Source organism: Staurois parvus, unplaced genomic scaffold (genome assembly GCF_062004578.1).
Source record: "Staurois parvus isolate SC_StPar_1 unplaced genomic scaffold, SC_StPar_1.0 ptg000303l, whole genome shotgun sequence".
In the NCBI taxonomy this organism is placed as follows: Eukaryota; Metazoa; Chordata; class Amphibia; order Anura; family Ranidae; genus Staurois; species Staurois parvus.
The window spans coordinates 17,512,227-17,656,405 of record NW_028318099.1 but is presented as its reverse complement, the minus strand read 5'-3'; the positions used below and the strand labels follow the sequence as shown (position 1 = coordinate 17,656,405).

At 40.8% G+C, this 144,179-nt stretch overlaps 1 protein-coding gene across 2 annotated transcripts; it reads right to left on the bottom strand.

Annotated features, from left to right (window-relative positions):
• Positions 1 to 58,327: 58,327 nt before the first annotated feature.
• Positions 58,328 to 143,663, bottom strand: WBP1L (WW domain binding protein 1 like). Of its 2 annotated transcripts, none has more exons than XM_089683307.1 (4): positions 143,497 to 143,663; positions 72,261 to 72,363; positions 62,427 to 62,588; positions 58,328 to 61,260 (listed from the first exon to the last, which is right to left on the bottom strand). In XM_089683307.1, the coding sequence occupies exons 1-4, from the start codon at positions 143,554 to 143,556 to the stop codon at positions 60,551 to 60,553; spliced, it is 1,035 nt and encodes a 344-aa protein (XP_089539433.1). In that variant the 5' UTR covers positions 143,557 to 143,663; the 3' UTR covers positions 58,328 to 60,550. The 2 variants fall into 2 exon arrangements, with proteins under 2 accessions (XP_089539433.1, XP_089539434.1); XM_089683308.1 differs by lacking the exon at positions 143,497 to 143,663 and adding an exon at positions 96,978 to 97,134.
• Between the last annotated feature and the right edge of the window lie 516 nt (positions 143,664 to 144,179).

Sequence of the window (144,179 nt, the reverse complement as noted above, 5' to 3'; positions counted from 1 at the left end):
TTCCTGTCTTACCAACATGCCTCTCTTTCATGTAAGTTGCGGTGAGCGTATATATACTATGATCTCTGTTACCCAAAATGTCCCTTATTTCCACATTTGTAAACAATGTTGTGTTATTTGAAATGAATAGATCCAGCAGAGAAATATTTCTAGCTGGGGCTTCTACCATTTGACCCAGGTAATTGTCCCACAATAAGTTCAAGAAATGACAAGCCTTAGTTGAGTGTGCAGTTCCATTTTCCCAATATCAGAATAATTGACGTCTCTGATAATAACTGCATTATACTGTATGCTTCCCAGCCATTGCAATCCACCAAAGCAGCTGTATCTCCTCCTCATACTTTATAATAGGAGCCCTTTAGCATACACCCTATGAACAATTTCAATTTGTTTCATTCATATGTAGCTCCAGCCATAAAGTCTCTGCCTCATCACAACTCTTGTTAGTGAGGTCATCTCTCACATTTACTTTCAGATCATTCTTGGTATGCAGACATTCCGCTCAACTTCTTCTACCTTCACCTTTTCTACCAATCCTGTTCCTCCAAGGGTGCTCACATAGACATTTGCAGCCCCGCCATGTGAGCTGTCTAACCAGGTTTCCTATACTCTCGCAACATCAAAGTAACATAAGCTCTAGCTCTCCTATTCAGTTTCCCAGGCTTCTAGTTTTTGTGTACCTACCATTAATTTTGTAGTAGTTTTTAGTAGTTTATTGTTTCTCGTTCTTGAATTGTAATTCAATTTTGCAAGCATTTCTGCATTAACGTAGAAAATGTAATCTCTTTTGGGATTGAGCCCTCCACCCACAATCTAATTTCATACACCTATATTCAGTGCCCACTTTGAGCCTTGCTCGCTCTATTGGACAATCTTTTCTTTTTATTTGTTGTATATACTTGTTTTTATAGCTGATCATTAAAGCTGAAATCAGGGAAAAAATTGTTTTGGGCATTTGCTTTGTAAAAATAAAACTGCCTCTAATGATGTGCTGAACTTACAGTTCCAGAGATAGGACAGTGATAATAGTGGGTCATGTGCTCTCTTCCTTGCCCATTCACAAACCATCTTTTCACAGAATACAAGGCATTCTATAAATGGAAGAGGGGACCAGCAGATGAATGTCACAATCTCCCCATGTCCATTGACAAAATGCCTTGTATAATGTGAGAAGGAAACAAGACATTTTATGAATGGACAAAGTGGAGAATGAGCAACCCACAATCATCACTGTACTATCGCTTGAACTTTAAAGTTCAGCATTTACAGTAGACTCTGGTAGAAAATAAGAGTTACCTAACCCACATATGGTGCACCCTTCATCAGTAGTAATTTATTTTTACATAGGAAATATCCCAAAATATGTATCCCCAAAGTTCAACGTTAAAAAAATAAACAAAATTTTAGAAAGATTTCCATTTTAAATCACTTTGCATGCTTTATTCCGGAAATGTAATTGTAGTGTTATCAAATAGACAAATCATTGTAATACAATGTTTACAACGTTTTTTTTTTTTTTTTAAACAATCACTGGTCAAACTTGTATAAAGCATATATTGATTTGTTACATCTACATCAGTTTAGAGTATACAGAAAATGATTGCAGCTAGGCAAGCTTTGTTTACCCCACCAAAATTGATACTGTATACATATTAGTGTATGATATAGTAACCAATTATAAAGTCATTGTCAAATCAATAGGCCCATAGCTGAATTGCTCTACAAAGGGTATACAGGTGCAAGGGGTTAAAGAAAGTCTCAGTTCCATTTTTTAATATGTTCTGTTCCCCATGGGACAGAGTACATGTAGCCCTTATGCAGGCCATAGATGGGTCGAAAATCGGCCTATTTTTCGGCCGAAAATAAAATCGGCTGATTTTCAGATCGTTAGTGGGTTAATTGTTCGGCCGTTTTTCGGTATTTTGGCAGATTTTTTTTATCGGTAAAGTTGGAAAAAGATCGTTCGATTTTGCCAATCAGCCGATTTTCGCGGCAATTATGGGCAAATCGGCCAATCTTTTTACCGATAAAAAAATCTGCGCATGAGCAGTGACCTGCAAAAGGAAGACAAAAAGAAGAAGAAAAAGAAGAAGAAGAGGATGAAGAAGAGGATGAAGAAGAAGAGGATGAAGAGGATGAAGAGGATGAAGAAGAGGATGAAGAAGAAGAAAAGGATGATGAAGAAGAAGAGGATGATGAAGAAGAAGAGGATGATGAAGAAGAAGAGGATGATGAAAAAGAAGAGGATGAAGAAGAAGAAGAGGAAGAAGGAGAAGAGGAAGAAGAAGAAGAGGAAGAAGAAGAAGAAGAGGATGAAGATGAAGAAGAAGAGGATGAAGAAGATGAAGAAGAAAAGGATGAAGAAGAAGAAAAGGATGAAGAAGAAGAAAAGGATGAAGAAGAAGAAGAATTCCAGTCTGGCAAAAAGTGTCCCTGCAGAGAGCTCCGCTATTTCTTTGACAGTGCTTTGACATTTATAGCGGTTGCAACAATGTACTGTATCTATTTGTTTCCGAATAAAAACATCTGTATCCAAAATGGATACAAATAGATACATTGTTGCAACCGCTATAAATGTCAAAGCACTGTCAAAGAAATAGCGGAGCTCTCTGCAGGGACACTTTTTGCCGGCTGTAGATGGGATGAAAATCTGTCGATTTTTTTTACTATTCCTGGTAACGTTGGCCGCTTGAACGACCAATTTTTCATTTTTTTAAAGAAAAATCGGCCGGTTTTCTCCCCATCTATGGCCTGCATTAGTCACATCTTCCTATAGTCTGTTCAAGGCTACCTGTGAGGTTGGAGTTGACCCTCCATCGGAACATGCAGCAAGGAGATGGCTGCTTTGATAACTCTCCATCTCCAAGCACTTGCCTGCTTGTCTTGAACATTTTACCTGACAAGCCCCCCACCTCTGCATTCTTTGTGAGATGCTTGTCATAGGCAAGTGCTTGGAGACAAAGATTAGTGCTGTCTGTCAAAGCAGCCATCTCCTTGCCAGCAGTGTTAATGGGCATCTGTGGAAGGAGGGAGGGTGCCTTGTCCAGCCTCACAGCTAGCCTTAGACAGCACATAGAAAGATGGGACATAACACATTAATAAAAACTGAAGTAAGACATCTTGTTTAACCACTTTACTGCCACGCTATAGCCAAATGATGGCTAAAGCATAGTCGTCCAGTTCTGGGAAGACATCATATGATGTTTTCCCAGAATATACCCCCCATCACGCCCCCAGCGACGCACACCCAGCGCTGTCTGCAATCGCTGTGTCCTTTGGACACAGCTGATTACATGACATGATAAAAGACCAACCACAGCGGCCTTTTGCCACGTGATAAGCTGTGTCCAATAACAGCTGACCACTATGTGAATACACTTGCCGGTTTTCGGCAGTATTTCCTCAGGCTGTCACAGCGTGAGGAATGTATTGCCGGTAACTGTAATCTGTCAAAGCAGACATCTGCACTGATAATCAGGACACTGATTATCAGTGCCCTGATTGTCAGTGCAGCCCCTAAAGTGCCCATCAGTGCTCAACAGTGCTGCCCATCAATGCCAAGCAGTGCTGCCAATCAGTACCCAACAGTGCTGCCCAGCAGTACCAATCTGTGCCCTTCAGTGCTACCTATTAGTGCCGCATATCAGTGCCTCTTCCTTAATGCCCACCACTGCCGCTTCATCAGTGCCACCTATCAGTGCCCATCAGTGCTGCCTATTAGTTCCCATCAGTTCAGCCTAATCAATGCACATCAGTGAAGGAGAAAAATGACCTGTTTGTAAAATTGTATAACAGAAACAAAAGAGATACTTTTTTTTTAAATTTTTGTCTTTTTTCGTTTGTTTAGCAAAAAATAAAACACCCAGTGGTGATTAAATACCACCAAAAGAAAGCTCTATGTGTGTGAACAACATGATAGAAATTTCATATGGGTACAGTGTTGCATTACACGCAATTGTCATGCAACACTGAAAGGCCCTGAAAGCTGTAAATTGGCCTGGGCAGGAAGGGGTAAAAGTGCCCGGTAGGCAAGTGGTTAAATAGTTAATATTTTTTCTGCTTCACTGTATTATTTTCTATTTTATTTTACTCAACACCTCTCCTCCATATCCCCTTGGTACCCTTGTAAACATGTCTGCACATAAAAATCCACAGTCAGCTATATTTTCAACAAGCCCTGATAAAATAATTTCATGCATGTGCAGGCATGGTTTTGGGAATCGACTCTATAGAGTCTTTGACTTCAGTTTTATTACTGTGTTCACATTAGCTATAAGGTGTTCTTTTGCTGAGCCATAGGCCAGAACACTGCTGGTTACTAGTAATGTACACCTCTTAGAAACAGGAACGGGAGAATTACTGTACTATTTTTTCTACATAATAAACTGGTCCAGACGAAGATCCAGGAAGATCTGGATACAAAGATCGGCTTTGGACAATATCCACTCCTCAGTGACAGGAACATCCTCCACTATACAGAAGCTGTCAACTCCATTATACAGAAGCTGTGATGCGTTGAATGATCAGGAGATGGACTTTATCTAACTGGCCTCTTGCTTACTGAAATGTCCAAATGTGTGCTGGATAATTTCACAGATTAATACTTTTAAGGGGGAATAATACTGCATGCCAAACTTCAATGTGTGCTGCATGGCCAAAAAAAATGAATGCTACATCACCAACCTCATCTGCAGATATCGTCCAAATCGTCCCCTCCGCTCCTCTCAAGACATCTTACACTCTAGCTTCCTTGTCACCTCCTCCCAAGGGTGGACTGACAACTCATGGGGCTCCCGGGCAATAGGAGATAATGGGGCCCCCTTTGTCTCCGCCTACAATCAAGCCACACCCACACAACACACCATCTACATATTGCTGCATAGAAAGCTGCATAGAAAGGGCATTAAAAATAATTTTAAAAATAATAAAACATCGTCATGGGGTCCCCCCTCCATTCATACCAAGCCCTTCGGGTCTCGTATGGGTTTTGAGGGGAACTCCACGCCAAAATGTAAAAAAAATGGTGTGGGGTCCCCCCCCCAATATTCATACCAGACCCTTATCCAAGCATGCAGCCCAGCAGGTCAGGAAAGGGGGGGGGCAAACAGGGGCCCCCCTCCTGATTCATACCAGACCACATGTCCTCAACATGGAAGGGTGCTTTGTGGGGGTCCCCCCAAAGCACCTTGTCCCCATGTTTATGGGGACAAGGGACTCTCCCCCACAACCGTGGCCTGTGGTTGTGGGGGTCTGCGGGCAGGGGGCTTATTGGAATCTGGAAGCCCCCAGATCATGGCCCCCCCATGTGAATGAGTATGGGGTACATGGTAGTGCTACCCATTCACAATAAAAAAAGTGTAGTGTGAAAAAAGACAGGAGACAGTCTTTGACAAGTCTTTTATTAAAAGAAGAAAAAGAAAAGAAAAGAATGTCCCCCCCGAAGTAGATCCAATGTCAATCACGATATTTTGGTATGGATTTTGGGGGAACCCCCACGCCATTTCTTTTTTAATTTTGCCATGGGGGTTCACCTCAAAATCCATACCAGACCTGAAGGGCTTGGTATGAATGGAGGGGGGGACCCCACACTGTTTTTTTATTAGATTTTTTAAATGCAATTCTTTCTTTTACATTCAGCTGTCAGTGGGGAACCCCGCTGACAGCTGAAGCATTAAGGCATGTTTTTCACTACTAAAATACTGCATGACTTGATAAAATAACTTATGCAGTATTTTAGTAGCTTTTTTTGATGAATTCAAACTTTTTTTTAAAAAAATGCTATGCGGTATACTATCACATACTCGGATGCGATAAGATACCGCTTAGTGAATTGAGCCTATCACCAGGCCCCCTACTGACCCTGAGCCCTTGGGCAATGCCTGGGTGAGTCTGCCCCTGCCTCCAACCATGCTCGCCTCCAGGACTTCTCCAGAATCTCTCCCATCCTCTGGAACTCCCTTCCCTAGTATGTCTGATCCGCTCCCACCCTGTCTGCCAATAGATGATCTTTGAAAACTCATTTATTCAGGGAAGCCTACCCCACCTCTACCTAAGAACTATACTTGAGGCACCTACATCAGATTATTCCCTGCAGCTATCACCTTTGTACCACCTACCCCTTCCTATAGGTTGTCAGCTCCATGAGCAGGTTCCTCATATTCCTTCTGTATGGTAATGTATTGTAATTATTCTGTCCCACTTTATATTGTAAAGCGCTGCGCAAACTGCACTATATAAATCCTGTATAATAATAATAATAATGTCTTAATGCAATGCACTTTAATAGTAGATACACTTCAGTTGGTAGCAGAAAATAATATGTGGGATTACTGCTTCTTCAATGTGTAAACTTTGTGGATTTACAGTGCCAAGGTACTAGGTTCAGTTCTCCCTAGGACACAGTCTGAATTATTTATTTTAACTGTTCTCCTTGTGTTTTTATTTGTATTATTTTATTTGTCAACTTTCAATTAGAATGTCATTACTCTGTATGGCTGTAAAAATGTAAGCGTCTCTGAACACAAAACTGAAGGAACCGATTCAGTGTTAGAGTTATATAAAAAGCCCATCAAATGCATTTTATCATACAATTTCATGTCTTTGACATTTACAGCACTAATCATACAGGTTTATATATCTCAAATAGTATCGGCTAACATACCAGTCCTAAGGGTATCTGTGTGATTATAAACCTTTGGTCTCTGCACTTCAATAAGAAGTAAAGGGTTAATCAACTCTTCAATGCAGGTGTGTATTTTTGTATAGCACCAGATTTCAATGTGCTACAATATATAACTGTGTGTATGTATGTATTTGTGTATGTATGTGTGTGTGTATATATATATATATATATATATATATATATATATATATATATATATATACACACACACATACACACACACTGCTCATAAAAAATAAAGGAACACTTTTTAATCAGATTATAGCAGCACATCAATAAAACTCCTGGGATATTGATCTTGTCAGTTAAGTAGCAGAGGGGGTTGTTAATCAGTTTCAGCTGCTTTGGTGTTAATGAAATCAACAATAGATGCACTAGATGGGCAACAATGAGATGACCCCCAAAACAGGAATGGTTTTACAGGTGGAGGCCACTGACATTTTTTTCCCTACTCATCTTTTTGACTGTTTTTCATTAGTTCTGCTTTTGGCTAGGGTCAGTGTCACTACTGGTAACATGAGGCGATACCTGGACCCTACAGAGGTTGCACAGGCACTCATACTCCTCCAGGATGGCACATCAATACATGCCATTGCCAGAAGGTTTGCTGTGTCTCCCAGCAAGAGCATGGAGGAGATTCCAGGAGACAGGCAGTTACTCTAGGAGAGCTGGACAGGGCCATAGAAGGTCCTTACCCATCAGCAGGACCATTATCTGCTCCTTTGTGCAAGGAGGAACAGGATGAGCACTGCCATAGCCCTACAAAATGACCTCCAGCAGGCCACTGGTGTGAATGTCTCTGACCAAACAATCAGAAACAAACTTCATGAGGGTGGCCCAAGGGCCCGACATCCTCTAGTGGGCCCTGTGCTCACTGCCTGGCACCAAAGAGCTTGATTGGCATTTGTCACTTAACACCAGAATTGGCAGGTCCACCACTGACGCCCTGTGCTTTTCACAGAAGAGAGCAGGTTCACCCTGAGCACATGTGACAGACATGAAAGGGTCTGGAGAAGCCGTGGAGAACATTATGCAACCTGTAAAATCGTTCAGCATGATTGTTTTAGTGTTAGGTCAGTGGTGGTCTGGGGAGGCATGTCCATGGAGGGGTGCCTTGAGGTTTCTTCAGGGGTTCCTTGGCAAAATGTCTAAAAACTGCCCAAAACTTGTATGCAAGTCAGTGGGTGGAATAAGCCTGCTTTTTAGTTACACAAATCCATAGGTTTTCATAGTGCACCATTATGACCTTCTAGCCACCAGCGTCCTGACAACCAATGACATCCATTGATAAGGAGAATGTCAGCTGCCTGCCCACCATCCTTATTTGACCCTCCCCTGCCCCTCTCCATCAGTGCAGGTGTCACATTAGCTTAGTGATGTATAAAAACTGAGTGAGAAGAGAAACACTGGAATACTAGTCAGTACCAGTGTGCAAAAGGTTATTTGCGTTGGAAGAATATATCACCTCTAGCATTGGGTATCCTACATATGTGGATGTTGCTGCGTTATATAAAACTATTAGAATAGTTTCTCACATTTTAGAATGGGGTGCCTCAAGACTGTCCATAATTTTAAAAAGGTACCTCGGGAGTGTCCATAATTTTAAAGAGTGCCTTGACTGAAAAAAGGTTGAGAAACACTGGGCTAGACAATGGCACCCTGACTGCCATTAGGTATAGGGTGGAAATCCTTGGACCCATTGTCAGACCCTATGCTGGTGCAGTGGGTCCTGGGCCTAGTACACAACAATGCCCGACCTCATGTGGAGAGAGTATGCAGGCAGTTCCTGGAGGATGAAATAATTGATACCATTGAATTGCCCCCACGCTAAACTGAACTAAATCCAATAGAACACCTCTGGGATACCATGTTTCGGTCCATCCGACGCTGCCAAGTTGCACCTCAGGCTGTCCAAGAGCACAGTGATGCCCTGGTCCAGATCCACAGCAGCCAGAAGCAATAGATTCGCCCCTTCCCCCCATCAATAGATTCCTCCAGAAACAATTGGTCCCCACAACAAAATACCATGCCAGCTACAACAGATCTCCCAGCAGCCAGCATCAATAGACTCTCTAGCAACAATAGACAATAAACCCCTCCCTCCACAGTAGATCTCCTACAGCAACAATTGACTCCCATCAACAACAGACCCCCCACCAGCAACAATAGACCTCCACAGCAATAATAGACCACCACACAAAAATATATCCCCTTCAGTAACAATAGAGCCCCCAGCAGCCAGCAACAATTACACACAGTTATATAGTTAGTCTGTCTGAAAAAAAGACAAAAGTCGATCCAGTTCAACCATAAAAAAAAAAGTTATAATCCTACACCCACAGTTGATCCAGAGGAAGGCAGAAAACCCAGCAAAGCATGATCCAATTTGCTCCTGCAGGAGAAAAAATACCTTCCTGATACCCCGAAAGGCAATCGGATATCCTCTGGATCAACTTTACCTATAAATGTTATATCCAGTTGTATTCTGTGTATCTAGGAAAGAATCCAGGCCTTTTAAAAGCAATCCACAGAGCTGGCCAGAACCAACTTTTGAGTGAGTGTATTCCACATTTTCACAGCTCTCACTGTGAAGAAACCTTTCCGTGTTTGGAGATTAATTTCTTTTCCTCCAGAAGTAAAGAGTGCCCCCTTGTCCTCTGTGATGACCTCAAGGTGAATAGCTCTACACCGATTTCACTATATGAACCACTGATGTATTTATACATGGAGATCATATCCCCCCTTAATCTCCTCTTAAATAATAATAAATTCAGTTCCTCTAATCTTTCCCCATAGCTGAGCTCCTCCATGCCTCTTATCAGTTTGGTTGTCCTTCTCTGTACTTTCTCCAGTTCCCCAATGTTCTTTTTTGTGAATTGGTGCCCAAAATTTAACTGCATATTCCAGATGAGGTATTACTAATGATTAGTACAGGGGAAATATGATATCTCTCTCTCTGGAGTCTATACCTCTTTTTATACAAGAAAGGATTTTGCTCGCTTTAGAAACCGCAGCTTGGCATTGCATGCCATTATTAAGCTTGTGATCTATCAGAACTCCCAGATCCTTCTCCACCATTGATTCCCCCAGTTGTACCCCCCCCCCCAGTATGTATGATGCATGCATATTCTTAGCCCCCAAGTGCAGAACCTTACTGTAGCAATTCTACGTACAGAGATGGACGCGGTCATCCATCTTGCTACAGATCCTCCATCTTGTATCATTCTCTCTCCCTCCAATCCCCCTCCCTCAGGAATGTGGTCTGTATGTATGCTGAGATCACAGGCATCAGGCACAGCCAGATAGCTTCTTGGTTATAAACCCCAATTAGCCTGGGCCCAGTATGTCTGCGAGACTCTTGCTTGGAGGTGATCGTAAAGCTATAAACCAGTCCTTCACTGAACATGAAAGACATTCCGAGATAGCCATAAAACCGACATCACATTTAAAACCCACTTTTCCATATAATTTCATATCTTAAGATAGGAAATAATTACAATGAAACAAAGCATATATTCGGATAGCTCAGTTTAATGCAAGTCATCTGATATCTTACACTATCTTACACCCCTAGTTAAAGTCTACAGAAGAGCAGAAAGCCATATAGTTCTAGCTGAAATAGTAAGGTATGGCATATTTGATGTCTGGACGTTCAGGATATCATTCTGCATATTAATCTACTAGTGGCTAGGCTGCTACATGTTCCTAGGGAAGGTTATTGACCATGGTATAACTTGAGAGGGATTTGGTCATAGCCTGAGTTCCTCACCTAAACACCCCTCCCCAAATGAGGCTATTGGTTCTCTGCTTTAAGGAGACACCCTGCTGAGTTACTACAAAATAGGCTGTCAGGCCTGAGAGAGTTAAGTTGAAGAGATCTCCCTTTTAACACCAGGAACCAACTTTGGGAGAATAGGCACCCTTTTGCTCAGGACCCTTGAAGCTGCTTAAACAAAGGCTGACGGCAAGTATTCTACCTCTCTAAATTTCTTTCTGTTATCTCCCTGTTGTGGTATTGCTCTCTGTATTTATATATATATATATATTGGCTACATCTTTTTCTGTAAATACTTTTATTGGACCATTTTGACCTTTTTAGTAATAAATATTATTTTCTGAAAAGTGTTGAACTGTTTCTAAAGCTCTTTAGTGCAAACTAAGAATCCCTGTCTCTGAAGAGCGCTACTGTGTGTTTTTAAACCTCTATATACATCTGTCTGCGGTGAAAGTGGTATACAGATGATAATTCAAACATCATAGTGTTATTGCTAATATTGGTGAGTTTCCTCTTTCTCTGTACAAAAAGGCAGTGTGAAGGGTTAATTGCGTAATTAACATGACCCAGTAACAATCGCTCTCAGGCTGCAGGTAAATAGACTGTGGTCCATTAGCTGGAAAATCTTTGTGCAGGGTGCAGCTGAGCGTGGCATTGTTACGCACGCGACAGCGTGGTTTTAGATTGGCTAGTCCTTCGGTCACGAATTGATGAGAAGGGCTGGGGGTCTGACGCCGCGACCATCACACTTACATTTATCAACATTAAACCTCATTTGCCACATAGTTGCTCAATTAAACAGTGCATTGAAGTCGGCTTGCAAGTTGGAGACATCCTGTAAGGACATTATTCCACTGCACAGCTTGGTGTCATCTGCAAATACTGAAATGGTATTTATAACCCCAGACCCTATATTGTTTATAAATATATTAAAAAGTAAGGGTCCCAACACTGAACCTTGGGGTACACCACTGACAACACTAGACCAGTGTTTCCCAACCTTTTTTTTCAGTCAAGGCACCCTTTAAAATTATGGATATTCTCAAGGCACCCTTTAAAATTCTGCACAATCACAATCTGTGGCTCTGTGTACTAAAAGGCAGGATTGATCCACCTGCTGGCTTCTGTACAATTTTTGGGCATTTTGCCAAGGCACCCCTGAAGAAGCCAGAAGGCACACCAGGGTGCCTGGGCACTCTGGTTGAGAAAGGTTGCCCTAGACCATTCGGAGTATGAATCATTAACCACTACTCTCTGAATACCATATTTTAGCCAGTTTTCTATCCATTTACATACAGATTTTTCCAAGCCTGTAGACTTTATCTTACACATTAGTCATGTATGGGAACTGTGTCAAACGCTTTTGCAAAATCCAAGTATACCACGTCCACCGCCACCCCTCTGTCCAAGGTTTTGCTCACCTCCTCATAAAAAGAAATCAGATTTATTTGAAAACTTTTGTCTTTCATGAATCCATGCTGTCTGTTGCATAAAATATTTTTTTCCAGCAAGAACTCATCTATGTTGTCTTTTATTAAACTCTCCAGTATCTTCCCAACTATAGAAATTAAACTAACAGGTCTATAATTACTTGATAAAGATTTTGACCCCTTTTTAAATATAGGCACCACATTGGCCTTACACCAATCCAGTGGTACTATACCAGTCATTAAAGAGTCCATAAAAATTAGAAACAATGGCTTTCAAATGATAGCTCAGTTCTTTAAGGACCCGTGGGTGTATGCCATCCGGTCCAGGTGCTTTATTCACCTTTATTCTGTCTAAATATTTCTGGATAGTATCACTTGTGAGCCAATGTGGATCATCTGGAGCTGTATCAATACCATGCCCATTATGGACAAGAGCTCCCCCATGCTCCTTTGTATACACAGAGCTGAAGAAGGTATTTAATAAATTTGCCTTCTCTTTGTCCCCAGTCACCCACTCTAGATTATTTTGTAAAGGGCCTACATGCTTGGACCGAACCTTTTAACTATTAATATATTTGAAGAATGTTTGGGGGTGTCAGGGATGCGGGTGTGACCAGAAGTGTGTGGACTGGCACAGAGAAACGTAGGCTTCAGATATGGTATAAATAAGACAATTTATTAAGACTAACAATACAAATATAAACGCAGTGCACCAAACCCCAAGCTAACACAAATACATACAACAAGGTGAAACAAACCCAAGCCTAAACTGATATAGATACACAGGTACATACACATATAGAGCACAATGTAGTCAGGCAGGCCGGGTCGATAACTATCAGGCAGGTAGGTACAGGAGGAGCAGGCGGAGAGTAGTCAGGTCACGAGCCGGGTACAGCAACTAACGGACAGGTAGGTACAGGGGGTCAGGCAGAGAATGGTCAGGGTCACAAGCCAGGGATCAAACAGGAGAAGTCAGCAGAGGTCTGGATCAGGCAGGGTCGGCAACAAGTCAGGCAGGAACAGGAATGCAGGTTACAAGATACAGGGGCCCATGGAAAAACACACACCAAAGCACAGACTGCAGGTCTGGCCATCCCTTAAATACACCACCTGCAATCAGCCCCAGGTGATGGCTAATTGCCGAAGTGAACCTCTGGTTGTTGAGAGCACCCGCTGGCCAGCCCTGGTACTGCAGCCCACAAGGCAGGTGAGTCCCACCACTATTGGCAAGTCCATTCCTGACAGGGGGGTTGGTCTTGCTATCTTTTGCAATCTGTCGTTCGTTTTCAATTTTTGCGGCCTTTATTTTTTTGCATATTATGTTATATTCTTTGTAATGTTTAAACGAGGATAGCGTTCCTTCATTTCTATATTTAATAAAAACTCTTTTCTTATTATCTATAGCTTTTTTAACTTTGGCTGTAAGCCACATAGGATAGTTTTGATTTTTAGACTTTTAAACTTGTTGCCCATGGGAATATATTTTTCAGTGTGTTCACATACAGTGTTTTTGAAGAACTCCCATTTCTGTGTTGTGTTCATTGATGCCAATATTCCCTCCTAGTCTAAAGGTGGGAATACATGATTAGAAAATCGACTGATCGGTCAACCGACGACCGAGAGGCGATCGTTCCTTGGTCAAAATCATGGCCCACATTAACCAATCTAAAAAAATCGTTCATCGGGCAACTCGTAGTGTTGACGTCTTCCGTACATGTGGAAGTGATGCAGTGTGCGTGTGACCTTGTAGCCACACCACGCCGGCCAGAACGAGCGATATACACAACAATTAACAACAATGAGTAGAATATAGTTTATTACATTACCTATATACATAAATAGTGATACATAAAATATAATCTGCAGAATTCTGGTTTCATTATCTCATTAGGCCAATCTACTTTTAACATTTGTATTTTTCATTCGTGTTTACGAAGATTCCTTGGACATAAACATCCGTGTCATCTTCTGTTTCCACTCATACGTGATAGCGCTTGATAGATGTTTTTCAAACGAACGTCATACCACCGCATAAAAAATCGGTTGTTCATATGTGAAACAACAACCTTTTTCACTGTTGTTCAACCGGATTTTTTCGTTCACAATATTGTTACCAGTTAAAACATCCTGCTCATCAACGAAGAGCAAATAGTTTGATCAGTGGTTCCGCAAATTTTTTGTACAATTTTATTATCGTGTGTATGGAGCATTAGTCTTGGAGAGCAGCTCTCTTAAAATTTTGCGGTTTTATTTTTTCCGTATGTGCTTGCTGTTTACAGCTAACAATAAATGAAATCATGTTATGGTCACTGCTACCCAGATGTTCTTTTATATGGACATTCGTAATAAGCTCTGCATGGTTTGCGATTACCAGGTCAAGCAGAGCATCATTCTTAGTTGGGGTCTCTATGAACTCTACCATAAAATTGTCCTGTAGTAGGTTTAAAAATTGTTGCCCTTTAACTGTTCCTGCAATACCATTACTCCAGTGGATATAAAAAGTCTACACACCCCTGTTAAAATGTCACGACTCTGTGATGTAAAAAAATTAGACAAAAATAAATAATTTCAGTACTTTGTCTACCTCTAATGTGACCTATAAACTGTTCAACTCAATTGAAAAACAAACTGAAATCTTTGGGGGGGGGGGGAATTGAGTAAATGTATAAAACTAAAATAATGCGGTTGCAGAAGTGTGAACACCCTCTTATAACTGGGGATGCAGAACTGAGCAATCACATTCAAAATAATGTTAAATAGGAGTCAGTATACACCTACCATCATTAAAGTGCCTCTGAATAACCCCAAATAAAGTTCAGCTGTTCTAGTAGGTCTTCCCTGACATTTTCTTAGTCGCATCCTACAGCAAAAGCCATGGTCCGCAGAAAGCTTCCAAAGCATCAGAGAGATCTCATTGTTAAAAGGTATCAGTCAGAAGAAGGGTACAAAAGAATTTCCAAAGAATTAGATATACCACGGAACACAGTGAAGACAGTTATCATCAAGTGGAGAAAATATGGCGCAACAGTGACATTACCAAGAACTGGACATCCCTCCAAAACTGAATATCCCTCCAAAAAAGACGAGAAGAAAACTGGTCTGGGAAGCTGCCAAGAGGCCTACAGCAACATTAAAGGAACTGCAGGAATATCTGGCAAGTACTGGCTGTGTGGTACATGTGACAACAATCTCCTGTATGCTTTATATGTCTGGGTTATGGGATAGAGTGGCAAGACGAAAGCCTTTACTTACGTAGAAAAACATTCAAATGTCACTTTATGAAAGACTCCCTCTGAATCTCCTTCTCGTCCTGAGACTCAGTCTGTCAGGAGAATATGGCAACTTGCTGACTCAACAAGATTACAGGCAGCTTAACTCCCAAAGAAGACACATAAGTAGAAGACGGTGTAGTTTTAATCTGGAAAGAAACTGACAAAATTATATTTTCAGCATTTCTTGAATTGTCAAAAAAGGACAATATCTTTCCAAGCCTGACTTTGCATATGTGTAACTGTGAAAATAGACCAGTAGTATGGGGAGGTTGGGAATATTTAGCTGTGCTAACTAGTATAAGAGAAGGGGGAAATAAAGAAACATACCAGTGCACAAAATATGAAATAAATAAACTGCTGTGGTAACACACTGACATCCTGAACGGTTTCTATGATGATCAACTGATCATCTTGTTTCTGCAGTGATCACATGTGGTAAAGTCACTTCCAGAACTCTATACATACTATTGGGCAGGAGGTCATTCCACCCAGCAGTATATTTATGGATGTGAACCACACAGCCTTGGTCTGTGGGCCACATTTTTTTTGTTAGAAACCCAGTAGAGTCCTGCATAATTCGGGATGATTGGGGGGTATGTCAGGGTGCCATTTAAAAACCATTATGGCACTACTCCAACCATTATGGCAACATGAAAATATGAATATAGCTTTACCACTACAATACTGCTATTTAGCTGCTAAATTCTGCACATTGCACTGGCATTCCTTTAAAGAATAAATATAAATTATAATTATAAAAAATAATCTACTGCTTTTAGCTCATTAGTTTTTGTTATCAACAATTTAGTACATTGTATGATGGCACCAAAATATTCAGTGAAGATATATAACAGCATAGGGTTGTTTAATGCTTTTAACATTATGTATGAAAGTATTTTCAGACGAATTATCATAATAGTAATTATTGCATAGGTCCTAACCTTGTCAAAATGCTAGCTGCCTGGCTATGTCCAATATATGTTACACGTGATCATTAATTTGTTATGTTCATACTTGCCTGGTCCACAAGACATTTCTACAATCAGCCCTTCTGGGAGTGTTGGATGCCTGTGTCCCTCCAACATGCACAGCAGTTCCATCCTCCAGTTATATCACTACAGTACTTGGCAGTAACATAGGGGTCAGAGGAAGCAACCGTGGCAAAAAAGATATGGACTATCCCCTCTAGAATGTCCCTTTAATGTATTAGCAACAGCTGTAAAATACTAAATATTGTAAAGCCCTATGTTGACCTATGTAAATAAGAATTTTAGGCAAATCAAAAATTACAGTCAGCTCAGCTCCACTGAACAATGTACAAAACGGTAAGGCCGGTGTGTGACTGATTAGACAACCATTATAAATCTCATTTATTCCGACAGGGAGCCATTGAAGTATACAGCAGAGGATGACCTTGAACTGTGTCTGAGTTCATCTGTTCATAGTTAACATACATAAACCAATATGCATGTCATAAATGGATGAATAACTGTTCTTAGAATAGACCATTTAAACATTAAGACCACAATGCCATGTCAAAGTTTAAACCAGGAAACTAGACAAGTGACTTTGCCTTTTTCCTCAACTCTGCACTCCAAATCCAGATGCAAAGAGGGGATGTTGCTGCCTGCACCAAACTGCTCAACCGGTAATCAACACTTTCACAGTTGCCAGCTCCAATTAATTGCTGTGGAGTCTCCAGCCGCGAGGAAATGAGGTTGCATAATTGGATATTCAATCACAGCCACTTCATTTCATCTTCCTTATCTTAGTATAAGCACATCTGCAGGGTGACATTCAAAAATAAAACAAATACAACAAAAAGCATACGCACCCAGATTCTGGCTTTCTTCAGAATTTCAGTTTAGTGTAAAGTCATTTGCTACTTCTGCATCACGATTTCCAGTGTTTGTACCAGTCCACAGGACTTTATCGCAAAGATGAATTGTAAGGGGAAAAAAAGAATCTGAGTTGTCCATAGTATCAGTCCAATTATTTCAGCAGAACTGGAACAGTGGGATTCTGGATATTGGGGCCAAACAGACGTAACACATAGCACTCAATGAGATATTATTGTAAAACAAGGTTTTCTATGCTGATGAAAATTCAGGACTAGACTTGTGTGGATTAAAGGACATGCGAACACTAACAGTTAACCTATCATTTTTTAACTTTTTATTAGGTAAGAATACATATGACATTTGTATGGCCGCAACATTTGGCCAGAGAAATGCCATAAACATGGAATCATAAGGCAACTTGCCTTAACAATGGCTTAACAGTTGACCATAAATATATACAGTCTCTATCATCTGGCTATATGATGGAATACCAGTAGGAGAGTAGCTTGTGCTGCCATTAGGGACTAGAATAGCACAACTTGTTAAATGTTTAGCCTAGTAAACATATGGTGGTCAAGGAGGATGGTGGTTTATTGCACACCTCGGAGTGGCCAGAGCTCTAATACAAATGGGGTATTCATTGTGGGAGAAGCAGTAAGAGGGACAGTAATGGGGGATGATTTTCAAGTAGTCTGGGTAAATACCACTGGGTATACCAAAAACCTTGTAATAGTGATTGTTGAGTATCTATGGACAAGGTTTGTATGAATTATTCCCAGACATTAATAAACTTTTAGCCTTTTATCTCCTTAGGAAAGTATGCAGTTTTGGTCTATAAATAAACCAAAAGAAGCATTTTGTGCAAAAACAATTTGTTGATCCAGTCAGAATTTAATTCAGTTGATACCTTAACATGCTCTCTGCCTGTGCTGCGTTCTTCTCAGTTACAGTACATTCTTCCCTGCAATCTCTGGGAACCGTAGAACCCATCCTTGCTATGTTATGATGAAGGCAGAACCTTGTACTCTTATTCCGTTTCCGTTGTGGAGATACAGAAAGGTGAGTGTTGTCAGCTTAGGACAGAATTGTGCTGGTAGAATTGCCAGGTAAAAAGAAGGGAAAACAGACAAAAACTGATGCAACCATCACATCTAAGACTGGTAAACCTTAAAGTGTTCCTAAACCCAGGACTCTGCATTCACTATATCTAGTCTCCCACAGTACACAGAACATGGAAATGCAATTATTTTAGTAAATATAAACTGCTAAATGCCGTTTCTCATCAGAAGTTAGAGCAGACTTGTAACTTCAGCAGAGCACTGGTTAAAGCTTGTAGGAGGAGTTTTCTTTCTTTCTTTCTTTCTTTCTGCTCTATAAGGATGCAAAACCCCTGACCTCTGTTTGGACAGTGCTGATTGGCCCAATACTGATCACATGCACTCTCCAAAGAAAAAAACCTCGCTAGTAATACATGCCAAACTGAGCATTTGCATGTGACCATGGATTCAGTCTGTCTTATCAGATGGACATCTGAACAAGAGGAGGGGCAGAGAAAACAGGATCAAACGGAATGTTTACACAATGCAGAGGATTAACCCCTTAGGTTCCATAGTGAGTATAACAAGCATGCTTTACTGCATATACAGACTGATTATACTGTTGTGGGCTTAGTAACACTTTCATGTATTACATATACAGGAGATGGGCAGAGACTGCAGACATGTTACAGGAGGTGGTTCGAGATTGGCCCCAGGTTCCCAGTGATGCTCAGTTTGAGCACCAGGACATTAGAGGGAACATGCCAAGACAAAGAAAGTTGGGAGCCATCTCTACTAATGCCAACTTTACTGATATCTTTATGGTCATGTGATGCTCTGAATCCTCTTCCTATTCTGTCTTCTCCCATCAGTGGGCATTCCTGGATGATGTAGAGAGCAGTGCACACATTATGATCATTGCTGCTCTCTGCATCAATTTCCTATTATTGCAGGGCGAGGCCATAATGTTCTGAACCCACAATCTTCCTTCGGGGCTATTCACATCAGTGACCAGTGAGTAGTAGCACATTCTGTGCATTGGTTTGTTGTGACACCATTCATTGTGAATGGCTTCCAAACACACCTTCCCAATGCTCCTGAATACACAGTAACTCACCACTATGACTGACACCTCATCAGCACCAGGATTGTTTTAAGAGACCACTTCGCTATTCCAAAGGTCTTGCTTCCTTTCTGGCCCCAGACCAGAAACATGTTGCTTCCTTACGAATAGAAATTTTGCAGCAATATGACATCATGGAGGCACACAGGACTATGGCATATTTCTAAAAAAAAAAAAAAAACCCACTAAAATCTCTCATATTCAAAGAGCTGAGTTGAACAGCTATTCCTCTACCATCAATGCAATTTCTTGGTATTTAAAGGATAAGTTCACCTTTTAGTGAAAAATAATAAATGCACTTTTTTTCTCAGGTACAAAAATGTTCAATTATTATTTTTGTCTTCAGGAGCCTGTAAAGCATTGCACCAGCGATCAGCAGATCACTGGTGCCATGCAGGTCTCCTGCACATCTGTCAGTAAATCTGCTTGCTCATACGGGATGTACGGGCAAGCAGATATACTGACAGGAAGAATCAATGAACCACCACAGCATTCCATAGCACCATGGTAGTTCATTGAGGACTGTAAGCTGGCAGCCACTAAGGCTGCCGGGACTTGTAGTTTCTCATTCACAGAATGCTGTCAATGAGTGAAGCAGCTGGGTGGGCAGAGCTCCACACGGTCATGTTTTTGTTTTAATTTGACAGCTAGCGTGGTGGGGGGGGGGGGGGGGGGGGGAGTCCCCCGTTAGCTGTCAAAGCGGGGAGCAGCGGGGGCGGTCGAATCGTAACATGTTACATATTACATCCTGAATATGGGTGTAACATGTTACGAAAAGCGAAAAAACAGGTGCACGTTGCAGTCTATGTTCCTGATGCCAGCCGGCTGTTTTCAGTTATTCTTCAGCCACTACAGTACATTCCTGTTTTGTGTAACGCTGTTTGCCTCTGACCCCCATTCCTATGATAAAAATTCCATCTGTAGCTTTTACATCTCTCTCCATTTTATGAATTCCAGGAATTTATTAGCTGCTGTGTCAGCTGCTTGTCATTTGTGCTACTCAGCTGTCTACTAGTATTTCAAAATCCCTTTCATGCCAGACTTCCAAGTATACATTCTTGGATATGCAGAAATTCAAATAAAAGACAAATGGCAGAAAAAAGTGTTTTACCTTCTGATTTCTGACAATGAAGCGATTTAGAGATGACATTTAAGAATATCAGCCATATGGACGAGATGCACACCAAGCCCATATTTGCAGAGGTACCTTCGGTAAAATCGCTAAGCTTTGAATTCCTTGTCATCCAAACAGTCTCCTACTGCTGGCCTTTATAATACTTTGGTTGATAAGATTTCAGTCAGATACTAAAGCTTTTTTTTTTTAATTCAGATGCTATTGTACTAACTTACATTTTTTGATGTTCCATCTTCGAAAATATCGTTTTTCTTCATGCTGAATGAGCTTGTCCTTTGACCACGGGCTCTCTCTTCCACTGCTAGGGAGGTTCCTTCTCCTTGTCATCTCGAGGAAAGATTCAGAGAAATAAAAGATTTAAAAAGTGAGTTTCAAAATGTATTAAGATAAAAAGTGTGATAAAACAAAACAAAGAATATTAGAAATCAAAACACTTATTATTAGAAATTAAAAAAAAAATCCCAAAGATTATAGTTCGCAATGTGTCTTTGTTAAAATGTAATATGCATTATTACTACTTTAACCCCTTCACGCCGAGGACTTGTCAAAGACTGTCTCCTGTCTTTTTTCACACGACACTTTGTTTTTGTGAATGGGTAGCGGTACCATGTACCCCATACTCATTCACATGGGGGGCGGGATCTAGGGGCCCCCTTGCTAAAGGGGGTTTCCAGATTCTGGTAAGCCCCCACCCGTAACCCCCACAACCACCTGCTAGGGTTGTGGGGAAGAGGCCTTTGTCCATATCACTTTTGAGGGGCCTTAGCCAATCTCCAACAGAAAGCTTGGCAAGGGGCTGGACTTCCTTAAAAGTGATGGAGCCTGCTCAGTAGCAGGAGAGTCAGGTGGAAGAAGGAGAGAGGAAGATGTGAGGTTGAGGTGGAAGGCTGCCAGGAGGCTTCGTGGGATGGGGCCTGCCTGCCACCCTGGAGCTGGAAAGGAGGAAAACTCAGGACTGATATGCCTGGTAGCAGCAACCATTCCACAAGCAGTACAGGAAAGGATCTGAGTGAGTACACTTGCACCTCCTGGGCGGATAGAGGAAGGAACACTCTGGTGGGATTCCAGATTAGCCCTCTGCTAGTGACTGGTATCCACTTAAAGAAAGAGGAGCCAAATCCCCTGCTCAGGAAGAAAGTCTCCAGATTGCTGGTTGTTGTCTAGTGTTGTCAACTAACAGTACAGGCAATTCAAATAGAGGTCTTCATTGTGTCTATTGCAATACTTTTCATAGCCAGTCAAAATGATGGGAAGCCCAGAGCTGCTGCCTTGTCTAAGCGTACCTACATTTTTCAGAAGGCTGAAGCTGTGGGAGAATCAGGGGCAGAAAGAGGAATTCCTTGAAGTGTATTTCCACTGTTCTCATTCACACAGCATACCTAAAAATGTATTAAAAATATATTTCTTACCTTTTAGCTAGGGTCGTTGGTTCAAATCCAAACCTGCATGTTCTCCCTGTGCTTCCGTGGGTTTCCTCTGGGTACTCAAGTTTCCTCCCACACTCCAAAGACATGCTGGTAGGTTAACCGGCTTCTGTCTAAATTGGGCCTAGTATATGTATGTATGTATGAATGTGAGTTAGGGATCTTTTATTATACGCTCCATGAGTGCAGGGACTGACGTGATTGTACACTATATACCTATAAAGCACTGCAGAAATTGTCAGCGCTATATAAGTACTTGTAATAAATAAAATAAATAAATAGATGTTTCTAAGGAGAAGGTGTCATTGCTGATCCTGAGAATGTTTGGACAGTCTCCGTGTTTTTGTCTCCATACAGACCAAAGCTGGCCTTTCACCTGTAGAATTTCATTTGAAAACTGTCATTATCAGAATGTTCATTTGATTATTTAAGAGTTAAAGGGGATGATTTGACAATCAGTTTCAACTGATGAGTGAGTGAAAAAAAAAGAACAAGGATGGAAATTTTTGGTTGAAACAAACATATCTAATCCTTGAATTGGCTCCTGGCCAAGAATAATTGTAACTAGCTTGAATATGCCACACACATGAACTTGTCAAATATTTCGATGACAATCAAGACATTGACATGGTACTCAGTGGCATCATTGAATAGTGGCACAAGCCATTTTTATACTTTCTCGGACAAACAAAATTCTCCAGATGTAAGGCCAGCATAAGCTATCGTTTTTAATACACAATGTGAAAGGACAGTTTCTACATGTTTAACCCTTTGTTAGGACAAACTGTGTTCAAATCTAGTTTACAGGTAATAATAAAGTACCGCAAATATGGCACAGACAGGGTTAATTATGTTAAACATTACTCCACACAACTAAGTTATGCTATGTTAATGCGAACATATAACAAATATAAATTAGGTGTTATCCCAATTTGGGATGACTTACACATAATAGGGATATGGGGAGCTGAGACAGGGGTCTCCCCACCTCTCTAAAGGGGGTTGTGTTCCATGGGCCCCCCACCCAAATTCACTCCCGTCACATATCTCCCCTTTCGGCAGGAGACTAACACAGGAGTAAATCCCAGACGGATGGACTTCGAAGTTAGTCTGTACTTCCAGTCCCCCAATGCCAGCACCCACACAGTACCCCAAACAAATTTTCCCACACAAATCATTACTCACCCAGCCAACCTCTGCCTCTCTCGTAGAACATACCTGCCACTGGGGAGAGGTACGGACTGGTCCTTCTCCCTGAAGTCCTCTCAGTCTCTGCAGAGAACACAGGGTGGCTTTGCCGACTCCATCATGCTGTGGGGGATCTGGGCTGACTGCCCAGCATCCCTGGGGTATCAAGGTGGGGACTATAGTTTCATCTACTTTGACTTGATGGTCATCCCCCAGTATTTGCGAAGTAAGGCTGACATCCTCTTGTTCCAATGCCAGACCCTTTTCTGGGGTTGTGTCAGTGGGGACCGAAGTCCCATTCACGGACTTTAGCTCAAGCTGCAGTTGTGAGGTGCTGATTGCATCCTCTTCCTGTAGCTCCTGTGGTGCTGATTGTTGTGGGCAGAGGTCAACCATGCCATGCCCTGATGCCAGCTCTTCTGCTGCAGGCATGCCGGCTGGTTCCTCCTCAGCAGAAAAGTCAATCAAATCCCCAGTCTCTGGAACTGGTGTCTGGGGATAGGGGTTCACCATCTCCTGTCCATGGAACCCAGAAGATGTTACCAGTGCTGGACAGAGGCTAGCAGAGCTCTGCCCTTTTGTCAGCACTTCAGGTTTGGGGACGGCAATCTATGGAATTTCCACTGCCGATTCTTGGGCATACTGCTGGACATGTTTTAGCAGTTGTCTGTATGCCCTTTCCAGATGCAGTTCTTTCTTCAGCAGGTATTCCAGATCTGGTTCAAGCTCTGAGACCCCTGTGAGACTGAACATAGCCTCCCTGTCTTCTCGCAACTCCCCCAGGGTAGGTTCTCCTTCATTGCCAAACACAAAATGATCTGTAAGGCTCTCCCACAGCAATCCAGGGCCACCAAAGTCATATCCCTCAGGAGAGCATTCTGTTGTCACCCCTAAATATTCCTGCTCTGCGTACCATTGCAGAGCCCGATATCTGTTGTCCAGCTCTATCTCCTGCTGGACCAGCCTGTGCAACTCAGTCAGCCATTGCTCCTGGGGTCACTCTCCCAGGAACGGCATCCATAACTTCCGATGGTCCCTGGCCCGTTTCCTTGGGGTTGGATAGCATTTGCCCTTGTCCATGCCAGCAAGCTGGAGGGCTCCTCTCCAAAGCACCTCCCAAATCCACTGCCTGAGCTCCAGGTACTGATCCGTAGACACAGTCCTGGGGTATGTTGCAAGAATGGTCTGCAGCAGCCCTGGGAACTCTAATGCCAGGTCCATATCTCCACTGGGGTGACCGACGTCTCCTTTCCTGATCTTGAATCCCAGTGGTGGTTTGGACGTGTTCACAGCTTGGAAGCACAATCTCACCGCTTGCCACCAATGTAACGGAACCAGACCCCGACGGCACTAGGGTATTCCCGTTAGACTCCCGCTTCCCTGTCCAAACACAGATCCACGGACACCACCGCTGACCAAACAGGACGAAACAGCACCAGAAAAACAGGAAATAGACTGCTTTATTTTAACACAGATACAAGATATGTACACATTCAAGGGAACAACCCACCTCCCTGCATGGACACAGGGCGGGGCAAACCAAATCTAGCAATCAGCAGACAACCCCATCAGGGGGAAGGACTGCCGGAAACACCCCCACCAAGCCAATACACATAGACACATACATCCCATAATAGTTTGCTCCCAAGCAAGACACACAATAGAACAATGGGATGCAGCTGCATGGCAGTGAACAATGAACAACCCCTACACCCCAATATTAGAACATTCCACCCTGTACCCCTAACAGGCACAGGGTGACTTACACATAATAGGGATATGGGGAGCTGAGACAGGGGTCTCCCCACCTCTCTAAAGGGGGCTGTGTTCCATGGGCCCCCCACCCAAAGTCACTCCCGTCACAGACAGTATGTTAAAAAACATAAATAATAATATAAAAAAATAAAATGTAAAAAACAATTTTGAAAAATTATAATTTTTGGTTATAAATTAATTTGGGTTATTTTTCTTTTACTAAAAAGATAGATGAATACATTTTGGCCAAAATTTTTGACGAAAGATTATTTATTTGCAAAATTTTGTAAGAAAACCACTTTTTTTCCAAATTTTTGGACTTTTGGTCATTTATAGAACAAAAAATAAAAATCCCAGTGGTCAATAAATACCACCAAAATAAAGTTTTATCTGTCTCAAAAAAATGCTAAAAAAGTTGTCATTCAAAGTGTGATAGCACTGAAAGCTTAAAATTGGCCTGGACAAGAAGGGGGTAAAAGTGTGCGGACCTGAAGTGGTTAAAAAAATACTGTTTCTACAGGAGTATTGCATTTTTTTCTCCTGCCTGTAGAAGCATCTCAATGTTATCCTATGTGTTCATGGATCAGGGGTGGACTGACAACTCATGGGCCCCCGGGCAATAGGGGATCATGGGGCACCTATGTCCTTGCCCACACTGAAAGCACACCCAAAAAAGCCTATAAAAAGGTACTAGGGGCATTTCATGGGGCCCCCTACTGACCTCGGGCCCTCGGGCAGTGCCCGAGTGCTCGAATGGTCTGTCCGCCCCTGTCATGGATATTAGGGCATTTTAGAGACATATTTCAAGAAGAGAGTTTAGAGCCAGAATAAAACCCAGGCAGAAAAACTCTAAACCCTCATAAGCGCTACATTTAGGAGCTTTCATTGTTTTCAAGTGTACATTGATTATAGTGAAAAACGAGCAGAGGGGGGTGTTTTGGAAAAATGCTTTTAAAAGCAAATGACCATAAACTCTCCTAAACTCTTGTGCAATATGAGCTCTATGAGCATTTTTATTGTGCCAGAGGTTCTGGCATTTTCTTCTATGGATGGAAACCACAGGGGGGAATAAATGAGGAACTAGGGACTTTAGGGTACCAAAATATATGAGAAAAAGTACTATAAAAAATATATCAATATTTTATTTACACAGAATGATGAAAAAAGCCTCCAAAAGCTAATATACCCCAACATATACATATTATATTAAAAGCATACAGGAGAAAAACGTTACATGCTGTGTATACAATATGGAGGTCATGTACCTGCATTGCTTCAATATAAGCAGAGAAAAACCCCAACATATTTCAACTTTTAAGTCTTCCTCATGGGGTTATCAATTATTTTGCCCTCAATCCCCTCATGTTTTGCATTGTATTGTTATTGTTCTGTCACATGTTCTGTCCCCCTTTGTAATGTACAGCGCTGAGCGAACTATCGGCACTTTATAAATACTGTATATTAATAATAATAATAATTTCTATGAAATCAAGCCTGAAATCAATACAAACAAAATAACATACAGAAAAAAACAATGCAGACACTGGGGGAGTAACATATCATTGATCCCTCCAATATGTCTTGTACAAAAGCTCTAAGGCACAGTGTGGCTAGATGTCTTCCAAGAAGACACTCCTCCAAACATCCACAGAAAGCACAAAGGATAGCTATGATCCTTCAGGGAATATATACAGTAAGATGCAGTCAGAAAAATACAGCAAAAGATGAAAAAATGCAACAATGCAAAAAACTAAAACCCTATATTATTATAATTATATAAATCTCTATATACAATCCCAATTCTATAAATGTCTCACTTTACCTTGATTGTATATATGGTATCTCACACAGCAGATGGAAGGGAATGGTGCGAAGCACACCACTCATACCCACATGGAAGAAAAATATATTTGAAATATATTTTAAAAATATTGCCATATATTTGAAATGCTACAATTTTGACCATATTCAATATATTTCGAAATACTTTTCAATCAATATATATATATATTTCAATAAATATAATAATTTATTATTAATATAATAAATATAATAATATATATTTATATTTATTAATATAATAAATATAATAATATATATTTATTATAATATAATTATATTATTTATATATAAATATATATAATTTATTTCAGGTACTTATATAACGCCATCAATTTATGCAGCGCTTTACATATATATTGTACATTCACATCAGTCCCTAACCCTCAAGGGGTGTACAATCTAAGGTCCCCAACTCACATTCATACATACATATACTAGGGACAATTTAGACAGGATCCAATTCACCTACCAGCATGTCTTTGGAGGGTGGGCAGAAACTGGAGTACCCGGAGGAAACCCACGCAGGCAGAGGGAGAACATGCAAACTCCAGGCAGGTGGTGCCTATGGCTGGGATTTGAACCCACGACCCTAGTACTGCCAGGTGGAAGTGCTAACCATTTATATACTGCATGTTGAAATGCGTTTTTATTTCAAAATATATGAAAAATATTTTTAAAAATACTTTTCAAATATACTGTATGTCTTTAAAAATACAAATCTACATTTTTGGAAATTTTAAAAATATATATTTATTGAATTATATTTTGAAATATATTGAATATGGCCAAAATTCTAGAATTTCAAATATATGGCAATATATTTGGGAAGAATATTTTTAAAATATATTTCAAATATATTTTTCTTCCATATGGGTAACATCAGGGTTTCAAAACGCTATGGATAATCTAAAATAAACGGAAACATAAACAATAAAGAAAAAAAATGGCATTTTCTTCTGCTCCTAGTGTGCATGGACACTAAAGCTGTTAGCTCTAAAACATACAGAAGCACTTAGTGGAAAACTATGCTCAGTTCTTTCACAATGCTTCACTCTAAGCCATAACTCTGCCTTCTCCTAGAGAATGAATTTGGGATTTTAATGCTCCCTTAGACCTGCACAGTCTGAAGCTCTGTCTCTGTGCTTTAGATACATCTCTATATGCTGTAACCTAATCCTTCACGTATTTCCTATGCACATGACTTACAGTTAGCATCTCCCTCTAGAAGGAAGAATGTACATAGCCTAAGTTAACCAACTGCCAATGGCGTGAAAAAAGCAACTGGCAGTTTAATCCAAACCAGACGCTATACTATGCACATTTATAATTAACCGCCAACTCTTCCAGTAAGAGCAGCAGATGCTGAGTATTACAGTTTTAAAATGTCAAGTATTTTCCCTTGGCTTTGTGATCTAGGATTTTGTTAGAAAGCAATCTGCCTCTGAAAAAAAAGCCTTTCTCCATGCAAGAAGCAGGCCCAGAGGTCAGCAGTGGAAAAGTATCTCATTTTCTGTTTGTGTTCTGCATGGTTACAGTATAAAACCTTTTCTTACTTTAACGAGAAGCAGTCATGAGTGGGCTTATGCAAACATTTAATTATTCTTTCTGGAATATGAGGACTTCCATACAACACAGTAAGATCTGCCCCTTGATTAGCTTTTCTTACTTTGGCTGAAGCAGATTCTCTGAGCTGAGAAAACTTGCAGGTCTGTTATATTTCTCAGCATTCCCCCCCAAAATGATGAGGACACTGAATTTTATACTTTCCCTGTCATGAGACCTTTTGTGCTGCACCTGCCTGGTGGGTCATTCTATGAGACATTGTTTGGAGTCATGGGGCAATCTGCAAAACAGGGGACTTCTTTACCAAAAGGGGGACACTTGCCAACTATGGACTGGTAGCCCAAAGAGCAATGTTCTGCAGTAAGCCATAGTAATCATATGCATTCTAAGGGCTCATGTACACTGCAGCTGGTAAACTCACGTTTAGGAGCTGTTCAGCCGTTTTTTTCAGCCATCCCTGAACTCACCCTAATGTTTTCCTATGTGTTCATGTACACAGCTTTGTTTACAGTCATTTACAGGCAGTTGAGTTTACAATCATTTTTTTGAACGCAACAAACTTGCATTCAGACGTCGATTTTATCTGCGGTTCAAACGCAAAATGCTTGTAAACGCGGCAAATCACATTTATAAGTGTTTGCAATTGAATTTTTTTTAACTCGTCCAGTTGCTGATGCTGTCCAGAGCCTTTTTTTCATCATGAAAATTGCATGCAAAGAGTTTTCAAGGTGCTCAGATGGACAAAACACTGAACACAGGATGTTCCTACCAAGCTTGTCACACAGTGTAATGACCAATTCACACCTCAGACCTCTCCCACCCTTGGAAACAAAAGATATGTTAATGTCCATTCACACCTCAAATTCCACATGCAGACCCCCTGCCAGGTGACCTTAATGACTCACTTCACCAGACACCTTTCCCACCCTTGGAAACAAAAGAAATGTTAATGAGCAACTCACACCTAATTATCTCAACACATACTGCTGTCTCTGCTTGTACTGTGTGTATTTCTCTGAAACAATCTGAAATGGTTAATAATTTACTTTTCAGTGAATTCTGGGCATTTGGGAGGTTCTCCTCTGCTTATCTTTAAAAAAACGCTTCTAAACGCAAACGCGCATAAACGCATTATGCAAACGCAGCTAAACAGACGTTTTTTAACCTACGTTTTCCAGCAGTCAGTTTCCATCATTCAGAAATGTCCCACGTACATGGGGCCTGACCATGCTCTCAAGATGCTTAGTTATTATGGGATAGAGCCAGTTGCCCTAGACAACACAAAAACTCTGCCGGAGGGAGATCAGTGTGTGCAAAGAGAGGAGCACTGTGTACATACAGACTATGTCACTTGCCGGCTCTGAATGCAATTGCCGGCTCCTTGGTTTTCTTTAGCACCGGAGAAGGAGCTGTCATTGGGCCCGCCACTGAAATCAATGACTATAGTAATGTAAATGAAAGAACTTGTGGAATGCATATAGTCTGCCAGCCTCTGTTCTTGTTAGCATTGAGAATATTGGGTTGCAGTGTTGAGGCATGCACCTTCCCCTTCTCCTGTACAAAGCAATCACATTATTCCCCCTAAGTAGGCTTGACAAAGAAGATGGTCCTTCGAAACACCAGGCCACGCCCATAGCTCTACCCGCAGGTGACGTCATCCTGGAGATTCCCTGCAATATACTGTACCTGGGTACACAGCTCTGATCTTTCCTCTATCTGACAGCACTGCTATCCAGGAATACAAGTGTGAATACAGAGAGGGGCCCATGCTGGGAGTGTTGAGTACCTACTTTTTTTCTATTTTAATTTTGTGAGTGGCCTCTTTGCATTTGATTTGAGCTTTAAAGTGTTACTAAACCCACAACAGTAAAATCAGTCTGTATATGCAGTAAAGCATGCTTGTTATACTCACTGTGGAACCTAAGGGGTTAATCTTCTGCATTGTGTAAAAAGGATGTTTGATCCTCACTTCTCTAGTCCTCTGCTTCTACTGTCCCCAATCCATCTGCTAATATTACAAAGCTCTAGGAGTAACTCTGCACATACTCAAATTGGTGTGTATTGCTAGAAAGCTTTTTTTCCTCTTTGGGAGGGTGCATGTGATCAGCACAGGGCCAATCAGCACTGTCCAGACAGCGGGTAAGGGGTTATGCAGCCTCATAGGATAGTCAGGCCAATGACCGTGGCCAGCAATCGAGACTCAGAAGCCAGCCGCTCGTAGATGTCAGCAGCCAGATGAGGAGCAGAGGGATGCTGCCTCGCTGTAAATGAGATGAGTTTAGTTCCGCTTTAAAGTGTTTCTAAACCCACAACAGTAAAATCAGTCTGTATATGCAGTAAAGTGTGCTGGTTATACTCACTGTTGAACTTAAGGGGTTAACCCTCTGCATTGTGTTAAAAGGATGTTGGATAATGTCTTCTCTGATCCTCCCCTTCTTCCACGTTCCCCATTTCATCTTTTTATAGAACAGAGCCTTGGGGACATGCTGCACATGCTCAATTTAGTGTGTAATGCTAGAGAGTTTTTTGTTTTTCTTGGCAGGGTGCATGTAATCAGAACAGGGCCAATCGGCATTGCCCAGACAGAGGGTCAGGGGTTATGCAATCTCATAGGGCAGTGAGAAGAGAATGAAAACTTCTCCTACAAGCTTTAACCAGTGCCCAGCCGGACACTGATAGAAGTCACAAGCCTGCTCTAACCAGGGGCGGACTGACCATTTGGAAACTCGGGCACTGCCCGAGGGCCCGGGGTCAGTAGGGGGCCCCATGAGATGCCCCTGGTACCTTTTGTCATAGGCTTTTTTGAGTTTGGCCAAGGACACAGGATCCCCTATTGCCCGGGGGCCCCATGAGTTGTCAGTCCGCCCCTGCCTCTAACTGCTGATGAGAAAAGGTATTTAGCAGTTTATATTTAATAAAATAATTGCACTTCCATGTTGTGTGTACTGTGGGAGACCAGATATAGTGAGTGCAGGGTCCTGGGTTTAGTAACACTTTAAAGCTTCTAACTCTACTGCGTTATGTGCATTCTTGCTTGTTTATTTGTACAAACATATGCAAGTTGCATAAACATGGTCTGTCCAGAGCAATGTCTCTGTGCCTCAATCACAAAACATGGCTGCATAGTATTGTCTATCTAAAAACTCTATGTAACCTGGACTGTAGCTGATACCTGCCGTGGAACCTTTTCCTTTGTTGCTGCTGTATTATCCTTCTGTAGTGTGGACAAGGTTAAACTGAATCTTCATTAATTCAGAAGTGCAGCAGTCATCTTTAAAGTGGTTGTAATGTTTGAAAGTTTTTTTGCCTTCATGCTTTCATTGCATAAAGGTAAAAAACCTTCAACATGCAGCTCCCCCTGCAGCCTCCCCTAATACTTACCTGAACCTGATCATGATCCAGCGATGTGCATGAGAGTGGCTACTCTCCTGGGTCTCTGCCTACTCATTGGCTCCTGCAGCTGACAATCACAGCCAGTGAGGAGGAAGCAGGGGTGCAGCCAAGCCCCGTTCTGTGTGTATTATGGACACTCAGAGCGCAGTTCGGGAATGAGCACGCACGAGTGCCCCCAGAGCAAGTAGCTTGCTACGGGGGGCACTAGGAGAAGAGGGGGAGCCAGAAGCACTGGCAGGGGACCCGAGAGGAGGAGGATTGGGACTGTTCTGTGCAAAATCATTGCACAGAGCAGTTAAGTATAACATGTTTGTTATTTTACAAAAAATTAAAGTGGAGCTCTAGTCAAAGCTACAAAAGATAAAAGTCAGCAGCTGCAAAAACGTTAGCTGTTGACTTTTAAAAAACAGTCATTCACCTGTCCCTTGATCCACAGTCTGTTTCACCGGCCATCTTCACTCCCCAGCATCTTAAGTGTGGGCACCTGGCTGTGACAGCTTGCGGCTTCACACACAGGTGCCCACTGCGCATGCGCGAGTAGCGCTGCGCCTTGTGAATGGTCCCTTAGTCTTCTGCGACCTCTAAGGTCAGGGCCGAGCATGTAAGCCCTTTACAAAATAATCTAGAGTTGGTGACTGGAGACAAAGAGAAGGCAAATGTATTAAATACCTTCTTCAGCTCTTTGTATACTGCTCTATGTGGGCACAACCCTAAGACTGGGTTCTGACATGTGCAGAAACAATCAAAAGATTTATGGAGAAGAACCAATATATCTTCTGAACAGAATGATTAGACAGAATACAAACTGAAGAGGTTGGAACCTTGTAAAGTGTGCAAAAACCTATAGCAGCAATCAGGCAGAACTAGCCCCATTGCACCACTCTAGAGCTGCTCCTACTTTAATCTCCAGACTTCAGGTGCAGGTTCAAAAAAGGTAGTCTTTGGGTGGATCGTGTGGGTGGAAACAATATGGCTGTGAACCTACTGTGGGTGACTTAATAAAGTGAAGAATACAGAATGGAGTACAGTTCTTATCAATGCAAGTTCAATCAGGAAGAACTATATTAATTGAACTGATGGATTGCTATACTTTTCACACCATCATTGGGTTTTTTTTATTATAATTCTGCATATGTACACTATATCTTGGTACTAGGAAGAAAAATGCTTAGTATTTATGGTGTGCTTTATAGTAAAAAAAAGTAATGACATAGGAATGCAAACCTCAACATAAACAAAACTGCCTATAATATTATTGTACAGTCAAAGTATTCAGTCTATTCATTTACTGACATTCAGCTGCGGTCATGAACCAGAAATGATGTAAACATTATATAACAGATATATACGCCGTTGCCAATCCAGTTTTGATGCATTCTTCTGGCTGCCCAAGAAAGCATGTTGATCTAATTGTGAGCCTTTCGGTTATAACTCTCTGAAGGGGGATTCTTTCACTGTTTTGAAGGGTTACATACGTGGTTTACAAGCATGTTAAGAAAAAATATGCCCCGCTTATGTAAACGTGTTCATTATGCATTGATCCTGTTCAGTGAGGCTTGTGCGGAGCATATCCTTTCTAATGGTTCTTGACAAGGGGGTGTGGGGGGAGGGGGTATTTGAGCTAGTCTGAGCCAAAGGAAATACAACATTTATGTAAGGATACCTGTAATATGTAACCTGCCATGCTAATTTAAGGGCTTCCATATCTTCACTGAGTGTGAACAGGTATGCAGGCCAGGAATTTTGACTTATATATTGAATGCTTGTACAGGGTTAGTAAATCCGAAGGTGTTGAAACCATTGGATCAGCATGACAGTTGGGCAAATAGCATTTTCAGAAGGAAAGAGTAGCAATGGCATCAATATACCTTTCTGTGCAAACAAAAACTAAAGGGAAGCAATATGTGGTAAAACAGGATGAGGTTGCAGTAGAATTTGAATTGAACCTGTGCTCCATTTTAGCCTGGATACACACTGATGCGGTGCAGAATTTGAAGCGTTTTCTGTGCAAACTCCACATTGCATCAGAATTGCACCTGTTCATGCGAACCGCTGCCAGTGTGTATGTTAACAATACCCCGAAATCGGTCCGCAAAACGCGGTGCAATATGCAGAATCGGATCGCATGGGTATGAATACCCATGCGATCCAATTCTAGTGCAGACCCAAAAAAGGGTCCTGCACCTTTCTGGTGCGGATGCAGTGCGATTGAAGCTATACAAAATGTATGGCTCCAATCACACCGCACACAATTTGCATGTGATTTGCACAGGAGTGGGGTGCGGTTCCTGTGCGAATCACATGCAATATACCGCACTGCATATATATGTGATCCTAGCCTTAAAGTTTGGAAGTAAAAGTCCTGCTTAACCCCTTGCCTACCAGGAACTTTCACCCCCTTCCTGCGCAGACCAATTTTCAGCTTTCAGCGCTGTCGCACTTTGAATGACAATTGTACCCATATGAAGTTTTAATAATTTTTTTCACACAAATAGAGATTTCTTTTGGTGGTATTTAATCGCCGCTGGGTGTTGTATTTTTTGAGCTATAAACAAAAAAAGAGCAAAAAATTAAAAAAAAAGTTTTTCTTTGTTTTTATTATAAAAATTAGCAAACAGGTCATTTTTCTCCTTCACTTATGTGCGTTCATGAGGCTGCACTGATAGGCAGCACTGATATGCAACAATGATGGGTACTGATAGATGGCACTGATGGGCAGCACTGATGGGGGTACTGCTGGGTGGCACTACTTGGCACTGATGGGCACAGGTGGGTGGCACTGATGGGCACAGGTGGGTGGCACTGATGGGTACTGATCATCAGTGCCTTGATGATCTGTGCCAATCCGTCCTCTGACAATTGCCGGTTATCGGCAGCACTTTGCTGATAACAGGCAACTGCATTTACTGGTGATCTACTGTGTCATTGGACACAGCTGATAACGTGGTAAAAGGCCACTGTGATTGGCCTTTTACCACATCACGTGATCAGCTGTGTCTATAGGACACAGCAATCATGGAGATCACTGGGTGCGTGTGGGGGGGGGGTGCGTTCTAGGAGGACATCATCTGACGCCCTCCCAGAACTGGACAACCATGCTGTAGCCATCATTTGGCTATAGGCTATAGCGCAGTTGGCATGTGGTTAATAGTAGACGCTCTGAGATAACCAATGCTAATTGTACTATCCAGCAAAGCTTCTTCTGAGCCCCTATCTGATTTTGTTTTATTTGATAGTGGAGACCAAATTTTTCCGATTGCATGGATAAACCAGATTCAGGTTCAATCAAACTGCCTCTTTGGCCAGTGAAGGCACCCACACTGGACTGGGGGGTGGCAATTGGTGGAGCTTAGTCATCAAGGCAGGAGCCTACAGGACGTCAAAGGATGAGTTCATCTTTATACAAAAAATAATAAATGCACATTCTTTTGCAGGAAAAAAGATGTGCATTAATTATTTTTTGTTGCAGGAGCCTGTAAACCATTGCCTCAACGATCAGCAAATCACTGGTGCCATGCAGGACTCTTGCAGATCTGTCAGTATATCTATCTGCCCATACGGGATGTAAAGAGTTAAATGAAATATCATTTGGGACAGTTTAATAAGTTTGAAAAATGGTAACAGTGTGATGACTTCTAACAAAGATCACCCCCACCCCCTACACATTGCGCACCTGTGAAGGCACGTTATACAGAGCTGTGTGAATGGGTCCCAACTGGTTGTTAGCGGTGATCCTAAAACCAGCATAATAAATTCAATTGTTCATTAGGAGCTCCAAGATTCTGTTCTCATATTCTGGGTCCCTGGTACAGAAAGACGTGAGCACAATGTTACAGAGCAGCACGTGTTGTTCTGTAGACTCCAGCCTTCACTCCCCCACCCCATTCAGACAGTAACACAGCACATTCTGTCGTCTCGGCCTTCGCCAAACACTAGCTGTTCAAGGTACAAAGTCATGTCTGTCCTTCAGTCTTCATGTAAAATCACATGTGACCTTCAAGTGAACGGGCGAGACGATTACATTTCCTGCTGCACAAAAAAACAAAAACTGCTTCCCACAATGAAAACTTTCACCATATCCCTGAAACCAAAACAGCTTTTTACAGTAGACGCCAGATTGATTTCACTCCGAGTGGACGCTTTCTTCTTTTTTTTGTATCAAAATCAAGGCGGTAGACTATTGAAAGATTGGAGCTAGAAATCCTGGAATGGTAACATGAATGCTTGCATACAATAGGTCTGATTGTCTAGGATGAGTGTACACACATGCATTCATTGGCTCTTCCAGTCATTTGACTGGCCTGGTATGTTAACATTATTATTATATAGGATTTATATAGTGCCAACGGTTTGAATATCACTTTACAATCTAAAGGAGACAGTACAGTTACAATAGAAGATGGTTAAGAGGGCCCTGCTCATAAGAGCTTACAATCTAATGAAGCTTATCATTTACATCCACAAAATCAAGGGTATTAATATATATTCCTTGTGAAACGTAACGTGAAGTTATCATAAAGAGAAAACAAAGCACGTGGCAGGACTGCAAGCATCAGCCCTAAAGCCGTTACAATCTGATTGTACAATTTCCTTTACATCTCCCAACAGCCAAGTAGTGCAAGGACCTTTCTGATTAGATACAAATTGATTGGATAGTTTAGGTAGGTCCTCAATATACATAGTTTTGGTAAATCTAAGGCCTGGTTCACACCTATGTGTTTTTTACTGCATTTTGCAGAAACGCACTACAGTCCATTCAACATGGTTTCCTATGGGACACGTTCACATCTATGAGTTTTTCAGGTGCTGCGGTTTTGGAAACGATCAGGGACTTCTTTTTTTTTATATCCGAAACATGGTGCAATTTTGGTTCAATAGACTTCAATGGAACTTTATTGACTTTGCAGGACTGCAAGCACTCAGCCCTAAAGCCGCTGCAATCTGATTGTACAATTTCTTTTACACCTACCAAATGCATTTAGGCATCTAGATGTGGTGGAGACGACTTGCTGAAGTTCAAACCGAGCATCAGAATGGGGCAGAAAGGGGATTTAAGTGACTATGAACATGGCATGGTTGTTGGTGCCAGAAGGGCTGGTCTGAGTTTTCAAAAACTGCTGATCTACTGGGATTTTCACGCACAACCATATCTAGGGTTAACAGAGAATGGTCCAAAAAAGAGAAAATATCCAGTGAGCAGCAGTTGTGTGGACAAAAATGCCTTGCTGATGTCAGAGGCCAGAGGAGAATGGGCAGACTGGTTCGAAATGATAGAAAGGCAACAGTAAGTCATGTCATTATGGACCAAAATCTCAGAGGAATGTTTCCAACACCTTGTTGAATATATGCCATGCAGAATTGTGGCAGTTCTGAAGTCAATAGGGGGGTCCAACCTGGCACTAGCAAGGTGTACCTAATAAAGTGGCCGGTGAGTGTAGATTTGCACACTGCTTGTCCTTAGACGCTAGGCTTCTTCATTTGATGTTAATGAGGGGGAACTCTGTCTGTCTATTGGGACAGATTCATTAAATTTGTTAAAAAATTCTAGTAGTCAGCCATAAGGCCTTTTACTAAGAAACATCTTAAAAAGGTAAGACATTTTTTAATAGGGTTTTCTCAATTCGACTGCAGAAGTGGAAATACACCTTAGGGCCTGGGATGTGTATTTTCAAATCTATCTATCTATCTATACTATAGATCATGCGAGTTTAACACAAAGTTTTCCAGGCATTGAAGCAGATTGCGTTAGGGCAGTCTATTCTTTATGAATGAGCCTTAAGCCCTGGTTCACACTGATACGGTGAGGGAAACGACACCCCAAAACCCAGGGAAAGGAAAACCAGACTGCAAAACGCAGTGCGATTACCAGAATTCACACTGCATGGTTCTGAACAGCCATGGAATGTGAATCAGGTGTGGGGGAAAAAAAAAAAAAAAGAAAAGTTTTTTAAAGCTGTACCTAATATTTGTATTTAGGAATAGGAATGGTGCCCACTAAATGTTAGATTTTTTTTTTCTTGTAGGCCTAAAGTCCGTGGCTAAAACAAAAAAAATCTTCCATACTGGGTAGATTTTCCATTCAATGGAACTGCAACTCCCAGGATAAGGTTTAGAATTTATTTACCAAAGTTAAAGTGTTAACAAAGGCTTATAATTTTTTCTTACCTTAATGCTTTCACAGTATTAAAACCCAACTCTTGGCAAAAGAAAATTTGCCCATGCAGTGGGCTTTGCCTGCACTACATAGATCAAATATTTGTTTTGTCTAGGGGTGAGAAGAAAGCTTACACTCAACCGATCCTTTCTTCCATTGGAAAGAGGTGCTCCCCTAGGGTCCAGCAATGAACTGTTCTTGGTCTATGGAGCCTGCTCTGGACTACACAAAACCATTGAAGCGTGGAGGTGCCAGATCGGTCTTGTGCTGTAAGGATCGGAGGATTAGGTAAGTAGATCTTCTTTCTTCTCTGCCCTAAATAAAAACAAGCAGTTAACCTGTGCAGTGCGGGCACAGCTCCACTGCATGGAAAAACTGTTTGTTTTTTGCCCGGAGATGGGCTTTAAGGAAAAAAAAAAAGCCCCAGTTCATGTGCTAACCCCTTTCCACCATCCCTAATCACTTACCTGCTGTCCTTATCACAGCCGCTAGCTCCAGGATCAATCAGTCCCTGAACCTCTGCTGTCAGATGATTTGCTGGGGGGGAGGAGGGAGTAGGGGTGTGGCTATCCCAGTGCTGTGTTTGTCTGTAGACACACAGTTCCTGAACAGGAGCATGCATGGGTGTCTCCTTAGCCCCTGGCCAGCAAAAGGAGGCACCCACAAACAGGATGGAGGGAGCAGAAGCTTTGGGCTTCCCAGGACAAAATAAAGGGGCATTTGTAATTACCTAATTCAAAAAAACTTTACCATCACTGCAAGGCTAGATGCATCCACTTTGATGCAGTCACTCTGGCTAGTCAGCCATGGCTACGGGCTGTAAGAATACAATATTCGAACAAGAGAAATCTATTCTTGTATAGCAAGCCTTCGTGTGAGCATGATAGATTAAAAAGGTTCCGCCACTCTCCCCATGAAGGGAAAAATGGCAGAGCCACTTCCACTGACCTTCTGTGCTCCTACACCACTCTGTTCCCAGGCAGTCCTAACTGTGTAAAAACTCTAGATCGGATGGTGTCAGAACCTGCACAAAGTTGATGATCTCAGCCCCTTCCTCATGGGACCATGCAAACATTACCCACACATACCAGAAGGAATCTGGTATATCATCAGAACCTACTGATCAATGGACTGTTGGTAAGGTAAATATACTGTATATAGTTTACAGGTGGGCTTTCACAAAATCGTCACTTTGCTGTAAATGAGCATTTATATATAGAGCATAATCCATGCAGGAACGTGCCAGCGGTGCGGTTTATAACAACTAGCATACGAATCACATCAGTCATACTTCTCATTTTGTCAGGCTTTAGCCTGGGTTCACACTGATGTGGTGCGGAATTCGCACTGGTTTTGGTGCGAATTCCACATCGCATCACAATCGCACCCCATTCATGCAAACCACTGCGGGTATGTATGTTAACACCCAGAAATCGGTCCACAAAATGCAGCGCGATGAGCAGAATTGGATCATATGGGTGTGAATACCCATGTGTCCAATTCTACTGTGGACCAAAAAAGGGTCCTGCATCTTTTTGGTGCGGATGTGGTGCAATTTGAGCCAGACAAAACCTATGGCTCAAATCGCACCGCACAGAATTCACGTGATTTGCGCAGGAATGCTGTGCGATTCCTGTGCGAATCACACGCAGTATGCCGCAGCGCACAAGGGTGATCCCAGGCTTAAAGTGAAAAAGTAAGATGAAAGCCTTTCTGTAGAGGCTGTTTTCCTGGAAAAGAGCAAAATCCAGCAGATGTGTGCAGCCTGAACTCCCTCTGCAATCAAAGGAAACCTGCAAAACCGTTTATTTTAAAAAGTAGAAAAAAAAATTTTGACAGAGCAAATTATGTGTCTATCAGCAGTTCCCAACAGACTTGTATTTCATTTTCAGCTGAGTCATTGTAGTAAGTTAGGAGAGCTTTTCTTTCAAATTTTAAAGGGGGTTTACCTTTACAGACTTTTACTCTTTGACCAGTTTTTCATAGGCATAGGTTTCTTGGATTTTTCCCACTTTACAGTGTTACAACCTGGAATTTAAAAGGGTTTCACAGTGTTTTTTACCATTTGATCACACAACATATTTTACATTTGTCTCCTGTATCACAATAAAATATTTGATGCCTTCCAAACAAAAAAGCAGATGTTTGTTGATAGCACAAGTATTCAACCCCAAGTCACTAGCACCTTTGAGTCAAACTCAAGTTGAGTCTTTTGAGATACGTCTCTACCAGCTTTGTACATCTGTATTCTGCTAAATTCACCCTTTGTTCTCTGCAAATTTGCTCAAGTGGTCTCTTTTTAGAATTTGAGTGAACATGAACAGTCATTTGCTAGCCTTGCTACAGATTGGATTCGTATATGGGTTTCAGGTCCTTCTAAGACCTTTTGCTGTTAAGTAACCCAGTATAGTGTTGGCTGTGTGTGTTTTTTTAGATTTATTGTCCTGCTATAGGGTACGCCACCCCAGTTTCTGGTCTCTTATGCTCTAATTACCCTGGATTGGGCTCCATCCATCTTGCTCTCTATTTTGACTTCCCATCTCCTGTCAATGAAAAGAACCTGTAGAACATTGCAACCCCATAATTTCCATAAACAGAGAGACAATCAAACAATGTTAGCATTGCCTCACAGATAGTATTTTGGTCTCATCAGACATGTGAATTTTTTTTTTACCAGATTTTGGGTCCTCTGGTTGCCTTTTGGAGAACTCACTAGGGTATACAAGTTTTATTTTCTGTACTAGACAAGCATGGGTGATGCCACTGCTACTCTCTCTTTCATAAAATACTAACTGTTCGACTCAGTCAAGCTTTAAAGCAGTATTAAACCCCCCAAAAAATGCTAACTTGCAGCTTACCAATTTTTAGTTATGGTGGCTGCATTAGTTATTCTTTTAGGCTTTTTCTGTTCTTTTTCACCTGTAGAACCAGTCAGTAAGTCCGTTATTTTTTAATTTACTTGAAAATCAAGCTGTCAAGACAAAGTTAAAAATAGAGGGTTGATACAAACAATTTAACACTGACAGAGGTGCTTACAATGATCAACTTTCATTCATCTGAAAAGGAAAAAACTGTATGCTGCAACTTCTTAAAGTGTTAGCTGGAGTTCTGCTTCAATTTTGTAGTGAAGTTCATCTAAATCTGTTAGGCAGGCAGGTTTTTAATCATATATATGCATATACTGTATTTTCAAATGTGTGCAAACTAAACTCCTTGATTTAATGTGAACTGTTAGAGTAATTCAGTTTGTTGCAGGCTGGCTGGTAAGTGAGCTGGGATTTTTTGTTTGTTGTTTTTTGACATGCGTCACCCTTCAAAGTACTCCTTGCTGCAAATGCCAATTATAGGTTGAGGTGGTTGCCACTGTTGGTAAATTGGTGAGTGGACGCGCTGGATACCTTGCTGCCATTGTGATATCGCTGGGTATCTAGTGTGTCCCTATACATTTAAGGAGGGGTGGGCTCCCCCCAAGCATACCTGCCCTTAATCTATCCATTATTATATATATATTATAAATACTGCTCAATAAATAATAATTAAATTATTACCATTAAATTAATTCAAATTATGATACAAATAACTAATAAAAGTGTATAAATACCAAAAAATATTTAAATAGTTTCAACTAATCAATCTCCTCCAAAAAAATATCAAAATAATTCCACATGAAATACTCCTCTAAAAAAATATATTTTACCAAGTGCTCATAAATCATCTATTAGTGACATGATGTACTTACTAATACCCTCAATTTCATTTATATTCATAATACCCTCATTTAATATAATAAAAATAGTAAACCAACTAATAACCCTCAACTAAAACGCATTTAAATGATCCCCCATAAATAAAAATAACCAAATGCTCATAAATAATTAATAGTGATTAGTATGAATCCAAATATCATCAAAATAATAGTCCCATTGAATAAACAATTGTTTATATATAGTGACTTGGTGCTTGTTGTTCTTCAATTTGTGACTTTTGTGAATCCTTCAAATAGTGAAGATGTGCGCTCACCTCCTTTGATGCCTGCAATTAGGCTATACACGCTTTCGGTTCACTTTCCCTGGAACCTGCTAGACATATACTTTTGCTGGTGAAATAGGGAGATCCTTCCTTTAGGCGTAATGGATGTATCCTCTGGTGGCTGATTATCCCCTCAGGGATTACACACTCCTTTTGTTATCCCAGACCTCCTAATTACCCTCTTCTTGTGTTATTCCGCATGCAGGAAGAAATAGAGGACATAGTGCTTTACCTTTTAAAACTTTTTATTCCCACCATCCAAGTATTAAACTCATATTACACAGGTTTAAGTAACGCAATATCCCATTGGAAATCCTCTGCTGGCCTCTAAGTCATACACCTGCCGTCTATCGTGTTGTGCGGCTCCTCTCCGAGTGATGACGTAGCCCCTCCCCTACACGTTACGCCTCCAATCACGTGGCTTCATCAGGGGGTTGTGGTCCTATCACAGGTAAAGCACTATGTCCTCTATTTCTTCCTGCATGCGGAGGAGCATATTAAATGAGGGTATTATGAATATAAATGAAATTGAGGGTATTAGTAAGTACATCATGTCACTAACAGATGATTTATGAGCACTTGGTAAAATATATTTTTTTAGAGGAGTATTTCATGTGGAATTATTTTGATATTTTTTTGGAGGAGATTGATTAGTTGAAACTATTTAAATATTTTTTGGTTTTTATACACTTTTATTAGTTATTTGTATCATAATTTGAATTAATTTAATGGTAATAATTTAATTATTATTTACTGAGAAGTATTTAGGAGCGCAACATAGATTTGTAGCTGGGAATTTGTGTTTGTTGTTTTTCGACATGCGTTACCCTTCCATGCGCTCCTTGCTGCAAAGGGCAATTATAGGGTTGGGTGGTTGCCATTTGTTTGTACTGTAGGTTTTTACGCACTTGAGATCTAATTTTCTCCAATTACTACCCCTTATTAGTGAACCTCTGCTTAATTATATCCGATTGTCAGACTCTCAAACAATTTCTCATAATCCAAGTAAACGTCCTTTGGGTACATTAGCCACCCATCTTAGATGATGACACCTGGAGACAGGGATATACCCCTTCCACTCAGTTCTCTTAAAATGGATTTTGGTGTACTCTCATTTTCTACAAAAATATTTAAATCTAAAAAATTAACTTTCTGTAATTGGACTGTTCTAGAAAATGTGATCCCATACTCGTTAGCTAGATGTTCTAAGAACCTCAAAAAGGATTCCCATACTACCCTCCCAGATCATTAAAATATTGTCAATATAGCATCTCTATACTTTAAGCTCCTTCCACTATAAAAAATATATATATATATATATATATATATATATAAATAAATTTTAAAAATGCTTCTTGCTCCCATTTCACCATAAAGATGTTTACCAGACTGGGTGCAAATTTGGCCCCATTGCAGCACCATTTTTGGATGTAGTAGTTGCCTCCGCACCAAAAATAATTCCTTTGATAAGAAATAAAATTTAAATAAATATAATATTATAAAAAGTCACTCTGAGCCAACTTCAATCATCAATCTTCATATTCAGCCTTTCAATGGCTCACAAAGAAACCTCAACATAAAAAGAAAAAAATCACAGTGCATTATCTTAAGTAAAATATAAATAAAACAAATGTGATAAACGCAAACAACCATGCGTCATCACAAATAGTGAGAAAAGTGAAAGTGTCAAAACAGTGCCAGTGAATCAATCCAGTGAAAAATATGCATCCAAAAACAGCATGTGAAACACTGTGTCCACATCTATGGTGTAAGGAGTGAATACCCTTACCAAAAATATGTATATAATATGCTTTTACACCTCCCCACGAGGGTATTATCACAAATTCTGCTTCAACCAAAGGATCATCACAGCCTCATGGATCAGATCAAGATGTCATCCAGATATAGCAGCTTTCAAGTATAACCATCAATCTCTACCAATCCACCGATGCCCACCATATATAGAATAAATCATAGTGTAAACCCGCATATACAATTTAAAATACTTTATTGAATGTGCTTACATCATGATTCCTCTTTAAAATGTCGTGTATTGTGCGTTTATTGTGTTAATACCCTCGCAGGTAAGGGTGTGATTTTTCTTTTTATGTTGAGGTTTCTTTGTGAGCCATTGAAAGGCTGAATATGAAGATTGATGATTGAAGTTGGCACAGAGTGACTTTTTATAATATTATATTTACTTTAATTTTATTTCTTATCCTTTTTTTGGACTTTTTTTTAAAATATATTTGTGTGATATATACTTTTGGGAATATTGGTATTAGCATATTCATACTCACAGTTTTTTTACACTTTTGGGGGGAAAGTATCTTTATGCTATTTATAACCTTATATGTGAATTTTACGGTATCCCTTAAATCATTCAATACAATATTATAAAAATAATTCCTTGTCATCCCAAAATCTAACACTTGGATGATGAACTTTATCTGAATTCTCTGAGTACTAAGCCTCTTCAAAGACGACTTAACCACTTCCATTCCCATTCTACCATGGTGTCTAATGTTAGTACAAAGTGAGATTCAATCAATGGTGGTTAATATTACATTAGACCCCACTTTCATACCATCTAACAATCTAATGACATCCTGTCCATCTTTCAAATATGCTGGCATCTGAGTTACTATAGGTTGTAGATAATAATCCATGTATTCTCCTAACCTTGAACGAACTGAATTGATTGCACTCACCACTGGCCTACCTGGAGGTTTGGTGAGGCTTTTGTGAATTTTGGGTAGATAATACAATGTGGGAATCCTACAAGATCTTGGAACTAAATACTTTGCCTCCTTGTTATTCAATATACCCTTATTGTTTGTCAGTTTGACCAATACTTTCAATTCGTTTTTGAATTTCTGTGAAAGCGATTTGTAACACTGTTCAACAAATTTTTATTTTTTGCCAGTTTTGGAAACAAAAGGATCCATTTCTTAATGAATTTCACATTCTGAGTTCAAATATAACAATGAAATTTGTCAATTGGCTCTAGTTTTTCTGTAAACGGAAAGTTTTCTACTATAGGCGTAATGACTACATAATGCACAATAATTATATAGATAGATGTCTTTCCACAAATATAAAGCAAGTGATATTGACTACATAACAAAGCCTAAATGGCATAATATATTGCATAGGATTACCAAGAAAAATTATAGCCATAAGCTAAGTTGAATCATTTTAATACTTAGGATTCTCACTAGTTTTGTCTTCAGTTTGTGTCGGTTTTGCTTCTCTTGGCTTTTCTCTTGTATTCGAGGAAAGGGCTATCTCTTACAACTGCACGTGACTACACGCTTCAGGTTCTTCCTCACTTGACTCAACCACGAAGGATTCTGGTGCTTTAGGAATTGGTAGCCCCTCTCCATGAGGAACTGGACGTATTGCCGATGGAATATTTGGATAGTGCACAGATAACTTTTTCTTCTTATTTAGCCCTTTTACAATTGGAGGCACCATACAAAAGTAACAATTACTAACATGATCTGTTGGCTCTCTCCAAATCATTGGCACAGCGAAAGGCATAGATGCCTTTTTTCCATTCAACCATTGCTCCAGTGCCGTCCCACAAGAATTGCAGCATATATGTGGTGCCCAGCTCTTGTCCTGGTCTCCTATCTTGCAGCCAAAATACAAGTTGTAGGCTTTCTTAATCATTCCTGTTATCCTCCTTTTTTGTGAGATAAAAGTTATTTCACCGCAGATATAGCAGAAATTATCTGCTTTATTCACACAAGTTCGAGGCATTACTGAGTAGCCTATAAAAGCATAAAACGAAATGTAAAGACGCTGTCGAACTACAATCAGCTACAGATACTGCAGCTTTTATGCAGTGAAGTGATGCAATTAAAGGCTAATATTGCATCTCAGTATACATGCAATTTTCTATTGGTCACCAGTATCAATTGCGCAATATGCAGCTGAAGTTGCATCATAATTTTGAATGGCTTACGTCATTAGATGGGTGAATATATCATGGAAACTAGAGCCAATCAACATTTTTTAGGGTCATTTTCGTTTTCAGCACCCCAAAATTATGTAAGATTAGCTAATTTTATGCCCAAAACTTTTTACCTGTTGAACAGTGTAATCAACTTCTCACGATCATCTAAGATCCTGATCATTTCTTCCTCATAATCTATTCTATCAAGGAGGACAACTCCGCCTCCTTTGTCTGCAGGGTGGATGATGCCCTTCCTTTTTTCCCAACCTTTCAAAGCCTTTGGTAATAGCATCCTTAAAATATTCTTGCATTCAAATCCCTCAAATCGGAAACAACCATCTGTTTAAATACTTCTATATTGTGATTAGAAGCCTCAGTGGGGTTGAAAATGGATTTATTTTTTAAACCACTATTTAGAATTCCTTGGTTTACACCCACTTCATTAGCTTTTGTTGTTCGCCCAGGCATTGCAAAGTAGTTTTATATTCAACATAATTGTTTAAATCAATATACAGTTGTGTTCAAAATAATAGTGTGTTGAAAAAGTGAATAAAGCTCAAAATCCTTCTAATAGCTTTTATTTCCATACACACAAATGCATTGGGAACACTACACATTCTATTCCAAATCAAAACATGAAGAAAAATATATCAAATTTGTGCTGTTCCTCTAAAAAAAATTTAAGAAAAGTAAATATTAGACTGTTCAAAAAAATAGCAGTGTTTGTATTCTTCTTTACAAACTCAAACATTCACTATATAAACTGAAAAATGTTTTAATATTAAGTGATTCAAAGGAAAGCAAAATCTTCAGTTGTATAAGCACTGTTTCTGAGAACTCCTGTACATCTGAGTTGCATGGAGTCAACCAACTTCTGGCACCTGTGAACAGGTATTCCAGCCCAGGATCATTGGACTGCATTCCACAGTTCTTCTCTATTTCTTGGTTTTGCCTCAGAAACTGCATTTTTGATGTCACCCCACAAGTTTTCTATTGGATTAAGATCCGGGGATTGGGCTGGCCACTCCATAACGTCAATCTTGTTGGTCTGGAACCAAGATGTTGCACGTTTACTGGTGTGTTTGGGGTCTTTGTCTTGTTGGAACACCCATTTCAAGGGCATTTCCTCTTCAGCATAAGGCAGCATGACCTCTTCAAGTATTCTGATGTATTCAAACTGATCCATGATCCCTGGTATGCGATAAATAGGCCCAACACCGTAGTATGAGAAACATCCCCATATCATGATCCTTGCGCAACCATGCTTCACTGTCTTCACAGTGTACTGTGGCTTGAATTCAGTGTTTGGGGGTCGTCTGACAAACTGTCTCTGGCCACTAGACCCAAAAAGAACAATCTTACTTTCATCAGTACACAAAATGTTGCGCCATTTCTCTTTAGGCCAGTCAGTGTGCTCTTTGGCAAATTGTAACCTCTCCAGCACATGTCTTTTTTTTTCAACAGTGGGACTTTGCGGGGGCTTCTTGCAGATAGCTTGGCTTCATATAAGCGTCTTCTAATTGTAACAGTACTCACAGGTAACTTTAGACCTTCTTTGATCTTCCTGGAGCTGATTGTTGGCCGAGTCCTTGCCATTTTGGCTATTCTTCTATCCATTCAAATGTTAGTTTTTCGCTTTCTTCCACGTCTTTCAGGTTTTGGTTGCCATTTTAAAGCATTTGCAATCATTTTAGCTGAGCAGCCTATCATTTTCTGTACTTCTTTATATGTTTTCCCCTCTCCAATCAACTTTTTAATCAAGGTACGCTGTTCTTCTGGACAGTGTCTGGAATGACCCATTTTCCTCAGAATTTCAGAGAGAAATGCACTGTAACCAGCATGTACAACATTTGCTGCCTTCCTTCCTTAAATAAGGGCAATAACTGGCACCTGTTTTTCAAAGAATGAATGACCTCACTAATAGAACTCCACACTGCTATTATTTTGAACATGCCCCTTTCAATTAGTGATTCAAATACACAGAATCAGCAGCATGCATGTCATGACTGTTGGGTCTGTTGGATTTCTATTACTCTACTACACCTGCTAGTAAATTATTTGCCATGTAGAAATATCATTTCTACCAAAAACAGTGATTGATCAGGTTAGTGATGTCTGACTGCTATTATTTTGAACACAACTGTAGGTATTAAATATATTTAGATTTAATTTTGGGGCAAACTTTGGGTTCTTCCTTGGTCAAAGATATCAAGCTCAAGTTATATAGTTATAATGGGGGACTTTGTGCCAACAATAAATAGTGTATCAATTTAATTAAAAACAAGTAAAGGGAAGGGTTACAATACACTCACAAGGATGAGTCCTTGTGAGTGTATTTTAACCCTTCTCTTTACTTGTTTTTAATTAAATGAATACACTTAGATGGCGGTACCTTCTGTTTGTTTATTGTTTTAGTGCACAGAGACATCCAATATCCTGTTAGAAGAGCTGCAGCCATTGTAGAAGTGGATTAACACACCTGGATCTACCATACAGAGACTACGGATTCTTGCTTGGGACCTAATCATTCTTTCTCCATTTGCACTATAGAGTTTTTATGTTTTTGGACTGTGGCAACTAATGAGGAAATTCAGGTGTGTGTGTGTGTGTGTGTGTATATATATATATATATATATATACAGTCAGGTCCATAAATATTGGGACATCGACACAATGCTAACATTTTTGGCTCATTACACCACCACAATGGATTTGAAATGAAACAAACAAGATGTGCTTTAACTGCAGACTGTCAGCTTTAATTTGAGGGTATTTACATTCAAATCAGGTGAACGGTGTAGGAATTACAACAGTTTGCATATGTGCCTCCCACTTGTTAAGGGACCAAAAGTAATGGGACAATTGGCTTCGCAGCTGTTCCATGGCCAGGTGTGTGTTATTCCCTCATTATTCCAATTACAATGAGCAGATAAAAGGTCCAGAGTTCATTTCAAGTGTGCTATTTGCATTTGGAATCTGTTGCTGTCAACTCTCAAGATGAGATCCAAAGAGCTGTCACTATCAGTGAAGCAAGCCATCATTAGGCTGAAAAAACAAAACAAACCCATCAGAGAGATGGCAAAAACATTAGGCGTGGCCAAAACAACTGTTTGGAACATTCTTAAAAAGAAGGAACGCACCGGTGAGCTCAGCAACACCAAAAGACCCAGAAGACCACGGAAAACAACTGTGGTGGATGACCGAAGAATTCTTTCCCTGGTGAAGAAAACACCCTTCACAACAGTTGGTCAGATCGAGAACACTCTCCAGGAGGTAGGTGTATGTGTGTCAAAGTCAACAATCAAGAGAAGACTTCACCAGAGTGAATACAGAGGGTTCACCACAAGATGTAAACCATCGGTGAGCCTCAAAAACAGGAAGGCCAGATTAAAGTTTGCCAAACAACATCTAAAAAAGCCTTCACAGTTCTGGAACAACATCCTATGGACAGATGAGACCAAGATCAACTTGTACCAGAGTGATGGGAAGAGAAGAGTATGGAGAAGGAAAGGAACTGCTCATGATCCTAAGCATACCACCTCATCAGTGAAGCATGGTGGTGGTAGTGTCATGGCATGGGCATGTATGGCTGCCAATGGAACTGGTTCTCTTGTATTTATTGATGATGTGACTGCTGACAAAAGCAGCAGGATGAATTCTGAAGTGTTTTGGGCAATATTATTTGCTCATATTCATCCAAATGCTTCAGAACTCATTGGACGCCGCTTCACAGTGCAGATGGACAATGACCCAAAGCATACTGCAAAAGCAACAACCAAAGAGTTTAAGGGAAAGAAGTGAAATGTTATGCAATAGCCAAGTCAATCACCTGACCGGAATCCGAATCCGATTGAGCATGCATTTCACTTGCTGAAGACAAAACTGAAGGGAAAATGCCCCAAGAACAAGCAGGAACTGAAGACAGTTGCAGTAGAGGCCTAGCAGAGCATCACCAGGGATGAAACCCAGCGTCTGGTAATGTCTATGCGTTCCAGACTTCAGGCTGTAATTGACTGCAAAGGATTTGCAACCAAGTATTAAAAAGTGAAAGTTTGATTTATGATCATTATTCTGTCCCATTACTTTTGGTCCCTTAACAAGTGGGAGGCACATATGCAAACTGTTGTAATTCCTACACCGTTCACCTGATTTGGATGTAAATACCCTCAAATTAAAGCTAACAGTCTGCAGTTAAAGCACATCTTGTTCGTTTCATTTCAAATCCATTGTGGTGGTGTATAGAGCCATAAATGTTAGAATTGTGTCGATGTCCCAATATTTATGGACCTGACTGTGTATATATATATATATATATATATATATATATATATATATATATATATATATAGCCAATGTCTGTCTGTCACAAAAAACATTGAAGGGACATAATGTCCTCCGGCGCATGCCGGCATGTCATCTGGGTTCCATCCCATGCGAGTGTCGGGACGTATGGGGGGGGGGGGGGGGAAATTTGAAAATAACATATTGTGACATTCACTCAATACACTAAAATAACATAGTAAACATTACTGTATTAAACCATTTCACATACATTTTGTCTCTAGTGCTTTGTCCATGGTGTCCAAATAGCGTCCCTCTATGTCAAAATCGGTTTTAGACCAGCTAGAGAACAGCGATAGTAAATCAGAACCACTTGCATAATTGAGTGATGATTCATGGGGAAATTCGTCATCTGATACTGAAACCGATTTGCGACTTTGCTCAGTGATGTGCGAACTTGGCGCTATATTTCAAATTTCAGTGCTTTTGGTTTGATTATATTATTGAAATAAATGTAATATTATACTATTTTTTATGATTATTTATTAAATTATAATTTATGATTTTGTGTTTCAAATTTTAACATACCCTGGATGTTTACTAGACTCTTGTTCAGATAGATTTCAGTGAGTTATTCCTAAAAATTACAGGCCTACAATAAAAAAATACATATTTCCATTCAAAAAAAATGTACCACTTTGAGCACAGAAATATGGACATAATCAGACCACTAGGGAGGTTAAGGGATGCACACGTTGTTATATGTTTTGTCACTGAAGTGAGTGATATTTAACCACATGCCGCCCGGCCCCTGTATAAATACGTTGGCAGGGCGGCACGGCTGGGCAAAACCACGTTTTAAAACGTGTGTTTTCAAAACAGGTAGGGGGCGCGCTACCGCCCTACCTGTCCCGCCGATCACGGCCGCGGATGTCAGTCGCCGGGTCACAGCCGGTCGCTACCGGCTATGTCCAGCGATTAGCGGCAATCGGGACAGAAGAGTTTATCTGTCCGGATCAGTGTGTCTCCGTGCAGTACACACCCCCACCCCCTAGTAAACCACTCCCCTCACACAGTTAACCCTTTCAGTGAATAACGTTAACCCCTTCCTCCCCAGTGCCATTAGTACAGTGTCAGTGTTTTTTTTTTTGCACTGTTCACTGTATTGGTGTCACTGGGGATGTCAGTGACCCCAAGTCAGTTCCCCCCCAGTGTCCCGCAGTCCCGCCATAAGTCGCTGATTGCCGCCATAAATTGCTGATCGCCGCCATTAGTATAAAAAAAAAATCCCAGTATCTTTCCTGCCATTTGTAAACACTATAACTTTCACGTAAACCAATTAATTTACACATATTGGGGTTTTTTTTAGCAAAGACATGTCACAGAATACATTTTGGCAGAAAGTTATGTCTAAATTTGATTTTTAAATTTTTTTTTACTGGACATGTTTTATAGCAAAAACTCCAAAATATTGTTTTTTTTCCTCAAAATTGTCAGCCTTTTTTTTTTTATAGCGCAAAAAATAAAAACCGCACAGGCGATCAAATACCACTGAAAAAAAGCTAAATTTGTGGGAAAAAAGAAAAAAAGGAGGTAAATTTAATTTATGTACCGTATTGCATGACCGCGCAATTGTCCGTTAAACTAGCGCAGTGCTGTATAGCAAAAAAATGGCGTAAATTGCAGTATCTATACCATAGTTTGTAGACGCTATAACTTTCACACAGAGCAATCAATATACCTATTGGGATTTTTTTTTTTTACCAAAAACATGTAGCAGAATACATTTTGGCCTAAATTTATAACTAACCTTGAGTTTACTATATATTTTTTTATAGCTGAAAGTAAGAAATATCATTTTTCTTCAAAATTTTTGGTCTTTTTTTGTTTATAGTGTGAAAAATAAAAAGCGCACAGGTGATCAGATACCACCAAAAGAAAGCTCTATTTGTGTGAAAAAAAAGGACGTAAATTTCGTTTGGGTGCAGCATTGCATGATGGCGCAATTATAAGTTGAATTAGTGCAGCGCCGAGTAGCAAAAAGAGGCCTGGTCATTAAGGGGGGTAAATCCTCAGGAGGGCAAGTGGTTAAAGCAGTATTACACTGTATTATTGTTTTTGTGATCTTTGAATCAAATAATGGAGCCAAGTGGAAGGAATCTTGGTTAGAAGTGATTAAGTACGTAAATTGTGGAAATTCAGTAAGGTGCATGGAGTGAATGGGTTGGACACATTGCACGTGGTGGAATCCTCTTTGGGTTTAATGGATATGCACATTTTTTACTACACGGTGAGTAATGGAGCATTTAAAGTGGTAGTACACTATATAAGTATTTTTGCTTTTTGGGGAATTTCCAACATCCGTTTTTGAGCAAATAAGGATTATCTCTACAAAGGATACATACAAGAGGTTGCAAAAGGAAAGATTCATCAGTGTGGTATAGAAGGCTTACGTATGAAGGTGGAGGATAAGAGTATATAGAAAGGGATCATAGTTGCAAGCCCAGAGGGTGTTGTAACACACTTAATTAAATATGAGCACATATATTAGCATTTTGAAGTACTACACTATATTTTTTTTTTAGTACGTTTAGAAGAAAATGATTAGCCTGCAAATTGGGACTCCACCATATAAATAAAAAATTCAAGAGAACAAGAGACATTCATGATTTGGATAGATGTACTTTATTAGGCATAAAGGCAACGGAGGAATGCATTGAGGGAACGCTTTATGGACAATTCTGAGAATGTTTGTCTATAAGCGCTGGTTTGAATGTATAGTTGATTTTCTTCTGCTGAGGGTGACAGATTGTTTCCAGCTGCTGTGATTATTAATAAGTATAAATACCAGTGCACTAGAACTAAACCTTCTTCAATATAGTATTCATGGTTTGGCAGGGTCAACATTTTAAAAATGGATATTGTCCCACGATTTCTGTACACTTTCCAAACATTGCCCACTTTTCAAACATTGCCCATTGCAACTCCCTAGATTTTTCAAAGTTCTGCATACGGTCTTTACTAAAATCATATAGAGCCAACATAGGCCATGATGTCACAGATCAACCCTTTCACTTACCAAGGCCAAAACCTATCTTCGTACCAGGCTGCTTCAGTCTTGATCAAGTTAGTCAACCGGTTCCAATGCCAACAATATAAGCAATGGGTCTCTATATAAACACAAGCTAACTCCTTGTAACTTTCAAGCACTTTCTTGGACAGAATCTGTTTACTAAGGCCCTTCCTCCTTGTTCTCTATTCTAACAAGCCATCTCCTCAACATATGGGATAGATTGTCAGACAGGCTTCATCCATCTTTCCTTATGGGCCCAATGACCCCTCTATTTGGGAATCCGAAGTGCCTTCCTGCCTGGTCTTGCACCAAATGTTTGAGGGATAAATCTTCATCCCACCGTATAGCCAAATCTTACTAAGATTAACTATACAGCCCTTTTCCTTCACCCTAATCAGAGGGCCTACAGGGGCTAGGGTACAGGCAACCATATATTTTTCCAGTCTATTTCAAACAAGGACCTGGATTGCCTGAATTAGGGATCCGAGATCCTGTTACGACAAAGGTTCTCCCCCTGCTTATGTACTTTCTGTAATTTACAAAATTCTTCTATCCCAAGCACATCCAAAGTTACAAGACTATACTAATAAATGTGCAGCTTAAGATACCTTTCTCACTGGAAGACTGTGTGTATACCCTGCATCATTCAAACAGCAGATTGAATGCAAAAAAACTTTACAGATTCCCACATCCACACAAGCGATGTGGATGCAGGGACCTCCCCATTGCACTATTCTATTCTGAAAGTAGGGAATCCCTCATTCGTCAGAACACAGGTGTATCCATGCTGTAGCCATTGCTGCACCCAGTGATCAAATGCAGTCTTTCCAGGAGGTCCTTAGACCAGTTGCTGTTGAACACAGAGGGGTACAAAAATACTGAACTTCAGCAAGTTGCTGCTGAACCAGCTGAAATTCAATACATGTAAACAACACTTTATTCACCCTTTATCCTTGGCCAGCAAGGCCCACAAGACCTGCTTTAAAGTCATGTCCTGTTGGTAAAGGAACCCTGTTCTTCTCCACTGTCTTAACCCCTCAACTCCACCAGGGTAATTTGCTACATATTTGGAGGGCCTGCACCCCAAGCAAAATGTTTTGCGATTGTATTTTCCACTTGCACACTGAAGTTAGACATGTTTTTTCAAACAAAAGGCAATTTAGGACACTTTCTAAATGGCAGCTCGGGCAATTATTCCACGCTATTGGTGGTCAGTACAAGTCCCTAACTCTTCTAGAATGGGCTTCTGAGATGGATCATATTACATGCATAAAATCACTCCTGGTCCAACCTATGAACGATATAGTGGAAATTGTATCTCCTGGACGGTATTCAGAAAAATCTCAGGAGTTTACAGATCTTCTAGCTACCTGATGAAGCAGGGGGGTTTATTTACTAAAGCTGGAGAGTCCAAAATCAGACTTCCTTGTGCATAGAAACCAATCAGCTTCTAACCTCAGCTTGTTCAATGAAGCTTTGGCAATGAAACCTGGAAGCTGATTGGTTTCTATGCAAGTGAGTCTGATTTTGCACTCTCCAGCTTTAGTAAATAAACCCCAGTATGTCTACTTTATTCACACTCAGATTTGTGCCCTTGAGGCCATCCCGTCACCCCCCCCTTACCCCCCATTTCTGTGCCTTTTCCTTTATTTTTTTTTCATACATTCCTACCCCTTTCTCTGTTTCTAGCTTTAGTTTTATTACCTTGCTTGTTTCCTCTTTATGTGTCCCAGCTTCCTCAAGTTTTTTTTTAATGTATTTTGTGTTTATGCCCAGTCCATTTTATACTATCTACAACGGGATACACATCAGCTTTATACTATGATATAGTCCTTACCTTGAAATGCTTTCCCTGTGGAATTTTCTTTCATGTCTTAGCAATAATATCCTGTCATATACAGTTGTGCTCAAAAATTTGCATACTCTGACAAAAATCATGAAATTTTGGTATGGATATTAAAAATATGACTGATCATGCCCAAAAAAAAAAAAACAACCACTGTCTTATATGAGGATAGTGATCATATGAAGCCAAACAGTTGTTTGGCTCCTTCTTAAATCGTAATAACAGAAATCACCCAAATGGCTGATCAAAAAAGTGTACATACCCTGGAATGTCTGACCTTGGTACAGAAACACAAGGTGACCCACAGAGGTTAAATGGCAATTGCAATTTAAAAAGCCACATATATGGTAAATTGTTAATTAATGTCTGTGTATAAATAGTCAATGAGTTTGTCAGCTCCCACATGGTTGCACTGAGCAGGCTAGAGACTGAGCCATGGGGAGCAGAAAAGAATTGTCAAAAGGCCTGCGTAACAAAGTAATGAAACTTTATAAAGATGGTGAGGGATATAAAAAGATATCCAAGCCTTGAATATGCCAGTCAATACTGTTCAATCACTTGTTAAGAAGTGTAAAATTTGGGGATCTCTTAATACCAAGCTTAGGTACAAAGAAAAACCCACAAAGTAACCTCAGGAGAAATACAAGTTGCTCTGGAAAGTGTGGTGGTTTCAAGGAACACAATACCATACTTGAACAAAAATGAGCTGCATGGTCAAGCTGCCAGAAGCAAGCCTTTACTACGCCAAAACCCTAACCCCCCCCCCCCCAAAATAAAACCTGGTTATAATATGCCCGACAACATCTTGACACGCCTCACAGCTTTTGGCACATTGTAATCTGGAGTGAAAAGACCAAAACAGAGCTTTATGGTCACAACCATAAGCGCTAGGTTTGGTGAAAGGTCAACAAAGTCTATAATGACAAGAATGCATCCCCACTGTGAAGCATGATGGTAGTTCACTGATCTTTTGCAGTTGTGTGAGCTTTAAAAAGGCATGGGGAAACTTATGAAAATTGATGGCAAGATGAATACAGCATGTTAGAAAATACTGGCAGACATTATGCATTCTTATGCATGAAAGCTGTGCATGGGATGCTCTTGGACTTTCCAGCATGACAATGACCCTGAGCACAAGGCCAAGTTGACCCTCCAGTGGTTACAGCGTAAAAAAGGTGAAGGTTCCAGAGTGACCATCACTGTCTCCTGACCTTAGTATCATCCAGACACTCTGGGGAGATCTCATATGTGCGGCTTATGCAAGACAACCAACCAAAGACTTTGCATGACCTGGAGGAATTTTGCCAAGAAGAATGAGCAGCTATATCATTTGCAAGAATTCAGGGGCGCATAGACAACTATTACAAAAGACTACACGCTGCCATTGATGCTAAAGGGGGCAATACACTGTATTAAGAACTAAGGGTATGCAGACTTTTGAACAGGGGTCATTTGTTTATTTGTTGCTATGTTTCGTTTTATGATCATGTCATTCTGTTATTACCAACAGCTGAATATGAATCCCATAAGAAATAAAAGAAATGGGTTTTGCTTGCTCGCTCATGTTTTCAGTAAAAATGGTACATACTGTATATATTCTCCAAGAGTATGCAACGTTTTGAGCTTAACTGTAAACTCCTCTTTTGGATCTTAGAAATACTCCCCATGTAACTCTTACACCCCGGTCACATCAAACCCGACTTTGAAATCGTGCACGCTGTAAGTCGTACGATTTCAAAGTCGGGTGAACTGCCGATTTCAGGTCCGATTTGCAAGACATCTGACACAGATGTCTATGCAAATCGCACCAAAAGTAGTGCATGTACTACTTTGGAAATCGGTGCGGCTCTGACCAAGTCGGAACCGCACCGATATGACTGCTGTAATTGTGTATAATAGGGTGCGACTTGGCATATGATTTGCAAATTGCATGCCAATTTGCATCCAGTGTGACCAGGGTGTTAATGTATGAGACAATCTGTGATATAGAATCATATTTTCACCAGAATAGACTCATTTCTTTTTATGTACTTCTGTTTATTGTATTAAGAAATTCTTAATAAAACAAGACAGAACTAAAAAATGTTTGCGTGCTGATGTGAAATTATCCCTAAGTAAATTAAGGTAGAGTTGTACTTCAATGTGCTCTTTAGTGAAGAAGAGGGGGTCCACTTTAACAAACACACATGTACAGTAAGACAAAGAAGAATAAAAAGAAGTACTCAAAATACCATAGCAAGCAAGCTACACGGCACAATTAAGTAGTTGTGCAAGTGATTACCTTACAATGATTACAAGTGATAACAAAATGAGTAATTTTGCACCAAAAACACTCCACTCATACTAAATGTCCCTCATTGAGCTGCTCAGGCATAAGCTTGAAAAAATAAAAAGATCTACTTCATTTAGATGGTGTGTTTGGGCTGAATTTATAGTAGTTTATTATATGTAGTGTTTTTAATAAATGTGATCTTTTTTTCCTTTTTTGTGCATTTAAATGGTTACTTTTTTTTTTTTTTACTTTTCCACTGTCTCTTTATTTTTTGCCTTTTCTGTAAAAGACAAAAATAATAAAGCCAATATGAGGCCATGTTTTTGGCAAAAGAATAGGTTCACAGCAGATGAAAGGAACCTCCGTAACCCTCAAGAGCCATTCAAATTCCAATTCGCCTTTAAAAACAGCTTTTTTTTTACTGAAAATCGAATGCATTTTGCTAAAATGACAAAATAAGGGTCAACATATCCTGATTTTTGACAAAATTTCAAGAAAAATAAACACTTTAAGTTTCCTTCACGTCTGATACTAAAAACCAGACAAGGGGAAAAATGAAGGAAGACAAAACCCAATATGCTGCGAACCACAGAAAAAAGAAAAAGAAAAAGAAAAAGAAAAAAAAAAAAAAAAAAAAAAAAAAAAAAAAAAAAAAAAAGGACCCTGTTGCTACAGAGCATATTATAAATACACACCTGTAAATGCAGCTAGTAAATACACCCCTTTCCTGCTGCCTGTGTCACCAAACTGAAGTCCATGCAGAAATGGACACTTCCAGGAGTGTCAAGCTTACAGTTCATCTGCAACTCTCACTGGTTCCTCCCACTGATTACAGAAGAGGATGGTAATGTGGAGGAACCAGTGAGATCCAGACTCCCAGAAGGGTCAGTTAGTGTGAATATCATCAGAAGATTTCTATTTAGCAGGGAGAATCTTGGCAGCGAGGGCAGTGGGAAAGGCGAGTGTATAGTGATCTCATTTTACAGGTACGCCATCATCAATTTCTCTGCTTTAGCAACAGGGTTGCTATAATGAACATGGCAACCAATACAATTCCACTTTCATTTCTCTAAAGTAGGTGAAGTGTGTAAAAACTGACAGGTGTTATAAAGGTATATACTTATATTTAAATTTATATATGAAATTCAAACCTATATTCAAATCTACAGCAAGGGATCTCCAGTACAGCATATTCAACTGTGCAAATATGTGATGTAAGTGAGCACAATCAGTAGACACTACACAGCATTTTATTCTCAAAAGTTTCCTTTAATTAATCAACAAAATGACAAAATCCAGTGCAAGAAAGTTGTCAATGTCGATGCGTGTTGCCACATAGATATTTTGTTGTAAGTATCAGAAGTGCACATTTTTTTGCAATTTAACAAAATGTCATATTAAAATATTCCCTAAGCACAGAGCAGTCAGTGCTGAAAAAATTGTACACTTCCATGTACACTGCAAGAATTGATTTGGTAGCATTGAACCTTCTTAAAATGTATTCATTACATGCACACAGTGAGGCAGCCATCTTGGGCCTGAGCCAATAAAGCTTACCTATTCACCAGTAAGTGGTGAAATGACGGCGTGGACACACGTTCGCTCATTTCTAAAGGAAATGACAACCTATATTTGTGGAAACGTGCTTCAACCTACAAAACTAGCTCCCTCTAATGGCCAGAGTGAAAGGCACACTTAAATGGGGTTTCCATTTTAGATGGAAATCCCCCGATTGCCTGAGACCCATCTATGTAATAACTTTAAATACCCCTTCTGACAGCAAAAGGCCCCATATTCTTTACAGTGCCTAGGGGACCCCCTGTTATTTTTTATGTTATAATGGCCACATCATAATAGCAGATTTCACCCACAGATAATAATGCAGATAAAACCTGAAAATTATAGGTCCTGATGCTGGTAAACCCTTGCAAGCTTTGTAAGGGAAAGATCATTCTACCTGCCTGCACAGAGGAGTCTCAGTCAGAGAGAATTTCAGTAAAAAAAACAAATTGCTTATGTCTGTGTCAGTCAACAGTAACATATGGGTTGAACAGTCACTATCTGAATACACATATATATATAATCTCTAGTAGATTCATTAAAGACCATTCCTGACCCTTCTGTCTCAATCAAGGGAATGTTCAACTGTTTAAGAAAAAAAAAATTAAACAAAATCTTGTAAATTAAAACTGCAGTAACATTACTACCACTCAGCTTACGGTATGGAATACAGACTTACACAAGCATGCATTCCTATAGGCAAAATCATTGTGACCATAACCGTTTTCTTTTAGTGGTCATTTCAGAAACAAAATTGTTTCCAATATAACACCTGAAAATACTGCTCATACAAAGTAGCTGTGCTCATTATGGACAATGGAAGGAGAGCTGGTGTTCTACTGCATGTGATACCATTAGTGCCAAGTCCACGGAAAGTAAGCACCTGGGACAGCTATTGATGATCATCTGTGACTTCCAACTCATGCAATATTCTATGTGCGCTACAGCGGCCTCTGAACGGCGGTAGCAGAGGCAACTACAGTATGTTCTGAGCAGACCAGCTGCACAATTGGATTTTTCATTATGTCCATTCAACAAAAAAAATAAAATAAACCAACAAACAAAAATCAAAAGTAATTGCTGATTTCCCATTTGAGTTACAAAAGAGGGAAATAATGGGGGAAAAAAAGCTTATACATTTTTAAGGCTAGAAAATGACCCATTTTCTAAAATAGTGAGAACAATACACAAGATTCCCCCCTCCCCCTTGAGGTGAATTATGGAATTCCACCATGTAACATTGGGATGTCAACTAGTAGTGGAGAAAAAATTTGGGGTTAGTGTTTGCTTGCACCTATAATCTGTAAAGGCAAACACTTTAAATACCCCATGCTACAAAAACATTGAAGCCCCCCACCCCCGCTTGTGGTTTTTTTTTTTTGTTCACATCCTTCCATCACAATACTGGCGCATATTCTGCATTTCTCCTCTCTTGCAAAGGTCCTTCCAGTCAACAAGAGTAATATTCTACTCTCATCCATCCATCTAATCTCAGCATTTCCAGGTAGCTCTTAGTCTATCAGATCCAACATGTTGGTATTCTGATAAAAAAAATCCTCTATAGGAAAGGAGCAATGAAACTAGGAGAGAAGCTCTTGTTCATATAAAACAAATGCAATAAAATCTGGACATTTCGCATGCTGAAGCCTTCACCTGTACGCATTAAGCTCCAGCTTCTGCTTTTATTTTCCTAGTATTCCATCACCAAAGTCATCCATACCAAAGCCCAGTCTAGGAAAGGCATTAGTTAAAGCATTGGGTGTGTACTTATGTTGTCTTCTCTCCAGCTTTGGTAGAACAGTTCTAAATTTTTTGTATTTTTTTGTTTAACGTACAGGACGATGAAAAAAAAAAATAAGTATGTGGTATGGGATCATTTATTGATGCTTTTCAGCATGAAGGGATTATCCTTTAGCCACGGGAGCTACTGCTGTTGTGGGAATTTGGCGAGTCTTGTTCATTGATGGTATTCAGCAAGCTCAAATTCTGTCGTGGATGATCCAGATCACGAGATACCTCTGCATGATCAAATATCCCTTCTTCTTCGTCTCTGTGGGGGTGAGTGTCACATGACGCACAGCTGTCACAGAAGTTTTCACCTGTGTCATCAATTAAACCATCGAGTTCTTTAAAGTCATCATGATGGCTCCGACTGCACAGGCACACTTCAATGCCCGAATCACCGGTAAATCTTCGGTGTCTGCCAGGGGTTTTGTCTTTGCCATCAAAGAAACCGCTCTGATCAAAGCTTTCAGAGCTGTAGTCCTTCAAGAATTCTTTTGACTCCTTGTCTAAGAAGGACACTTGATCTGCCATCTCGTCCAACTCAGCACCACTGGTTGGGTCATTAGACTCAAGGCCGCTTGGTTTGAATGCTACTCTCTCTAGACACGTTGTTGAAGGTTCACAATCTACGACACTTGGAGGCCGTGTTTCACTACAGCTTGCTGCAGCTGGAGAACTTGTTTGGCTATGCTGCCCAGTCCTAACTGGGTCGGTGGCTACAGCACTAGAACATGCTGCAACGCACTGCTGATGTAAGACAGTGTATGGAGGAGGAGGAGTTGGAGGTCTGTTCACCACTTCTTCATAGGGAGGTAGCAAATAGTTTGGCAGAAACCCTACAAAGACAGACAAATACACTCGTTAGTAAAAACATTTCTAAGGCCGCAATAACATTGGCAATGGCATACATGCATTTATAGAACATTTCTAATGCATATAATGTATATATTTAAAAACATTACAAGCATGGCAAAGAACAAAGCATTATTGTAAAAATAAATCATTACATGTGTATAACACTGTTTTCCTGAATTTAAGTGCATGCAGTTTAGCTCTGTTTACAATTATGGGCACCCTGGGGCAGATCAGATACCCTGAATGCGTCTACACACATGAAAAATGCAGGAAAACTTTGCCGATGGCCAACATGGTGCAGCACTCTGTTGCTCCTTCATCAAAATGTGCAATTCAAAGAGAAAAGATCACAATAGTGTTTTTACCATGTCTATTTTCCTGCTCTCCCCAACAGGTACCTCACAAGTTATTTCCAGGCAGAAGCTGGGGATATTTTAAAGTGATCTTATTATAGGGTCATGTATACTCAAAGCCCGTGCTGTAAAGAACAGGTTCTTTATTTACCTTTCTGCTGGTGTGCTGAAACGCTGCCTCTTTGCTGTAAGTATTCCACACTTTTGGGTTTTGGAATACCTGCTCCCTTACCGTATGCTGCGGCTCCTCTCACAAGCTCCTACTTCACTACTGGATGTGGATCCGGCAAAGGAGTCCACAGCGTAAGATGGAGGTTATAGGTCTTATATGCACCAAAAGAATTGAATACCTGCCATGGTCAGGGATCAGAGAGCAATGACATTTCACCACATGGGCTGCTGGAAAGGAGAGTAAAGCTTTTCTTATTTTACAGCCTGGGTCATTGTAATTAAGTGACAAGGTCATTCCATGGAAGCAAGCCAACTCCTACAAAAAACTACACATGCAGTATATGTGTTTTTTTAATTCAAGATAATCTGTTCTTTGAATTAGCCAATGCAATAATAATACTAAAAATAGGGGCAGGTTAAAGCGAGTAACGCTCACAGTTTTGCGATCTAATTCTATTATTCAATTGCCTTTTGATTAATTGGACAGAGCGGCTCTAAATGCATCCATCAACCCTTCCGCTTGACCTCAGAAATAAACAGACATAGCAGGAGTTACACACCCTAGACATATGGCGACCTTTGGCATACACACAGATCTATAAATAGATAGATCAATAACATACGGAAGTAAAATGGCACCGAAGAGTAGCTGTGCGCTTCGCGGTAAGCTATGAGGTTGATCTCGTGTTGCCGTTGCTGTGCCTGGAGGCGGTGCTTAGCTCGCCGATGATGACAAACACAACAGCAGCTGAGTATTATGATTATTGTCCACACCAGCCAAAACCCTGCATGAGAAAATAAAAACATGGAATATGAAAAGTACAACTTTGTTACATTTTTTAAAGCTTCTAATTTGCAAAGATGTTCACGTTTCTAAAGAGGTCTCCTAACAAACAAATGTATTGGGCATGTTCCCTGTAGTCTTCCAGGCTGGCATCTGCCATACTGCAGAGTATTACTCGGAGGAATCTGGCCTGGGAATGACCTACAGTCTGACAGCTGTCCCTGGATGGGCGGATGGTTTTTTGGGATGGCTGTCAGTGTATGTGTGTATGCATTCCCAGCCTGAGTTGGTCTGCACAAAGCAGTGTAAGGGAAGCCAGCCCAGGAGACAAACACAAAGCATACACTGTACACAGGTCAGTAATAGAACAGACGCACAGAGCTGCTCCTTTTCTTTTGCTTTTTAGGCAGAATTTTGTAATAAAATAAATGCTTAAACCCTAAATTTTAATGCAACATAAGCAGAAATTAAAGGGAACCGTTACATTTCTGCATGCTTGTAGTATAGTATTTCCACTATTAAATTACAGAACTTCCCTCTACTGGCTGTTTGTAGTTTCACATTTGTCACTCACCAGCTCAGTTAAAAAAAATCCAGAGACAAAATCTTTGCCACATATGTAATGTGCAAATATAGCTCCCCCACCCCATACACACACCGCTTGTCCATATACACTCACAATTCTAACCTATACACAGGTTTTTGTTTTACATACATACTGTATAGATATAAGGAAATGACTTACAGTATAGACCTTTCTAGGCATTTAGCCTGTGTGTAGCCAATCCCAACCACTTAGTGAACCTGGGAGGCACAGCTGCAGTGTGCTTCCCCTGCTGCCAGCAGCCTGTCAAAGTCTATGACAGGCTGAAAGCTGGTGCAGATGAGTAAGGCTGAATACTTTACCAAGTGGTGCTCGTTGTTTAGGGCCCTATGTGTTCAGGGACAAAATCAAAAGCAACACAAACATTCTGAGTAGCACTCAGTACAGCGTTCAGCGTCAGAATTTGAAAGATTACAGGCAGTGGGGCTGGATGCTGCGGCTGCGCCTCCCAGCATAGTAAAACGTCAGGATTGGCCGCACACAGGCTAAAAGCCTTTTGGCCTTAAAAACAGATGTAACACAACATCCTCAGTGAAATTTCACAAAATACTCAGTGGGCTACAGACCTGCACTAGGAAACTATACTGAAGATCTAAAAACTGCCAAACTATGGTTAATAGCCTGTTTCCAATGAATGTACAAGCCAATGGAGCCATACTCGGGCTGAATTCCAGGCTCCTGAAAAATTCCTCAATGTGCAGCTACTCCCAAGATTTTAATATAAGCCTTTTTTTTTTTTTTTTTTTAAATCAATGTTGTCTTTGCAGAAGAAAGCTGTAAAAAGTGATTTACCAATAGTGAGCATACATTATTCCACAAATCTGGGTGTGGCCTTAGACAGGTCATAGATACCATTTTCTTTCCTTCCACCACAGATGGAAGGAAAAAAAATTGCTGGATTCCCCCATCAACACAATAATTGTTGATGGGGGAATTCCTTATACAGCGCTATTGTGTTCTGCTGAAAAGAGAACACAATGTTCACAGTGGCTAAGTGGTTAGCACTTTCGCCAAGTAGAACTAGCGTTGTCTGTTTAAATATCAACCATGCCACTATCTGCCTGGAGTTTGCATGTGCTCCCTGTGCCTGCGTGGGTTTCTTCTGGGTACTCCAATTTCCTCCCACATTCCAAAGACATGCTGGTAGGCTCACTGGCTCCTGTGTAAATTGGCCCTAGTAAGTGTATGAATGAGAGTTAGGGACCTTAGATTGTGAGCCTCGAGGGCAGGGACTGATGTGAATGTACAATGTAAAAGCTCTGCGTAAATTGACTGCGCAGTATAATCACCTGAAATAAATAAATAACCGCTGGCAGCTATAGCTGCCGGCAGTGATCACGTTAAAAATCCGACAGGCTGGTTGTACTGAAGTTGATCGATGGATCGCCGTCAGTACAACTAGCCTGCCCATAGATGATCGAACCTCGGCTAGTCCCTGCTGAACCGGCTGAGATTCAATCCATCTATGGCTGACTTAAGGGTCTGCAAAGTGTGCATTAAATGCACCTAAAAACACAAGTGTGTCGACATGCATTTGCATGCTCTGTTGCTTTTTAAAATGCCCTGGAATACTTTTTTTCTATTATTAATTTTTTTTAAACGCCACTTAGATCTGTTTGTAAAGGAAACAGACCGTTTTGATGTGCTTATATGTGTTAACAAACGTTGCATCACGCTGACAAAAAGTAGGGTATGTTCCAGCACAGGGCGGTGCACATCAGCCCAACGCACTGCTGTGAACTGTTCTTATTGAAAAACAATGATTTTATAATGTATATGCACTGGTGTGTGTAGATCAATGCATGGCAGCACATCTGGTGTGAATAGACCCTTAGGATAGGTTCACTATAGCAATGCAGGAAGATGTGTAAATTGCACACGTCCCCACACCCACAGGTAACTGCAGCAAAAACATGCTGCTGATTAGCAAATGAGCAGGTTTGCCATTAATTCTTAACGGCACCCCCATGCAATGGAAAACGTGATGTTGTTTTCTGTGTGTGGAAATACATGGTGCACAAACACCATGCCATTTCCCTGCAGCTATGTCTTTAAAAAAATGGTCCAGAGTTCAAATTAATGGATTGCTGTGCCCGCGTACACGTGGTGGTAGCCTTCAGCTAAATTCATAGCTAGCCTCCAGCATTTAGGTTCTAAACACAGAAGAAAATATCTGAAAGTATAAACAAGCTTCTTGTTTCCCAGATAAAGTTCTGTGTTTCGATGTATCTGCTTTTACGCATGTTTACATGCGTTTAGTTTTGTTTAGATAAAATAGAATTTTGCTCCTCCAGGATCAGATTAAATGCTCTGAACACATTTAAACTGAATACACCTAAACATAAAATGAATGCCGTGTTTTAATTTTAAACATTAAAAAATCATTATGTGCACCTTTATGCATTTAGAAATGTCCTATAAATGAATATAAATGCATATCATTGCAGGTTTGTCAATGCCAGTGTGAATGTGGCCATAGGAAGCTGGAAGTGAAGGGTAGGTTGCGATTGCTCACCCACTCTGGTGGATTTGTGGTCACAAATACGTGGCCATGTTGTATAAGAGGGCAGACCAGTGAGGTGATCTTACCAGCCACTGCACAATATGCAGTCTATCAGCAGACAGGAAGCTTACATTGGGGCGGATAAAGTGCTAACTTTTGCCTTTGCCCTTTATTTATAATAACATTAGATAACCTAATATAGTGTACATATTAGATTGGTGTGCCAATTCCTTTACTAAAAAGTAGTGGTCTCCAAACTGTGGCCTGGGGAGGCTGGATGTGACCCTTTCCTTGCTTTTATTCAGCCCTTGGGACACTACTTTCCCCTGAAACAAGACTGACACTAACAATGGGGTATAATTCCTGTCAATGACAAACGATGGGGCACTATTCCTTCCCAATACCAAAGATGTGGCACGGTTTACTCCCACTTATGCCAGGAAAATGTATCCAGCTGGCCACAGTCTGGACCTACTGGTTCTTTGCTTAGAAAGTTTGGAGACCCTAAAGTAATCAATATTCACTTAATAAAGTCATTTTTGCACAGCTGCAGTGCTTACTATATAGCCAACCTTTAATTCATTGATCTTGTTTGGATCTGTTCTATAAATGCTCTATAAAATGTAGAGAAAAAATGACAACTACTTTTCTATCAACTGCAAATCTGTAGGAATTTTTCTCCATGGTAAAGCATTAAACAATATGCATTATTTACTACATTACAAGAACAGATTCCTTATTCTCTGTGATGAATCCTGGATTTAGGAAAGCAGCCTGAATGTCTCAGCATTATAAATATAAAATATTCAATTGCAGTTTGACATTTCAGTGAACCTGTATTTCATACATTCCACTGATCGTGCCCTTCCAACCTGTTCTAGTCTTGGAGCTGGAGGAAATTCTTCCACATTCAGCACAGGATCTACTTTTATACACATCTTCCCACCTGCTGCTGTATCATATTCTTTAATCCCTGGCTGCATGAATGTGAATTGGAGTGCCAGTGATAACTGCAGAGGGCAATCGTATATTATTCCTGAGAACATGTTTATAGCAAGTTGAAACAGTTTGCTGATCATGAGAGATGTCTGGAACTGTCAGGTCTTGTTTACCAGAACTGAACATCCAAATACTTTTACACCCACCACACATGCACAGCGGTTGGAGAAAAAGTCTGTTTATAAGAACTGCTGCCTCTCTTTAACAGCTGATTATGTTACAGAGGTCAGGTTCTACCAAGCTCTGCATCCCCCTCCTAAAACCAACAACCCCAGAGGTCCAAAACAAAAAATCACTGCAGACTAAGGGAAGAAACAAAATAAGACACTGTAGGATAATTTCAGAAATTTAGTTGCTTTGGCCATCATCCCTACATTTAAAAAGGAGAACTTAATATTTCTAGATGTCCCTGATAACTAAGCAGATTTTCAGTTTTTGAGTTACGGGGGCCTAAGCAGTATTTATACATGTAATATATGTAATTTTAATATTTTGTTAAATGAGCATACAGTTGTGGCCAAAATTATTCAACCCCCAATGCTGTAAAGGGGTTTAGGGACTATAGTGTACATTTGGAATTGTATTCAGAATCAAATCCTACAAGGACGTTGTAACTACCCAAATGCAACTAAAATGACATCAATTGTTTATGTAATACAGTAGTAAATGGTTCTTATGTGGTTTCTTCATTGCCACAATTATTCAACCCCTTAAAGACTACCACTCTGAAGAACAGAGGTTCATACAGGTGCTTTCCATCAGGTATTGAAAACACCTGTGGATGTCACCGAGCAGCAATCAAGCATAATAAGCACCAATTAGGCAGCTTTAAAATGACTGTGATACTCAGCTCCTTCTAGACATTTACTGGTGTGGTTACAAACATGGTGAAGGCAAGAGAATGGTCCAGGAAGACAAGAGAAGAGGTGATTTCTCTTCACAGGAAGGGCAATGGCTATAAGAAGATTGCAAAGATGTTAAACATACCAAGAGACACCTTAGGAAGCATCATTCGCAAATTCAAGGCAAAGGGCACTGTTGAAACGCTACCTGGTCGTGGCAGAAAGAAGATGCTGACTTCGACTGCTGTGCGCTACCTGAAGCGTAGAGTGGAGAGAAGTCCCCGTGTGACTGCTGAGGAACTGAGAAAAGATTTGTCAGATGTGGGTACAGAAGTTTCAGCCCAGACAATAAGACGCACACTGCGTAATGAAGGCCTCCGTGCCAGAACTCCCAGGCGTACCCCCTTGCTGTCTCCAAAGAATAAGAAGAGTCGACTGCAGTATGCCAAAAGCCATGTGGACAAACCACAAAAGTTGTGGGATAGTGTTCTGTGGACTGATGAAACAAAATTAGAACTGTTTGGGCCCATGGATCAACGCTATGTTTGGAGGAGGAAGAACAAGGCCTATGATGAAAAGAACACCTTGCCTACTGTGAAGCATGGTGGAGGGTCAATCATGCTTTGGGGCTGTTTTGCTTCTGCAGGTACAGGGAAGCTTCAGCGTGTGCAAGGTACCATGAATTCTCTTCAGTACCAGGAGATATTGGATGGAAACGTGATGCAGTCCGTCACACACCTGAGGCTTGGGAGACGTTGGACCTTTCAACAGGACAATGATCCCAAGCATACCTCCAAGTCCACTAGAGCATGGTTGCAGAGGAAAGGCTGGAACATTTTGGAGTGGCCATCGCAGTCACCAGACTTAAATCCGATTGAGAACCTCTGGTGGGACTTAAAGAAAGCAGTTGCAGTGCGCAAGCCTAAGAATGTGACTGAACTGGAGGCCTTTGCCCATGAAGAATGGGCGAAGATACCCGTAGATCGCTGCAAGACACTTGTGTCAAGCTATGCTTCACGTTTAAAAGCTGTTATAACTGTAAAAGGATGCTGTACTAAGTACTAAGATTGAATGTCACTTGGGGGTTGAATAAAACTGATAATGCTGTGAGCACAGAAAAGACATTTGTGGTTATTTCATTATAACTGTTATGTTATATTTGTCTGACCTACAAGTGCCTCTTTAATGTAAATGTAAGCAAGATGACTGAATGATCAAAAGCAATGTCAAACTGGCCAAAACACTCAATTTCAGTGGGGGTTGAATAATTTTGGCCACAACTGTATATCTGGATCAGACATTACCTGTGCTAGAAACCTTTGCTAAAATGTATATCTCCAGTTAAAGCTGTAGTAAACGTGTTAAAAAAAAAAAAAAAAAAAAAAAAAAGAAGGTTTTCCCCATACAAAGTAATATTATAATATGCACAGAACATTATATGAAACTTACCTTGAAACAAAGCCCTCCAGCGACATGCTATCACCGCTGACAGGGCTTCCATCTTCACCGCCAGTAACGTCACTCCCACGCATGCGCGGAAGTTTTAGCCACGGCACACAGCTCTGAAGGAACAGCATGGGTATGCTGTTTCTTCCGAGTGCATGCACCTGTTATGTTACCGGCACGGTGAACGTCTAGGAGATATTCCTTTTACCTACAGGCAAGCTTTATTATAGATAAGAATAGAAATGAGAGGTTACTACTACTTTAAGATTAGAAAAGTGTGCTGGGAGAGGAAAATTGCACATCACAACTGATCTATTGCTTACAGAGCAGCTGGGAAATGCACTTTGCCTCCTCGCCACTTCCTCTTAGATTGCAAGCCCTCTACTCCTCCTTTGTCTTATATTTTTTTCTGGAGTCGGTTTACATTTCTTAGTGTTGTACAGCAGAATTCAACAACTGTGACTGTTAAGTTGCTGCCTGCAAACTGCAAGACACTCAAGCTGCCAGATGTCCGGAGATGAGGCCAGGAATGCCTGCAATAAATATATTGTGATGTCTGCCTTACTGTTGGGAAAGAGAAGGGGGGGGGGGGGGGCATGAAACACAGACCCTGGACTTTCATTTGTAGGAAGAAATCAGAAGTAACCGGTGAGCCACCACACCAAAGGATGAGTATATTGTATGTTAAATATACTGAAGATGCACTTATTATCTTGAACTCTGTGCATTACTTACTGACCTGACCTCTGCATTCTGAGTGTTACTTAATCCTGACCTCTGCACTCTGTTACTTTCTCCTCTCCGTTTCTTACTCCTGACCTCTGTACTCTGCGTTACTTAATGCTGACCTCTGTACTCTGCGTTACTTAATGCTGACCTCTGTACTCTGCGTTACTTAATGCTGACCTCTGTACTCTGCGTTACTTAATGCTGACCTCTGTACTCTTTACATTACTTACTCCTGACCTCTGCATTTAGTGCATTACATACTTCAGATCTCTTCACTCTGTGCCTTACATACTCCTAATCCCGTTCTCTGAGTTATTTAATCCTGACCTCTACTTTCTCTGAGTTAGTTACTCCAAACCCTACACTTTGCGCATTACATATTCCCGACCTCTTATTTGCTTACTCCTGATGTCCGCGCTCTGTGCGCTACATACTCCTGACACTGGGTTTCTCTGTTACTTACTCCTGACCCCTGCACACTCTTCCTTAAAACACTCTTGACTCACTGCAACATAGGTTCAAGTTTTATTTAACCATACCCCTTTAAGCCTCTCTCACTAACTGAAGTTTGACCGCACCCGCAATTCCCCATCAAATTGTGCGCATATTGTCTAACATGGTCAGTAACACGTCTCTGGATTTAATTTTGAAAATCTGGTTACCTTAGCATATGCAGAAATCAGACTGACACAAAAAAGCTGAACCCTAGTTTTGCTTAAAATCACTTATAGGTTCTACAGCTAAAACAGAACACGTTCTCTTTTTTTTTTCTAGCAATGTTTAGTTTTTAGATAAAGTCGTCATGTCTAAACAAATCTACTCTTGTATGGAAGGTGGAGCTTGGCTGAGAATCTGGACATACAAACTGTAGAATACAAAGTTGTGTTTAAAATAATAGCAGTGTTTAAAAAAGTGAACAAAAGCTCAAAATCCTTACAATGGCTTTCATTTCCACAGAAGATTTAGCGTTCCTGTGAATCACTGAATATTTAGTTGTAAACCACGGTTTCTAATAAATTGCTTCACATCTGTGTTGCATGGAGTCAACCAACTTCTGGCACCTGTGAAAAGGTATTCCAGCCCAGGATGATTGCACTACATTCCACAATTCCTCTGCATTTTTTGGTTTTACCTTAGAATCAGCATTTTTGATGTCACTCCACAAGTTTTCTATTAGATGAACGTCCGGGGATTGGGCTGGCCACTCCATAACGTTAATATTGTTGGTCTGGAACCAAGATGCTGCTCGCTTACCGGTGTGTTTAGGGTCATTGTGTTGTTGAAACACCCAAGAAACAGCGCATTTCCTCTTCAGCATAAGGCAACATGACCTCTTCAAGTATTTTGATGTATTCAAACTGATCCATGATCCCTGGTATGCGATAAATAGCAAAAACACCATAGTATGAGAGATATCGTAAATTGACAGAGCTATATAAGTACCTGAAATAAATATCCCCAGATCATGAGGCTTGTGCCACCATGCTCCATTGTCTTCACAGGGTACTATGGCCTGAATTCAGTGTTCGGGGGTCATGTGACAAACTGTCTGTGGCCACTAGACCCAAAGAAAACAATCTTGCTTTCATCAGTCCACAAATTGTTGCACCATTTCTCTGTAGACCAGTCATTGTGCTCTTTGGTAAATTGTAACCTCTTGTGGACATGTCTTTTTTTTTCCAGCAATGGGACTTTCCGAGGGCTTCTTGTTGATAGCTTGGCTTCACATAGGTGTCTTCTAATTGTTACAGTACTCACAAGAAACTTAGGCCTTCTTTGATCACCCTCCTGGAGCTGATCATTGGCAGAGTCTGCCATGTTGGCTATTCTTCGATCCATTTGAATGGTAATTTTTGGTTTTCTTCGAAGTCTTCTGGTTTTGGTTATCATTTTAAAGCATTTGAGATCATTTTAGCTGAGCAGCCTATCAGTTTATGCACTTCTTTATAGGTTTTCCTCTCTCAAATCAGCTTTTTAATCAAAGTGCGCTGTTTTTGTCTGGAACAACCTATTTTACTCAAATTTTCAGAGAGAAATATATAACATCTGCTGCCTTCATCCTTAAATAAGGGCCACCTGTTTTTTCACAGACTGAATGACCTCACTAATTGAACTCCACACTGCTATTATTTTGAACATGCCCCTTTCAATTAATGATCCAATTACACAGAATCAGCATAATGTCATGTCTGTTGGGTCTGTTGGTTTTCTATTACTCTACTACACCTGCTAGTAAATTATTTTCCATGCATCTTGATCTAGTGATGTGCATGACAGCAGAGACTCTCTTGCTCCTCACTGGCTCACATACAGCAGCAGGAGCCATTGGCCCACACTGCTGTACATCAGAGCCAGTGAGGAGGGAGCGGGGGCGGCACTTACCCTAGGTTCACACCTAAGCGTTTTCTGCAGCGTTTTGCAGAAATGCAGTATAGTCTATTTAACATGATTTCCTATCTTTTACACCAGAGGTCAACAGAGAACATGCCTGGGAACCAGTTTTATACTATGCAGAAAAAAATAGAAAAAATTAAACAAATACAGACTTACACCATAGCTCATAGTAGTAGTTGCAGCACTGAGATTGTCCACAGCAGTGACCCGTTTCACATATATAACTCTGATTGTTTAGTCCAATGCATGTTTCCTTATCCTATGTACACAAAAAAAAAAGGAAACCGTTAGGTAAATAACATACATTTTCTTAAACAATATTCAAACGTAATATTTCCTACTTGAATAAACTAGTTAAAATACACCATGGGGTTGATTTAAAAAAAAAAAGAATTGCATAGCCATTCACCCAGTGAAAATGCACAACGCATTGATTCTGTGTGAATGGGGTTACAAACATGTAAACAGGGTATGTTCTGTGTTGTTCCACGGTAAATAATTGATTTTAAAGGATATGTTCACCTTTAAGGTCAGCTCACACTACATGCGTGTCAGTGTGCTTTTGTTTGCATCAAAATCGCACACAAAGTAGGTTATATGATTGTCAATGTCATAGTTCACATCAGTGCTTGCAGTTCCAGTGCATTTGGTTGCAGAGAAAATAAAAAAAAAAAAGGAAGCAGAACAGGCTGCATTTTTCCTGCACAGAACTGTACTGAAACGTGGTAAACCGTATCAAAAAACGCACCAAAAAAATGCACTGGAACGCCCATGTCCCTAATTGAAAAAGAAGAGTGGAAAAATTAACTGGAAAGCATCAAAAACGCACCAGTACACGTCAAAAACACACCAGAACATGCCAAAAACGCACATGTGGAAACACATCCGGAACGCAACTGGACTGTGTTTCTATGGTGTGAACCGGCCATAAAAAAGGAAAAAATAATGAATGCAGATATTTGCAGGAAGAAAAAGCATTTATTATTTCCTATAGGAGCCTGCAAAGCATTACATCAATGATCAGTTGATCACAGGTGCAATGCCCAGCTCCTGCACACTCTCCCTCTGAAAGCCCATACAGAGGTACGGGTACAAGCAAGCTGATCAGTGCACTTGTAGTCCATTAAAGTGGTTAAAAAGGTGGAAGGTTTTTTTCCCACAACCCCCCCAATGCATCTTGATCTAGTGATGTGCACGAGAGCAGAGACTCTCTTGCTCCTCATTGGCTCACATACAGCAGCAGGAGCCATTGGCCCACACTGCTGTACATCAGAGCCAGTGAGGAGGGAGCGGAGGCGGCACTTACCCTAAGTGCACACCTAAGCGTTTTCCGCAGCATTTAGCAGAAACGCAGTACAGTCTATTTAACATGATTTCCTATGGGACACGTTAACATTTCCACGTTTTCACCCAGTGCGTTTGAAGTCTATAGAAAAAAAAAAGTCCCTGATCCTTTCCAATGTAAACTCTGCAGCAAAAACGTACTACATGCTTTTCTACATTTTGCATTTTAAATCTGCCTAGCAACAAGAAAAAAAACAAACAAAAAAAAACAAAAAACGCTGCAAAAAAAAAAATGCAAAAACGCAGTGCAGAAACGGGTCAAACTCCAACTGCATAGGTGTGAACATAGTGGTAGTGTGTTTTATGGGAGTCTAAGTCAGGACTGCTGGCAGGGGACCTGAGGAGGAGGATAGGGGTTTCTATGTTGAAATATTGAAAACTATTGCACCGAGCAGTATAACATGTTTGGCTAAAAATAACAGACAAAAAAAAACACAACAAAAGACATGACTCCAAAAGGTCTGCCGATCGATGCTCTCAGCCAATTGCGGAGAGCACCGACTGGTGTGTTCTGGCGGAGGGGCCATCCTCCCTGTCAGAACACAATAGCACAGCAGTGGGGGATCACCATACTAACATCAGATAGTCAGTATAGCGGCTCCTCCTGAGGTGTCAGTTTTTTATTCGTTCAGCCCCCTGGGTTGAAGGAAATTAAAAAAAAAAAAAAAAAAAAAACAAAAAAACATAAAATAAGGATGTACTAGGCTTTAACTATGGTCTCTGGCATCACAACAGGCCATGTATTGAGATCTTCCTAGGGCACAAATAAATCTAAAACACCTAAACAGATGGAAACCTCTATGCTATCCCAAATGTATACCAAAAACAATATATATTGTGTTTCAACTCCTCACTATTGTGCGTTCAAACACCAATAGAAATCAATATGGAAAAAAATGTAGAACAACTAAATGTGTATAATCCAATATAAATGTATAAAAAAAAAAAAAATTAAACAAAAAACATAAAATAAGCCATTTTAAAAAAATAAAATATAATATAATAAAAAATAAAAACATTATTGATAAAATGCAAATGAATCCCAACCTTTCATGTATAAACAGTGTTTAATAATTCATATACCCCTATAAACTTTATAAATACTATAAAAAAAAAAAAAAAAAAACATGAAAACGTATACACAAATGCATATAAACAAACGCAAAATAAAAAAATTCATAAAAAGCCCCAAAATATCCAGTGAGATATTTCTTCAAAATATCGTGTTTTGTGACATGCATATGTTATGCGTGCTCATTATAAAGTTGCTGATGTGCGCCACCAAAGTGAATCATCACCTTCCAATGCTGCCACTTACCTCAAGAACTGACCCACACAGAGTTAAGGTCAAACACACTTTCCCTCTGGGCATCTGGGCCTCTGGGCAGTATTCCTCCAATTCACTTGTAATAGGTAAGTATCACTTTAAGAGTCCAGCCAAATCAATGTGAAAAATAAAACAAAAAAGATCCCATGGTGCAGTGCCAGAGTAACGTGATATTGCTTAAGCCCGGGTTCACACTGATGCGGTGCGGCACATCGGATGTGTTTTAAACAGGAACCGTACTGCATTCCTGTGCAAATCACATGCGATTTCTGTGCGGTGCAATTTAAGCTATACATTTTGTACGGCTCAAATTGCACCACATCAGCACCAAAAAAGTGCAGGACCCTTTTTTAATCCACACCAGAATCGGATCGCATGGGTGTTCACACCTATACGATCTGATTCTGCACATTGCAACACGTTTTGTGAACTGATTTCGGGGTGTCGTTAACTTAAAATACACCTGCAGTGGTTCGTATGAACGGGGTGTGATTATGATGCGGTGTGGATATCGCACAGAAACAGCTTTGAATTCCACACTGCATCAGTGTGAACCCAGGCTGAAAGAAGATTAAAACCACTCACAAGAATGATGCACTTGTAACATCCAGTGCACCAGACTGATCGCTTGTTTACATTTCCATTCCAATAGTATATTGCTCCCTTAAAGATGCAAGTGGTGTCTACAATGGCCAAACTCACACTTCTGGGAGTAAGGACATTTTGTGACCCCCCCTCACTGATGCGTTTTGTCATGTGATCAGTGACTTAATCATAGGAAAAAACAATGCTGACATCAATAGAATGTATCTTACCTAGCCAATGGCTGCCTTGAAGCTGCACCCTCTTAAAAATTAAAAAAAAAAAAATGCATTCTGAGCCCTGACTTCCTGTAGCATCATGAGACTATCCAAGAAAGTTCATATGCCATCACGCACTGCCTTACTGCATCATATAATGCAGACAGATTGTAAGCTCGAAAGAGCAGGGCCCTCGATCCCCTCATGTTTTGCATTGTATTGGTATTGTTCTGTCACATGTTCTGTCCCCCTTTGTAATGTACAGCGCTGAGCGAACTATTGGCGCTTTATAAATACTGTATAATAATAATAATAAATATAATAGGGAGTGTTCACCTCTCTGAACCAAACCTCCCTCATTACTGGTTTTAGAAAGTACTGCAGCATTGATAGTGAAGAGGTGGGTATGAGAAATCTCCTGGAGGAGGAGGGCAGGAACAGGGTGTGTTTAAATGAGGTCAGCTGATGAAGGACTTCCTCACTCTACTAACTGCACAAGTGTCCTGCAGGATGGATACCAGGAAGACATGGAGAAGTTTCTATAGAACAAAGCAGAAGCCGAGGCGGAGCCTGCTCCAGAACAAACAGCATTTTATGTTCTGCAACAGAGGTACTTTAGAAGAAAAAAAAAATTGTGGAGTTAGCCTTTAATATGTAATTACTCATCACACATACAAGAGAGCAATTTACTCAAAAAAAAAAAAAAAAATAATTGTAAATGGAGGTTCAGACCACTATGCACAGGCAGAACAGGTGGCGTCCATTTTCACTGTTGTGCTTCCAGTTTGTATGAAGTTTCGATGCTGGGCCATTAAAACAGATTTACTATGCATTTCCTGTACATAGCCAGGTAAATTAACCAGGTTAAATGATGCTAAACTGCAACAGAAAAACCCATAGTTGGAAACAAACACTGAACTGAATAGAAGGCTACCAACCCTCTCATTATGAACCTATGGCTTCATGCAAACCCAAAGACAGGTTTGAGAATGTCAGACTAAGGATCTGCACATTACATACACATATAAGGATAAATGCACATGTTGTTTGTTTGTGATATGTGTTGACCTTCCATGTGCACCTTATTACAAAGACTAGTTATAAATTGGGGTGGTTGCCATTTTTTTTGTATAGCTTGTGCACCGATTTGGTGTGGGGACACACTGGATGCCTTCAGCTGTCATTGTGTCCTTGCTTGGTGTCCAATGTATCCCTGTGCCTTTAACCACTTCTAGTCCGGACACTTTTACCCCCTTCCTGACCAGGGCAATTTTCAGCTTTCAGCGCTATCACACTTTGAATGACAATTGCGCGGTCATGCAACACTGTACCCAAATGAATTTTTTACCATTTTTTTGAGACAGATAAAGCTTTATTTTCATGGTATTTATTCACCGCTGGGATTTTTATTTTTTTTGCTATGTAAATGAAAAAGTCCAAAAATTTTGAAAAAAAAGTGTTTTTTTTTTTATAAAATTTTGCAAATAAATAATATTTCATCATAAATCTTGGCCAAAATTTATTCCGTTATTTTTTTTAGTAAAAAAAAATTCCAAAATTCGTTTATAACCAAAAATTATAATTTTTATTTATTTTTTATATTTTTTATTTTTATTTTTTTTTACATACTGTCACCCTAGCAGTACAGTGTCACCATGGTGACACTGTACTACTTGTGGGGGGTGATGATTTTTTTTTTACACTGATTGCTTTTACACCCATATAGGATGTAAAAGCAATCATTTTTCTTTCTCTCTGTCTGCATTCTTGCAGTCATTGAGAAGTACTGAGTGAGCTGTGATTGGTCACAGCTTGTCATATGGTACAAGGTTGTTGTGAATAGCCTTGTACCATGTGACCTCTGTGATCATTCACAGATTTCACACGTAGTAAGCAATGATGTTAGAAGTGACTACTTTGCATGTGATCACTGATTGGCCAATCAGTGATCACATGATCGGGACCTCATACAGAGGTCCAGTCCGACGATCGGTGTTTCACTGCGTCCGGAGGACACAGCGGGCACCAGATCGCGGTGCTGCACGCTCCCAGGGAGCACGCACAAGCAGGGTGCGGGGAGGCTGTTTATAAACGGCCACCCGACCCTGCAGTGCCACCGTCCGGCCGTTTATATACAACGGCCGGTCGGGAAGTGGTTAAGGAGGGGTGGGCTCCCTCCAGGCACACCTGCCCTTAAATTTATCCACTGCTATATATGCTCCAACTTGGAGACTCTCAAACTATATAGTTATGACCACAGTATACAGAGGAGCCTTGACGTAGGCACTGCGGCTTCCACATATATTTGCATATGTGTGCAACAAAGCCCTATGTTTTTAACATGAATTGTTAGACAGGGTCAGTCTGGTTTGTATGCAGACTAGCTGGTAAGTGTGCTGGGAAATATGTTTGTAATGTGTATTGCCCTTCCATGTGCAACTTACTGCAAAGACTAGTCATAAATTTGAGTAGCTGCCATCACATTATAACACCTACCTTGTAGCACAACATACCACCAGGTGTCAAAGAGCACCAAATTCCATCAGTGTTTTACCTTGCAGCAAATGCATTGTAAGTGAGGCACGTTTATGTACCCTAAAACATGCATATTAGAGGAATCCAAGTACAAAGATAAATAATTAACAGAGCACTAGAGTACTAGGAGTTTCACAACACCACAAGGTAAGAGTTCACAGTAGAAGTTTCGGGCTACATGAAGACTGCTGCAAGTTCTGATCCACAAGTTTTGCCCTTAAAATCAATCTATTATTTTTAAGAGAATCAGATAAAAGACTGGCAGTGGCACAGTTAGGTACAGATCGCATTTCTCAATGTTGGTGTTCAGCCTCTGTCAGGAGAACCCAGCAGGACTCGACACTTTCTGTGTAGTATGTATTTGTGGGAACAAATGGAACAGACTAGGATGCATGCTTCTACAGCTTCAAGCTGCCACTAAAATTAGGGCTGTGTATGGGCTGTGGTTCTCTCCTAGCATACGAAACCCACATGAAAACAGGTAATACCCTTCAGTATCCCATAATGGTGCTTACCTTGGGTCATATATAGGCCAATGTCTAAGGTAGCACCCTACCACAAAACCTACAAGCTCTAATTTCTGTGGTCAGCTCTGTACACCCAAGGATCCATGCTGCCATGCTGGACTGAGAACAACCAAAGAGCAGAAATGTATTACTACAGGAGACTGCTCTGGGAGGAGGTAGGCATCACAGCCTGGGCTGAATTTTTCAATTTAAAGAAACGCCAACCAACATTTCATATTTCTGATATGAGTCTGCTGTACCATATATCTGGTGTACCTTTGCTTTCCTATTAAAAACTGACCGCACTAGGTAGAACACAGGTCTCCAATGATCAGACTTGTGCTGACACCCCCCCCCCCCAATCAACTCCCTCTCTGCTCCCTACACTTTCCAATCCATGACTAGTTCTTCCAATGTATCCTCTCCCTGTTGAACATGAACAGCTGTCACTCCTCTCTCTGCTTTGCAAGAACAGTTCTTGCTCTGTCTTCTCTCTCCCCTATTCCCAAATGACTCATGCTGTACTTCACTCCTCCAGCCACACACATCATTTCTTCTATCCCTCAACAATGCTCAAGTCCACTTTACTTACTTCTTCTCCAAATGGTCCATCATCAGATCACAAATCAGTTACCTCTATCCCCTGTCCACAATCAGATCTTCCACCGTGTCTTGACATCTCACCCATCCAGGATCTACTCACTCTATGCCTTCTCTTTTTTGTACTTAATCAGTTTACACTCCATCTCCTCTCTCTATCCTTCCATCCAAGATAATCTACCTTATGCCTCCTCTAATTTATCCCGTACTAGATCAGCTCAGTCTCTACCTAATCTCTCTTTCCTTCCCCCAGATCCTCCTTTGCCTCTCCCAATGTTCTATGGTCAGTAGTATCCTCTCTCTACTGTCCACATCCTTCCATGAACAGCTTCCACTCTTTCTCCTTTATCTTTCTGGTGGTCCAGAGCCTGTTGATATTCTGCCTTTTACATCGATCTTCCATGTTGAGTTGACGTTTTGATCCTCCTTTCTTTAACCACTTTCCACGATTGGCTCCTGTTCTCTCCTTTATACCCTTCCATGATCAATTTAATAGGAGAGCACACTTGACTAAATCAAATCATTTTGAATCTCAGCGCAGTAAAATAACTAGCCTGCCTAAAATGCCCCCTTTTACAAGTAGGTACTAATGTGAGAATATATATATATATATTTTTATGTTGATATGAATGACGTGCTTTATCGAGAATCAAAAGACAAACATCACTAGTGCATCTCTATGATATCGCTATAAAATACACCATCTATCTCAGCATCACTCTAATAAACAGACCTATAGTTATTTCTCACTAAATCTACTACTTGTTTTTCTCATTGAATTCACAGCCACAACTCATACTCCCTATGTTTTCCCACTGAAGACAAAACCATTTGTTCTATTTTTACTCTCTGGGAAACGGATGACGAAAACATTTGAGATGAAATAGCTTTAAGATGAAAACAAGAATCCCACATGGCCACAGTCATTTTATGGGTAAACAAGAGCATTTCTCAGTTTCGTCATCCGATTATACTGAAGCGCAGTAAGCAGATGATCTTCTACTCCCACTGGACACCGTGCTGGCTGGAAAAGTCCAACATTCCATCCTACAATACTTCAACTTGAGTCTAAATGACGCAAATAAACTTGTAAATACAATATGGATTCTACATACACATGTGTTTCTCATACCCCTCAGATTTCCGCTGTCGTTTCTGCATTGCATAAAAGCCATCATGCGATACCCATAGTCAACGCTTTCCACTTCACCTACCCAATTCTATACACCACCTTCAAACATAGTTTAGAATATTGCAGGATTTTTATTTTCCAATCTGTATTCTACTTTTGCTCAATTTTACGCACGAAAATATGTTGAAATAAAAAAGGAAGAAAAGAGATGAATTGAAAACGCAAAAATCTGTGGCTCTGAAATGATTACTAAATATTGGAACTTGTACAGCAGACCAGATAATTGAATTAAAGTGACCTCTGTTGCAAATGGACTGATTGCATGCTTTAAAGCAAAACTTTGCATACAAAGTTATTATTGATAATTATTAGAAGCATGGTAAAAGGACCGTGTTTCCTGTAAACACATTCAACGCAAAATTAAATGTGTGTGCAAGTAGTCACCATGGGTCTCCATTATTATGGCCCAGGGTAGTTAGCATCTCAATAAAAGTCTGCACAGCCCACAGTGACCGTCCATATTTCAGGGGTTGTGTGGAATGAAAGAGAAAATCAACCTACCTGCTATTTGTTGTAGACTCCTTGGGTTAGTTTTTTTTCCCCAGCAGCTCAATGCACACAAAGTAACATGGAGATAATGGGCAAAATGTCCTGCTAAAATAAATGTCAGACAGCTGAGCTGAGTGGCTGTGGGGATGGGCACATTGTAACCATAACATTCAGCTGCTACAATGGGCAATGAACTGTGAAAGCTGCAATACTAGGCAAGTCTCTTCTAGGTATAAATCAATGTGCTATGATCCAAAGCTTGGGACCTCCTAGAGGCAAGGGCGGACTGACAACTCATGGGGCCCCGGGCAATAAGGGATCATGGGGCACCTGTGTCCTTGCCCAAACTCAAAAAAGCCTATGAAAAAGGTATCAGGGGCATCTCATGGGACCCCCTACTGACCCTGGGCCCTCGGGCAGTGCCCGAGTTTCCAAATGGTCAGTCCACCCCTGCCTAGAGGGTTATCAAAGTACTAAATTAAATTTTATACCAGGGCCTGCTAACGAAACAAACACTGTGTAAATAGCATTCCTATGACAGGTACTTGGTACATCTCAACTTGTGTACTTTTTAGAACCCATCGTTAAGACATATCTATAGCACAGAACTGGTCCTACTTGTAAAGCTGCTGAAAACCAAGAGGAATGTACTTGCTGCTTTCCTAGTCAACTGAGACAACTCAAAAAACGTTAAGATTTGTCTTTAGCTCAACATTGTATCTACAAGATGGTAGCACTGTGAGATATGCATGCTTTTGAATGGCTGGACCATTTGTCCTAAAAAAAAGATACATGTTAGGGCCATGTCACACTAGCGATCTTCTCATTGGCAAGAATATGCCAGCAATGGAAATGCTATGCAGGGCCAAACAGAAGCAAATGACTTGCTTTCATGAGTCACTAGTTGCCAGATGGAAAAGCCAGACATTGCTCCCTCACTGGCAGCTTACACTCAGCATCATGGCCATCATTGAGGGAGTAGTGACTTGCTCATCTGGCCTTAAAGTGGAGCTGCAATCCACAATACATATTAAACTAACTATTCATAACTAATGGGTATGTAGGAATATACTTCTAAATAAAAAAGGGGAACAGTTCATGAACATGTGTCTCACGTGGCCCCATGACATTCTCTGTTCTCCTCCAAAGGCAGCTTCATCTTGGATCCTGGCAGATTTGCTCATCTGCAGACCAATCTTTGCCCATACATTGCATGCAGTAGAATCCAAAATTTGCACAAGCAAACGTTTGTTACCAAGTCATATTACCAAAACCTAGGACAAATGGGTTTACATCTCTGGATTCACACAAGCCTTTAAAAACCTATGAACAGACTGTTTCCACACTGCAGTTGAGTAATGACTGCTAAATATTGAGAACTGTACCAAATGAGTGCTGCAAGTCTTTGTTATCACAGAAGCCTTTTCAGGTGATACACAGCAAAGCTAGCCTGGAACATTAAAAAAATCCTGTGTGTGTTGTCCACTTGGCTTAAGTTATTTAAGAGCAGGCTCCCTTTATACAAACTTACCTTTGAACTCGGGAAGGAACCTACTCTTTTTGATAAAGTTTGGGGTAAATGGGTATCCAGCCCACTTACACTGGTATCCCTTGATTCTGATTATCTTTGGCTCTGCTCTCTCTTCCTGATAGCATGTTCCTTGTGCACACATAGGCACTACAGCACAGCAGATGGCTATGAACCTGTAGAAGATATGGGAGTTTCCACTTTTACTGAATCATTTAACATAGGAAGCACTCTGTACTGAGGATTATGTTGACATTGTAAAGCTATCTTGGCCACCAGGTTTGACACTTTAATGGAAGCATCCACCAAAATCTCACTTAGTCCGTTCACACCATTAAAACACTCCACATCCATTTCTGCATGCGCATTTAAATGCATTTTTGATGTGCTCTGGTGCATTTTCTTATGCATTTCCAGATGCTTTTTTTCTTTTTTCACTGTACTGGGGGGGGTTGTTTTGATGCATTCCAGTGTGGTCCGGTGCGTTTTTGATGCTTTTACCACGTCCCAGTAGAGTCCAGTGCAGGCGAAATGCAGCATGTTCTGTTTGGTTTTTTTTTGTTTTGTTTTTTAACTGGAACACCCTGGAACTGCCCACAAAAGTGTGAACTATGCCATTGGAAACCATATAACCTTCTTTTTATGCATTTTTTGATGCAAAAAAAAAAAAAAGCACTGAACTGCATGTGGTGTGAACTGGTTCTTAGGGATTATGTAGTTCCTGCACATCTGCTTGAATTTAGATTATTTCAGAGAATCTAAATCCATGCAACATAACTAGAGTGCATGGTCTGTGTTTTATAGTCTTTGGTTATGGAATGTAAAAAAAGGTTTTATATTTTTGTACCACTCACTATTAATAAGCCCTACATATAGGATAATTCAATTCATTTTAAAGTGAATCTAGACCCAAACCAAAAATTTTTATTTATTGTAGATTACTAGGCCTTGGCATAGTGGCTGCATTAATGTCTTTTTCCCCCAAGCTCCGTTAAATTGATTTGCACCTGGTAACCCTGCAAATAAAAAAACGAATATATTTTCTGGCTGTGGGTGGATTTGACACTCTTCCACTTTATCTGAGGCCTCATGCACCCTGAATCTCCAGCCCTGGTGCATAGCACTCTGGCATTTAGCTGCGTCTGGAAGGCACATGTGTATCCTTCAGTCCCGCTGACAGCTGCCTGTCAAACTCTTTGAAAGTCTGACTCCTGTTGTGGCTGGACGGACCTATAGGTGCACCTAACAGTAAGTATGTTTAGGGCAGTGTGCTCACAGGAACAAAATGTCCGGCATACAAGCAGTATGCATTCTGAGCATTCATTCCCGGGTGCATACTGCCCTAATGGAAGCATCACTGAGTGCACAGTCCAATCACAGCAGCTGTCAGACTGAACCGTGCTTCCATTTCCTCCGTTCCCTCCTGTCAAAGTTAAATGCTGGAGGCTTATGCATTGCGGTTAAGCACCCAGTACACATAGGAGGTAGCCATGGATGTCACCCTAGGCTGCTCATCTGATATGAACTAGGTCTGCATCTTGTCATTTCCATGACATGGGGGGATAGGGCAATCAGTAGTTCACAGAAGATAGCTGTGAAGGAAGATTCTTATTTGCAGGTCACAGGGAGCAAGGCTGGCCATAGCAGGTTGAACGGAAAAAAAAAGAAAAAAAAGGGAGTAGTTTCCCCTGTCTACACATTCAAGGTGTATGGGGGAATCCTTCCCGCACTGGTACTGTGTTCTGACAATGGGGAGACTCTCCTGCCATCAGAATACAATGATCACTGTTCATTCAGGGAAAAGTCTGACAGGCTGGTGGTACACAAGTCGATTGATAGATCAACTTGTGTATAACCAGCCTGCTCATACATGGATCAAAATTTGACCGGTCCCTGCTGAAATGGCGTCATTTTCCATGTATGGCCGCCTAACAAGGACTTTACAAGGATTTTGCCACTGGTGTTTAAATGTATTTACTAGAAATTTTCTTAGCCTGAAAAAAAAAAAAAAAGAAAAAAAAAAAAAAAAAAAAACACACAAACAAAAAAAAAAAAAACCCAAACACACAAAAAAAACTAAAGTAGCCAGCACTTCCAAGGGCTGTAACCTGCAATATGTTGTATTGTTGTTCTTTGGTTCATATGCTATTATAGTTAGACTTATTAAAACCATATAGTTTAAAAAGATTGAGGCAGAGTCTAGGGATGTTTTCATCAAAATCTTGCAACCAAAGATTTCAAATGGTCCTCACCTGGGCCTTTGTTAAAACAGAGATTCTTATTAAAATAATTTGGTTTAATAGCATGGTTACATAGAATAAGCTGCTAAATCAATATTCTCCTGTGTTATGGTCACATTTCAATCAGTCTAATTGTTCTTTTATCCTGTTTACTTTCATCACATGTTCAGCTAAACCCATGTCTCATGTCTCTTGCCCCCTAAGCAAGGGAATTGGGCCTGTGCAGCTTTGTTCTCTTCTCATTTACCAAGCTCAATAAATATCTTTGAAGCTAAAAAGAAATGTGTGAGCTAGCAAGTCACATTCCTTGTAATCAGTTTCAGCACCATCCATCCAAAGTAAAATTTTAAGAAGAAAAAAAAAAAAAAATGGATTCAGGTTCAAGAAAAGGATTTTGAGGCCATCACAATTGTACAATGCAGTACTGACATCAGCAGATCTTCAGTAAAATTGATGAAAACTCTGCTAACATCAGTACCCATAATACAAAGCTGCCACAAGTCATGCAACCTAACACGCCTGCTTTAGGTCACAGCACATAACCAAGAACACCACATTTGTTATTAACGTCTGCTGACACTGGCCCTACATTTGCTGCATGCATGGCTAGCCCTGACACAAGACCGTGCTTGTCAGAGATGTGAACAATTTATTTACTGCGTATTCATTCCATATGCAAGAATTATTTTTTTCTCTGATCAAAGAAATTCATGTTTAAATAATAAATATCTGTAGATGCAGGAACTGAGCAGTGCTATTATACAAAATCACTCAGCTCACTAGAAGGACAAACAGGTATGCCAAAAGATTTTTCCTCCATTGGAAACCATTATTGAAGGCAGAGCAAAATAAAAAAGTTGGAAGAGGTAGGCAATGGCATTATGAGTCCAAGGATATAAAGGTTGAAGAATGACTGGAATTGTTCATACTTGAAGGTGGGCTCACGTTTCTGCAGCTTTAAAAGGGCCGATTCACACATACCCGCACAGGAGTGCACTGTGCGTTCCAGTGCGATTCAAATGCGGTCCTGTGCAGTGCAATTTCAGCCCATTCATTTAGAAAGGGCTGAATCTGCACCGCACCAAAAGTAATGAATGCTATACTTTTTAAAATGCACTGCAACAAAATTGCATAGTACAAAAGTACCATGCGATCCGATGCAAGCAAACACACTGCGTTTGGGGTGTCATTAACTTCCTATTGACACCCACTGCAGATCACAAATGGAGTGCATTTTAGATGTGGCGTGAATCGCACAGGAACACAACGCATTCCTGTGTAGCAAAAACAGAAAAGAAGCGCACCAACCTTGCGCATTACCTCAGTAAACCAAATTTTTATTGAATACAGAATTACACAAACAATGAAGTATTTCAAGCATGTAAGTTCTCAGAGGAACTATGGAATGGTAAAGCCTGCGCGAGTCCCATCGTAGGGGTAGACACTCAGGGAACAGCTGACGCGTTTCGAAGGGTGTCCCTTCTTCATCAGAGCATTCCTGTGTAGGCATGGAGTGTGTCAGCCCTCATGGGTGACACTGTGAAGTTGCAAATTTTCAGGGAATTGAGTGTAATCAGTTTTAACACGAGGGAGGACTTGCCACCAGTGTGGGAAAAAGAGTAAGGCTGAAATACAGCTGTAAACAAAATCTGTGAATAAGAGCTCTCAAAAGGATCTTATAAATGAATGATTTACCATTTTTTTCATACAGTGGAAAACAAAAGGAAGCTAGAACATTAAAAGACTCATGAAACAAAATAAGAACCATGTTCAAAACCCCTTTCAGATCTACACCATCTACAAAGTGGATAGATAGCGGCCTCACCTGCATCCCTTCATTTTATTGGGATCAGAAAGGCTATAGCACAAGTGTGCCATCGGAACAACAAACATGACTTCGATATTCACAGGGATCACATTAGCAACAGAAGGGCCTAAATGTAAGTACAAACTGGAAGCAGAAGTGTATGGCATAGGACTGCAGGAAAAGATCAGCATCCAAGAAGAATGAGCGTGGTACAGTCACAGCCAATAGACACTGCAGACAGTGGTCATCTAGCCAAGATGGATTTTGAAGTGAAACAGATGCTCTGCTAACCACTCATGTGCACCGAGCCATTCTGCTCAATACAGCCTTCCAGGTCCAGCATTTGGAGAGTGCACAGTGGGCATAAGTAGCACATGACACCTGTGAATATGGACCATTCAAGTATAAGGAACACCTTTTAAAAAGGAAGAAAAATGCTTTAGGATGTATTCCATATAAATATTAAAAGGATTTTTTTGTAGTTGTATGTTCATAAAAACAGAAGCCTAAAAGATTTGTGCGTTATGGTAATGTGCATTTTACAACACATTATTGCCATGCACTGCAACCTGCAGTATGGTGCATTGCAGAGCCATTCATTGTGACTGGTACCCCAAATCATTGTACAGCACTTTGTGTGTCAAGGTGTGCTGCCTATCCATTCACAATAATGTGGGCAGCCTTGATGCAGTGCCATCACTAAGCTAAATATTTCAAAGAGGCCTAACTGTATTTTGAAATAAAACCATTGTGAGTACCTCAATCTGTACTAACTACAGTGGGGATCGAAAGTTTGGGCACCCCGGCTAAAAATTTGTATTAATGTGCATAAAGAAGCCAAGGAAAGATGGAAAAATCTCCAAAAGGCATCAAATTACAGATTAGACATTCTTATAATATGTCAACAAAAGTTAGATTTTATTTCCATCATTTACACTTTCAAAATAACAGAAAACAAAAAAATGGCGTCTGCAAAAGTTTGGGCACCCTGCAGAATTTATAGCATGCACTGCCCCCTTTGCAAAGGTGAGACCTGCCAGTGTCATGGATTGTTCTCAATCATCGTCTGGGAAGACCAGCTGATGTCAATCTCAAAGGTTTTAAATGCCCAGACTTATCTGACCTTGCCCCAACAATCAGCACCATGGGTTCTTCTAAGCAGTTGTCTAGAAAACTGAAACTGAAAATAGTTGACGCTCACAAAGCTGGAGAAGGCTATAAGAAGATAGCAAAGCGTTTTCAGATGTCAATATCCTCTGTTCGGAATGTAATTAAGAAATGGCAGTCATCAGGAACAGTGGAAGTTAAAGCAAGATCTGGAAGACCAAGAAAAATATCAGACAGAACAGCTCGCAGGATTGTGAGAAAAACAATTCAAAACCCACGTTTGACTGCACGATCCCTCCAGAAAGATCTGGCAGACACCGGAGTTGTGGTACACTATTCCACTATAAAGAGATACTTGTACAAATATGGTCTTCATGGAAGAGTCATCAGAAGAAAACCTCTTCTACGTCCTCACCACAAAAATCATCGTTTGAACTTTGCAAATTAACATATAGACAAGCCTGATGCATTTTGGAAACAAGTTCTGTGGACCGATGAGGTTAAAATTGAACTTTTTGGCCGGAATGAGCAAAGGTACGTTTGGAGAAGAAGGGGCACAGAATTTAATGAAAAGAACCTCTGTCCAACTGTTAAGCATGGGGTTGGATCAATCATGCTTTGGGGTTGTGTTGCAGCCAGTGGCACAGGGAACATCTCACGAGTAGAAGGAAAAATGGATTCAATAAAATTTCAGCAAATTTTGGATGGTAACTTGATGCCATCTGTGAAAAAGCTGAAGTTAAAGAGAGGATGGCTTCTACAAATGGATAATGATCCTAAACACACCTCGAAATCCACGGGGGATTACATCAAGAGGCGTAAACTGAAGGTTTTGCCATGGCCTTCACAATCTCCTGACCTCAACATAATTGAAAATCTATGGATAGACCTTAAAAGAGCAGTGTGTGACAGACAGCCCAGAAATCTCAAAGAACTGGAAGACTTTTGTGAGGGAGAATGGGCAAAGATACCTCAAACAAGAATTGAAAGGCTCTTGGCTGGCTACAAAAAGCATTTACAAGCTGTGATACTTGCCAAAGGGGGCAGTACAAGATATTAACTCTGCAGGGTGCCCAAACTTTTGCAGACGCCATTTTTTTGTTTTCTGTAATTTTGAAAGTGTAAATGATGGAAATAAAATCTAACTTTTGTTGACATATTATAAGAATGTCTAATCTGTAATTTGATGCCTTTTGGAGATTTTTCCATCTTTCCTTGGCTTCTTTATGCACATTAATACAAATTTTTAGCTGGGGTGCCCAAACTTTCGATCCCCACTGTACTTGTAGTTCTTGGTACATAGAACACAGACTGGAAGAGGGAAAGACCCTAGGAACCATTTAGATGCGCTGCATACAAACATATTGACCAGAAACATGCTGACAGCAGATGAGTTCGTTAGGTCGATGCCATCTTTCCACTGTTCGATCACAAGCTGGGGGCAAGGAAGTGAAAAGACTATTACAGAAACGCAACAAAGAAAAGTGAGGTCACCAGGCTAATGGTTGTGTCTGGCAAGGCTGTGCAAAACTCCAGATTGGATGGACAGAAATACAAAATGTTTCAACAAGAGAAGTATAGGTTATTCTTGTCTGTAATGCAGCAACACGGAGATCATTGCTCTGGAGAGGCTGTAGATGAGTTTTGCATTTAAATGAATAGACTTTGAGCTGCACAAATGGGTAGCACACTTAAGATATGAGAACTTATTCAGCAAAAGGCTGCATGGCACCAGACAGGCCAGAGCACAATTTCAATAATCCAGGTAAGCAGGGCTGCTGTTAGAAACCATGGGGCCCCATACAGCTAACCTGACAAGCCCCCCCAAAAAAAAAAAAAAAAAAAGAAGCACAACGCAGTTTACTAGGCTTCAGGTATGAATGAGCACAGTGAGTGATATGTACAAATCACTCATTGTGTTCATTCAGGAAAGGAAGGGGCTGGTAAATGTGACACTCTTTATCCTGAAGCATCCTATTATGCACTTGCAGCTGCCAGTGGGATTAAGAGGAGGGAAGCTGGCAGCAATGTGGGGGCACAAAGGCAGGCCTGGGCTGGGCAACGGGGGGGGAACGTATGGTGCACAGGGTGGTGGGTGCAGTGAGGGGGGAGAAATTACTGGAACCAATTCCCTGTATGGCTCTCTCTGCAGCAGCTGAAAGCCAGTGGGAGGGAGAGGAGAAGAAGCCGTCTTTCAGCTGCTGCAGGGAGCCATACAGAGGGTAGGTTCCAGTAATTACCCCCCCCCCTGCTGTGCTGATCACTGCTCCACCCACATCCGATTCACCCAGCTGCCTGTGCCCCCTGCAGGAGGATTGGTGGTACCCCTTTATCCACGGCCCTGCAGGTAAGTATAGTCCATATTATTCTTGAACAGCACAGCAGTGGGGAGTGCACATGTTGGTGTCCTTATCCCTTTTAGTTGTAACATTTTCAACGGTTTAAACCAAGCAGTGGCAAAACTGTCATAAAACAGAAGATGAACTCCGTATATTACAGATTTGTACATTATAGTATACGTGCCCTGTTATTTACTCAGGTGCTATGTCTAGAGAACGTCTAGACTGAAACTACCCTCACACTGACAAACTAAACACTTCCTGCAATCAGATATGGGTAGGATATAAAAAGACCCAATGTCCCAGCCCAGGGCAACACAGTAACAACACAATAGACATCATGTTACATACCTTCTAATCTACAAAAAAGGTACAATGTAGCTTCATGCAACATTTTCAAAGTAGATGATCCTACGGATTTTCAGTAATGTGTAGAAAAGAGCATAGAAGTGCCTTATTTTGGCAAAATAGTCAGAATCCCTGAAGGGGAGGTTCAGAGCTTAAAAACAGACATTAACTCATACATCGATCAGTTACCCTCCACCCTGCATAATCAGCATCACGATGTGCAAAATGGTAGTCAAAGGCACCCTCTTCTTGACACCACAGGACCATCCTCAGGAAAAATCATTTTTGTTATACTATGGCCCCCTCTCAAATCACTTATTAACTGAGCCACCCATCACCAAATTTAACCGCACCCCTCCCCCCTAAAAAAATGAAAATCCTCCACACAAGTTAAGAGCATAATATGATAGCATACTAACACATGAAAGACCTATCTGAAAACGAATCCTCCAATGGTGCACGGTCACTGTTGACAGGGCTTCCATCTTCACCTGGTCTTCCTTCTGAGTTTTCAGGCTCCAGCCATTCGAATGGCCAAGTCGCAATGATATCACTCCCTCGCATGCACACAGGAGTCACATCCGTGGCACCGTTCTCTCAATGAGCGGCATGCAGTTTGAGAGCAGGGTGTGCATGTGCCGGTGAGGTCAATGGCAACTAAAGCAAATATCTCCTGAACAGTGCACATTTAAGAGATATTTACTGCACCTACAGGTAAGCCTTACTGAAGGCTTACCTGTAGAAACAAGATAAACAAGCAGACTATATCACCGATCGATTGGTAGATTAGTGGCTTATGGGCCACATGTGGTCCTCTTGCTCAATCTCTGTGGCTCTTAATGATTTAAGAATAAATAAATTCATTAACAATTGGAGGTCAATTGGTGTTGCAATAAAGTGGAGGTTTAGTCAATATCTAAGGATAAACCTTGCTTCCACCCCCATTCAAAGCCTATTCTATCTACCCTGTGAAGGGAAAAAGAGGTCTGTACTTACCCATTCTGAAGTCGCTCCAGTCCAGTCACATGATCTCTCCAGCAGCAGATTCTGTGTAGAAGAGGAGGTCGCTGACAACAGCTACAAATGCCTGGGAGGTGACATTACTCATAGGCTAACTATGGGGCATCCATATTTGGCTGCCCATCCTCTACACCAGTGGTCTCCAAACTGGGGCCTGCGGGCCAGATGCTGCTCTTTGCTTGCCTTTATGTGGCCTTTGGGGCACTAATCCTCCCACTGACACCAACATTGGGGCACTATTCCTACAAACTGATGCCAACAATGGGGCACTGTTCCTCCCACTGACACCAATGATGGGGCATTATTCCACCCACTGATACCAATGATGAGGCTTCCACAGACACCAATGACAGGGGAATATTCCCCTCAATGATACCAAACATGGGACATTACCCCTCTCCTCTGCCATGTATTTTTTTTTTACTCGCACCAGTAGCCAAGGCTAAGATTGTTTATTCCCAATGACACAGGGGCATTTTCTACTCCCACTGGCCACAGTTTAGAAAGTTTGGAGACCTGTGCTCTACACTAAAGCTGATACTGACAGCTGATCATGGGACCAGATAAGAGCAGCTTCAGAATAGGCAAGTATACACATCTTGTATCTAAAAGAACAAAACAAAACAAAAAAAAGTGACTTAAGGTGCCACATATTACCCCAGGAAATGGACACTTCACCTTGCGTATTAAAACTGCAAATCTTTTGTTTTATCTAATATAATAAAAATATCTGTAAAACACATAATGGAAATCAAAACATCAAGCCATCCCCTGAGTGCTATCCTCTGCTACTCAAACCACACCTCTCACAAATCAATAGACATAAATATTATTTGGAATAGAGTTCTCCTTCTATAAGAGGAATATGCTTGCTTCAGAGGAGGCTGGATGGTTATATGTTGCGCAGAGAGATGTCCAAAGGTCCAAATGAGTTTAGAAATTTTGTGCTTCTTCAGGAGACCCTGATGAAATTTTATCATAAATGGATCTGAGAAAAGTGCTATATCCTGATTGGGAAAAACCAAGGTACCCCCAAGGGCTATGACGGCTGAGGGACAAAAAATTGTGGAAGGCAAAGGAGCCCGCTCTGGTAACCACCAGTACAGGCTTGAAGAAACGTGTTGCATGTAAAGGTGCAGTTTATGAGATAGCCAACCATATTATGGAAACTTTTATTCGGTGATGGCACAAAGCCACTCAATCCTAAGGGGAAGTATAAAAGAGGTATACTCATATGCTCCCAATAATAAAGTGTGCCACAGAAATAGGCAGACCCATAGCAGAACATCAACCAACCAACTAGATGCAGCCAGCAGGATTTTTATTTTAACACACCGCACCTAAAAAACACACAGGAGTCGAAGCATCCCCACTGAAGGAACAGTAAACAGCCGCATGACACATGTACCTCGATAGATGCATAACACCATGTGCATCTTCTGTCCATGCTGTAGTTCTCCAGCAAAGACGCTTTATTGATACGTCACTGAATATTCCATTCATCTCTAGGCATCGTAGCTCAGTTGGGGTGAGATGTGCTGACATGGAGTGAAGTGAGGCACAACGCAAAAAAGTGAACGCATGGTGTGAACAAGTCCTAAACGCTGGGAGAACCTGTCTGAAATAAGAACTATTTGTGTTGCTCAAACCAATCACATTCATGTTCTCACTCTTCAAGGGCAAGTAAGGAAATATGAAGAAGATGATTGCCTGCTATTGACAAAAAAAAGAATACAGTTCTACTTTCAGACATTTTTAAAGCTGGAAAGTGAAAGAATAACCTTTGTAAATGGTGTTACCTATTTTATTCTGCTGATATGAAAGGTTCAAAGTCCTCAAAATTTCCACACAAGTACGTTCAGGTTTTGTACATTGACATGGGGGAACTGTAGACATAACAGAACATCATTTCTACTTGCACAGTCAATATCCTTCAGGTTATAACTGTAGCCAACTAGCCAGACCATGATGGCAACAAGCGACGTCTGACTTTCTTTTTAGGAACGGATGCTTAAAGCTGAAATCCAGTCACAATCATTTTTATTGAAATACATTCTTCAAAAGCGACAAAGAATATCAATTTGCATTGCGTACATCAAATATCTTTGTAAACCCAGTTATTACCTTGTAACAGACATCATCACTTTGCTGTGCAGAGAGCAGAGCTGTGGGAGGGACCCAGCAGGCTCCACCCACTTCAGGCTGTCATGCAGAAAACTACAGGAGGGTACAGAGACAAGACCAGTCACCCAGGAGAAGGAGTGAGATCAGCAGTGACTGGTCTTTATTGCAAGAAGCTCCTGCACAGGAGGTAAAGAGTCATACTGGATTACTGCAGAGATCTGGGAGAAATACACAAAGCACACCTAGATTTAGATAGGAATGCCCATGACTCTTGTATTGCTAATCCTAGAGTTCAGCTTTAAAGAGCCCACACATTAATGTGACAGCTTTATAATACCCAGTTATTTTACAGCTTTTTTGTCAAACAGGTGGAGATACATTTTAGAACCATCTGAGAACCCAAAAAGGTCAGATCTTCCCACACGGAGGAGGAGGACAGCCTGCTGAGCTCCATAGTTCCTATGTCAGTACATCATGACAGATAGAAGGCCATTGCTGTGCTCTGTGTGCAGTTCAGAGAAGCTTCGGGACAAATACTTGGCAGGACTCCTGATCCCAATCGGGAACCAGCAGAGTCATTCGCTACTGTTTTCCCTTTCAGGCCGCTGCCTGTAAAATTATTTACTTTCTTATTTGGATAGTGGCTGCTGAGCTCACTGAAAGTCAAAGTGAGCACAGTGCAAGGTCCTTCAGGGTGACCCACAAAACTCACTATTTATTCAGGCCTAGCACAAGCAGCCTTCTAATAAAAACAGACTGAAGTAAGGAAAATCCAGGAGCAAAACAGATAGACGTTTTCATTTTAAAGACAAATGGAACTAGGTATATAGGGATGTCAGAAAGCAGGATTGTGTGGAGTTGTGTTTTTGTGTTCATTTGCTAGCATAAGGGCTCATTCACACTTGACTGTTTAACAACTCTTGCCAAACGCCCCTATAGCGTTTGGCAAGCGTTGGTCCAGTGTTTGCGGAGCGTCGCTGCATGCGCAGTTCAGCAGCGATTGCTAGGCGTTTGCCGAGCGTTAAAAACACCCCACAAAAGCCTATAATGAAGTTTGAATGGTGTTACCGCTCCGCAAATGCGTCGCAACCGAGCGGCACCATAGACTAGAATAGAAGGCTTCCACGCCTCCTGACTCGACCAGAGGCATCAGTTTTGCCGTGCCGCTAATGCTCCCGTTAGAACAGCACTATGTCCTGCAATGTGCAGAATTGTCCGAGGCATTTGGGAAGCGGTAAAAACGCTTCCCAAACGCCTTTCTGCCACCTGCACACAACGCTAGTGTGAATGTAGCCTAAGACTTCTTTAACAACCAGGAAGGAATCAGTGGTATGGTTACGTCGGATGGAACACAGCCAACTGAGGATTGCGAAAAGTAATGCTGGCCAGATTCTTCCATCCATGCTAACAGTGCAGACTAATGGATCCTCCTGCGGGGCTATTGCATTCTGACAGCCAGCTCCATCGTCTGTCAGAATACCTAAACAGTGCCTGCATGATTCAAATGGAGGCAACGTTCAGCAGACAATTTTCTAACACACTCCTTTGACAAAAGTCAAATGAACCATTAACATTTATTGCACAGAGAAAATCTAGCAAGGCTATATGCCGTTTGAAGCTTGACGGAGCCAGCAGGAATCAACCGAAATACAACAGGTGTATGGCCAGCTTTGCTCATCACTATATGGATTGTCCTAAATGGGCAGATCATTGAAGCAGAACTTCGATAACCCAAGGTTCACATCTGTGCAGGTAGTGCCGCTGCGGATCCGCATGAAAATCCGTGCAGCTGCACCACCCACACAGAGAAATGCGGACCCGTGGGCGAGTGCCATTAGTTGTAATGGCATGCCGCCCGCACTGGAAAACGCAACTGAGGTTCCAGTGCGGGCTGCGTTTTCCAAAGAAGTGCAGGGACTTCTTCCCTGCATGTCACAGGCACGGGAGTCCTTTCAACTGAATGGGCTCTCGTGCCCGTGCAAAACGCAGCCCGCACAGCCGCATATATGTGAACCGGGGGTAAAGATCACCAAGCGGTCACAGTGGCTGCAAGTCCTCCTCCAGCCCAGAAACACACTTTCAATTGCATAGGTCAGCAGCAGGAGGTTTTGTACATCTGGATGGAGGAATCTCTTTTTTGCAGGCTGAATGGAAAAAGAAAAAATTTTATGTGTATGAGCAACCTTATCTGGTAAAACTAAGCAAAGTGCAACGGGGATGCGCAATATCAGCAGCCCATAGTAATCAAATTTAAGGTTACTGAAGTCATATCAAATCAAGGCCAGATTTCTGAATAGATGTGTTTGGTTACTGCACTCTTTATTGCCTTAGCCCAGTCTCTTTCAACCACAGTGCCCAGACAACCTGGGGTCCCTATAGATTTCTACAGGGGTGTCTAGGCAAAATGCCTAAAAGGTGCCCAAAAACTGTATACAAGCCAGAGGGTGGCTCAAGCCTACTTTTTAGTTACACAAAGCCACAGGCTTTCATTGTGCACCATTTCAACCTTCTAGCCCCTGGCGTCCTAACAAACAATGACGTTATCAATTGATAAGGAAGATGTCGGGGCGCTACCACAACATTCTTGTTTGCATTCACATTAGCTAAGCGAGGGACAAACTGAGGGAGAAGAGAAACTCTGGAATACTAATTGGTACCAATATGCAGCCCCTTTAATGTGTGGCTGTTCCTGCATTATGTAAAACGATTAGTTTAGGTTGTTGTTTTTTTTTTTTTACCATTTTAGAATCAGGTGTCAAGAGTTTGCATAATTTTAAAAGGGTGCCTTGACTGGGAAAAAAAAGGTTGAGAAACACTGCCATAGCCTAATAAAATGGCAAAACAATGCAATATTTTCTACACCAATGTTGCAGCAACTTTGATTTGCTCCTTCAGAGTAAAGTGTGGTATCCCATAGCAAACAAAACTGTCACTGATAACTATAATGAGCCAATTGGCTACTACACTTTCCAAACCTGCTGTTGTGTATTGGTGACCCCTTTCTTTGTTAACTCCACTGGATTATAGTTGCCCCTCCATGGGCAGGCTGGGCCCAGTATTACTATAGCTTGGGTGCAGATAATCCAACCTCTGTTTCTACCAATCAATATCTGACAAATGTATTTTAACTTTAACCATTGGTGATGGCCCATACATGGTCAAGAGCCAAAGATGGTCTAATATGGATGAAAACTGTTGCACTGCTTGCAAAAAACACTCTTGTAGCCATAAGCTTTTCCCTTTACACCATTTCATGAAATCAAAGTCACAATTTGAGATCACACATTTTACATTTTTGGCAAATCAATTCTAAAAGTCCTATGGGTCTCAGATTTTGCTGTCCTTTACAAAAAGGCCAACACTTTCCAATACAGACAAAAAAGTTCTCTCCTCGAAGAGCATTAGGACGTTCTGGCAGACACGAGGCAGCCATACAGGGCTTGCACATGTCTATCTGCTGTACTATCTTTGTACTAAGTTCTCTGAAGTCTAAATTCCTAGCAACGACCCTGGGACACCCAGACGGCTTCCTCAACTGACGGGCTTGTCGTCCCGGGGGGGCCTTACCTGTCTCAGGCCTAGAAGAAAAGGCATCCTGCAGGCTCATTCTCCACAGCAGTGTTTCATCTGACAAAGAGCTCCAGCCGCAATGTTTCCTCATCTATGCTGGGCAGCCGTGCTGCAGTCCTATTTAAACAAGGCCTTTATTGGCAGGGAACATTAAGTAAACAGGGTCCCGGGACACAGCATGCACTAGCTGTACCCCCTCCCTACCATGACAAATCGGAGACGGCTGCCAAGCTGGAAATGACATCACTTCACAGGCCAAAATAGTTAACAGTTTGAGGGCCAGGGTAAAAAAAAAAAAAGCTACATTATTTCCCTAAACCACCAATATATGAAAGGGTTAATGTCAGTCTAGAAAAGGGGGTTAGAGATAAAGTTTAATCTGCCTATATATTGCCTTCTCTGGTCCCCCCTCCCCTCAGACCCCATCAACATGCTGATTATAAATTTAAGTTAACTTTTTTTTTTTCGTTTTTTTTTTTTAACATACCTTATTTTAGGCAGCCATTGAGGTCATCACTGCTTCTCTATGTTTTTCTATGCAACATAGGCAGATCATGGCTGGTGGGAGTAGTCTGCAGGGCCCTGTACACAGTTTCCTAACACCTGACAGCACCCTGCCTCAATACTCCTCTCAGGTGCCCTCAGCCCTGATATAAGCAGTGTGCTGGCACTTAGAAGGCTGCATGCTGCTTGCATCAGAGCTGAGGGTGCTGCATACACAGCCCTAGGTAAAACCTACATGTGATGCTGACCCTCCATGGCTGAAACAACTGAAATACAATGAATGGAATGAATGACAAAAAGGTGGGGTGTACATGAGGCCTTAATTTGTTTGGTAAAAAATAAAAGATGTGGTTGTGTCAAGTAAATAAATACATCATGGACAGAAAGTTATTATACCAGGATCCTGTTTTTGTTTTTTTAAATCAGAGAGTATGAGTACCGGTACTTTCAGTCAAGTATACGTTGTGGTGCGATTTGCATCCATACAAAATGTTTTTCCCATGGTTTTCTCTCCACTCTGCGCACAGATGACCATACGGGCTAAACAGCTTTTGATTGGTCAGCACCGTGATGGTGCTGACCAAACAGAAGCCATCTAGCCCATACTGTCACCTCTGAAGAGAAGAGGGGAAGCCGCTTCACAGGTCTGACATGACAGTGCGGACCAGTCAAAAGCCGTCTAGCCTGTACAGTCATCCCTGCACGGAGAAGAGAAAAATCCACGGGGATTTCAAATCCCCAGACATGTGAAGTGGCTTTTCCTTCTGTGACAGCATGGGATTGCTGCAGGGAGGTTTCCTGCACAGTTCCTGTATGAACTCAGGCTATGACAAGCCTGGGTTCACACAAAAGCAATGGGGAAACTGCATGCGATGTGGACAGGAAACACATTTCTGCTCAAATCGCATGCTATTCTTTGTGAAGCAAATTGCATCCATACATTCTGTATTGACCCAAATCACACTGCAAAGTATCAGTTTTGGGTATCAGGAGCATTTTCAAAAGTGCTCGTGAAAATGCTCGAGATTGGCACATCCCTAATTTAAATAAATTAAAAAAAAACAGAAAAATGTAAAGTACCCCTGTCCCCATGGACAAATGCAAACATGCACATAGGTCCAGCCTTCATATGTCAGCTGTAATTGCACTACCCATGTGAGGTATCACTGCAAACATCAGGGTGAGAGCAATCATTCTAGTGCCATAGCTCATGTTTAACGAATAACCTGTAAAGGCTTTTATAGCCTCACCTATGGACAATTTTAAGTACTGTAGTTTGTGCACAATTTTTAACCTTCACAGGTTTGGTATCTATTTACTTGACACAACATCAACTTTTACATTTTACCAAAAACGGGTATTACATTGTGTTTGTGTGCACTTAAATTCATTCACTCATGTGTATTTTGTTTTCCTGAAATATTGTACGACATAAAAAAAAAAAATTGAATTCCAGGCAAGAATATAAATTTTTTGCATTCTTCCTTTGCAGACATATTCTTGAATATTAAAAATTATATATTCACTAAATCCTGAAAATAAGTAAATGGCATGGCCTTCCAACGTGATAAAGCACACCCCTGCTGCCGCTCTTGGGTCACATCCACAGCCATTGTGATAATCACTTCTGATATCTTGATTAGCCAGACTTGTTGGAACACAGATGCTGTTATTCCACAACAGAAACTAGTAATATTGTAAGGTTCTGAGCCAGCCAGGATGTAAGGAGTGTAAACAGAATCCTGCTCGACTCGGGAGACGTCTTCTGCTGTCACATACAATGTACCAAACTATTATGTGGTCACAATAATGCTTTACCTTCCTCTTAACAAAACATTTGCGGAGAAATATTTTTTTCCCAGTAAGCCTGAAAACATTATGTATCAATGCAATTCATGAAGGGACTGGAAAATTATAAAGAGAAAAAAAACTTAAACTTGTACAATTTTTCTAGCACATTAAATCATTATTATTATTATTATACAGTATTTATAAAGCGCCAATAGTTCGCTCAGCGCTGTACATTACAAAGGGGGACAGAACATGGGACAGAACAATAACAATACAATGCAAAACATGAGGGGATTGATGGCCCTGCTCTTTGGAGCTTACAATCTAGGAGGGAGGGGATAGTGGTACAGGAGGAGATAGCTGTGGGGGATGGAGTGGTAGGAAGAGTGGAGGTGGTCGGCAAGTTAGCAGGGGGTTGGGTAGGCTTCCCTGAAGAGATGGGTTTTCAGGGTGCGCCTAAAGGAGAGGAGAGTAGGTGATAATCTGATGGGTTGGGGCAGGGAGTTCCAGAGGATGGGTGACACCCTGGAGAAGTCCTGGAGGCGGGCATGGGAGGAGGAGACCAGGGAACTAGAGAGAAGGAGGTCTTGTGAGGAGCGGAGTGTGCATGCTGGGCAGTACTTGGATATTAGGTCAGTGATGTAGTTCGGGGCAGTATGGTGGACAGCTTTGTACGTCAATGTTAGGATTTTGAATTTGATCCGTTGCGCAAATCGGAAGCCAGTGGAGGGATTGGCAGAGGGGGGTGGCGGAAACGGAGCGGTTGGAAAGGTGAATGAGTCTGGCAGCCGTATTCAGGATCGACTGAAGCGGGGATAGCCAGCGGCGAGGCAGGCCAGTGAGGAGGGAGTTGCAGTAGTCGAGTCGTGATACGATGAGGGAGTGGATGAGCTGTTTAGTGGTTTCTGGGGTTAGGAACGCACGTATTTTGGCGATGTTGCGGAGGTGGAGTCTGCACGAGTTTGTTAAAGATTGGACTTGGGGCTGGAAGGATAGGTTGGAGTCTAGTATGATACCAATGATAATGCTTTTGGGTTAATTTGGGGGGTTTTTTTGAGGAGGAGGGGGTGGTCGACTGTGTCGAAGGCTGCGGAGAGGTCAAGGAGTAGGAGCACTGAATAGTGGCCATTAGCTTTGGTGATTAGAAGGTCGTTGGAGAGTTTGAGTAAGGCGGTTTCGGTGGAGTGTAGGGGACGGAAGCCAGACTGTAGGGGATCAAGGAGGTGGTTGTCGTTGAGGTGAGAGCATAGGCGGGTGTAGACTAGGCGCTCGAGGAGTTTAGATGTAAAGGGGAGCAGGGAGATGGGTCTGAGGTTGTTCGGGTCATTGGGGTCCAGGGAGGGCTTTTTAAGTATGGGGGTGATGTGTGCATGTTTCAGAGGGGAGGGGAAAGTGCCTGAGGAGAGGGAGAGATTGAAGATGTGGGTGAGGGAGCGTAGGATGGAGGGGGAGGGAGGTCATAAGAGTTGTGAGGGGATAGGGTCGAGGGGGCAGGTGGTGAGGCGGGCATCAGAGAGGATCTTGGAGACTTCCTCGATGGTGGTAAGGTCAAAGGTGCGGAGTGTTGGGGGAGCTTCAGTATGAGGAATGTAGGGTGGGGTGGAAGTGGAGGTCAGAGCAGTGGTGGGGCCGTGGGAGAGGGGTGATGAGGGGGTAGCTGAGTGAGGGGGAAGGGGGTTGGAGGGAGTTTGAGCAGCGACGAAGTCTCTGCGGGTTATGTCGAGGGGGAGGAGGGATGAGGGGGTAGCTGTGTGAGAGGGGACGGGTTGAGAGGGCGTGTGAGTTGCGGCAATGTCCTTGCGAATTGTGTCAATCTTGTTTTTGAAGTGATTGGCAATCTCAAGGGTGGTGAGTGAGGTGCTGGGTGGAGAGAGTAGAGAGTTGAAGGTGGAGAATAGTCGGCGAGGATTGGAGGAGAGGGTCTTGATGAGGGTCAGGAAGTAGGCTTGTTTGGCTGCGTGGAGGCAGGAGGTGTAGGTGCGGAAGGCAGATTTGTAGCGGGTGAAGGCTTGTTGGGATTTTGTTTTGCGCCATAGTCGCTCCAGGGCACGACTGTGTCGTTTGAGGGTTTTGGTGTGATCAGTCTGCCAGGGCTGGAGAGGTTGGGGTCTGATGTTGCGTGTAGTTAAAGGTGCTAGTGAGTCAAGGGCTGTTGACAGCGCGTTGTTGTAGGCAGTCATGGCCAAGTCGGGGCAGGACAGGGGGAGGATGCGGTCATGGAGTTGATCAGCTGCAGATTGGAGGGGGGCAGGGTTAAGGTTGCGGAGGTTACGGCTGGTAGTAGTGGGACATTTGGAGGGGTAGGCGTTGGAGGACGAGGAGATAGAGAAGGTAATCAGGTTGTGGTCAGAGAGAGGGAAGGGGGTGTTAGTGAGGTTGTGGGGAGCGCAGCGGTTGGAGAAGACAAGATCAAGAATATTACCGTTGGAGTGGGTGGTGGATTGTATGCACTGTGCAAGTGCAAAGGAGGAGGTTAAGTGGAGGAGACGGGATGTGTCCGGGTTGTCGAGGTTGACAGGGATGTTGAAATCCCCAAGAATGATGGTGGGTAGCTCAGAGGAGAGGAAGAAGGGTAGCCAGGAGGAAAAGTCATCCAGGAAGCGGGGTATGGATCCAGGAGGCCGGTATATCACAGCAATCTTCAGGGGGGTTGGGGAGAATAGTCTGACGCAGTGGGCCTCAAAGGAGGAGAAGGATAGGGAGGGGGGGTTTGGGAGGACTCGGAAGGTGCTCTGCGGTGACAGGAGCAGACCAACCCCACCACCTTTACGACCGTTAAATAAATCAGAGTGAGACATTTTAGACCACTACAATTAAAACCCATTTTCCTGTTCTTTATTAACAGACTGCTGTTTTCTCTGCTGGTTTTAGTGACCTTCCTGATGGAAGCTGGTCAGGAGGGGTGTTAACATGCATGGCAATGGCTCCCATCGAACACTGCTGGCTGCCCTTGGCTGTGCTAGTTGCAGGGCAGAGTATACTTGTACAGCAACATGCTCACCAACACCAACCGAATACCAGACAGAGCAGTAAAGCTTTGTGATTAGAATTGTACCTCTCCTTGTTTTGACTTACAATGGTTTTATAAGTCAACCCCTACAAGCAACATACATTCCATAACCCCCTCCGCAGCAACCACAGCTACACTCCGTGGCCCCCCTCCGCAGCAACCACAGCTACACTCCGTGGCCCCCCTCCGCAGCAACCACAGCTACACTCCGTGGCCCCCTCCGCAGCAACCACAGCTACACTCCGTGGCCCCCTCCGCAGCAACCACAGCTACACTCCGTGACTCCCTCTGCAGCAACCACAGCTACACTCCGTGGCCCCCTCCGCAGCAACCACAGCTACACTCCGTGACTCCCTCTGCAGCAACCACAGCTACATTCCGTAACACCCTCAGCAGCAACCATTGATAAACTCTGTGAACCCTTCCGCTGCAACCACAGATACTGTCCTTGACCTCTCTGCAGCAACCACATATACAGTCTCTAACCTTTCCACAGTAGCCACAGATAAACCCTCCAACTCCTTTGCAGTAATCATATATACAGTCCAAATCTTCTGCATAGGCCTACAGCCAGGTAACTAGCATTTTGAGAAGAGCAGAAATGACAGCCTCCAGGACAGCTTCATTTTATTGCTGGCCTCCACAAATGCATCTTCACATCCATGATGATCTGTTCTGTGGGCAGCAGTAAAAGGAATGACCTCCATAAGATCCGAGAGGCTCAAATCAATTCAGTCACATGGAGTGCTCCTCCAAACCGGCAAGTACCAGATATTTTCTTTGGAAATGGTAGGAGTGAAGGAAAAAAGTACGTGCTGCCTGGAATGGAAGTATTAGGGCAAACCAGCCCTGAAGGAGCAAAGCACGGGTATGCTTTACATCGGACATTAGTTCCTAGCATGCAGTAAAATACTAACAATATTAAATTCCTAGTGCATATTGCTTCAGTAACTCTCACGTGCAAATGTTAGTCAATGCAAATCTTGCCATTACAGAGAAGGAAGCGAGGGGGTGGACAAGTGTGATCATGTGGATTACGGATCACAGTAAAGAGACTTCAGGAGGACACAAAATTGTTTTTCCGAGCAACAAAACAAGTGGGGAATATATCAGAGTTTAATGATAACATGAAATAGGGAAACCAGTTAAATCAGTAATTCTGCGCTTTGAGGGAATAAGAAACTGCTGATGAAAATACACTTGCCTACAAATGCTACTATATTGTGTTTATTAGTAATGCACTGTGTTTTCCACTTGTCTATGCAGCTGCTCTATACACGTGACGCTGCACCCATGTGGAACTAATTACGTACACATGAACCCGTGGGAGTTTATAAACATTCACATCACATCCACATTTAAATGCATACACTTCACCTGTGCACAGTTATGGGTGAGAATTTACAGCCTGATTCTACCCTTGCCTGGATCAGTCGGGTGAGGCTAGATATGTACCCTGGGGGATGACCAGTTCTTTTGACTGACGAAGGGCATACTTTGTCACAGCAGATACCAATCTTGCCTTTTAAATGCAGAGAAGGTAAGGAAGTTGAACTATGGGAACCCATAGAAAAATAAGATAAAAGTATAACTAAAGGCAAAACCTTTTTTTTTTTTTTTTTTTTTTAAATTTTTAATAGAGTGGAGATGGATTAGAACCTCTGTGCATTTATATTACCGTGGTCCAGTTAAAGGAGATTCACACTCTCTATAGGTCCTGTTTACCATTATCATTGAAAGTGAAAGTAAAAAACGCCAAACTTTGGGCTGTCCCCAAGAAAGTAAAAGTGAAATCTTTCAATGGGGACACTAATTCTGATGGCATGGGAGTCCCCAAGGAATCCCCTTAATTTGTAGGGATTTCCTCGGACTTCCTATTTGGCTATGGGACAGAAAGTAAAAAAGAGAAATCTGCAATGAGACGCAAATGATGAACAAAATATAAAGAGAAAAAAAATGTAATATATTTATTCTGACAGGGTTTTAATTTTTGCTCTAATCAGAATGAAAAACAAACAAGAAAACTAAATATATTTTTATTATAGGTATTTTTATAGCACCACTTATACACTTTACACAATAAAACATGCTAGTAGATTAATTGGTCCTAGAATGTTTAGATATGAATAGGAGTTAGGGACCTTAGATTGTAAGCTCCTTGAGGGCATATAATATAGGGATGCGCAACCCATGGCCCGAGGATCCTGGTCAGTAAGCTCAGATCGCGATTAACTGGTTGCTGACCCGCCATCCCAAAGCATGAGGGTGCATCAAGCCAGAGAAGGAAGCAGGCGACCGCGGAGGGAGCAGGAGCTACATATGCTGATTCTTCCTCTGTAGCGTCTGCTCCTGTCACAGGTAGTGACATACCGAGTGCACTTCGCCTGAGACCTTTCTAGCAGGCTGGAAATCTATGCCAGCAGAAGCTGGAAGAGGAAAAGGTCAGTGTAGCAAACACATACAATGCGTTTTGCAATGGGTATATTAGCATCTATAAAAGGGTTAACAACTGTTAGGCTGCTTTCACATTGATCATTGGGTGCATCGCAGTGAACCTGGGGCTTTCCTGCGGCAGTCACAGTCATAGACTTCTATTATATCCTGTGGGTTTGGAGGGCTTTATGAAAGCACATCAAGCAGGACTTTTTGTGCACCCTTTCAGAAAGTGGACCACACCCAGAAGATATAATAGAAGTTTATGGCAAAGCACAGCTAACCCTGCACCCATGGTGCGAGTACATTCAAGCGCATCAGTGTGAAAGCAGCCTTATAGAGGACTCAGGACATTAAGGGATCATTTACATGGAGGGGTCGCGCCAATGCTCCAGGGTGGTGTCACAGCTTAACCAATCACACATCCTTTAAAATTGCAATGTGGTTCGATGTATTACAAGCAATAAAAAATGTAAAGTGTTACTAAACACAGGACCCTGCATTCACTATATCTGTTCTCCCACAGTGCGCACAACATGGAAGTACAATTATTTTAGTAAATATAAACTGCTAAATACATTTTCACATCAGCAATTAGAGCAGTCTTGTGACTTCTATCAGTGTTCAGCAGAGCACTGGTTACGGCTTGTAAGAGGAGTTTTAACTCTCCTCTCATTGCCCTATGAAATTGCATAACCCCTGACCCTGTCTGGACAGTGCCGATTGGCCCTGTGCTGTTCACATGCACCCTCCCAAGAAAAAGAAAAAAAACTCTAGCAGTACACACTAAGCTGAGCATATGCAGCATGTCCCCAAGGCTCTGTTCTATTAAAAGATTAAAAATGGTGAACATGGAAGAAGGGGAGGATCAGAAAAGACACGATCCAACATCCTTTTAACACAATGCAGAGGATTAACTCCTTAAGTTCCACAGTGAGTATAACCAGCATGCTTTACTGCATTTCCAGACTGATTTTACAGTTGTCGGTTTAGTAACACTTTAAAGCGGAACTAGACTCACCTCATTTCCAGCATCCCTCTGCTCCTCATCTGGCTGCTGACATCTACGAGCAGCCGGCTTCTGAGTCTCGATCGCTGGCCGCGGTCATTGGTCGGGGTGGGGATGACAATCACTCCCGCGCATGTGTGGGAGTTCCATCAGATTCGGGATGCGCATACACAGCTCACTGTACAAGAGCAGACAGGCAGATAAGTAACTTTAATGCAGAAGAGGCAAAGCATGTCCCTTTTGCATTAGAATTCCTGCCTGTCTCTGACAATTTTTGTTATTATAGTCAAAGGTCAACTATAACAGTGGTTCTAGCCCCTCACTCTATTCAATTCTGTAAAAAAAAGGAATATATATATATATATATTTTTTTTTTTTTTTTTTTTTATTATAGCCTTTAATTAGATTTTAAAGTGGAACTTTAGTCAGAAAATGAAGTCCTGCTAGATCGCTTCAGGCTGATCCCTTTTGTAGGTATAGTTATGTGAAAAATAAGTGCCTATACAGTTTAAAATCCAGTAAAACGCGGTGTCTCGCACTGCTCTACACATGCTCGGTTGCACTGTCCCGAATTTGTAGAGGCTGAGCTACAACAGCCTAAAAATTTACTGCTGCTCAGGGGCTCTGGACTTCAGCAAAATGGTAGCCTCCATCTAGAAGACTCAGGAACAATGCTGCAGGCAATTTACAGCACACACCAATTTTGGTAGCATATTTATTATATACTATTGTGGAATGTATGTTTCTCACTAAAAGACTAGATTTTTATCAAGTTGTTATGGATAAAATTCCACTTTAACTATTTTTGAACTGCTAGTTCACTATGGCCAAGTTGCACAGAGTAGTGTGGCAGGCCCAGGATAAGGGCTGATGTATCCATATTATTTTTTATGCAAGGTTACCTTTAACATAGCAGGGTCAGATGTAATGATTACATCAAAGCTCCATTACTGGAATATTTCTGTGAATTCTGCTAATTATAATCTACAAGCAATGTCACTGATCTTCACAGTGTTCCAGCAGTCACACTGCCTCTAATTGGTAAGCACTTAACTTGAGTTAACATTCAGTTACATGGGTTCACCAATTAAACGGAGATGTGAAATAAAGGACTACCTTGACCAAACACATCTCAATTCCCCGCAGTTGCTGGTAAGCGTAATTAAATACTGGCTAACTATTCAATGGCGGAGAATACTGACCAGAAATTTTGGTCCTGTCCAACTGCCATGACCATATCAAAAGCCAGTGATGGGTCACACTCGGTCAAGACTGAACATGTAGAGATGACTCCTTACAAATTACTTTAACATAAAAGGGTCTCACGTAAAAAAATAGATTCAAGTTTGTCTACAATGTGCCCTACTGCATGAATGAAGCACTCCCAACCATTTTCAAACAGAGAGGGAAAATACCAAGACTGACCTTTTTTGTGCAACAAACTAATCAAAATGCGCACTACTACACATTTTCATATAGGGCAATTCGTTTTCTGGGGTCTATAATGTTATAATGTGAAAGAAGAAAAAGAAATGAAAAGAAAGGAAGGAAGAGAAAGGAGAAAGGAAGGAAGAGAAAGGAGAAAGGAAGGAAGAGAAAGGAGAAAGGAAGGAAGAGAAAGGAAGGAAGAGAAAGGAGAAAGGAAGGAAGAGAAAGGAGAAAGGAAGGAAGAGAAAGGAGAAAGGAAGGAAGAGAAAGGAGAAAGGAAGGAAGAGAAAAGGAGAAAGGAAGGAAGAGAAAAGGAGAAAGGAAGGAAGAGAAAAGGAGAAAGGAAGGAAGAGAAAGGAGAAAGGAAGGAAGAGAAAGGAGAAAGGAAGGAAGAGAAAGGAGAAAGGAAGGAAGAGAAAGGAGAAAGAAGGAAGGAGAAATAAGGAAGGAGAAATAAGGAAGAAGTAATTTCTCTTGCACTGCAATTCAGAGAAGGGATTTGAACAGCATCCACAAGAACTCTGTTTGAACCATGGCTGCATCGTCCTGCAGTAAAAACCATATGCTACACCGCAGGCAAATACACAGATGTGAACATGCCCTTACTGAAGGCTGCAAAAAATCCCAAGAGCTAAATAGCTGGGAGAATAAAATCTGGTGACTTACTTTTTTTTGCTTACAATTCCTGGCCTTCTGGCTCCTATATTGTAATACAGCTACAAAAACAAAAAAAGAAACCCACAAAACTAAAAAACACATACTAACAATTTGCTTGCTTACCTATATAGTCTACTCTTCTGTATATTTAAATCACATGGCTTACATTTTTTTTTCATATACACCTATATAAATCAAAGTAACTGAATACTGAAATGTAGGGCAAAGCGATGGTGTCTTTGTAAAGGGCCACCAACATGGGACCCTCTTTTCCACTGAAATCCAAGGTGTTGGTGTGTACTGGACACTTCCATTTCTAAGAATGCCTCAGTGCAAGACTACCAAAGACACTCATTTTGATTACCTACAGTAGTTAAACCCAATCGGAAAATCAATCCAGTGTTTTCTGGGCTGCATTTTCCCGTCTCACTTCTTTTGCAACATACAGATGTTTAAGAATTCAACCTGAGCAAAGACCCATCTGCTCTTCAGTTGATAAAAGCTACAATAATAAGAATATGTTTTATTGTAACTTTATTGAAATCCAAATAAAATGCATCACACAAAACAAGAATGTATACTTGCCTATCCTGCCACCCATTCCTGAATTTTTCACTCTCTTCCAAGAGCAATGGCCACTGAAGGATCTTCAGCACTTAGGGGTGTCTCTGATGCTTGGTCCTTCTTCACTGTGCATCCCTCTGTAAGTCCCTATGTCACTACTATTTGATATGTAGGGGTTGAGGGATGGAACAGGGCATGTCAGAAGAGAGCACAAGCATCTGACACTTGCAGCAGTGCTGGATGCTGAAAGCCATAGCTGCTTGAAGAAAGTGAAGATTTTGCAAACAAGCAGTGTGATGGACGAGTATAGGCAAGTATAAAACAAACAAACACTCTTCTTTTGCATGTTTTTTTTTTTTTTGGGGAATAGCATCGTAAGACCCTTCTTTTTGAATAAAATGCTACAAGTTTTGACTTTTTACTTCACTGTTAATTGCCAGATATGTTATGCATTTTCCTGCAGGCTCTTCCATTCTTTAAGACCAGTCTTCACAGCCTCTTCTCACCTAGGTCCTCGGATGTCATCATGACCAATGCAGGGTTCATATAACCCTGCATTGGAAACAAAGGAGAACCGTATCACTGGAGCGTAGCAGAGCACCAGCTGCTAGGGGAATGAAGGACTGGATAGGCAAAACATTTTCCCATTCTCTAGACTAGCATTTAACTCTTACAGTGCAAAGGCTGTCCAATTGCAAAAGGAGGAGTTTTTATTTTTCCTGGAGTTTGGCATGGATTTCAGCTGGGTCTCAGACTTTAACACCATGATGCTGATTTACTAAAGTATTTGGGAAGGTTCAAACCATAAATTGCGTAAATATTACCTTCAATTATCCAATCATGTGAAAAGAAAATCCCTCTTTATTTATTTCATCTGCTCATGAAACAGAAGTGACTATCTACATACTTTATTGTATGAACATTCTCAAATCCTTCCATATATCAGCTTGTCCACCTCTGTAGAATGATGTAGTTCAGTAAACATGTTATAGCCATAACTTTTAGCAGTAAAGACAGAAAATCACTTGCATGGTGAGGAAGCTTATATGCTAAATTCTTATATCAAATCAGTAATTTTCAGGATATTTACTTTGCTTAGCAACTATTCTCTGGTGTTTCTTGGCTCATACTGCTTGTATTTATCCAAAGCAAAGCAGAGGTCAAATCAAAATACACAACACTTTCAAATGTGCTCTGCTCAAAGCTATGAGCAGAGCAATTTATGAGACCTCTTTCAATCAACGTATACAATGCTATGACCAATGTTTGCTGAAATCTATATGTAATACTTTACATGTCATTTAGCAGAAGGAGCGGCATTGTGAAAAGCAAAAATAAGGAGCTGCAGGTTCAAACCAGAAAAATGACAAAATGTAGAATTATTCTTAGTGGTGACATCTGCTGGTCAGAGTCAGCAATGCAGAAGGACCCAGTTCCATAGGTTCCAGTGGTGGTTTCTAAATTTAGGGCTATGGCAATTTCCAATCAAAAGGTACCCATTGCATTTCTTCCTATATCAAGTTGGGTTAACAATTATGAAGATGTTCCTCAACACTGACTAAACAACATTTCCAAAACCAGGAAGACAAACACTGCAGGTACCAAAATGCCTGGCAGCAATGGATTCTGAGCGATTCCAACTGGTGTCTAATCAAGCCAACATTTGTAAAGATACATCTAATGGTTTAAGAGAGTTTACTTTAAAAATGTAATTTGTGTCTGGAGCTGAGAGGACAATTCATATATACAAGTGAGCGGATCTCCCACAGAAAACATACAGAATTTGTCTCTACCCATGCTATCCTTGTGGAAGGTGGAATAGCTCCTCAAACTTTTACTCTACTACTAACACAGACAGGAGCTGACTCATACATACACACTATATATATATATATATATATATATATATATATATATATATACAGTCATGGCCGAAATTGTTGGCACCCTTGATATTTCTCCAGGAAATCATGTATTTCTCACGAAACGTATTGCATTAACACATGTTTTGCTATACACATGTTTATTCCCTTTGTGTGTATTGGGACAAAACAAAAAAAGGGAGGAAAGAAAGCAAATTCGACATAATGTCACACAAACCTCCAAAAATGGGCTGGACAAAAGTATTGGCACCCTTTCACAACTGCGGATAAATAAGAATGTTACAAGCATGTGATGCTCCTGTAAACTCACCTGGGGCAAGTAACAGGTGTGGGCAATATAGAAATCACACCTGAAAGCAGATAAAAAGGAGAGACGTTCACTTAACCTTTGCATTGTGTGTCTGTCTGTGCCACACTAAGCATGGACAACAGAAAGAGGAGACGAGAACTGTCTGAGGACCTGAGAACCAAAATTGTGGCAAAATATCAACAATCTCAAGGTTACAAGTCCATCTCCAGAGAACTAGATTTGCCTTTGTCCACAGTGCGCAACATTATCAAGAAGTTTGCAACCCATGGCACTGTAGCTAATCTCCCTGGTCGTGGACGGATGAGGAAAATTGATGAAAGATTGCAACGCAGAATAGTCCGGATGGTGGATAAGCAGCCCCAAACATGTTCCAAAGACATTCAAGCTGTCCTGCAGGCTCAGGGAGCATCAGTGTCAGCGCGAACTATCCGTCGACATTTAAATGAAATGAAACGCTATGGCAGGAGACCCAGGAGGACCCCACTGCTGACACAGAGACATAAAAAAGCAAGACTACAGTTTGCCAAAATGTACTTGAGTAAGCCAAAAGCCTTCTGGGAAAACGTCTTGTGGACAGATGAGACCAAGATAGAGCTTTTCGGTAAAGCACATCATTCTACTGTTTACCGAAAACGGAATGAGGCCTACAAAGAACAAAACACAGTACCTACGGTAAAATATGGTGGAGGTTCAATGATGTTTTGGGGTTGTTTTGCTGCCTCTGGCACTGGGTGCCTTGACTGTGTGCAAGGCATCATGAAATCTGAGGATTACCAAAGGATTTTGGGTCGCACTGTAGGGCCCAGTGTCAGAAAGCTGGGTTTGCGTCCAAGATCCTGGGTCTTCCAGCAGGACAATGACCCCAAACATACGTCAAAAAGCACTCAGAAATGGATGGCAAAGAAGCGCTGGAGAGTTCTGAAGTGGCCAGCAATGAGCCCAGATCTAAATCCCATTGAACACCTGTGGAGAGATCTTAAAATTGCTGTTGGGAAAAGGTGTCCTTCCAATAAGAGAGACCTGGAGCTGTTTGCAAAGGAAGAGTGGTCCAAAATTCCGGGTGAGAGGTGTCAGAAGCTTATTGATGGTTATAGGAAGCGACCGATTTCAGTTATGTTTTCCAAAGGGTGTGCAACCAAATATTAAGTTAAGGGTGCCAATACTTTTGTCCAGCCCATTTTTGGGGTTTTGTGTGACATTATGTCATATTTGCTTTTCTGCCTCTGTTTTATATTTGTTCCAATACATACAAAGGGAATAAACATGTGTATAGCAAAACATGTGTTAATGCAATACCTTTTTTGTGTGAAATACTTGATTTTCAGGAAAAATATCAAGGGTGCCAACAATTTCGGCCATGACTGTATATATATATATATATATATATATATATATATATATATATATATATATATACATACATACATACATACATACACACACATATGTACATATACAGTGGGGATCGAAAGTTTGGGCACCCCAGCTAAAAATTTGTATTAATGTGCATAAAGAAGCCAAGGAAAGATGGAAAAATCTCCAAAAAGGCATCAAATTACAGATTGGACATTCTTATAATATGTCAACAAAAGTTAGATTTTATTTCCATCATTTACACTTTCAAAATAACAGAAAACAAAAAAATGGCATCTGCAAAAGTTTGGGCACCCTGCAGAGTTAATATCTTGTACTGCCCCCTTTGGCAAGTATCACAGCTTGTAAACGCTTTTTGTAGCCAGCCAAGAGCCTTTCAATTCTTGTTTGAGGTATCTTTGCCCATTCTTCCTTACAAAAGTCTTCCAGTTCTTTGAGATTTCTGGGCTGTCTGGCACGCACTGCTCTTTTAAGGTCTATCCATAGATTTTCAATTATGTTGAGGTCAGGAGATTGTGAAGGCCATGGCAAAACCTTCAGTTTACGCCTCTTGATGTAATCCCCCGTGGATTTCGAGGTGTGTTTAGGATCATTATCCATTTGTAGAAGCCATCCTCTCTTTAACTTCAGCTTTTTCACAGATGGCATCAAGTTACCATCCAAAATTTGCTGAAATTTTATTGAATCCATTTTTCCTTCTACTCGTGAGATGTTCCCTGTGCCACGGGCTGCAACACAACCCCAAAGCATGATTGATCCAACCTCATGCTTAACAGTTGGACAGAGGTTCTTTTCATTAAATTCTGTGCCCCTTCTTCTCCAAACGTACCTTTGCTCATTCCGGCCAAAAAGTTCAATTTTAACCTCATCGGTCCACAGAACTTGTTTCCAAAATGCATCAGGCTTGTCTATATGTTCATTTGCAAAGTTCAAACGATGATTTTTGTGGTGAGGACGTAGAAGAGGTTTTCTTCTGATGACTCTTCCATGAAGACCATATTTGTACAAGTATCTCTTTATAGTGGAATAGTGTACCACAACTCCAGTGTCTGCCAGATCTTTCTGGAGGGATCGTGCAGTCAAACGTGGGTTTTGAATTGTTTTTCTCACAATCCTGCGAGCTGTTCTGTCTGATATTTTTCTTGGTCTTCCAGATGTTGCTTTAACTTCCACTGTTCCTGATGACTGCCATTTCTTAATTACATTCCGAACAGAGGATATTGACATCTGAAAATGCTTTGCTATCTTCTTATAGCCTTCTCCAGCTTTGTGAGTGTCAACTATTTTCAGTTTCAGTTTTCTAGACAACTGCTTAGAAGAACCCATGGTGCCGATTGTTGGGGCAAGGTCAGATGAGTCTGGGCATTTAAAACCTTTGAGATTGACATCACCTGGTCTTTCCAGACAATGATTGAGAACAATCCATGACACTGGCAGGTCTCAGCTTGGCAAAGGGGGCAGTGCATGCTATAAATTCTGCAGGGTGCCCAAACTTTTGCAGACGCCATTTTTTTGTTTTCTGTTATTTTGAAAGTGTAAATGATGGAAATAAAATCTAACTTTTGTTGACATATTATAAGAATGTCCAATCTGTAATTTGATGCCTTTTGGAGATTTCTCCATCTTTCCTTGGCTTCTTTATGCACATTATTACAAATTTTTACCTGGGGTGCCCAAACTTTCGATCCCCACTGTATATATACATACATACATACATACATACACACACACACACACACACACACACACACACACAGTACGCAGGTGAAATCACCTGGTTGCGTCCTGGATGGACGATACATTTGTCCAAGGTTCAGACTTTATGGGGATTTGTTCCACTAGAGCAGTGTTTCTCAATTCCAGTCCTCATGGACCCCCAACAGGTCATGTTTTCAGGATTTCCATTATTTTGCACAGGTGATTTGACCAGTTTCACTGCCTTAGTAATTACCACAGCTGTTTCATCTGAGGGAAATCCTGAAAACATGACCTGTTGGGAGTCCATGAGGACTGGAGTTGAGAAACACTGCACTAGAGGGAAGTGCTGAGTCCTTCAGCACTGAGGTAATGAGCCCAGCTGAGGGTAGTGGGCTCATTAAGGCTGGTATAAAACTTCCCAGCTTGCTTAGGGAGTTGCTCCAACCTGGAACCAGATCTGTGCCTGAGCTGACATCTTATCTGTGTGCAGGGAGACCAAAGCCTGTGTGGTTAGCCTCCAACCACTAGCAACTAGGTATAGCATCAGGCTGTACCTAGTGGGTAGCTAGGGAAAGCTGTTGGTACAGTAAGTAGCCAAGTTGGCCAGGATTTAAGTTGATGTTTCTTTTTGGTTTGACATTGTCTGTACATATTGTAAATAAACTGCAGCTTTTTGTTTTTTCACCTCCACTGTTGTTGTGCTGTGTCTGTCTTTTTGTGTTGCGCACCCATCCAGGGGGTCACACACACCCACTGCCGAGCTAATCCCATTTTATATATATATATATATATATATATATATATATATATATATATATATATATATATATATATATATATATATATATATATATATATATTACACACACACACAGTTTATGACTGACCATTTTCTTCCCTGGTACAGAAGGAAGAACTATGCTTTCCGTAATAAAATCATCTTCATGCATGACAATGCACCATCTCATGCTGCAAAGAATACCTCTGCATCAATGGCTGCTATGGGGATAAAAGGAGAGAAAGTCATGGTGTGGCCTCCATCCTCCCCTGACCTCAATCCTATTAAAAACCTTTGGAGCATCCTCAAGCAAAAGATCTATGAGGGTGGGAGGCAGTTTACATCCAAACAGCAGCTCTGGGGGGCTATTCTGACATCTTGCAAACAAATTCAAGCAGAAACTGTCCAAAAACTCACAAGTTCAATGGATGCAAGATTTGTGAAGCTGCTATCAAATAAGGGGTCCTAAGTTAAAATGTAACGTGACCTGTTCAAATGTTTAAAAAGTTAAAATGTTGTTAAAAGTTTGATTGAAATAGCTTTTGATTTCAGTAAATATTCTGCAAACACAACAAATGACAATTTTCAGTTCTGTACAACCTATTAAGTGTTTTGAAACTTACTGTGTGTAATAATTTGGAACAGTGCATTGTAAGTGTTTTATGTTTAAAAAAAATCCTGTTATCATTAGGAGGTTTAATAAAATTTGAATTGTATTCTTAATAGTTGATAACATGAGAATTATGCTGACTGTTATTTACATCAATTATTTAGGTAAATGAGAAAAATATAATTTGCGTAATAATTTGGAACAGGAGATTATATATATATATATATATATTGCATGGAAATTCCATCAATCACTAGCTTAAGAAGTTTACAATCTAACAGCCCTACCACCCACTTGAAGTAACACACGCACACTAGAGATAATTTGGGTATACAACATTTAGCCTATAAAGCTGGCCATACATGGATCGAAATTCGGACGGTTCAGCAGGGACCATGTATGGGCTAGCTGGTTGTACACGAATCAATCAATCGACTTGCGTAGAACCAGCCTGTTGGGTCTTTTCTGAATGATCAGTGCCGCCGGCAGAATAAAATAGCCCAGTGAGAGGGATTTCCCCATCCACACTGAAAAGTATGGATGGGGGCATTTGTTTTTGTTTTTTTATTATTCAACCCTCTGGTTAAAAAAATTAAAATAAACAATCATGTATGACCTGCATAAGTAAGTTTATAGACGCACAGTGGAATAAACTCACATGTGTGGGGAACCAACAACCGAATTCCTTGGTTGGGATCAAACAAAACACCATTGCACCTACTTTTTCTTAAACACGTAAAAGGAGGAATATACGTGTTGGGAAAGCACAGGGCCAGGGCATCACTGAAACTTCAGCACACTCACTAATCAAGCAATGACTAAGCAGACACTTCAACTATTGCATTAGCATTTCCTCATACAAAAAGGGGGAATAATTCCAAGACAATGACTAGACACAAGACGATCAGGGCACATGATGCAGATTATTAATTACATGGTACAGCACAGGAAGACATGCTGAAAGAAGAAATATTACAATGAATCATAATGTAGAAATAAAACCCAGACACATCAAGCAAAGGTGGAGATCACTTTCCAGCTTAAGATAAATGTCCCAATTTGACGAGCATATCATTGCAAGCAGCTTTTTATTACAGGATTTTGTGGTCTCAGTAGATAAAAAGCTGACCATACAATGTTCAAGTGACTCAGTGTATAGTATATGATGTGAAAGATCACATGCAACATTTATTCTAACCGTTTCCTCTTCCATGGAAAAGGAGAACTCCAGTCATAGAGCATTATGCTCAGCCCCTGCACAGTCAGTTGGAACCTGGAACCTGTTCTAAGATTGGGCAAACCTAGTAATTGCCTAAGAGATGTACTGATCTATGCCAGCTCTGACATATCAAATATTGGAGGATGATCTGATGTGTAGATACAACCCAACCTTCTATTTCAGCAACAGGTTTCCTCTCAAACAAGCACGCTTGGGTCACCCAAGAGAGCTCATCAAATTAATGAAGGGGAGAAGAGAAACTGCAGTACAGGGCATGTATAGGAATACTTTAGGTTGGCAGTCATCTCTCAATCAAAAGTAGTCGTGTCAAGCAATCTTATATGAAATTTGAGCTTGCTTCTGTCTCTTGAGTGCAAGTATCCAGTTGTAAAGACCAGTCAACCACTGTATCCTCCAAGTGCAAAGTCACTGGTCCCACCACTGCCCTTTGGTACTCCAGGGCAGTGCCTTTTTTTTTTTAATAGCAAAACCAATTGGTAGCCCAGTCTACAGTATGAACCATCGTTGATATGTTCCTCTTACATTCACAGCAAGTGGGTAATACTTTGCTTTGCACAATTTGGCAAAAATTGTATGTGTAAATAGTCATGTCTGACGATCAGCCTTAAACAGGACCTGAACTTTGGAAGTTGTGCCCAAAAAGGCAAGCAGGGGTAGTTGATCTATCCTCCATTACTAAAATTACCATGCCTTGCTGTACACGGTGTCTGTGTGGAAGCAGCCATATTGATAGAGGAACATTTCATTTCAGAGCGGTCCACTGATGACTGGTAGGGCAATGCTGGAGAGGTGCAGGAGATCATATTCTAGGCCTAGAACTGATAAGTGGAGATTGGTTGTTTGATGTTGAGGAGGGAGAAAATTTCTTTGCTTTGATATGAAAACAAGAAATGACAAATCATTAAAAAAAAAGTTTTGGATTTCAAACGAATACATTTTGCTGAAATGGGCAAATGTCTTAAAAAAATAATGAAGTGAAAGGTTGAAGTGAAAATGGCAGGAGTCAGTAACCAGTGGGTACTACTGAACGCGTTTTTCCAGGAGGCAACTAGATGTCAGGCAAATTAGTAAGAAGAAAAAATAACATGGTTCATTTAATAAAGGGAAAAAATACACAGGAGATACAAGGAAACAGAAATTGTAGCTGATAAAGTGCATAAAAAGACAAAAAAGGAGGTCAAACACATTAACAGTATTTTCAAAGCAAAGAAAGAGAAGGAAATGGCTAAAAAGTTTAAGAAGGGAGTCAAAACCCTTTTTAGGTACATCAGTGACAGGAAGAAAATAAAGTACCTTGGGATCACATAAATGAAAACTGGGTACAACACTAATGTTGAGGGAGAAGTAGAGTAGCAAAACATTTAATCAATTACATCAGTTCAGTCTTCCAAGAAATAAATGACAACAAATACAAGTTGGGGGACCATGTTGGTTCTAGTGATGAAGGTATATTTTCAGGAATTGTACAAAAAATGGCCACTTCCCCAGTCTAATGGCCTTCACCGCAAGGAGCACATGGAAGGGCGATGCATGTCAAACAATAAAAGAGAAAAAATTCCCAGCTCAACTTACCAACCAGTTTGCAAGCAAACCAAAATGATCCAGTCTAACAGTATGCGTTAAAAACAGGGGTTTACTTAGCACACATTTGCAAATACATTGCAAATATATACAACATACATATTTTCAGGAATTGTTGAAAACAGAGGTAGCAGAGGAACTGGTTCAGTTAATGTGGTTGTGAACCTCAGACACGAAATGTGAACAAAGCATATCCCTCTATAGTGTGTGCCTATCTCAAATAAGAGCTCACAGAGCCCTGCAATGTGTCATTTCAGTTCTCCGGCCCCTATTTTCTGACAGCTCAGACAAGCTGTATAAGTTCTGCAGTATGTACGGATGTAGAGAAGAAAAGAATGCAGCTAGACAGATACGCCCTATGTAGAGGGATTTGTTTCATCTCTGTGTATCACCTGAGGCCAGTTGTTTCACTGCATATATATAAGGGTTTACAACCACTTTTAAAGCAGTAGCAAACTGCCAAAAAAAAAAAAAAAAAACAATCCCCTGCAAAATAATGTCATAATGTGCTAGTATGCATTGCATACCAGCACATTATGAAAGACTTATGCAAGACTTAATGAAGCCCTCCAGCAGCACACTGTTATCACTGACAGGGCTTCCATCTTCACCTGGCCTTACTTCTGGGTTACTGGGGCTCAAGCCGCTTGATTTGCCTAGCTGCAATGACGTCATTGATATGCCGTTCCTTCAGAGCGCATGCGCCGGTGACAACATGCTGCAAGCACATTGAATAGCTCCTAAACAGTGCATGTTTAGGGGGTATTCCTTGTACCTACAGTGGGAATTTATTTCCACTTTAGGTGGAACTGTTTTTAATCCCTGTGCTGCTAGCATTAGTAAAATAAATAGAGTATTTTTTATTTGCTTGTTTTAAGCTTTTTCTTTTTTTACATTTCTTCAGTTATTTCTTGGTTTCCATGCCTGGGCAAATGCCATACATCCCAGGAGTCTTCAAGGGAGTTGGGGTTCTCTCAGCCAAGCACACCCTCCTCAGAAAAAACACTTCAGCGCTCAATCCAAGTTACTTCAGATTGAATAAATGGTGTGTAATGCTTCCTTGGGTACAGCCCTCCACAAATTGGGGAAATTCCAGTAAACTTTAAAAATACACACAAGAGGGTGCAAACTCTTCATGCATTACCTCCATAAAATGTAATCAAATCCTAAGAGACAAATACATACTCAAACAAATAAAATCAGTCGGCATGTAACAAGATTATTCTTGTTACATGCCTGCTGTTTTTATTTGTTTGTATGTATGTATTTGTCTTAGTATTTGATTAAATTTTATGGAGGTAATCCAAGGAGTTTGTCCCCTCTTCTGTGTGTTTTTAAGCACACCCTCCTGTCTGCTTGCCTGAGCTAAGGGAAGATGGATTCCAGGTAGTAAATACTACATGAATCATCTGCCATTACTCAAGATGACTCAAAGTGATTTCTCAACAAAAAGCAGAGATGTGGATGGTTTGAGTTTGCTTTGAATAATAAAAGTTACTAAAAAGCATTTTAGTTTGTGGTGCTCAGATGCAGTGTAGGTCTGCTTTGAAGCTTAATACAACAATGTTGTCCTGATGGTATTCATCCTTGTGTTCTAAAAAGAACAAAATCAAAACAAAAACACAATAAGAAAAACGTTTGGAGGTTTAGTTGTGGGACCATTAAAGTGCTTGTAAACCCATACAATAATTTTACATAAAAAAAAAAAATATATTATATATATATATATATATATATATATATATATATATATTTATTACACACACTATTCTCTACAACCTTCTAAAGGCACTTTGAAAAAGGACAGGAGTGCAGTTTGTGACATCAGATTTTCGCCTTCTAGACCCTTTAATCTAACTAGTTTTTTCTTGTGAGGGGTTGCAGACCCCCAGCAACCACAGCCCAGGGTTGTGGGGAGGAGGCCTTTGTCTCCATCTACATGGAGACAATATTTTTTACTTTTTGCTATAAAAAAAAAACAAAAACAAAAAAAAAAAAAACAAAAAAAAACAAAAAAAACTTATCCAGTAAAAAAAAAAAAATCAAAATTTCGTCATAAATTTAGGCCAAAATGTATTCTGTTACATGTCTTTGCTTAAAAAAATCCCAATACATGTAAATTAGTTGGTTTACATGAACGTTATAGCGTCTAAAAAATGGTGGTATTTATATTGTTATTTTTTTATACTAGTAACGGTGGCAATCAGTGACTTATAGGGGACTGTGGCAGGCATTCTGACACTGGGGGGAACTGACTAACTGCCATGGACATCCCAATGACACGAATATAGTGATCAGTGTTAATAAAAAGCACTGACACTGTACTAATGACACTGGGTAGGAAGGGAATAACATCTGGGGTGATCAAAGGGTTAACTGTGTGCTGAGTGGGTGTTACTAGGGAAACATGCTGCTGTGTATTTCTGATGTGCAGAGAAATACATAGCAGCATGCTCTTGTTGGCCGGAGTGAGACCTGTGTTGTTTCACTGTAGCTCTGGCTGAGGGAGCCATCAACAAGCTAGGCAAGTTGGGAGGAGGGAACATTTTCAAGAATACCTAGACTTAGGATTTTCTTCCATACATAGAAACATTTTTCAGAAATGTGCATAGTTATAAATTGTTCCCAATATGTATGGACATTGCTGGAAAATCTGTGTTTTACATGCATGTTACCTTCAGGTTTTATTACTACATATTCATATTATTCTAACTTACAAAATAATAATAATATAAAAAAAAAAAAAAAACACGCATAACTCTTTATGATCACCCTATTTTAAAAAGGACATCATGATAGAATTGCAGTGTATCACAGTCCTTTAAATACAACAATGAGGAATGGATTTCCCCATTCAAAAGGGAAATTGTTGATAGAAATACTTTTCAAGCCTTCCTACAGATAAAGGAAACCCCCCCATGGAATGAGAAGGAATGGTTCCTACCATCATAATGGGATCAGATCTGATACAATGCTATTTTTGGAAACATTGGTTCCAGGCTAGCTTCATGACTGCAGTGTCATTAATAATGTGGTCAGGATTGGGCTTCAGGTACGAGCCTCTCTGCAGGATGGTACAGTATGTGCAGGTCTGCGATGAGTAATATGTTAGACGACTTATAGAATAGGAAACCAATCCCCATACGTGTAACATGCACACTAGCAGAACATCAATCATTTGCCCATTCTCGAAGGACTCATTATTGTATGTAAGATGTATTGTCACGCATGTTGATTTTTCAGTACAGGAAACAAAAAAATAAATGGACAAAGAAAATAAATAAATAAATCGATTGTTGAGCATAGTCTATTCATACCAACAGGTTGTGTTGCAATGTTTTGGAAAATAACTAAGCAGGGTATATATTAGATGTGGACCTGCAGTTTACTATAGAAAGGTAATAAATTGGAGTAATTAAAAAAATGAGAAGCCTAGAATTCAACACTCATGCATGTTTCCTGGTGTAAATGAGACCCAAGATTAAAATACATGGCCCATTTTAAATCTAATAAATCAAAGAGATGAATGTAGTCTAATGGTCAATTGTTTTTTTTGGGGGGGGGGGGGGTAGAAGGGCGGTTGTGCAGATGACATCTACCCTAGCATCCAGACACCAAACACCTCCACTTCTGCTGTTTCAGGACTCAGACATCAGTCTCCTTATGCTTTTTTCTCTTATTTCTACCATGTGTTGTCCACTTATTGCATATCACTGTCTTGCTTTCTGCAGTTACTGATCCAGATAAAGTTATTTACTACCCACACCTCACTGCCTGTCCAGCAATCACAATAAACCATTCCGTACTGCATCTCTGGTAAGTCATTTGGCAGAAATATTTAAAGTCCAACACCAGGAATCTTGAAAATTCTCCCTATCGGTGTTGCTGTGCCTGTACTGCAGGGGTTAACTGCTCATTTTGGTCTGGGGGCATGGAAAAGTAGATTTACTCACCCCATCCTCCTAAACTGGTCCCCGTAGAATCTTCTGCCATGCTTTAGAGGTGCAAGTCCTGACATCAGGACCAATGCAGGGTCCATAGCTCTGCAGTGGATGGGAGGACGCTGAAGAACAGTCCAGCACCATAGACAATAAGTAGACCAGCACCATAGTATGGAGGAGAGAAGGTTAGAGTAAGCAAGAGTGTTTTTACTCTCCACTAAACCTAAAAGGAACAGAGTGGGAGCAGCCCCACTGCATGGGAGAATATTCAGATTTCCTAGAGTTGACCAACTACAACATGGCACATTTTGCTTTATATCAAGAGCTGAATAAAACTGATAAAATAATTATTTTTATAGCCCCACTAAATCACTATATGACACTTCCAATACAGTTAAAAGGGCAACACAGTGCAGCTAAGTGGTTAGCACTTCTGTTACCTGTAATAAATCAATCCCACTAGAAGAAGTATGGTGCCCTGAAATGCACATCACACTGCTCCCTGTTGGAGCTCACACGGACACCTGCCAGGATGATGAAGCGCTACCACGCAGGCTGGTGTTAATCAGGCGTAAGGGCTCATTTACACATACCGTGGTGACCTGCGGCTTTTCTATTTCGCACAAAGTTCACTGCTAGGCCATATAGAAAACAATTGTTTTCTATGTGCCTTGTATACCTTGCGATGCAGCTGGAAGGTGTGTTGCATTGTAATGCAGATGCAATGTGGTGTTTTACTGCTGTGCATGTGGTGCACTGAAATGCACAGCCTACTGCCCCTGACCATAGAGCAGCCCGCATACTTAAAACCAAGCGTTGTAGCATGCAGAGCTGTGTGAACAAGCACTAGAAGGAATCTTTTCTAAGAAGAATCCCTTCTTAGAGTTCTTTTGAGCACATGATGTCAACCGTACATAAACGTGCTGCCTGGATACCTGTTTAGTTTATTTGTGTCGTCAGAGGTCAGTAAGTTACAGCACCTTGAAAAAGTATTCATACCCTGCAAAAAACCCTGCAATAAAAAGGATAAAAGCACATCAATGGCTAATGAACAGAATATATTTATTGTAGGATCAGGGGCGGACTGACAACTCATGGGGCCCCTGGGCAATAGGGGATCATGGGACCCCTGTGTCCTTGCCCAAACTCAAAGCATATGAAAAAGGTGCCAGGGGCATCTCATGAGGCCCCCTACTGACCCCGGACAGTTCCCGAGTTTTCAAATGATCAGTCCGCCCCTGTGTAGGATGTAAACAATGAACGGTTTAGTGCATAAACCCATTCATCCCCTCTCCCCCCACTTTGACTGGGCCAGTCTAACACATGAATATGCTTTTATCTAAACCATTCCATTGTAGCTCTGGCTGTATGCTTAGGGTCGTTGTCCTGCTGGAAGCTGAATGTCCACCATAGTCTCAAGTCTTTTGCAGACTCTAACAGGTTTTCTTCTAAGGTTGCCCTGTATTTGGCTCCATCCATATTCCCATCAACTCTGACCAGCTTCCCTGTCCCTGCTGAAGAAAACCATCCCCACAACATGATGCTGCCACCACCATGTTTCACAGTGGGGATGGTTTGTTCAGGATGATGTGCAGTGTACGTTTTCCGCCACACTTAGCGTTTTGCTTTTAGACCAAAAAGTTCAATTTTGGTCTCCTCCGACCAGAGCACCTTCTTCCACATGTTTGCTCCCAAACTGTAAAAAGGACTTCTTGTGGCTTTCAACAATGGCTTTCTTCTTGCCACTCTTCCATAAAGGCCAGATGTGAGGAGTGCATGACTAATAGTTGTCCTGTGTACAGATTCTCCCACCTGAGCTATGGATCTCTGCAGCTCCTCCAGAATTACCTCTTGGCTGCTTCTCAGATTAATGCTCTTGCCTGGCCTGTCAGTTTAGGTGGATGGCCATGTCTTGGTAGGTTTGCAGTTCTGCCATACTCTTTCCATTTTCAGATGATGGATTGAACAGTGCTCCGTAAGATGTTCAAAGCTTGGGGGACACACACACACACACACACACACACACTTTTTTTTTAATAACTGAACCCTGCTTTAAAACTTTATCCATGACCTGTCTGGTGTGTTCCTTGACCTGCATGATGCCGTTTGTTAACTAATGTTCTCTAACAAACCTCTGAGGGACACACAGATGGACTATTTACTAATTAGGTGACTTCTGAAGGCAATTAGTTCTACTAGATTTTAGTTAGGGGTATCAGAGTAAAAGGGGGCTGAATACAAATGCACACCACACTTTTCAGATATTTATTTGTAAAAAAAAAAATTTTTTTTAAACCATTTATCCACTTCACAATTATGTGCCACTTAGTGTTAGTCTATCATATACAATTCCAATAAAATACATTGATGTTTTTGGTTGTAACATGACAAAATGTGGAAAATTTCAAAGAGGTATGAATACTTTTTCAAGGCATTGTACTTGCTTTTTCCTAACAACTATACTCCAAATAACTACATAGGAAGATTTATTGCTCTGTCTCACTGCATATTTGGACATATTGTACAGCGATCAATAATACATTCTTCTACATACAGTAATTAACTTTATGACATCTCAGAATAAACATGATGGCAAACCTTTCTTCATCAAAGAGGCACAGTCACTCTACCCATTCAAAGCAAAGCCACGGTGTCTGCGAATAAAAAAAGCGCTTAAGCTCCAGGCAAGTGATAGTCATCAGTCTTGGGATGCCGTACATCACCCAGATCAGCATATTTCTGCAGTGGGTATGGCCTGGTTTTTCTGATCAGCCGTGGACAGAAAACCTGTACAAATCAATGTCAGGCTGACACTGTTTGCGGTTATTCTCATACATACTGCAAAAGGAGCATTAGGAATGCATGTGCAGCCCTGGACACGAGGGAGTTTATTTACTAAAGCTGGAGAGTCCAAAATCAGACTCCCTTCTGCATAGAAACCAATCAGCTTCCAGGTTTCATTGCCAAAGCTTCATTGAACAAGCTGAGGTAAGAAGCTGATTGGTTTCTATGCAGAATGGAGTCTGATTTTGGACTCTCCAGCTTTAGTAAATAAACCCCGAACTGTCTGAGTTCAGAAATGCGGATCTATCCCTACCAGCAGTCACCAAAAAAGAAAAAAAAAAAAAATTACATCACACAGAATACAGAACATTCTCCTGTTCAGGTCTATTGCAAATAATGATTTGTGCTTGGGCGAGGGAAGCAATAAAACAAAAACTTCGCAAAGTTCTGCATTTGTGGGTTTATCTGCAAATTGATTTTGTTGGCTATAACCCTTCAGTCACAGTACGGTGCAAACGCATTGGGATAGCCCACGGCAGCTTTACAAACAGGTGAAACTGCTGGAGCCTTTATAAAGAGTAAAAGGATGGAATAAGCAGAACAAAATTAATTAAAAACTCTGGGAACACTTTGGTCCAGCAGCCCACATGGTACAGACAGATTTCAAGGCTCCTTTCAAGATGATCCAAGATGTGACCATGTATTCCTATGGAACGCTTTACACTGAACTATTGCAGGTCAGGTGCATTTTTTAAAATATTGCTTACTGCATTTTTGGCGCAGGGAAAAAAAAAAATGCACCTCATTGAAATCATGGAACAACACAGCAAAAACGCATAAAAAAATGCACAAACAGTGCTTTCTGAGTCACATGTCCCGTAAAAGATGCAGTAAATCCATGGCAAAAACACATGTTTTTGCCTCGTTTTTGCTAGGATCAGTGTGAAATCAGCCTTGTGCAGTGTAAAGCAGTTCAGGTGTGGTGGATGACTTAATTTTTTTCCCCTCTGTGTTGCACTGGGGAGATTTCCTTTAAAGTGGAGGCATAGTCAATTACAAAGCTTAAACCTACTCTCACCCCCCCTTGTAAGCCTATTCTAACTACCCCGTAAAGGAAAGAGGTCTATACTTACCTATGCTGAGGGTGCTCTGGTCCGGTCATATCACCTCTCCAGCGGCCAGCTTCAGTGAAGAGAAGAGATCACCAACAGCTGCAGAGCCTAGGCAAGGACACAACTATAGGCTTACTATGGGGCTTCCATTGTAGGCGGTCTCTCCTCTACACTAAAGCCAGTGCTGGGACCCGATCATGTGACCAGACCGGAGGGCACTCAGAAAAGCTAAGCATAGACTTTCCTTACAGGGTGCTTAGAATAGGTTTAGAATGGGGGTGGGAGCAAGTTAGGACAGTCTCTTTACTCTCACAGTGACCATTCATGGATCGAATCTCAGCAGGCTCAGCAAGTACAAGCGGAGATTCGATCCATCTACGGGCAGGCTGATCATACTGAAGTCGATCAATTGACTTGGGTACAAACCAGCCTGTCAGAATTTTTTTTTGCAGGTTATTACTGCCAGGGGCTATGGCAGCTACCAGTAATCACTGAGAAATCTCCCCACCAGCAGAACACAAAATAGCGCTGCGTGAGAGATTTCCCCATCAATACTGACTGTTGATGGGCGAAATCGAGCAATACTCTTTCCTGCAACCAGTGGCTGCAGGGGAAGGAAAAAAAACAAAAAAAACCTCAAATTATCTATGGCTTGCCTTGATTATAACTGTAAACAGGACAAAGAGAGAGGGTGCGCTTCCCTAATAAGAGACACAGAAATAAAAAAAAGTTTTGCCTTTAGATATAAAATGTAATGTTTTCACTAAATTTCTTCATTCCTCCATATTTATGGGGGCAGCCATGGATGTCCCACAAGCAAGACTTCAATCATTACAAGATGGATTGATGAGACTAGTAGTTTACACAACGAAGATAAGTTTTTTGTTTGTGCTTTTGTTTAAGCTTTCAGGAAGTGACAAGGACACTGGTTTCTTGTAAGAGCAAAATGTGTTTTTGTAATGCTCTGAAAATGTTCTCCTGGAAAGTGAAAATGAAAGCAGTCATCACATTGGTAAGCTGCAATATATTATAATGTTTGGTCTTGGATTTAGACACACTTTAAATAAAAACAAATAAAGACTGTCTCAACAATATGTTAGTTCTGGACACAATTTAGACGGCCATCTATAATAATATCATGCAATTATTTATTATCTGAAAAAGAGGGGTGGGGGGGGGAGACAGCAAAACAAAAATCCCCACAACCCTGCTAGTTGCACATTGGTAAAGCTGTGCAGTGCTAGAGGTAAATTATGCATTCTCAACAAAGATTATTAAAACAAATTGTGCGTCTGTTTTTTGGACGTTTTCATGTGTTTCCAACCCATTCAAATGACAAGGCCATGAAAACGTGTAAACCTAGCCTTACTTACTGTAAGCACAGATACTGCCCCAATTTTAATGCAAGAAAGATTTGCTTCCATGCAGTTCCATCTAATACTAAACATGGCCCTTCCCCTTGACTGCATGCTTAACGTAATAAAAATAGGGTTTTCTTCCGTTCAATAAACGGATGTGGACATTAAGGGATGTAAACAGATGATCATACGTTTACATCCGCTAGTCCACAGAAATACATGGGTGTCCGTTTTTCTTTAAATGGACATACGGAACGCCCGTGTGAAAGGGGCCTATGTACATGGATTGCTGCAGCTCATGCTGTACACAGGACCTTAAATTCACTACACCAAAGAGATTACTTAGGGCTTGTTCACACCAGAAAGTGCGTTTCCATGCGGCGCATTTAGGGCAGCTCATCAACCACTTTAGGACCAGGCCGATTCTGACGCTTTGTTTATATTTAAAAACAAGTATTTTTGTCTAGAAAATTACTTCGAACCCCCAAAACACACACACACTATATATATATATATATATTATTATTATATTTTTTTTATTAAGCAGAAGCCCTAGAGAATAAAGTGACAGGTGCTGCATTTTTTTTCATGATATACAGTATTTGCGCAACGGTTTTTCAAAATATTTTTTTTTTTTAAAGACAAACAGAATACATAATTGTTCGGTAAAAAATAAAGGATGGTGTTATGCCGAGTATATAGATACCCAACATGTCATGCTCGTACAATGTTAAACTACAGTACATAATCTTCATAGGCGATGTTTTACATAGGTGTGCACGACCTACCTAAGCGTTTGCCTTTACGCGTGAGCATAGGGGGGCTGGGGGTGCTTTAAAATCTGTATTTTTTTTACACTGTCCCTTTAATTTTTTTTTTTTTTAGCACTTTTATTGTTATCACAAAGGGATGTAATAATCCCTTGTGATAGCAATAAGCAGTGACAGGTCCTCTTTACTGAGACATCTGGGGTGTATTAGACCCCAGCTCTTTCCTCTGCCCTTGAAAGCTTTGGATCAAACTCGGATCAGTTCAATCCAAAGTTTTCACTTAATGGCAATGGCTATTATGGGTAATGGCTGGTAAACAAATGGGCAAAACAGGAAGTGATAAAATACTTCTCGGGATGATTCATGGTCTGACTTGATCGACTGGAGCACAAATCAGCCCACCCATACACAATCTGAATCTTGGCCTCTTCAGCAGGGACTTCACACCTATGTTGAATAGATATGCTAACCAGCAAAGTACAGGAGGTAGGAGACAAAATAAAAATTTCTAGATGAGATGGATGCCTGCATATCAGGACATCTCAGGTTTAGGGGTTCTCTGGGGTTCTGCAAAGAAGCTGAAGATACCAAACAGCACTTGGATTGTTTTTCTTGGAGGATGCTGGCTGCCTTTTACATATCTTTGTGACACTCATAGCACATTGGTGTTCCCATCTAAATTTAGCAGAAGAGTAAATCTAACATACAAGAGAAGAGGGGGCAATAGGGGCAGAGACAGGACTTCCGGTCACAAGATTTATTAAATTAGTCAGCGATTAAACTTGCTCCGACCCATCGCATAAATATGAGTTTGCTGCAACTTCACATTCACAGATTTAAAATGATAAGGAGCCAAAACCCAATTATACATTCATCAATGGCAGTGTGCATTTACAGTGTAAACATAACCTCCACATAGTTTTGTCTGCTCTATGACATTGATTTATACATGACCAATTTATTTTAAATATAAAATTTAGGGAGGTGCTAAGCAAGTACTGAATGCAGGATTTGAAAAAACAGGAAACAGAAAAAGATCAGCCAGAAAATCAATTAAATTATCAAAGGAGTAAGGACAAACAAACACAAAACAAACAGCAGACCTTTCACTCTGTAATGTGAACCATTTTCATAGTTACAAATGGTCTCCACAAACAGTGAACGTTTCAATATTTCATTGTGCTGGTAAGGAAGAGTTCTTAACTCCCCTGATTATTATTACATGAAATCTAGGGAGTAGATGTAAAAGTTATGCTGTGTGCAAACTCTAGGGTCTCATTTATACTTGCAGCTGGGATGGGGAGCAGACAGAGATGCACACATGCTCCGTGTCCACAGTAAAAATGAAGACCCCGGTGGGAAGAACAACCACAAAACGTGACGTATTCAAGTGCATCCAGAAAGTCACACTGAATGTACAGTTGTGCTCAAACGTTTGCATACCCTGGCAGAAATTGTGAAATATTGGCATTGATATTGAAAATATGACTGATCATGCCTAAAAATGAACTTTTATTGAAGGATGATGATCATATGAAGCCATTTATCATCAAATAGCTGTTTGGCTCCTTTTTAAATCCTAACAGAAATCACCCAAATGGCCACGATCAAAAGTTTACATACCCTAGAATGTTTGGCCTTGCTACAGACACAGACAAACACATGGGTTAAAATGCCAATTAGAAGTTAATGTCCCACATCTGTGGCTTTTTAAATTGCAATTAGTGTCAGTGTATAAATAGTCAATGAGTTTGTTAGCTCTTACATGGAAGCACCGACTAGGCTAGATAGATAGATACTGAGCCATGGGGATCAGAAGCGAACTGTCAAAAGTCCTGCTTAACAAGGTAATGGATCTTTATAAAGATCGAAAAGGACATAAAAAAAAGTCCAAAATTTGCACCAACAACCCACTGATCACAGCTGCCAAACTGAAAAATTATAAAATGTACAATTATGCAAAATGGGTGCATTTTTATTTCAAAAAGGTGCAATACTTCTTTAAGTGAAGGAAATTGCAAAAAAAAAAAGACAGAGACAGCTCCTACACCAGTTCCAGTGTGGATAGACATAGAATATATGAAGACTGTTTAGTAATGCAGAGCTGAACACCCCCAGGATCGTATGCCAGCCAAAAAATGTGTCTTGGAGAGATGAGCCCTTCAGGCAAATGCCAGAACTGAGAGACAGGCATCCCATGCCTCACCTTCCCAAAATTAAACCCGTCAAAGCTGCAGATATCAAAGTACAGACAAAGTCAAAACTTTTTTTTTTTCTCTTGTGGACTAAAGAAGGAAATGGTTAGAAAACACATTTTTTGCTTGTTGTTGTCGTCATAGTCAACATTGGTGGAGATTTCCCTTTCAAGATCAGAACAATTTTGTAAACATAGGCAGCTCCTAGGTTCCCTGCATAAGGAAAACAATGAGCAGCTCAGAAATAGGACAGGCCAGCTTGCTATCTCTTCCTGAGATCCAGCCTGTCTTGGAAGACAAAGCCCTTTTCACACCACGCATCCATTTTCAGTACACTGGAGCATTCACTTTATCTAAAAAAATTCAGCTGATAAAAAGGGAAAGAGGAAGTGAGAAGGACTGATTGCCTTGCAATAGAAAGCAAAAACAAACAAACAAACAAAAACAAAAAACGTTCCCATGCAGTGTGATCTACTAATGAAAAAACAGGGAAAGAAGGTGGGACATCTACAGTCTACGTCAATACATGATTGGCTGGAAACATACTGCAACTGTCCACTAAATAGGTTGTCCACAGGACAAGGACCGAAGGTGAGAGGAACCAAAGGGTACAGAGAGCACAATAGAAAGATGGTCTAAAATAAAGAATTAAAACATTAAGGCTGGCCATACATTATACAATTTTCCTTTAGACTTGCCAAAACCATCCAATATGGGGTCACACTTAAATACTTTCAATTTGTATGCAATCAGACAGTCCCCTTCACTACATAGTTGAAGGTAAATCTAAAGGAAATTGAAAACTGTATAAATGTATGGCCAGCTTAAGGGTTCTTTAGCAGCAAAGCAATTTCCTATCCATCTCAACTATGAACCTGAGACTACAGATAAAATGCATGAGAATTTACTATAAAATGTGCAGAAAGCACACTCAGGCTAGGTTCACACTGCTGTGATATGATTTTGATCGGGCTTTCAGTGTGATTATGTAGTGCTACTTGGATACAACTTTGTTAAGGTTTGTATATTCTATCGGGCCAAATGGCACTGGAATGTCGGCAAAGTAGCGCAGGAACCTTTTCCAAAGTTGAGTTGCATTGATGTGAATGGAGCACCATTGAAAATCATGTGATTTCCCTTGTTGTGCAACTGAAATCGCACCAGGCTTCAAAAGCAGAACCTCAAGTGAAAATATTATTAAACAGTAAAGCTAAAAGCAAAAAAAATTTAAATATAAGTAATATCATTATCTGCAGAAATCCCCTCTCTGCCACTAGATGTCACCATTCTTCCAGGATGAATGATGGTTGGCATCATTTAACCCACTTCCTTGGAGATTAGGCCATAATGATGGACCCACCCCGTAGGGATGAGTTGTCATGCCAGCTGGAGCTCAGAGTACTGCTGCACTGACATAAGCACCACTCAAAAATACCACCCACTGCTGCTGGAGAAGAGGAAGGATCTGGATGTTACTACACTATCCAGAAGACCATAGATATATAAAAGGATAGATATAGAGAAGGAAACATTTATTGAGAGAAATATAGAACCCATCATAGTAGTCCTCTTTCTGTAATCACAACCTAATACTTTCTTAATCAATGACCTAGAACACGCAATTTAAAGTTAATTCAGGCTGTATGCTACAAATATTACATCAAAATGTATACTCCCTAGTTTTCCTTACAGTAGATGTGAACCCTTACCTTGAAAAACAACCCATTATGGATTTAAAGAGTATGTAAACCCAACATTTCGTATTCCTGATCTGTGCCTGCTGTACCATGTTCTTGTAAGAAAGTATCCTTTTCTCTTTGTATTGCTTCCTTTGTGTGAAATCCCTGGAATTCTTCTCCGTTCCTCTGCTTTTCTGTTAAAAACTTACCACACCAAGCAGGAGAACAGACCATGGTCAGTTCTCTAGCTATGCTGGGAACTCAGCTTGCTCTCCTCCAATGATCAGACTTGTCCTGACACCCCCTCTGCACAGCCATTCACTGGGAAGGTCAGTGCTCTGCTGCTTCTCCTCCACTAGCTTCTATGCAGCTACGAACAGAGGGTATGTGATTAGTTATTAAAAAAAAAAAAAAAAAAAAAAAAAAGGAAGAAGGGTGGAGAAAAAAGTATTTAAGAATTTTTTTTATATCTATACACAAATGTTTTGCCTTTCATTTCTATTTTAAACTGAATGGGTTGTTTTACAAGGTGGGGGTTTACAATCACTTCCAAAAATTTATATATATATATATATATATATATATATATATTTTATTATTTTTGTTTTTTACATTTATAAACACCTTTTTTTCTCTACAAGTGATCACATGACCTTTATTCTCAGCTGAGCTAGGGGTAGTGACTGTGCAGGGGGTGTCAGCAGGAGGCAAGGAGAAAGCAGTACAGGGATATTCCTAGGGACAAGCTGTTCAGGAGTGTGTGTCAAACATCTTGGCTATTGAAGACATGCAGACTGTGCTCCTAGCACAGCCTGAAAACTGACCATGCTGGGTGGATGTGCTTTCATGCCTAGCATGGTCAGTTTGAAAAAGGAAAGCATGGGAACTGGCATGAACACCAGATGACTCACACAAAGAAGCAATGCAAAGAAAAGCAGGATACTTTTCAAAACAAGTACACAATACAACAGACATATCAGGAATGTGAAATGTTAGGGTAACAAAGTAGAACTATAGAAAACAAAAAGATATAAACAGCGCAAATCAATACCTATTAAATATAAAGTAATATTACAGTGTCCAAAAAAGATTATAAATTAATATATCAATAAATGAAATGTGTCCATAATAACAAAAAATATTATTCTTTATATATTCAAAATCCTTCCTCCCAAACTCCACAGTGCTTGAACAAAGAAATATTCTTCTGTGATAAATGCTTCCACCATCCACCAGTGCAAACCGACATAAACCGCACTCACCAATATCTGGTGAGTGCGGTTTATGTTGGTTTGCACTGGTGGAAACATTTATCACAGAAGAATATTTCTTTGTTCAAAGCACTGTGGAGTTTGGGAGGAAGGATTTTGAATATATAAAGAATAATATTTTTTGAGTTATTATGGACACATTTCATTTATTGAAATATTAATTTATAATATTCTTTTTTGGACACTATAATATTACTTTATATTTAATAGGTATTGATTTGCGCTGTTTATATATTTTTGTTTTCTATTTGGTGTTTTACACTGGTGTACAGCAGCATTTTATACCTGGGTTGGAGACTATTCTGTGGCGCAGGAGTTTATTAATTTTTTTGTTTAAAGTAGATCTATAGGCAAAACTTTTTTCCCCAATTTTGGAAAGAGTAAAAGTAGGGTACCCCAGTCAGATTTTTTTATTTTTTCCCCTGTGTCCCACTGCAGAGACTCCCCCTCACTTCTGTCCCACAGCCAAACAGGAAATGAGAGGAAATCCCTGCAAATTAAGGTTTTGCCTTTAGTTATACTTTAAATACTGGATAATGCAAGGCTACCAATTAGTGCCGCCTCTCTTGCCAAACAGATACTTATTGTCTAAGGTTTGCACAAGAAAAAAAAAATCCCTGTATATCATCACATTATGCAGATACCCAATTTTATGTGACACCCTTACATCCCAGATCTGTCATTTTCAGGTAATTACTACCCACACACGACCATTGCTTATTCCACAACTCCTTCTATGCTCAGTATCTTAGCATTTTCCTACACATCCCTCGCATCTCTTGGCTCCTGCCATTTCCAATCTTTTCCCAGTCAATAACAAGCATTTTTTTTTAATGGCCTTCCACACTATCCCACCCTAAATAAAGAAAATACATTAATCAATGTTGCCTTATCTTCGCTCCCAGGCAAATAAATTAGGAATGCCAATTTACGATCCCATTCAACTTACACATCTTATCTTGACAGTAGACATCAACAACAAAACAGAAACCCAAAATATATTCACAATGGATAATGGTTTCCCATTGTATTCTCAAAAACGTTACCAAAAATACCACTTTTGACCAGATGGACTCTCAAACTCTGAGTTAGATCTAAAATCCCACATACAGAAACTGTCCGAGATAATTGTTTAACCCCTTGCCCTCCAGAGGATTTACCCCCCCTTCCTGACCAGGCCATTTTTTGTGATATGGCACTGCATTACTTCAGAAAATTGCGCGATTATGCACCGCTGCAGCCGAATGAATTTTGTGTTCTTTTTTTTCTCCCACAAATAGTTTTTTTTGGTGGTATTTGATCGCCTTTCCGGTTTTTATTTTTTTGCGCAATAAACATAAATACCGACAATTTTGGAAAAACAAAAAATATTTTTTTACTTCTTGCTATTAAACATGTCCAGTAAAGAAACAAAAAAAAAATAAAAAATCAAAATGTCATCATAACTTTAGGCCAAAATGTATTCTGCTACATATGTTTGCTAAAAAAAAAAAAAAAATCCCAATATGTGTAAATTAATTGGTTTACGTGAAACTTATAGCATTTACAAATGGCAGTATAGATACTGGAATTTTTTTTTTTTTTTACAAGTAATGGGGATGATCAGTGACTTATAGCAGGCCTGTGTGACTGTGGCGGGCATTCTGACACTGGGGGGAACTGACTCAGTGTCACTGACATCTCCAGTGACACCAATACAGTGATCAGTGCAAAAAAAAAAACAAAAAAAAACACTGACACTGTACAAATGGCACTGGGCAGGAAGGGTTTAACATGAGGGGCGATCAAAGGGTTAACAGTGTGCTGTTTTACATTGGGCTGTGTCCGTGTGCTTCACTGTAAGCACACTGCTTTGCACAGTCATCCAAAGCAGTGTGCACGAGATGACAGGGAGGAAATCTTTGTTTAAAAACAGTTGTCCTCCCCGTTGGAGATGCTTGGCAATCACCTGGCGCTGGCTTGCAATCACCGGCCGGGACAAGTGATTGACAGCAGCGACTGCGAATGGTGGCGCGGGTAGGGCTCGCATGCCCCCACCTACCTGGAAATGCGAAATCACGTATATATATATATACACATGTGGTTTTGCACAGCTATGCCGCCCTGTAGCAGTATATCTGCTATAGGGCAATCGGGAAGCGGTTAATTTAAAAATAAATAAGTAACATTATTTGAAGAGAAATGTTTCCGAGATGGTCTTTTCTTTTTATAGTGTTGTGCTACATGCTCATGTCCAGGCACTTAGGAGAAACTACCACCAAATGAGACTGACCAGACAGGGGTATCTGTTGTAATTACATCTCAGTAGTATAAGACTGGACAACAAGTTTTTTATATCAATATTTAAAGATCAATGAAATAGTATCACCATAAGCCTTGCAGTTTGCTTTGAAAATGGACAGTTTCAGGCTCCTTAAAAATTGCTGCTTCTACAGGAGTGTTGTCTGTAGAAGCAGCTCAGTGTTATCCTATGTGTCCGTGCACATTAGTACAAATAGAGGCTTATTTTAGGCTCAATGTTTAGACGCAGGAGAAAAAGCCCTTCTGGTTTGTATTTATGATTGGAGCTTTCTGCAGAAAAAAAAAAATACTAAACTCTCCTAAACTGGATACAAAAACTCTCTATATCAGCATTTTTTTCCTGCCAAGGTTTTTAAGCCCAGTGTGCAGGGAGCCTCAATCCCAGGCATCGATTCTCCACACATGTTTCTTAAAGGATCGCTTTACTTTGTTTTTCTTTTTTAGTATGCACATTTAAAAGAGACCCTGTTGGCTAACTTTATTTCAAGAACAATCATCCCATAAGTTTGCAGGTGTATTTTAAGTTTTTTAGGCATGTTATTTCCCATTAAAAGTCATCCTGTTTAGACATCGAAAAGCCCCAAGACTGCTGCAGGGCACTGCTATCTTGGATGTGATGTCTGTGGCCCCAGCAGACTCAGAGCTGTCACTCGTGTGACAGTGCACTGTATTCTGCTTTGGTTCTCCCATCTGCTACATGAAATGTTTTGTAAGGAGGTTGGGGAGAGAGGAGCTGGGCCAGCAAAGGCAATAAATTAGACAAACACTATTAGAAGAGAAGAGGAGAGGGTTTTTATGTGCAGGTAGTGAGGCATACTGCAAGTAAAAAAAATTAAAATACAATATAAAATTATACATTTTATTAATAATAATAATAATAATAAAACATAACTGCAATTAAAATACTTTTTTTTTTGCTTTAACCTGCATTCTTTAAAAGCAAAACTTGAGGTTTGGATGTAAAGTCAAAAGTTGAGCTGCCAAAATCAGTGGGTTGAATAATCTCGTGCAGTTTTCAGGTATCCCCTATTTACACACCTTCCCCCACCCCCATCGTACATCAATGTAAAGCAGCCAATTTTGGGCTTGATTACTTTAAGTAGCATAGTTGTTAATTGTTTTCTGCACATGAGGACCTGCTACCACATCCTTTGTTGTTTGCGCACTAGGTAATAAGCCTCTTTAGGCCTTCCTAATAGATTTATTTAGACAGCGAAAAAGTGAACACCAAGCCACTGTAAAATAAGATAATCCGGTAAGAGCGAAAATAGATTCCTGAAAAACATTTTTCTCCTAATCTTCTTACTGAAACCATGTATTACATAACTTTCTATATGGACCTGCTCTAATGAAAAACAAGATTATGATTTATTAAGAGCTGACAGCTCAACTGATTTAAATCAAAAACTAAAATGAGAGAGACAAAAACGTATTTGTAATTTGCATATTAAATGCATACAAGCATGCATAGCACTGGGACAGCCAGGGAAACTAAAAAAGTGCCCTCCATTTTCAAACCTAACTCAATCTGTAGCTCTGTAATTTTTATTTCTAAGGTTTGCACTTGAGAGAAAATCAATATATAACATCTACACCTGTGAAGATTAAAATATAGGAGCACACTGCCGAATTGCCACAAAGGTGCAGGCTCCTGAACCCAGCATGCATGGCAGAAGACCAGACTGCTAACTGCATGATTGCTCCACATCAGTGGCTCACTATAGTGAAGCCAGGGTCAGATGATAACCCCAGAACCTGTACCTTTACACCCGAGTAAATAACAGGTCCTGTATTTCTTTCTGCACAATAAACCTGTACTGAGAAAATACAAAAGGTTGTCATTGCCGACTTCTCCTTCTAAAGTTCTAGTTCCCTGGCTATCACTCTAATCCAGTTGCCCTCAATACCTTCTTGGACACCAAAATTAGTTCTGCCTTCACCCAGACTCTACTGATCCAGGACCCAAAGTAAAGAAGCTGGGACCACCCGGATATGGAAAACACCATGCTACCAGGAAACTTAGGCTTCCAATAGTTACATTGGACCTACATGCCAAAAATTTACCTTTCCTCAAAGCAACTTAAAAAAAAAAAAAAAAAAAATCTAATTTTTTTTTTAATTTACATTTTTTTTACCCTGACCCACCACCTGCCACTGATATCACCTCAGTGAGAATGACACGTCCCTGCTCTTGAAGCTTTCCGGCATTTCCCAGGAGGCAGCAGGAGCAAGGACACACAGTGGCAGGACGGCGGACCTGACAGCAAGTCATTGGGGATGGCTGCAAGGATCTGGAAGAGACAGCAGTCTCCTGATGATGTAGGAAGGGAAGCTGGTGGTACAGAACCCAATGTGGTAGTGGAGTGCAGAGGACAATGCTGGATTAGCTGGGTGTGCAAGTGTGTATTTTTGAAGTGAACCCTGCTAGAGAGAATAGAGAAAAACGAACAAAAAAAAAAAAAAAAAAGAGACAGTTTCAAGATGGTGGCAAAGTTCCTCTAGCTATCCTGCAACCTGTGTTTCTGATCTCTGCTGTCTAAAGTTGGCCATACACTAGTAGAATTTCATTCAAAATTTTTCATTTTGAGAACATTCCATTTTATAATCGTTAATGGAGTCAAACTGACACTTTTTACGACCAGTGACAAAAAATTGGAATGGAATTTTCTTTCTCTTGAATGAACAGTAAATGTGGTTTTGTTCAGGAAAGTCCACTTGTGCCAAAATTGAATGTTAAAAGCAAACAAAATTTTGAGGTACTATTGAATGACATTCAACAAGTCAAAACGTACAGAGAATTTTTGTACAAAATGAGCCAATTTTCATACAGCACAGCCAGGGAAAAAGAAGAGCATTAAAAGTCTCTTAAAATCACTGACAAAACCAGAAACAAATTTTACTTTTAGCTTCAGTAATTTATGACAAACAAGTTGATAAAAAACAACCTGATAGACATCAGGAAATCAGGACAACTCAAATTTCTCCAAATGTCATTTTGAAGGAAACTCAAACTCTTGAATTCATCTACTTGCATATAGCTTTGCCTAATTTCCCATGACAATTCATGGATCTTGGCTACCGGAAGTCTATTAAATAATTACAGGTACTTATATAGCGCCATCAATTTACAAATAATGTACATTCACATCAGTCTCTAACCCCCAAGGAGCTAACAATCTAAGGTTCCTAAATCACATTCATACATATACATACTAGAGTTGTAGGATTTCCATCAGATCAGATCAATCTACAGCACATAGGCGGGTAAAATGAAAGAGGACCTTTGATTGAGATTTGCCAACTTTAGACGACTTCTCCACCTTACCACTGGATTTGCTCATCTTTATTTACTAACCAAAGTGAAACCCGTCCTCTCTCAAAGACAGGAATTTACTGAGGCGGTAAGAGTTCCAAGTATTGCAAATCAGTAATTTAATTTGCTAAGATATCAACAAGGATCATAGCAAAAAATTAAACTGCAGGCATGGAACCCCCAGCACGCACCAAGAACCAACATTATGTAATATGGAATTAAAGCGTCACCAACAAACAGATTTAAACCTTGCCACATTATTATAAATCAAACAAGTCATATCTCAAAGTTCCAGAACTGGCTGATGCAAGGTATTTGCATTAGCCAATGACAGCGATGTGACCTCCAAATTATATTACATTATGAAAAATGAGCAGCTATTTCAGGGACAAAGCAAGAAGCAGAATAGTTAGAAATTTGGGAAGTAAAAGTACTTTTGGAATGAGGGCTCTTTCACATTCCAGAAGAGCTGTGTTAATCGATCAAGGCTCAATGCTATGGAACACAGAAAACAATTGCTTTCTATGTGCCCTGTTCACCCCATAAAGCTGCAAAGAGGTGAGTTGCGGTATGTTGTGAAAAAACTGTTTTTTTTTTTTTTTCAACAAAATGATTCTGCCAGTAACGTGCTTCCTGTCCTGGAGTTACATTTCTGGCTAAATGTATTGTATCTGTGGAGGTGCAGCACTTCCCATCTCTATACAAGATCAAGGAGATAATGAAAACTCCATGCAGAAAGTGTCCTGGCTGGATATGAACCAAGTACTGCAAGGCATACGTGCTAACCGCAGATTTCTTCTTTCCAGCACTATCCATGTCTTGCTGCCAGCACCCTTCCAGCTTGAATGATAGCCAGGTTGTCATGAACACCTCTTGGGTGTGTGTCATCAATAATGCATAAAATGCAACCAATGTAGGCATCCTCTAACACTCAGGACCACTCACCGTCACCACCAGAGAAAAAATAACCCAGAGGTGAAACATGACCAACCAGAAGACAGTGGACCTCCCATTAAAATGCAAGATCTGCCTACTATTCCAACCCCCCCCCCCCCACCCGAATCAATTTACCACACGACACCTATCAATTGGTGGGAAAACATTCCGTTTCCATTCGTGTTTGCAGGACCAAAACAGAAAACGTTTATGTCCTTGGTCTGCCAGAACCTGACTGAATGTGGGCAGATATTGACAGAAACATGTCCACTTACATCCAACTACCGTTAAGGATTCCATTAGAATATGAAAGAAAAATTGTAAGGACACAGATGTCATATATACAACAATGGTTTCTGATCCAACTCAGTCTAGGATCCTCTGCTGAGAGGGAGGGCATGTAAAAGGGGTCTTATTGCTCCTGGAGATCACTACCCACCATCTTTTGCTCTGAACTGTAGCAATGTTTAAAAGAGAACCTGTGGTGCTGGGGATAGATGCAATTTCTGAATTCATTCACACCCAGCTAATCCATTGTGGTGCAGTTAATGCGTGTTATGGAGCACCTTACCAGAAAATACTCTTGCAATGGAGCCCCCTGAATTGCAAGTATATAGAACCAGTTCGCCGTTTTCAGAAAAAACTGAAAAGGTGAACCAATGCTCTACACCCTCCCCCCAAAAACTCTGTTCCTGCTGCACTTACGTCTGTTTGATAATGAGCCATCAGTGTCGTCCGCTCTTCTCTCTCTTCCTTCTTCAGTGCTTCCAGGACAGATCAGAAAAATGCTCTGTGCTAGTGCTGACCAATCAGAATTGCTCTGTTCAGTCCTGGAAGCCCTGAAGAAAGAAGAGGGAGAAGAGTGGGGATTTCAAATCTTTAGACCACTGCACTGGTTGTGTGGGCACTGACAGCTCATCACCCACAGAGGAATGTACAGCAGGGACTGGTGGGGGAGGGGTGTACGGTGTTCACATTTTCATTTTTTCTGAAAAGGTGAATGTACAGCAGGGACTGGCGGGGGTGGGGTGTACTGTGTTCACATATTCATTTTTTCAGTTTACCACCTAAACTTTAAGTTTAGGGGGGTAGAGGAAAAGGGCGTAATACATACCTTACTGCTTGCTCCCCCAGAACTTTTTGGCACTCCAGTTTATGGACTGACCTCCGTTGTCCTCACATACAATGCAGGACACTTGCTCCTGCATTGTACTTGGTGATGTCAGAGTGCAACTCCCAGACGGAGAGCCTTAGAGAAGAGACTGCAGGGGATCGGACAAACAGCGTCAAGGAAGCCTGTTGGAGCAAGGAGTAAGTTAAGTATTATTCCTCTACCTCTCTAGACTTAACAAGCACTCAACCCTTGTAGTGCAGGGACGCACCACTGCAAGCATGTTGTTTCTGGTGCCTGGTTGATGGTAATGGTACTTTTTGACTATGTTGCTTTAGTGCGTTGGTATGCCATGGCAAACAAAATTAGCACTGCAACATATCAATACCTGTAATGTGCGTTGCAATACCAAAATGCACAGCAGGAGTTGTCATCCTCATCTTGGCTCCACTACCTCTTATCACCGACTTGACACAAGGATACAGCCAGGGAAGAGTGAAAAATAGTAAAAATATAAACGCCCATTCTGCATGTAAGGTGACTCTTCCTCCCGCCAGCGGGTGTTGGCCCTTCCTCTCGCCGACTGCCAAGGGGTCCCAATCCCACAAACCATCAGCATAAGGGGGACCCTCTCCCACCAACCACTAGTATATTAGGGTACCTCCCCCACTGACCACCAGTATAAGGTTAAGTTTACACATGTGACCAGATTGTCAAGCCTCTGAAAAGCGAGGCTCCTCACTGTATGTTTTAACCTTGCAAATGTCACACTGCTGCATTGCATGTGGAGATGGGGCATTTGCAGCACAACGCCATTCGCTTGAATGGGTCATGTTTGCTGAAGCTACTAGCCACCATATCAATGGTGGATAATGGGGGATAATTATTACTTGTTTAGTTTAATTATTATTATTGAAGATAATGATGTTATATGGTGAGGCCCTGGGTGTCAAATACTTTACATACTCCACTTCCCTTAATCTTTTCTATCTAAATATGGTAATTATTCCAAGGGGTTCTTGGAGACCTCACAGTTCCTCCATGTTATATCGGCTGTGTACTTTTGAATGTGTGAATTTTTCCTACAGAAAACAGAATACCAGCAAATTCTCTAAAGTGCTGAACAAAAATATATAGCCAAGTCCTGAGCTTGGTGGTCCCAGTGTCACATATTATAGAATTTATAGCAACAATTTATGTTTTGCAAAGCATGCCCAGACTGATTTGTTTGTAAATAATAAACAGTATATGGCCAGACTATACAATCGATTGTGCAACCTTTTTAACATCTACACATACAATAAGAGGACAAACCTAAACAAATGTATCGCATTTTATTAGTATCAAGTTGGTTTGTATTAGGAATACAAAGTTGATGGTAGATCTGAAATCCTGATTGTACAATCAGATTGTATAGCATAGGGTCAGCTTAAAGCTGGCCATAGATTGACCCATCTCGAAGCTGGACTTCGATCAATCTAATGGCGGTAAATTTTCATTCGATTAGTGCTGCAGCGCTCATCAGTGTATTCTGACAGCAGAGGAATCCCCGCTTTCAGAATACAATAGTACATAAAATATTCTATTTTTTCTTGTCCATAGAGAACACTTGGATTGTGGTGGAGCACATAATAAAAATCTCAATGGAATTTCATTCCCAGGGGTATTGTTACAAAATTAGAAAAAATAATGGCGCTTTTAATATATTTCTGGGAGTAAATACACCAGTAAGGAGCGGAAATATTACTGTAGAAATAAACCATTTTTATTATGTATGATTGGTCATCTATTGTCCATAAAAATTAAACAAAAAAAAAACAAAAATACAATACGGCTTAAAAACATAAATGTAAAATAATTAAATGGCAGCAACCGTATATGGCCTACGCGTTTCGCAGATGTGTCTGCTTCATAGGACCTTGTATGCCTTGAGTGTACTTGATCATGAATAACAGACTTGTGTGGATAGGGGAATTTATTCAGTTGTTTTCAATCAGCCTGTTTGATTGAAAAAAAAAACAGAAAAAAAGGCCCCTCTGATCTCATGAGCGGGGGGGGGCTCGCTCCTCTGATTGGAGCAGAGAGGGCGAATGACAGCTCTATAAAATATATGCTCAATTCATGCAGCCGGTCTGCTCTATGAGTGGCCAGGTGTAAATGGACTCCAACGTCTGATTATACCCAAATGCCCTCCAATTTGATCCCCCTAGGTAGAATGAAACCCCTTCCGTTTCCTTTTTTCCCCTTTTAAGTTAACCAGGTTAGATTGGAGGTAGACGGGTGTAAACGGACACAAGTTCAGTTACACTTGCCTGTACATAGAGGTGAACAGACCAGCTGATCAGATCTGCCAGAAAAACTGACAGGCAGACCTAATCGGACCCTTTGTGGGAGATTGGCCACCATACATGTTACAATCTGACTGTACAATCAACTTCACAATTACCAAAACTAGACAGCTTGAGGACCCATCTAACCAATGTGTTATCTAATCAGGCGCTACAAAGTGGTAGGTAGATCTGAGGCTGTCCATACACTATACAATCCTTCAGATCTACCATCATCTATGTAGAATAAGGTCCTGCCTGATGGAGTATGGTGTGTAGGCTTGTACAGTGTATGGTCTGCCTTAGGGAACAATATCCTGACACCTGAGGAAGGAAAACTGACACAATGTAATGTTAGCATCGTGTAATCACAAAGCTGATCTATCAACACTTTTCCTGAACAACAAATCACCCCATCCCCCCCAGCAGAACAAGTCCAGACACAGAGCAGGACAGACATGGCTGGACACAGGGGGCTCCATCACACCATGGCACAGGGACTGTCCCCCATCAGCAGACTGTGTACAGGAATGTACCCCTCTCCTTACCTGGGACTCCATACTGCCTGACGTGCTGCTGGGGACTGCCTGGGACAGCAGGAGGGACATGTTCCTGTGGCGATCCCTTGTCCCCGGTCCTTCCTGTACGTGCAGCAACACAACAGCAAGCACAGCCCCTGCAGCTGTGCACAGGCGACCGAGGCCACCTAACTTGTACTTCCACAGAGCTAGGCAGACACGGCCACGCCTACATCTGTCCGGGTACGCCAGCTGATTGGACAGAAGCAAGGGGCTGCAGTTTAAAGCTAACAAAGAGACCGGCTCTGATTAGGCCGTGCCGGCACAGGAAGTCACAGTGATTGGGGGAAGAAGTGTCAGCCTTGCGCGGCCATATTGAGCAGGGCATCTCAGCTAACATTACTGTAACACTTTATTGCTCTCTGAATTGTAGGACCGGTACGGCCAGTGCTTGCATTTCCTCAGGCATAGGTTAAAGTAGAACTGGAGGAAAAACGTTCTGTTAATTCTGAATAAAGAAAGGTTATAATGCCTATAGGTTTTTTTTTTGCCCTGTGAGTCCTATTGGAAAGATTTTCCCTCACTTCCTGTCCCATAGCCAGGGCAGGAAGTGAAAGGAAATCACTCTAAAATGAGGAAATCCCTGGTTGCCACCATAACTAGGAAGATTTCCTGTCTATACCTGTTCTGATGATGCTTCAAAATTTGATATT

What these genes read in the sequence shown, in the direction of transcription:
- WBP1L (XM_089683307.1), bottom strand. Translation starts at nt 143,556, where the DNA reads ATGTCCCTCCTGCTGTCCCAGGCAGTCCCCAGCAGCACGTCAGGCAGT. An exon ending in CTACTACTATGAGCTATGGT is followed by an intron (nt 62,589 to 72,260) that starts GTAAGTCTGTAT and finishes TTTCTCATGCAG; the next exon opens with GGTTTTGGCTGGTGTGGACA. An exon ending in TTCGGTGCCATTTTACTTCC is followed by an intron (nt 61,261 to 62,426) that starts GTATGTTATTGA and finishes CTGTCTTTGTAG; the next exon opens with GGTTTCTGCCAAACTATTTG.